Genomic DNA, 144,179 nt, shown 5'->3' with positions numbered 1-144,179 from the left:
AAAAGAAAAGAAAATTTACGCACAAGAAACCGTCTGTAAATAAAATAAAAAATTCAAGAAAAATGAATTTGTTATCTAAACATCGTATATACTTCCTCTATCCAAAGAAGTAAAAAATACAATTTATTTTTATAGCTCTTTGCTCTATACGCGCTTTCTTCCACATTATGAACATTAGAATATGAGCTTTTGTTCTAAAATTTTCAAAATTCTAAACCACTAACGTTTTTCGATTTTCATCGCAAAAGGTAGTAAAAACAGCAAATTCTCATGTATTTCTAAAACATAAAGTTTGTCAGTAATTAGTTTTGAAGCCTTCATAAAAAATAAAAGCATTTTTTTTCAAGACATCTAAAAAGTATTTTATTGTCGAACGATTGGAAGCCGGTTCGCTTTAAAGAAAAAGAAATATAGAAATAAAACTAAATACTTAACCCTTACCATGCTGAACACGATTGATTCTTCCTTTGAAATCAGTGTAAAACCATGATCAGCATGCACATCCGTGCAGACTGATCATGATCTGCACTGTCTGCTCAGCCAGTAACTTTTTGGTATGCACCCTTTTCATAATTAATAGTAATGTCCAAATTGAAAGATAGACAAGTTCATTATTGTAATTTACAGGGTAAGGATTTAGTTTCTTATTTCGGCCTAAATAGAAATATCATATTTGCGTGACATGAATAAGTACGGGCTGAAAAATACACTACCAAGTATATTTTAAAATATAAATATATTGTTACAGAAAAAAATACAACTTTTAAAATAACAATAACTTCATCAATATCTCAATTTAGAATAGCAGACTTAACTAATTAATAACTTAAGATTTTTCGTAAAATTTTGGGCCAGGTTCTTACTCAGTAAAATTTACGGAACAACCCTATTAACGATGGGAAATCTAAATTTGTACTGATTCTTCCTACTGTCATACGATTAATGAAATAAGGGTAAAAATCGTAAAAACAAATTTCATGAAAGAAAGGGAAAAAGACTATAAAAAAGACAGAAGAAAGTGAAAAAACAAAATATTACAACGCAAAAACCATAAAAAAATTTAAAAATCCCCTCCACTTATAATAAGTGGGGTAACATATTTTTTAATGACCCGCCTTGAAACAACACGACCGGTTTATTGTTACCCGTAAGCAATATTGTAATACACAATAAAATCAAAGGGTAATTTTAAGATATTTTGTTACAATTAAATCAAATAATAGATATCGCAATTTTTAAAACGAATGATTAAAGAAAGTACCAAAAACATGCATTAATTAAGAAACAGAATAATATATACAAGAATTCGGAAAGAAGCAGAATTATCATTCATCAAGGCTATCTTTCAAATTAAAGTTTGGTCATATTATAAAATAATAGAAAATGATTTTTTTTTCTTTCTTTTTTGTTTCAAAATTATTAAAAAAATTCCCATATGAAGAAAAAAAGATGACCGCGTCGGAGATCGAACCCGGACCGCCACGGCAAATAAAAAAGTCTCCAAAATCGTTCGGCAAAAATAATATAGGTATCTGGAAATTAATAAATTAATCATCGTTATTTTTCTTAAGAATGCTTTGAAACCCATTTACTGACAGACTATTTTACGGAAACACATGAGAAAATTATTGCTTTAAGTATATTTTGCGATGAAAATTAAAAGCATTTGTATATTTAAAATTTCGAATAAAGACTAAATCCTCCCAAGTGTTATTTTAAACGACAGGGGATCTAGGTTTCGGCGTTTCTGAGTTCAACAATTAATTTGTTTTAAATTCTCAAATTTATAATTTTCTTTTTTTTTGTCAAGGAAGTTGCCTACAATCTATAACCAATTGTACCGCCAAAGTCAGACTAGCAGACGACAATATTTTCCGTAACAGCTTCCGAGAAATTTACGGGATAACGGCGGAAAATGCCGGAATTTTTTAAGAAAGTTCACTGTACACACTAAAATGCAAAAAGGACCAAACAAACCATTATAAAATTTAAAACAAATACACATAAAAAAAAATTTTTTAAACATTTTTCTACATTTTTGGGGGTATCGAATTTTTTGATTTTTTGCGGAAAATATCTCATTTTATCGTTATATTTGAAAAAGTCAGTTTTTTTTTATCCGTTTCCTACAGAGCTATATGAACTGAGGTGGGTCTATTTAAAGTCAAAAAGGACCAACCAAATATTAAAATATTTTTTTAAAAAACATTCAAAAACCCGGGAAAAAATTAAACTTTAATTTGTGGGTAATCGAATTTTTGATTTCCAAATAGAACTTTTTCTGTTGAAGTTAAGTGATTTTTTCCTTCTTTGTTTATATAGGCAAATTTATCGATTTTCCAATAGATCGATGTTACTAAAAGTTGGTAATGTGTTTTTCTGTCATATCTTACTTTAAAAAACTAAACCAAATTCACAAATGCAGGTACATTGTTTGTCTTATCTGTTCCTTTTCTTTTGTCTGAAAATCTCAGGTAATATTAACCCTATACTTCTATCAATGCTTCGGATAGTCGAGCGCGCTGTCAACAGACAGCTCTTGTTTCTCCTTATCTCTGTAATTACTTGATGGATTTGCTTTAAACTTAAAATAGTTATTCCTCATCATCACCAATCATATGACAGGCATTAGGGCCATAACTCTCACACCAGTATTTAATGAATTATCCTTCTTTTTACCTAGAATTTCAGATTAAAGTTTTGATGCACTTTCACTCTATCCCAGTTATTGCTAAATGGATTTGATTCAAATTGAAGTAGTTGTTCCACATCATCTCCCACATCATATGACACAAGGCACATAACTCTGGTACCAACATTTAATGAATTATCCCCCTTTTACTTATAATTAAGGTTAAAGTTTTGATGCACTTTCATCTTATCTCAGTTATTACTAAATGAATTTGATTCAGACTTAAAAACGTTGTTCAACATCATCACTCACATCATATAACACAAGGACCATAACTCTTGCACCAGTATTTCATGATTTATCCCCCATTTTTTACTTAGAGTTTCAGGTTAAAGCCCGTCGTGCGTCGTGCATCGTGTGCCAACAATTTCTTTAAAAACTCTTCTTCTTCAAAACCACTGAGCAGATTTATACCAAATTTCACAGGAATGATCCTGGGGTGGCCCTCTCCAAATTACCCAAAGAATTGAAATCCATGAAGAACCGAGGGCTTTTGTATTTGGTATGTCTCATCTATTAGTCCTCTACCAAGATTGTTAAAAAAAATTGAAAAACTTCTTGTCCAAAACTACAGGACCTAGGGCTTTGATATTTTGTACACATCATCATCCAGTGGTTCTCTACCAAGAGTTCAAATTATCCCCCTAGGGTTAAATATGGCGCTAATAATGCATATAGTATAGCTTTATTTCCTTTTTAGCTCGACTATTCAAAGAATGGTAGAGCTATTGGACTCACCCATGCGTCGGCGTCGGCGTCGGCGTCCGCATCTGCGTCCGCGTCCCGATTTGGTTAAGGTTTTGTATGTAAGCTGGTATCTCAGTAACCATTTGTGGGAATGGATTGAAACTTCACACACTTATTCACTGTCATAAACTGACCTACATTGCACAGGTTCCATAACTCTATTTTGCTTTTTTACAAAATTATGCCCCTTTTTCAACTTAGAAATTCTTGGTTAAGGTTTTGTATGTAAGCTGGTATCTCAGTAACCACTTGTGGGAATGGATTGAAAAATCACACACTTATTCACTGTCATAAACTGACCTCCACTGGACAGGTTCCATAACTCTACTTTGTTTTTTTTACAAAATTATGCCCCTTTTTCGACTTAGAAATTCTTGGTTAAGGTTTTGTATGTAAGCTGGTATTTCAGTAACCACTTGATGGAATGGATTGAAACTTCACACATTTATTCACTGTGATAAACTGACCTCCACTGCACAGGTTCCATAACTCTATTTTGCTCTTTTACAAAATTATGCCCCTTTTTCCTGGCTAAGGTTTTGTATATAAGCTCAATACCCACTAATGGCGATGGATTAAAACTTCACACACTTGTCCACTGTCTTGATGCAGGTCTCATAACTCTGCTTTGCATTTTGTCAAAATTATTTCTCTTTTTCTGACTTAGCAGTTTTTGGTTAAGTTTTTGTATGTAAGCTGGTATTTAAGTATGCACTAATGGGAAAGGATTGAAACTTCACATACTTGTTCACTGTAATGAGCTGATTAGCACTGTGAAGGTTCCATACACATCAGGTGCTTTGTTATTATTTAGTCCATGTATTGAAACTTTAAGTTCTTTCAATGTAACCAAAGGAATAGAATTAGTATTTGTTTCACAGATATTCTCAATGAGTTCGTTGTCTTCCAATATTCTCTGCAGATATTCATCATTGAAGTTATTATCTTGTAGTGGGTTGCTAGGTTTTCAAAATAATTTGCCCTTTGCTTTCGAAATTTTCTTCAGGGGAGTCAATAGGTTGACCATTTATAGTTAGTATTCTTTTGGAGTTGTAGAAGGGGAACGCTGTTCTCGTAAAAGTTTGTAGAAAAAATTGTCATCGCCTTTACTGTTCATTATATTCTCCAGTTTCAATTGTTTGTTTTTATTATAAAGCCGTCTCTGAGCTTTTCTTAGTATTTTCTTTGCAGCTATCATTGCTTGAAGTTTATGGTTACCAGGAGTCTTTGAGAGCCATTGTCTTCCTTTCCCACCATTTTTGTTTACTTTCTTTTGAAGCGTCTCTTATCTCTTTTCCAATGATTTTTAATTCGATCGTTTCCGTCCTTTCTTCCTTGAGGGAATACTTTTCATTTCTGCAGTTTTTAATACATCAGTTAAGAAGTTAATTTGATTTCAATATTTGGTGTCCTTTGTATTATCCGGTGTGTTCAATAAGTTCTTGGTAAGAGTTGTAAGTACTTTTGTCACCTTGTTCCAATTGGGTTTAGATTGAGTTTCAAACCTGTTCAATATCGTCCGTTCAAATTTTATATTTAGATTTTTTTGTGATACATAAATGGTCAGATGTATTCTGGTGATATTCTGTATTCACGTTCACTTCCGTGATGGGACTATGTGCATTTTCATTTATAAGTATATAGTCAATTTCATGTTTGTCCTGCCCGTTTGGGTGTATAAACGTAAGTATTCCTATTTGTTTTGTAATTAAGCCATTTGCATTAACAGATTGTTTCAGGAGTTTGTCATGATTGTTTTCTGGTTCTCTTGTGAGAGACGCATTCATGTCTCCACAGAATAAAATGTGTATTATTAACTTTCTGTAACAATTCATTTAGCTCATCTAGAGTAGCTATGGAAATAGTGTGTTGTTTATTATTTTGTTCTGATCTAGTCTTGTTGACGCTCGTTCCAAAAAAAAAAACATTTGATGTGGTCTCACTATCTTCGCAAATTTCGTTCTCATTCTCAAGTTGTTGTTGTTGTTGAGATCGTTCATTTTTTGACGTCCCTTCTGTCTGTTCCTGGAATCTAACCCTCTTAGGTGTTGAATGCATTCTCGGATCGGTTTATTCTGATTGTTTGCATCTTTTCTGGAGGGGTTGTCCAGTGACCAATTCAATACCGTGGGTTGGCTTTTCAGCTGATGCTTTAGGTTTAAGATTCCCATGATCATTATTATGGTCACATTACTTTCCCTATGAAGATGTTCTTGGTTTCCTTGAACTATTAATTTTCTGATCATATTTTCCTTAGGTATGTTCTGTTTTCCTGAGAAGAGAATGTTTTTCCTATATGTTTGGGTAATTCACCCTGTGATGGGTTGGCTGCACTCATCAAATTGTGTGGATTACGTTGTACTTGATTGACCTGTGTGTATAGTTGTTGTTGAGCTTGCTGGTGTGGAATAACTTGTGGGTGATGGAGCATCCGTGGTGGTCTCCATAGTGTCTACTGTTGATTGTAGTTTGGTGGTGGTGGAAAATGACTATACCCCCATTGCGGCATTGCAGGTGAAACTGGGCTGGTCCAAGGCCTACAGCTGAGACTTGCCATTTGCATCACTTGTTGTAGACGTTGGTTTACAGTTGTCTGCATATTTGCTCTTGTTGTATTTGAATTTGAATTAATTGTTGACTTTGCTCCATTTGAGAGATTCTCATGTTTATCTCCATTTGTGATAATTTTTCAAGTAAGTTAGGCATCCAAGTTCAGATTTGGTTTTTCATTTTGTTGTTCATAATTTCCCTTGATTCCTATGTGTTGCCGTTGGAAAATGTGACGCATTTCTTTTCAAGAGTTAAATAGTCTGTTCAAGATCTGTTTTCTTTGTTCCAGATTTTTAATTACTGTTACCGTATGTTCAGTTGTTGTTCATTCTTGTGTATTTGTTTCTGTTTTTTTTTTAAGTACGTTTGTTTTGTTTTTTTCACATTGTCTTTTGGGCCATTTTTAATCAGCATTGGACGTTTCATCATTCGATTTGGTCTGTCTATGAGGTTGATGTTCAGAAGATTTTAATGTAGTTTGGTATATATCAACATGTATGTTATCTTCATTTTAAAGGGTTTTGTTTTGTTTTTTAGAATATCCGATTCACAGATAGGAGGTCTGACAACTGTTATCATTTATTTCTATTGTTTTTCGTGTGGAGTACGCAGCAGATAATCGTCTCTTTAAATTTCGGGGTTAAGTAAAGAGTTTATAATGTTCACTTTTGGGAGAGAAATACTTAAAGGGGTAGTGATATAAATGTCACAAGAAAATGCAAATTAAATTTCATCATTACTATGGAATTCAAGTAGTTCTTTATCAATTTTTCCACACTCATAATGAAGCCATCTATGACAGTCACCCGCACTAAAAGCCATGTGCTGCACCAAGTTACAGCAGTGTGGGCAGACATCTGAGTTTTCCAGGTTCTCCTTCTTCTCGTTTGCTCTCTGCGTTTTCAGTACAAGTTTGTTTTTAATCTGGTTTGAACCTTCTATATTGCCTACCATGCTGGTGTTTACATCTGGATGTTCACGCTATGATAATACACATATCAATTAATTTTGCATATTCCTGTCAATACTGGGAGGATTTTTGGATCATTCGTATTATGCCATAATATCTGGTAGAATGTCATCTTGAAAGATACTAACACTTGTGCCATTTATTAAAAGAGTGCATTGTGTGTTATACATATTAATAGTAAATTTATGTTCCTTCCATTTGGCACCTGTACTCAGTTTGTTATATGAGCGAATAATATGTTCAGGTCTATTTCCAGAAATGTCCACTACTATTTGTTCTTCTATGACAATGCAATGTTTATCATATATGTGTTTAGTTTTCTGCGAGTATAAAATTTGGGCTTTTAAAAGTTCATAGCATCCAGCACTGCATTCTATCTTTACTTGTTTTCCCATTATCTTTTGGTACTATATTAATAAATGGTTTTTCACAAGCTAGTCTTTTCTTGTGAACAGATTTTTCTGGATTCAGTGTGTAATCACATGTGCCAAAGTGAGATGATATACTGTTACTTGGTAAAAGTAGAGAATCACGACACAAAAAGCAATTATAATGTGTGTGCTTTTGTCCCTAATAAACACTTTACATATAGTTCTAGTTTTTTCTGTTTTACCAATATTACTATTGGTTTGTTGTAGTGTCGCAGTTTTTGCTTGTGTAAATCTTTTTATTTATAAATGTTTTTTAGTATATATCAATTATCTTGGCGTTTTTCAGATTTCTAGGATAATTAAGTCTTGCGGTAGGACTTCTGCACAGACAAATGGTCAGAATAAAGTCATTCAAGCCACTTCGAAGTTGCTTTACAATTTTGCTGATCTAACGACACACTCAGAAGATAAAAAATAGTAAAAATTATTCTCGAACACTATGGTTTTCACAAGTTACTTAATTTTTATCAGTGTTTATTTTGTTAAGATTTGATGGCAATCATGCATAAGAAAACCAGTAATCAGTCACAGTAAAGTTCAATCACATACACGTTAACAGAGTACATAAATAATCTAGACGATGTTCAGATTTCTAGAATATTTAAGTCTTGTATTTGGAACTATTAAACAGACATATGGTTCGAATCAAGTGGTTCAAGCCGCAGGGAGGTTACTATACAGTCTTTTTTGCTAATCTAACCTCTCTTACAGTACTTTTCAGGAAATTAAAAGTTGCGTAGAAATCGTATTCGGACACTTGGTTCGATTCAATTCCGTCACTATAATTCACTATTCTTCTTTAAGAGATAACTGTTCATAAAGTGGATAACACGGTCCAAGGGCCTTCAACCTGTGCCAGAGGAAATGCTTTCACTGCAGTTTGGGTAAGCACATGGGCCTTTACTCATGTGTATAGCTGCTCTATAATGATGGCTATGCTTTTTTGTTTTAAAAGTTCTGGTAAGATGCGTGGTTAAAAATAATAAAATTCTCTTTGGGCACTGCAGTTTTGAAGGTTAATCAGTTTTTCCCGCGTTAAAAATATCTCCTAAACAAAAAACACTCTGGCATTACTCATTCCTGACAGTTAATATGATTTAAATGGATAAAAGTTCATTTAAACAAGTTAAAAACTAAAATCGAAGGCTGAAATTTCATAAACGTCATGGCCGCCAGGTCACGTTTTTTCACACACAAAGAAATTCTAAAGTTTTTCTCCGCTATTCACTATGGAGAATACTAAAAGCAGTACAGTCAAACCTGTCTATAAAGACCACCATTGGGAGAGTCAAAATGTGGTCTTTATTGGGAGGTGGTCTTTATTCACAGGTTAAAATACAATGTAAATGTTAAGATCGGAAACAAAATATGTGGTCTTTAGAGTTAGGTGGTTTCTGTTCAGAGGTGGTCTTTAACACAGGTTTGACTGTATCAATTTAACACACAGTACCTGGATAATACCACCAGATACTTATTTACACATAAAACCTGAACTATAAAGTAAAAATCTTTTAAAATGTCGGCTACTAAAAACACGTCTTTCCACAACCATTCCCATCGCGCATTTTTCTATTTAGTGTCTGTATGCCTTAAACAACTTACGATTGCAGTAATAGAATGTGCCGTAAGGGGAAGTAATCACTGCGGGTAGTTTGGTCCTTTTTGGTATGACGGTATTAAAAACATTTCTTCTTTGAGTCATATTAAATTGTCAAAGACTACAATGTTTTATTTTACTTTTCCTTTCTTTCACTTGTTGCCAGACCATATTCCTTGTATAAAATAATCCAAATTCTATTGAAAGCACCGAAAAAAACAATATGTTGACCATAATGCAAGAGCACCGGCTAACTTCGAATGACATCACTATTGTAAACAATGTATTCTTCCGCAAACTTTCCCAGCATCCTCATCTGTCACCAAGCAACATCGCAAAACTACATATAACCATCTTCCATATATCTGACCTCTCCTAAAATACTCTAGGATATTATTACTGATTAAATTGAAAATAAAAGCATGCAATACCTAGCATGAAAATGCCTTTTTTACCCCCCAAAAAATTTGAACTATATAGTGTCAGGGACTACATTCGACCAGTGGACCACGAAGGAATACCGGCGCATAACTACCGTCATACCTTTTAGAGTTAAGGGGATAGTTTCATGTTTCGTATTTGGCCCGGGTACGTTTTCTAGATAAAACAGGTAGATGTATTTTAAAATCGTCTATATTCAATTGGGTATTTATGATGCTTTTTAAACTAAAGATTTTCGCGAATGAGCAATTGTTGCATAAAATAAATCAATCCTCGAATTGAATCTTCTAGCTCCTTGGAGACGGTTGGGTCTAAAACTTACCTAAGGTATCGGAAGTCAGTTAAAAACGGAAACGGTCATGCATCTGTCTAGATTCAGCTCAAATTTGAGAAAAACTAAATTGTTATGAGACACTTAAATGATGCCACCATAATCAGGAAGGTCTAATACGCTATGATATACAGTATGTTTTAGGTCATTACGACAGAGGTTTCACTAGGTGTGCGGTTAAGCCTTTTTTGCCACATAATTTTGTGTCCTGAAACAAATATTTTACTTAAAACGACCGTATTGTCAGGCTGAGAATGCCTGAGTATATGAAGTATATTCGCTTTGCAGTCTCATAACATTTCTCGTTCGAAGAATAAGTAGAGCTATTCTACTCACCACGGCGTCGGCGTCAATGTCGGCGTCACACCCTGGTTAAGTTTTTCGTACCAGTCCACATTTTGATAAAGTCTTTTAAGATAAAGCTTTAACGAAGTGGATAATAAAAACCAAACACGCTGTCAATTTCAAAATTCACTATAGTTTCAACGTTTCAGCTACATGCCTTCATCGGGGAATAATAATAATACAGTCAAACCTGTTTTAAAGACCACCTCTGAACAGAAACCACCTGACTCTAAAGACCACCGATCTTAACATTTACAGTGTATTTTAACCTGTGAATAAAGACCCCTTCCCAATAAAGACCACATTTTGGCTCTCCCAAGGGTGGTCTGTATAGACAGGTTTGGCTGTAATAATAAACAACGGAAATAACGTCATACATAGTACGTTACGTTACGCTAAAATAGCGGGAAATAGACGATAGTAAAAATGTGACGGACGTCACTTGTATTACTCGTAACGTGTTATAATGAAAAAATACATGTACATGTAAATAACTTAAGTAAATAAATACGTATAGCAGCAATAAAGCAGCGTATTGTAAATTGTCACCGGATCACAAAGATACACATGTTTCTATAAAGATATGGAAATGAATAAAGCTTTGAAACTTTCAATACTTGTTTATCATCACCATGTCCAGTTATAGGCAAGAGTACATAACTCCATCAAAGATTTTGGCTGAATTATGTCCCCTTTGGACTTAGAAATCTTGGTTAAGTTTTTCTTACCAGTTCATATTTTGTGTAAAGTGTTTGACATGTGGCTTTGAAATTTTTCTCACTTGTTTAGCATAATAGTCTCTATCTATAGGCAAGAGTACATAACTCTGCAACTATTTTGGCTGAATTATGACTCTTTTTGTACTTGGAAATTGGTTCTCTTTCCGTACAAGTCCACATCTTGTCAAAACTATTTCACATATTTTTTAACTTTTGAGCACTTGGTTATCATCATGATTTCCATCTGTAAGCAAGAGTACGTAACTCTGACAACTATTTTGGCTGAATTATGGCCCTTTTGGACTTTGAAATTGGTTCAGTTTTTCGTACAAGTCAGCATTTTGTCAAAACTATTTGACATGTGGCTTTGAAACTTGAAAACTTGTTTTATCAATATGATTTTCATCTGAAGGCAAGAGAACTTAACTCTGTCAACTATTTTGGCTAAATTATAGCCCTTTATGGACTTGGAAATCAGTTAAGTTTTTCATACCAGTCCATATTTTGCCTAACCTGTTTGTCATATGGCTTTGAAACTTTGACCACTTGTTTCACCATCACAGTCTACATTATGTAGGCAAGGCTTCAAAACTAGGCCAATAACTTTAACTCAGTTTAGCCTGTTTTTTTTGACATAGAAATACGTTTCTCATACCATTCCATATTTTGTCTAAACTGTTTCGACTTTGAAACGTCGAACACTTCATTACCGTCATGATCACACCAGAAAGGTCTAATACTAGTAAAAAAACTACTAATAAAGGTATCAGTTGCTCCAGGTCACACATTGCCATTTAGTGTAAGTCTTATCCAAATGTTTTCAAAATGAGTGTTACCCCATAAAAATCCATATTGAAATAAAATTTTCTGACTTTTTGTTTCCTTCATTTAAGTAGTACAACAAAGTTCAGTATCAAGAATCTGATATCTATTTCAGGACAAACAACCAGCATCTCTCCCCTAAGCAAGCTCCACCCACCAGCTGTAAATCAACCAGTCAGAACACTTCCTCCAGCATGCCTCCTCCAACACCTAGGGGATCAACCAATCACAGCACAGCAAGCCGTGGACAACAAGTGCACATGTGTCATATGAAACTACAGGGCGAAATGGTTGGAAAGGCGTACCAGGTATGCGCGCATGATTTTTTCCAACTGCTTTTTTTTTTTGTGTGTGTTTCCCTTATACAATACTTAATCTGTTGTTACAGATTTTATTAAGAGTTTTTCCAGTGTGTGTTGCCCTATACAGTACTTAAACATTTTCATTTATATGTAGCCCCATACAAAACTTAAAATTTTTCTTTCTTTTTTTTCGTGAGTTGCCCTACACAAAACATAAAGTTTTTCATTTTTTGTGTGTTGCCGAATAAAAACATAAAGTTTTTCAGGGTATACGTGTGCACTTTTTGAAACTTATTCAATTTTTTTGTGTTCTGCCCCCATACAATACTATGAAGTTTTTCAGTTTTTGTTGTGTTGCCCCATACAAAACTTATGAGGTTTTTCATATTTTTGCACCGAACAATAAGATTAAGTATGAACCCAAACCGTTTAAACTAGGTGGCGGCAGGGGTTGGACAGGTGGGTGCGTGCGCGTTTTTTTTTTTTTAAAACATTTTCATTTTGTTTGTGTGCAGTGCTGTCCCATAAAAAACACTTAAAATATTTCTTTTTTTTTGTGTGTTGCCCCATACAAAACAAACATAAAGTATTTACAAATGTTAAAATTTTTCATTTTTTCTAAAGAGTTTACCTGAGTGTGTCTTGTCCCATACAAATCTTAAAATTTTTCATTTTTTTGTGTGTTGTCCCATACAAAACAAACATAAAGTTTACAAAACTGAAAATTTCTCATTTTTTTTTGTGTGTTGTCCGATATAAAAAAATAAAGTTTTTCATGTTACGTGTGTGTGCTTTTTCAAACTGTTTCATCTTTCGTGTGTGTTGCCCCCATACAATATTAAAGAGTTTACCAGTGTGTATTGTCCCATACAAGAGTTAAAAGTATTCATTTTTTTGTGTGTTGCCCCATATAAAACATAAAGGTTTTTATTCTTTCCTGTCTTGCCGAAGAAAAACATGAAGTTTTTTATGGGATGCGTGTGCGCTTTCTCAAACTTATTAACGTTTCTTGTGTTTTGCCCCCATACAATAGTAAAGAGTTCTCCAGTGTGTGTTGTCCCATACAAAACATAAATTTTTTCAATTTTTTGTGTGTCGTCCATTAAAAACAAAGTTTTCATGGGACGCTTGTGCGCTTTTTCAAACTTATTAATGTTTCTTGTGTGTTGCCCCCATACAATAAAAAAGAGTTTTCCAGTGTGTGTTGTCCCATACAAAACAAAGTTTTTCATTTTTTTGTTGTATTGCCCCATACAAAACTTATGAGGTTTTTCACATTTTTGCACCGAACAATAAGATTAAGTATGAACTCAAACCGTTTAAACTAGGTGGCGGCAGGGGTTGGACAGGTGGGTGCGTGCGCGTTTTTTTTTCTTTTAAACTTTTTCATTTTTCTTGTGTGTTGCCCCATACAAAACAAACATAAAGTTTACAAACGTTAAAAATGTTCATTTTTTCTAAAGAGTTTAACCCGTTTGTCCCATACAAATGTTAAAATTTTCATTTTTTTTTTTCGAGTCTGCTGCCCCATACAAAACAAACCTAAAAATTACAAAACTTAAATTTTCAATTTTGTTTTTTTGTTTTTCGGATACAAAAGTAAAAAAAGTTTTTCATGTTATGCGTGTGCGCTTTTTCAAACTGTTTCATCTTTCTTGTGTGTTGCCCCATACAAAACAAACATAAAGTTTACAAATGTTAAAAATTTTCATTTTTTTCTAAAGAGTTTACCTGTGTGTCCCATACAAATGTTTAAATTTTTCATTTTTTTTTCGTGTGTGCTGCCCCATACAAAACAAACATAAAGTTTACAAAACTTAAAATTTTTCAATTTTTTTTTTGTTTGTTGTCCGATACAAAAATATAAAGTTTTTCATGTTATGCGTGTGCGCTTTTTCAAACTGTTCATCTTTTCTTGTGTGTTGCCCATATCAAACAAAAAAATAAAGTTTACAAATGTTAAAATTTTCATTTTTCTAAAGAAGTTTACCAGTGTGTCCCATACAAATGTTAAAATTTTTCATTTTTTTCGTGGTGCTGCCCCAAACAAAACAAACAAAAAATTTACAAAACTTAAAATTTTTCAATTTTTTTTTGTTGTCCGAAACAAAAATATAAAAGTTTTTCCCTGTTATGCGTGTGCGCTTTTTTAAACTGTTTCATCTTTCTTGTGTGTTGCCCCCCTAACAAAAAAAACATAAAGTTTTACAAATGTTAAAATTTTCATTTTTTCTAAAGATTTACCAGTGTTCCCATACAAATGTTAAAATTTTTCTTTTTGTTTTGTGTCGCCGATTAAAAACAAAGTTTTTCTTGGACGCGTGTGCGCTTTTTCAAACTTAAATTTAAAGTTTCTTGTGTGTTGCCCCATACAATAATAAAGAGTTTTCCCGTGTGTGTTGTCAAAGTCATGAATCTGATATCTATTTCAGGGGAAGCAACCATATCCTCAATCACAACACTTCCTCCAGCATGCTCCTCCAACATCCAGGGGATCAACCAATCACAGCACAGCATGGTAAGGACAACAAGTGTATATGTGTCATATGAAATTACAGGACAAACTACTCAAGCGTGAAAAGATCGAGCCGTAAGTGCTGACGGGTTTCATGGAACGCGTGTGCGCTTTTTTTCAAACAATTTTTATTTGCTTTTGTGTTGCCCCATACAATACTAAAGACTTTTCCAGTGTGTGTTCCCCCTACAATATTAAAGAGTTTTCCAGGTGTGTAGCCCCATACAAAACTTAAAATTTTTCTTTTTTTTTTTTCGTGAGTTTCCCAACACAAAACATAAAGTTTTTCATTTTTGTGTGTTGCCGAAAAAAAAACATAAAGTTTTTCAGGGATACGTGTGCACTTTTGAAACTTATTCAATTTTTTGTGTTTGGGCCCCCATACAATACTATAAAGTTTTCCAGTGTGTGTTGTCCCATACAAAACAAGAAGTTTTTCAGTTTTGTTGTGTTTGCCCATACAAAACTATGAGGTTTTCCATATTTTTGCATTGAACAATAAGATTTAAATATGAACCCAAACCGTTTTAAACTAGGTGGCGGCAGGGGTGGACAGGGGGGGCGTGACGTTTTTTAAAAAAAATTTTCATTTTTTTTGTGTGCTGTCCCATAAAAAACACTTAAAATATTTCTTTTTTTTTTTTGTGTGTTGCCCCATACAAAACAAACATAAAGTTTACAAATGTTAAAATTTTTTAATTTTTTCTAAAGAGTTTACCTGAGTGTGTCTTGTCCCATACAAATCTTAAAATTTTTCATTTTTTTTTGTGTGTGCTGCCCCATACAAAACAAACATAAAGTTTACAAAACTTAAAATTTTTCATTTTTTTTTGTGTGTTGTCCGATATAAAAAAAAATAAAGTTTTTCATGTTACGTGTGTGCGCTTTTTCAAACTGTTTCATCTTTGTTGTGTGTTGCCCCCATACAATATTAAAGAGTTTACCAGTGTGTATTGTCCCATACAAGAGTTAAAAGTATTCATTTTTTTGTGTGTTGCCCCATATAAAACATAAAGGTTTTTATTCTTTCCTGTCTTGCCGAAGAAAAACATGAAGTTTTTTATGGGATGCGTGTGCGCTTTCTCAAACTTATTAACGTTTCTTGTGTTCTGCCACCATACAATACTAAAGAGTTTTCCAGTGTGTGTTGTCCCATACAAAACATAAATTTTTTCAATTTTTTGTGTGTCGCCGATTAAAAACAAAGTTTTTCATGGGACGCTTGTGCGCTTTTTCAAACTTATTAATGTTTCTTGTGTGTTGCCCCCATACAATAAAAAAGAGTTTTCCAGTGTGTGTTGTCCCATACAAAACAAAGTTTTTCATTTTTTGTTGTATTGTCCCATACAAAACTTATGAGGTTTTTCACATTTTTGCACCGAACAATAAGATTAAGTATGAACTCAAACCATTTAAACTAGGTGGCGGCAGGGGTTGGACAGGTGGGTGCGTGCGCGTTTTTTTTTCTTTTACACTTTTTCATTTTTCTTGTGTGTTGCCCCATACAAAACAAACATAAAGTTTACAAACGTTAAAAATGTTCATTTTTTTCTAAAGAGTTTACCAGTGTTGTCCCATACAAAACATAAATTTTTTCAATTTTTTGTGTGTCGTCCATTAAAAACAAAGTTTTCATGGGACGCTTGTGCGCTTTTTCAAACTTATTAATGTTTCTTGTGTGTTGCCCCCATACAATAAAAAAGAGTTTTCCAGTGTGTGTTGTCCCATACAAAACAAAGTTTTTCATTTTTTGTTGTATTGTCCCATACAAAACTTATGAGGTTTTTCACAATTTTTGCACCGAACAATAAGATTTAAATATGAACTCAAACCTTAAAACTAGGTGGGGGGCAGGGGTTGGACAGGTGGGTGCGTGCGCGTTTTTTTTTCTTTTACACTTTTTCATTTTTCTTGTGTGTTGCCCCATACAAAACAAACATAAAGTTTACAAACGTTAAAAATGTTCATTTTTCTAAAGAGTTTACCAGTTTGTCCCATACAAATTTAAAATTTTCATTTTTATTTTTTTCCGTCTGCTGCCCCATACAAAACAAACCTAAAGTTACAAAACTTAAAAAATTTTTCAATTTTGTTTGTTTTTGTCGATACAAAAGTATAAAGTTTTTCATGTTTAGCGTGTGCGCTTTTTCAAACTGTTTCATCTTTCTTGTGGTTTGCCCCATACAAAACAAACATTAAAGTTTACAAATGTTAAAATTTTCATTTTTTTCTAAAGAGTTTACCTGTGTGTTTCCCCTACAAAAGTTTAAATTTTTCATTTTTTTTTCGTGTGTGCACCCCATACAAAACAAACATAAAATTTTTCAAAAAATTAAAATTTTTCAATTTTTTTTTGTTTGTTGTCCCATACAAAAATATAAAGTTTTTTTATGTTATGCGTGTGCGCTTTTCAAACTGTTTTTATCTTTCTTGTGTGTTGCCCCATATCAAACAAACATAAAGTTTTACAAATGTTAAAATTTTCATTTTTCTAAAGAGTTTTTCCAGTGGTCCCATACAAATGTTAAAAATTTTTTTATTTTTTTTTCGTGTCTGCTGCCCCATACAAAACAAACCTAAAGTTTACAAAACTTAAAATTTTTCAATTTTTGTTTGTTTGTTGTCGGATACAAAAAATAATAAAGTTTTCATGTTATCGTGTGCGCTTTTTCAAAATGTTTCATCTTTCTTGTGTGTTGCCCCATACAAAACAAACATAAGTTTAAAATGTTAAAAAATTTTCATTTTTTTCTAAAGAGTTTACCAGTGTGTCCCATACAAATGTTTAAATTTTCATTTTTTTTCGTGTGTGCTGCCCCATACAAAACAAACATTTAAAATTTACAAAACTTTAAAATTTTCAATTTTTTTTGTTTGTTGTCCGATACAAAAATATAAAGTTTTTCCCTGTTATGCGTGTGCGCTTTTTCAAACTGTTTCATCTTTCTTGTGTGTTGCCCCATATCAAACAAACATAAAGTTTTACAAATGTTAAAATTTTTCATTTTTTCTAAAGAGTTTACCAGTGTGTCCCATACAAATGTTAAAATTTTTCTTTTTGTTTTTGTGTCGCCGATTAAAAACAAAGTTTTTCTTGGGACGCGTGTGCGCTTTTTCAAACTTATTAACGTTTCTTGTGTGTTGCCCCCCCTACAATAATAAAGAGTTTTCCAGTGTGTGTTGTCAATGTCATGAATCTGATATCTATTTCAGGGCAAGCAACCAGTATCCCTCAATCACAACACTTCCTCCAGCATGCCTCCTCCAACATCCAGGGGATCAACCAATCACAGCACAGCATGGTAGAGGACAACAAGTGTATATGTGTCATATGAAATTACAGGACAAACTACTCAGAGCGTGAAAAGATCGAGCCGTAAGTGCTGACGGGTTTTCATGGCACACGCGTGAGCTTTTTTCAAACAATTTTATTTTGCTTGTGTGTTGCCCCATACAATACTAAAGAGTTTTTCAGTGTGTGTTGCCCCATACAATATTAAAGAGTTTTCCAGTGTGTGTAGCCCCATACAAAACTTAAATTTTTTCTTTCTTTTTTTTTCGTGAGTTGCCCAACACAAAACAGTTTTTCATTTTTTGTGTGTTGACATAAAATAATTGCTATAACTGTCCAAATTATTGCCCTGAGGTCGAAATGGCCACATTGCTGTGTGTGACATGTACTTATTATAGGCTTTAATATATATAATAAACGTTGAAAATCTACTCTGAATTAATAATAGTTAGAGCCTTGATATTTGGCATGTAATACCAGAGTTGTACTGTCTAAGATGATTGTTAAAATTATTGCCCTAGGTTCAAAAATGTATGTGACATGTATATAATATAGACTAACATAGAAGAAACCTAAGTGTACTTGTACCATTACGTTATACAAATACACTTAAAGCCTTGTACACAGGTGAGCACTTTAGGGTCAGTGACCCTCTTGTTTCATTTTTCTTAGCGGCAACATGTACAATATAGTAATATGCCCATATTCAAAATAGAAACCGAATAACAGTGACAGTTCCTAAAACACTATTTGTCATGATCTGTGAATAAAGCAGTCATTATCTAATTTTGCAGATTTTTGTACAAAACCACCAGACAATGGGGTTATGTCACAGAGTGTATATGGCCTGGTTCTACAACTCAACAGAACAGGAATGTCAGGAATTTGTCTACCTAAGATGCGGCGGAAATGAGAACAGATTTAAAACAGAAGAAGAATGTTACGCCAAATGCAAAGGTATATTTTATATGAAAGGCATTCTCTTCCGTCACAGAGGGCTTATCAAGCCTGCTCTGGGATTTGAATACTTGTACTCTACCTATTTGCATGGTCACTGGCACACATATTACACTAATTTGAAGTTTAAGATGATGTAATATGAAAGTCATGGGCTCAGTTTTGAATTATAATCTGCAAGCAAAGACTTAGCCTCAGCAGTTTAACTTGGTGACTTATCTCAGTTTGATACACATTGTTCGTTTCAGCTCACCTGAGCACAAAAAAAAAATGCAGTTGTTTTGATCACATGATTAACAATAACAGACATTTTTTCAAGATGTTGGATTTGCCTACCCGGCTTATGTCATTGATATTCTAGCCTTAAAGAGGTTCAGACGTTTATAAGGCGACGTGGATGACTTTGATTTAGGTGTCGAAGACCGGGAGTGTGTTGATATTGGAGTGGGTGACTCCGGCAGTCTTTTTTTTTTTTGCCCTTCATTACTTTCCGTCACAGTGCTCAACTGATAACATAAAGACCATCTGTCACTGGTATGAATGAAGATATGTTTTATTCTTAATTCATCCAGTGTGATATTACAGTAAAGCTGTATATTTGCTGTAGGTCATTCAAACATGTAGATCTTGCATGGTTTGCTATATTTTCAAGTTGGTGGAGGCTTGTCCCGTTACGTGCGGTAGTGGTAGCAACTCCGATAAGAAAATCGATATCAGTCAGTCACTCCATGTATATGGTGCAAGCACACTGAATCGGCGCACTATTCTAAAATTGGCAGTATATGTTCCTGCCAATGAACCCAAGAGTTGTGCTTTGTAAGCGTTTTCAAGTCTGAAATACTCCCGCTAAGGTATTTTGCTAAGGTCGCGAAAGCGTATTACACAGGGAATGGGATATTTCCTTCACACGAAGTTGTTGTGACGTGGATTACTTGACAACTTGATATATTAATTTCATATCCCAGTCTTACATCGACTTTTCTAATTAATTTAATAAGATCATTTTGAAAGGATCATTTTGAAAGGACTTTGCCAAAGTAATACATAAATGATCTGCATATAAACATTCTTTATACTGAATATTCCATATGTTATATATTCTTATAAGGAAGAGCAGGGGTCAATCACTGACCCTTTTTGAATTCCAGAAGAAACATGTATGGACTCTGAACTTATGCCGTTAATTACGTCTTGAAGGGTATGGCCACATTAAACGTAGTGAATTTTTGATAGGGCTATTTGATAGAGGTAGATAGTTAAAGGATCGGTGAAAGTTCCTTTGAAAGTGGACTTAGTCAGTTCTAGCGACTAATAAGGATTCAAGTTTGACAAGTGTTTCTATGCTATTGACATTTACATGGATGGTTTTGACTGTTTTAATGTTGTGAATTTCGTTTTTGCGCTTAATATCTTGTTTCATCTTGCAGAATGATGCACGATCTAATTTGAATTTTGGACTTAATATAGACCGAAACTCTTTATTAGTCCCCTACTGGTTGAAAACCAGTTTCGGGGACTATAGGAATGCACCTTTCCGTCATTCCGTCCGTCCGTCCGTCCGTCAGTCCGCAACTTCGTGTCCGGTCCATAACTCTGTCATCCATGAAGGGATTTTAATATTACTTGGCACAAATGTTCCCCATGATGAGACGACGTGTCATGCGCAAAACCCGGACCCCTAGCTCAAAGGTCAAGGTCACAATTGGAGGTCAAAGGTCAACAGGGCTTTTTTCCTGTCCGGTCCACAACTCTCCCATCCTTGAAGGGATTTTAGTATTACTTGGCACAAATGTTCCCCATGATGAGATGATGTGTCATGCGCAAATCCTGGACCCCTAGCTTAAAGGTCAAGGTCACAATTGGAGGTCAAAAGTCAACAAGGCTTTTTTCCTGTCCGGCCCATAACTCTCCCATCTATGAAGGGATTTTAATATTACTTGGCAGAAATGTAGCTCATAATAAGACGATGTGTCGTGCACAACTTTCAGACCCCTAGCTCAAAGGTCAAGGTCACACTAAGCAGTCAAATGTTAACATAGCATGAACAGGGTCTGTTTCGTGTCCGGTCCATAACTCTGACATTCATTAAGGGATTTTAATATCACTTAGCACAAGTGTTCCCCATGATGAGACGACGTGTCATGCGCAAATCCCGGACCCCTAGCTCAAAGGTCAAGGTCACAATTGGGGGTCAAAGGTCAACAGAGTTTTTTCCTGTCCCGTCCATAACTGTGCCATCCATGAAGGGATTTTAATATTACTTGGCACAAATGTTTCCCATGATGAGACGACGTGTCGTGCGCAACACCCAGTACCCTAGCTTAAAGGTCAAGGTCACACTTTGAGATCAAAGGTCAAGAGGATTTTTTTCCTGTCCGGTCTATAACTTTGTCATGCAAAGAAGGATTTAGATATCGGTTGGCACAAATATTCCCCTGGATGAGACAACATGTCATGCGCAAGAACTAGGTCCCTAGGTCTAAGGTCAAGGTCATATTTAGAGGTCAAAGGTCAAATTCAAGAATGACTTTGTACGGAACATTTCTTCTTCATGCATGGAGGGATTTTGATGTAACTTGGAACAAATGTTCACCACCATGAGGCACCCTTGTTTTTAGAATTACGTCCCTTTGTTGTTACTATAAATAGATTTTATTGTAACTTTTTTATTACTGGCGGTAGAGAAAAATCGAGACCACTTTTCTGTGGTACAGCATGCATGTTACATCCAATTTTTAGGTGTATTTTGACCTATCTCTACCTGGTAAAGAGTTTCTTGTGGACTTATATTATATAGATTTTTTTTTAAAGATTAACTTCCCTTTGTTGTTACTATAAATAACTTACATGATAACATTTTTATAATCAGCCAAAAAAATTCAATATGAAAACAACTGTGGGTTTTTATATATGCACATTTTAATCCAAGTGTGTTGTTATAACATATTGTGTTGTTATAACATATTGTATATGTAGTACAATGTTGTTTATACATCATTGACAGATATCAGTTCATTATGTTATACTGCAGTAGAGAAAATTAGGTGCCTTCCAGTAGGGGACTTTGTATTGCATGGCAATACTTCATTCACTTGTTTAAAACTGCGACTTTTGAAATTTCATCGGAATTTAGTTTTATTCTTGCATTTTAAAGGCCGTACGTTTTTACGAATGCTGAATCGTTTTCTGGCTGCTTTAGGAGGGAATGGGTATTGAGTAGTGTATTATTAGGAGGTAGGTGAGGCATCAGACTGGCTAACATCTAGAATATTTTAACTTATTATGATACACCTGTTGTTTTTTTTTTCTTTCGAACTGTATGTTTGAGATCCAAGAAATAATAACTATCTTGTCCAAAGGATTTATCTATTTTTGTAAGTCACATACACATCCATACAAACACTACTATGGGGTTGCAGACTGAAAAGCAATTTAACCTTGTTTGTTGTTTGTCCTTAGAGAAATAACGATTTCGCAATCAACTGCAGTTCCTTACCACTGAAGTATATATCTAATATTTATCACAGTGAAAATACAAGATATGTTTCTTTTTATTTGTTTCAATAATCTACAAAAACACGTAATTAGGAAAATAAAGTAGGTGTACTTGTAAGTCACAGTGATACCCTTTACTATTTCCGATGCTTTAACTTCTACAAATCACGCCATTATACTGTATATGTTATTAGATATATACTAAATTGTATATGGCTGCTTAAATGAACATAAAAGCGCAAAAAAATACAAATACAATACGTACACTTTTATAAGAACATAAAATAGCACAGTGCAACTATAACAGACGAAGATTTAGATTAGCGAACTATAATACAAAATAAGAACTGGAATTTAAACTACCTTTTTTCTTCTTAAAATACACTACTAGACTTCGCAAAAAATCTAGTGTCTAACAGAAATGAATTGAATAAAATGAGCAAAAATGGCAAGTGTAACTTTTAAGAACAGAACCAACAACGATTTTAAGCAATAAAGCAAAATATTTGGTTTAATTAGCACCTGCATTTTTTATGAAAGCATATATCAGGGGAGGTAACTAGAGGCACACACTGGGACTACATAGACATAGTGTTGAATCTCTAATCACTTCAGTCAGTGTACTCGCTCGATTAATAACATACAGACTTTTCTATGAGAAATAGAAAAAAATGACATATGGCACTACATAGTGTCCGACAAGGAACTATGATGTAGCAGTTAACTGCTTAACAGCGGACATACGTCATATTAAGTAACAGAAAGAGCATTGAAACTTGAGGGTAAACGATTTGTACGAGAGGGCGTAGCCCTCGAGTATAAATCGTTTACCCGAGAGTTTTAATGTTCTTTCTGTTTTGTACCATAGCCATCCATATATGGTAGTTCAATAGGCGTTCCACATTGTCATATACAGCAGCTCAGTGAGTACTTAAAATCCTTGCTTTACAAATGTGTAAAGCTCAGGTAAAATAAACCAATGCGAGCGCAGAAAATCAATAAAGTGCACGTCGCTGTCAGCTGTTAGAGACACGCCCATACACGCTGGCATACTCTCCTATCCAACAGTGCGGTAACTAGCGTGCGGGTATTTAAAACCTGCACACTTTTTGTAACCGCACCCTGCGCTCAGTCTAAACGATTTACCTGCACCACATTTGTTAAGAAAAGACACCGACCTATGATACAAATAAATATTAAGCGACAGCAAAACGAACATAGATATAAAATAGAAGATAGTGCAACAAAAAGAACGATGCAAAAGCAACAGGAAAAGAGAAAATCGAAAACTTGCAAAGATTAAGACTGATTTGATTGAAGAATGAATGAACTTTCTGTCTGTCTGTCTGTCTGTCTGTCTGTCTGTCAATCTTTCTGTCTGTACTGCATCACCCTCTTTTGAGTGTTTGTGCAAGTGCGCATCTGTTTGAGAAAGTTAAAAGTAGAATTGTACTGAGAATAACAACAATACTATACGTATTTTCATGAGTTTCGGAATCAAAGAATACAGAATACAGTATTTAAAACAAACTGTGACAATATATAGATGAGAAATTTAAAGCAAGGTTTTCATGTTAGTTAGTCATTGTGGACAATAGTGGCCACACGTACCCTGTCTGATTTTTTCAAAGGTAAGGACCTGCATAAACTCGGCTTGTAGAGTGTTCCATAAGATTATAGTTGCTGGGAACAAGGTTTCATTTGTAGCAATTACATGGAGTAAGGATTTGCCTGTAAGAAAGTGGATGTAAGTGCTTAGTGAAACGGAGAGGGGGCAGACGTAACCAGGCCTATTTCCCTATTGGCCAACCTAAATTCTTTATCATGTGGGAGGCACTGCTGTATGTGGAAAAGTCCTTTGTAATCTGATGCGCAGCTATACCCTGGATCATTTCAGTGTTGTGAATATTATGTTTTTATATGGACACCAGACAGATTTGTAATGTTCAAGCTAGGATTTCAAAGTTTTATAGGCAAACTCTCTAATTTGAGTCTGACTAGCTTAATTTGGGGGTAACCTGGTTAACATGTTTCAAGCTTTGTTTCAGTTATGGTCTGAGAAAAATATGATATCGACGTAATTTGCATCACTGACTGTTTCAAGAAGTTGGCCATGGAGTGCTTCATACTTAATTAAACGGGTTGTTTGACTTTGTAACGTTTAGCGCTGTAAACTGAGAGATTCATTAAAACTCCCTGTCTCTGCATTGAAAGTATGCATATAAATCTTTAAAAGGAATATCCCGCCAAATTTACATATTCTCTTGTTTGGTCAAATAGAGTTCAAACTATTTTTTCATACCCTTTATCTATGTATATCTGAAAAAAAAAACCCTTCTCGAGTGATAAATGCAGTAACAATGTGCACGTCGGAAATATTTGCAAGTAAAAATAGGACATAACAGTGATCATTTTGTGATGTAGGTCTATGTTATTGTACAGTGATTCTTTAATAAATATCCCATTCTTGTTAACATTTTGTTATTGCTCCACTCGCAAAATGTTTTGGCCCGAAAACCACTGATTTGATTTGATCTATTTGGTTTATTAATTAATACTCCTATGGTTCATAAGGAACTGAAGGTGACCTTTTTCTTTAATCACTTTGGCTTGATTAGCTTGAATAATACTCTTCCAAGGGAAGTTATTCATGAGAATTTAACAGCTGTCACATTTGTTGTCATTTATTTAAACGTGTCATCGATATTCATCCGGCTGAAAACACTAATATTATGCAAAAGTATTTTACGAACGTACTTACCCGCTATGAAAAAATCAGAGGTAAGCATTCGAAACAGATATTCTTGTTTTTATTCAATTCGTACCTAAATTAACTCGTACCAAATTCGTTCTCAATTGCAAATTAAAATGACGTTAATTAATTTAAGAACCTCTTGTAAATCTGATTTTATCAAGTAGTAATAAACTCGATCTTAACATCTCCATGAATGAAAATTCCTAAAGGGAGATAATAAATACGCAACTATACCCAGTTTCGCACACCCTGCTATTTATAGAATTCAGTGATAATAATACCCAACAGAAAAATATTTATTAACTTTTTAACCATTTATCTAATTCAATTTTAACATGAATTTTCCAATAACACATCTGAAAGCAAAATTTAAAACCCTGTTTTATTTATCTGTCTATCTATCTTTGTATATATGGCTGGACGCCCCTCATGGGTAAAAGCTGAAAAGGCTAAAGCAACTGAATACCTGAAATAAAAATAAAACCATAGAAGCTGTTGAATCACCAGTGACCCCACAATTCTAATTATCCAATTAAGTTCTCTATTTTAATTAAAATTTAAAGCCATGGAGTGAACATTGAAATGCCATGTTCTAGAACGTTTTGCCTGAACCAGTTTTCTCGTCATGTTATCAAACCATGGAATGAATTACCACAGTATGTTGTAGATGCTAAAACTGTAAATGACTTCAAAATAAGATTAGATAAGCACTGGCAGGGAGAAACTCCATACAAATTAAGACACTAAAACACTGGGCTGTAAATTGATTTTACAGCGATAATGACAGTATAATCAGATCTGTCACCATTTTAATGCGGTCCTGCAATAAACCACTAAGGACCACTAAGGAGGCACAAAGGACCACTAAGGACTTCTAAGTGAGCACTAAGGACCACTAAGGGGTGACTTAGGGTACAATAAGGACCCTTAAGAAAAATCTAAGAAATAAATGTTAAAATAAAAAAGATATGAGTAAATTATGTCAGGCAGTTTTCCTATCAAAGACCGCTAAGGAGGCACTATGGGCCACAAAGGACTACTAAAGATGCACTTTGGACAAATTAGGGGCAATTACTATAATAATTATTGAAAGCAGTGACAATAGGATGTATTACTTTAATTTTCAAGTTTAAATTTTAATTATAAGATAGTATGGTTAAATAAAAAATATATGAGTAAGTTATTTCAGGCTGTTTTCTTTATACCATCAAGTGAATAGAAATATCTAAATATATTGGTTCTAAAATATATGTCTTTGAATATAGAAGCATATATGATAAATTTGTACAGAAAAAAATATCAATAATTAATTTGTCATAAATAATTCCCTTTCTAAGAAATGAATATATATTTTGCAGATTTCTTGATTGCATCCATTCAAGCTGTTTGATAAAATCTTTCAATTATATTAAATTGTTGCTCTGTTGTATTGTAAAAACTGCTACAAACAACTATTCAGTGGAAAATGATATTTAAAAAATTAGTCCTTTGTAGGTATACTTATGGTTTTTATACCTTTTTTCTCCGTCTCAAAGTAAGTAATTGCAATTGCAATTATTAGACTAATAAATTACTTTATCTATGTGATTAAGTGTTAATCACACCTTGGATGTTTAAATTGTCTGTACAAGATATTTGCAGTTATACAGGTAGGTGACTTTACTCATTTGGCAAGATTTTGTATATAATGTTGAAATTTCCACCTAAATTTATCATCTTTTATGATATACATGTTCGAGCGTTACTACTGTTTAAAATCTGTCATTATAGATAGATAGATAGATAGATAGATAGATAGATAGATTCTTCTCAAAGATCCCTTTGTACAGACTCAGAGAGGTATGTGAAAATTATTTTATTTTATTAATAAGAATGTTATGCTGCTTAATAATGCAAAAATAATATAATATAACAGAGTAAAAAAAATATATATAATATATTAACATAACAGAATATTCTAGTATGACCGTTGTATAAAGAATTATGAATAAAATATTATCTGATTTTACTAGAATAATGTTATGCTGCATGACGCAAAAAAAATAATAATATAACAGAATATTCTAGTATGTCCGTTGTATGACTAATTACTTATTTTATATTATTTGATTTTACTAAAAATGTTATGTTTATTAACGATGCAAAAAAATATATAACAGAATATTCTAGTATGTCCGTTGTATAAAGAATTACGAATTAAATATTAAAGTCTAAGTAAATTTAACAATCTGCTTGATAAGCAGTAAAGGATTATTGAATTTGTTGCGTATTTCCTTGACGTGAAATTGAAATTTAGTTTATTTAATTTAAACCCATTATAGTTAACATACGATATTTCAAAATAATCTCGCAATAATATTGACAATTTAAAAAGCTTCTCCCTTAAAAAAATATTAATTATGAATTATTTAAACACAAAAGTTTTTCCCCACATGTCAACTTTGATTAGGTTAGATGCATGTTTGCTACTGTATAATCAAGCAGCAGTATAGGAGAGATCGTGTTTGTATACAAATTCTATTTTTAGAACTGATAAGACAGTGATCGGGTGGGCAGAAGCCGACCGTCCATGTTTTTTGTAAACAGTGATGTTTTTCTAACGGTCTAAACTTTCTTAAAACACAAATTACATAAATAATTTTTGATCAATGGAAAGGTTATAAAACAAGCAATTTATTGATTACTTTTAATTGTTATTTCGAAATAAAATGGATTAATTATGAACGCTTAACTTACACTGTTTTTCTAAAGGTTGTGAAAATCACTACGCCGCTTTTAAAATTATATGTCATTTAAAACGGTTATTCATTGAAAAAAGATATTTGGATACAAAAATATGAAGATTGTTAGTATTTCAAATCTTTTTGAATTTTGAAAATCCATAAATGAACAAAAAAGTTATTAAAAATTAAAAATTCTGATTCAATACGCAAACGGTGTTAAAATCATTTGTTTTGCCAACCACCAGATAAACAGATGTTAACGCGTGACGTCACGGCGATCTCTCCTATAGCACTGCCCTTTAATATCTTGTTTATCACACATTAATCAGGCTGATTAAGTGGGCACACTTTTTGATTATATAGATTTTGCATGATAATGATAATCTTGTTTATCACACAATAATCAGGCTAAATAAGTGGGCATACTTTTGATGTCAATATGTCTTGACCATATTTGTAATAGATATTGTAAATGGTCAAAGGCATTTGTAATGCCGATTTGCCAATAAATGAAATGAAATGAAATGATGTTACATTATATAATGGTTTTACTTTTCTGTAAATATATATCTGATTTCTTGAAATGACATATAATATATAAACCAATACAAATACCAAAGATTTTATTCGCATAAAACATTATACAATGTTTATAGCAATATAGTATATGAATTTGTTAAAGTTCAAAATTAAAATAAGGTTAATTAAAATTTTCAATGACTTTAGTGATTAGTATGCAATGCAATTGTGTGTTTAATATTCTATAAATATATATCTGATTTCTTGATATGACATATAATATATGAATTTGTTAAGGTACATAATATCAATAAATAAGGTTGATTAAAATTTTCAGTGACTTTTAGTGATTAGTATGTTTGTATATGGAACTTTTGATAAGTAATGCAATTGTGTGTTTTATTGTTCTGTAGAAATATATATGATGTATGATTTATTGATATGACATAATATTATGATATAGTATGGATTTCTTAAGATAAATAAAATCAATAAATAAGGTTAATTAAAATTTTCGATGACTTAATTGATTAGTATGTCTGTATATAGAAATTTTGATAAGCAATATAATTATGTGTTTTATTATTCTGTAAATATTTATCTGATTTCTTCATATGACATATAGTATATGAATTTGTTAAGGTACATTATATCAATATATTATAATTATTATATCAATAAATAAGGTTAAATAAGATTTCATGATTTTAAATTGATGACAATAAAGTTACTAATTTTTGATTGTGTTGTTATGTGATACAGTCAGAATGCATATTTATTCATGAGACATTTATAAGCACTCCGTTAGCTAGTCATGCTATCTTATAATAAAAAAAATTAAGCTTGAAAATTAAAGTAATACAATCTATTGGCACTGCTTTCAATAATTATTGTCCAAAGTGCATCTTTAATAGTCCTTTGTGGCCCATAGTGCCTCCTTAGCGGTCTTTGATAGGAAAACTGCCTGACATAATTTACTCATATCTTTTTTATTTTAACATTTATTCCTTAGATTTTTCTTAAGGGTCCTTATTGTACCCTAAGTCACCCCTTAGTGGTCCTTAGTGCTCACTTAGAGGTCCTTAGTGGTCCTTTGTGCCTCCTTAGTGGTCCTTAGCGGTCCTTAGTGGTATATTGCAGGACCCTTTTAATGAATAAACTGTGAAGAAACAAATTGAGCCTTACAGCAGCAATTCCCTAAGAAGAGGGGCTTAAACAGGGTTTTACACCCTTCCACCAGAGCACAGAATCATCCTACAGGTAAAGCAAACAATCATGTTGAAGTCATTTTGCAGGTGAAATTGGGAGAACTTCAATAACTGTTGAAATATTTTTTATTTGAGGAAAGTAATAGGTAAATACTTACATGTATGATAGAATAGTGATTTTTCAATTTATTTTGCACATTGTTATTGTTTGCATAGTCATTATTTTCATGAAATTTAATATTTTTCAGCTGACCTACTGGCCTCCATTGGTATCATTATTGTTTTTGTCTGCACTTACCAGAGCGAGGCTCCAGTGGGGATTGACCGCTTGTGTCAAATTATGTAGGGAATATGTTACTCAGTTTCGTGAAATAATAACAAAGAATTGTTAAATTTTCTGCTTTAGTCTCACAAAGTACATAAATTTGCTGTGTGTGTGAAACCTCATACAGTGCGAAACCGGGTACACTGACTCCAGGCCTTGACACTAACTTTTTTCAGTGGTGTCCCAGAGGGCTCCTTACCTGTAGAATATGGTGCCCTCACCAATACAAGGGACCCCTCCAGTTTGAAAGAATGAAAATGTACTCAACCAAAACTGCTAAATCTCAAATCATATTTCTTTCTTTTTTTGTTTCAAATTAAATTCAGCAACAGTCTATATTATGCTTTATTTTATTTAGGTTGTTACTGAATTTAAATTGAAGCAAGAAAAGAAATAAATACGATTAAAGATTGAGCAGTTTTTGTGAGATGAAAGCAACATTGGTTTCATAATTTTTTGGTCGACTATTCTGTTAAAATTAAGAAATCTTTGAATACAACTCGGTATTCAATGTGGCTATTACATTGTCATTATTGAACATAGGTATACCGGAGGAACACCTAGCTTTGAATAATTGGTGTCCCTTGCTAGAATTTGGGGTCTTCGGGATCCTGGGACACTTAGTGTTGAGGCCTGGACTCTACTGCATTCGCGGCAACAACGATCACTTTTTAGCTCCATTTTGAGCCATTGTGATCATTCTGTGGCTGTCTTCAGGTGTTATGTGTCATGCGTCATCAAAATATGATTGTTAACACTCAGACAATTTTTGAGCAGTCTTAATGAAACTTAAAAATGTTATAAATTTAGTTACTAATATAATCTTGGACAAATTGTTATGGGGTCATCTGGGGTTACAATACAATACAATAAGTTTTATTTTGAGTCTGCAAGAAGACAACATTACAAAACATAAGGAAAACCTTATAAATACAGTAGAGGTCAAATTTTCTTCTTGATCTTCATAAAACTCTTCAGAATGTTTGTTTTTATGAACTATAGCTCAAGTTCAAAAACTTGGTTAACTGAGGTCTTAAACTAGGCCATATCATAGAAAAACTTTGTTAACACTCTAGAGGCTACATTTTCTACTTGATCTTTGTGATACTTGGGAAGTAATTTTAGAATGTTTACCTGCTTGAAATCTAGGATAAATTTGTAACTTGGTTACTTGGATGAAAAACTAGGTCATTGGGTAATCATTGCCATTAATTTGGTTATTGATCTGCCTGATTTACATCAGAATGTTTGTCTGTTATTGACAAATGTGTGCAGTAAGTTCATATATATGTTTTTCAGGGCGTGACAAAGAGGAGCTGGGTAGTCCTTTCTGGGATGTTGTGGTTCTGACGGCAGCTGATGAAGCTCAGAAAAATGTGTATGAGAAACAGCTAGAATACAAGTACCAAAGACATGAACTACCACTTGAAGTAGAAATTCTGGTAGTAGCTGATCCTACTGGCCCCAAAATTGGTAATGTATGGCAGTCACTGACCTGTGTTTTAGTTAAATCTTAGTTCAACATTCAGACTCAATTGTAATTAATTATATGATTATGGATTTAAAGGTGGTTATTCAGATTTTGAAATACCTGTTAGATTTTCACTGGAGGTATTTTTGAAATTTGATACTCCAGTCCTGGTTGCCCAGTCAAGATTTAGTTATTCGTGAATAAGTATAAATTTGATAAACATACTAAGCCAAGCGAATAATATTTATACAAGAATATCTGTGTTATATTTGTCAAAGATTTGCATTCACTATTTGCCAAAATTCATTAAAAAAATGCAAGTTTGTGAAATTATTATAACCTCCCTTTGCCTATCTTGATTTGAAATTTATTAATTCTGTCAAAAAGCTGTTCATTGATTTAACTGGTTGTACTGACAGTTTAATATCTGAACTGATTAAAGTGCATGATTATCAAGGGAATTAGTATTAAGCTGGACTGTTAGCAGGGTAGGTAGAGCTATTCTGCTCACCTGTTTCTTGGCATTGGCATCATCGTCCTGATTTGGTTATATTTTTATATTGAAACTTCACACACCTGTTCACTGTGATGATCTGACATGCACTGGACAGGTTCCATTTTTGCATTTTTACTTAGTTATGCACCTTTTTAGCTCACCTGAACTTTGTTCAGGGTGAGCTATTAGTATAGGTGGATAGGTGGATCCAACCCTGCGTCCTGTGTCAACATTTTTACTTAAACATCTTCTCCTCTGAAACTACTGGTCAGAATTACACCAAACTTGGTCAGTAGCATCCTGGCATGGACCTCTTTCAATTTTGTTCAAATGCTTCACCTTGGCACCTTTAAGGGGCCATCAGAGCTAAAAATAGACAAACCTTTAAAGAACTTTTTCTCATGGACCGCTTGATGGATCTTCATCAAACTTGGTCTGTAGCTTCATTAGAAGGTCCTCTCTCAGTTTTAGGGGCAGCTAAAGCTAAAACTAGAAATACCTTTAAACAACTTCTCATGATCCACTAGAATGATCTTCATCAAACTTGTTCTGTAGCATGATTATAAGGTCTTCTCCCAAATTTATACAAATGGGGGCACTTGGCCCCTTTTTGGGGCCACTAGATCTAAAATTAGAAGAACAGAACAGAACATATTCTTTTATTTCATCCAGGCATTTTACAATACAACATGGATATATATCATAGTAAAGATTAACATGAACAATAGAATGGTTCCGGCACAAGAAGTACTGTTAACAAAATTAATAGTAACAACATCAATAGACATTTACATAGGAAACTTGAAATTCACTTTCAGTAATAAGTATTCATCAAGTAAATGGAGAGCAGGGGTTCATTTACTAATAAATAGAAACTCTTGTATATAATACTAAAATCAATTTCAATACGTTTAAACGACTTCTTCTCATGAACCACTCGATGGACCTTCATCAAACTTAGTCTGAAGATATGATTATAAAGTCCTTTCCCAAAATTTTACAGATTGGGGCACATGGCCCCGTTTTGGGGGCCACTAGAGCTAAAAAATGAATTACCTTTAAAAGACTTCATCTTATGAACCGCTAGATGGATTTTTATCAAACTTAGTCTTTAACATCATTATAAGGTCTTATGCCAGATTTGTTCAAATGGGGGCACTTTGGCCATTTTAGGAGCTACTAGAGTTAAAATAGAAATACCTTTGAATGATTTCCTCTGATGGTTATGTGTTTTCGATGCATGACAGCAAAATATAGAAAAAACCTTTAAATAACTTTCGTTTAAATTAACAGCTTAAAGGAATTTCACCAAACCTAGTTAGAAGCAAAGTCAGATGGTTAAGGTTTTCTTCAGGTGAGAGACTTAGGCCCTCCCTCTGACTAAGCACTTTGTTGTTAAGTTTTTGACTCAGTGTTTTTAGCTTGACTATACGAAGTATGGAGAGCTATCCTACTCGACCCAGCATCGGCATCCTTCCACGTCTGCACTGGTTAAAGTTTTGATGCACTTCCTCTTTATCTTTTGTTATTACTTGATGGATTTGCTTCAAACTTAAAATAGTTGTTCCTCATAATCACCCACATCATATGACACAAGGTCCATAACTCTGGACCCAATTTGTCATGAATTATGCCCCCTTTTTACTTAGAATTTTATGTTAATTTTGATGCATTTTCACTATATCTCTGTTATTTTACAATGGATTTGATTCAGACTTAAAATAATTGTTCATCATCACCACCTATATCATTTGACACTAGGACCATAACTGTGACACCAGTATTTCGTGAGTTATCCCCCTTTTTACTTAAAATTTCAGGTTAAAGTTTTGATGCACTTTCACTTTATCTCTGTTATTACTAAATGGATTTGATTCAAACTTAGAATAGTTGTACTACATCATCATCCACATCATATGATACAAGGATCGTAACTCTTGTGCCAGTATTTCATGAATTATGCCCCTTTTTATGCCCCCGAAAGGAGGCATATAGTTTTTGAACCGTCTGTCGGTCTGTCGGTCTGTCAGTCTGTCGGTCTGTCGGTCTGTCGGTCTGTTCGCAATTTTCGTGTCCGGTCCATATCTTTGTCATCGATGGATGGATTTTCAAATAACTTGGCATGAATGTGTACCACAGTAAGACAACGTGCAGTGCTCAAGACCCAGGTCCGTAGCTCAAAGGTCAAGGTCACACTTAGACGTTAAAGGATAGTGCATTGATGGGCGTGTCCGGTCCATATCTTTGTCATCGATGGATGGATTTTCAAATAACTTGGCATGAATGTGTACCACAGTAAGACGACGTGCAGTGCTCAAGACCCAGGTCCGTAGCTCAAAGGTCAAGGTCACACTTAGACGTTAAAGATCATTTTTCATGATAGTGCATTGATGGGCATGTCCGGTCCATATCTTTGTCATTCATGCTTGGATTTTAAAATAACTATGCATGAATGTGTGACACAGTAAGACGACGTGTCGCGCGCAAGACCCAGCTCCGTAGGTCAAAGGTCCTAAACTCTAACATCGACCATAACTATTCATTCAAAGTGCCATCGGGGGCATGTGTCATCCTACGGAGACAGCTCTTGTTTACTTAGATTTTCAGGTTAATTGTGGTGCACTTTCACTATATCTTTGTCATTACTTAATGAATTTGATTAAAACTTAAATCAGTTTTTCCAGCATATGGCACAAGGTCAGTTACTCTGGCATAAATGTTTTATGAGTTACATCCCCTTTTTTACTTAGAATTAGTTTAGTTCTGATGCTTTTTATATCTCTGCTGTTACTAAATGGATTTAATCAAACTTAAAATGGTTGTTCCACATCATCACTCACATTATACAACACAAGTTTTTATACTGATTTCGTTTTTTGAGACGTAAGCTATTGTCCAATATCTTCATCCACATTTGAGTCATTAAACACTCCAGTGACAGCTCCAGCTTCCTCAGATGTACTCAGTTTCACTATCCAGCATCGAAATAGTCGAGCGCGCTGTCTCCAGTGACAGCTCTTGTTATATTTCCTGGTCCTTTTGCATCATGGGAGTGAATCCATTTTTACTTTGATAGAATTCTATTTAAGCAGGTGCTAGGGGACAGAAGGGGTGTTGCGCATTTCACTGCCTCTGAGTCTGCTATTGTTTTGTGTGGTATGCTTATAAAAGATCTTCTTATAGATTTTATTAACTATCACAACAGCAATCTTTAAGTGCCGTGTGGCGGCTGTACAAAGTCTCCTCGTACTTGGACCCAGTTTTGTTAAATTTTCTGCTTCTTTGGGAGCATGGAGTACATTCATTTTTACTTTGACAGAATTCTACTTATGCTGGTATCCCAGTAAGTGCTTGTGTAAATAGATTGAAACTTCACAGATGATCTCAATCTGAATGTACTGCAACTATCTTTGTATTTTTACAAAGTTTTGCCCCTTTTTCCTCGTAGCAATTTTTGGTTTTATTTGTTTGTAAACTGGTATCTCTGTAACCAGTTGTGGGAATGGATTGAAACTCGATACACTTGTTCACTATAACATGCAGGACATAAATATCATAACTTTGTTTTGCTATTTTACAAAGTTAGTCCCCTTTTCCAACTTGGCAATTTTGTTTGTGAGATTCACCATGTCATTAAGAGTTATAAGAGGGGAAAGTTAAAACTTTTTGCCATGTTTGTACTTGTTTACATCTGTTTTCAAGCCTTTGAATAGTCAGGTGTTGCTTTCCTCAGATAAATTCCTGTGACAGCTCTTGTTTTTAATTTTAAATGATTCAATGAAAAGAAAATAGTGGATGTTTCAAATATTGTGACACGTTTCCTTGAAGATATAATTGCTGACAGTTTTAGTTTAGCTGTACTAAAGTGTGAGCTGTTAGTATTAGTGGATGGTCCTGTTTCAGTCATCCATAATCTATAACTTAATTTAGAAATCTTTTCTGCTGAAACTACAGATCAGAATTAACCAGACTTAGAAAAAGAGTTCCAATGAACCACTTGATGGATCTTCACCAAACTAGATATGTAGCATCATTGGTCCTTGAATGGAATTTTCTCAAGTTTGTATTCCAAGTGGTTCTGCTTTACTGCACTTGAAAATTCAAAAGGGGAACCTTTAAACAACTTCTGTGAGACTCATGAAACACTTGATGGATCTTTGCCAAACTTGTTCAAAACCATCTCTCAAGTTTGTGCAAACGGTTCAGCTTGACGTTCTCATTCATAAATGTCAAGATCTAGCCTAGTATGGATAGTAGTTCCCTGTAGGGGAAAAGATTTTAAAATCTTTCATGTGAGGAATTTGTTCTTGCAGACAAAAAGTAAGCAAAGCTTTCTTACTTAAATGTTACAAATGCACTATTGAATTCAACACAATGTGTAAAATGTTAATTAATCTTTTCATTGCAGGAAATGGAGGATCAACTATTGTATCACTTGAGGCACTGTATGAGAAGTTTGGTGAGAAACTGTTTGAGTACAGAGTGTTGCTCATTCATGCTGGAGGCCAGAGTCAAAGAATGCCCAGTGCAAGTGTACTTGGGAAAATTTTCTCCCCTATACCAAGAGGAAATCCAATTTACCAAATGCTGGACATCAAATTGGCTATGTTTTGTCCACTCATTTTGAAAATGCCCAAAGGAGTGTTTGTAACATGTGCAGATGATTTTCTAGTGTATAATTTAGGTGAAAATCATGATGATATCAAGTTTTCAGAGACTGGATTTACAGCTCTAGCCCACCCATCAAGCCTTGCTGTTGGTACGGGTCATGGTGTGTATGTTATTCAAGACAGTAAGAAAGTCAAACCAAATGTCCCACTTCAGGTGTGTGAGTGCCTTGAAGTTTTACAGAAACCAAGCGAGGTTGTGATGTATAAGAAAGGAGCTGTGCTCAGGTCAAACAATCTCAAATTTGCCAACGGAATTCATGTTGAAGGTAAAGCTGCCTATACAGACAGTTCATTTTTCTTTGCCCATGATGTCAGCAAGAAGTTACTTGCATTTGCAGAAGAGAATGGACCCCTGTCTTGTGAAATTGATGCTTACGGAGATTTTCTACAAGCGTTAGGTCCTAGAGCAACTTCTGATTACATCAACAATACCTCAAATGTAAGCACAGTAACACCAGGTCTGTATGAAACACGGAAAAAAGTATTCAATCTTCTAAACAAGTCGAATATAACTCTCCTAGTTATGAATTGTTCCAAGTTTATACACATTGGCACAACAAAGGAGTACATTGAATACTTCTGCTGTGATGATACATTTCAAGCAGAGATGGGGCTTGAAAAAGATGTTTTCAACTTGTGGACCAAGAATGGCGGTCAGAATCCACCAGCTGTCAGATCTGGATCAGGTGACACTTCCGACCAGCCAACACCACCTAAGTGCTTGAAGCTTTCAGATACAAGCCTCGGTTGTGTGATGCACAGCTACCTCCCAACAGAATCTTGTGTATCAGCTACAGCAGTCATTGAGTTTTGCTCTTTCAGTGTTCCAGTTAAAGTTGGACAGTGTTGTATTCTTAGTAGTTGTGAGTTTAAAGCAGATATCAGGGTCAAAGATTTAGAAGGAAAAACTCCTTTCTTAGTAGAATACATGAATACTGTGCAGACATTAGAGTTCCCAAACAGTCTCTTTTTGCATACAATTCCAATCAGAGAAGAGGGCCAGACTAAATTTGTGACTGTCTTCTTTGATATAAAAGATAATTTGAAGAAAGAAGCACCTGCAGGTGATGTCAAGCGACTGCCATTCCTAGGAAAACTTGTGGAAGATTATACAGCTGTGACTGGTACAGATCTTGCATTAGTGGCTCCTGACAACGTTGACACTAAAGTTAATCTCTGGTACACGAATCTGTTCCCTGTAACAGATGATGCTAGTGAATCTCTTCTCTTGGCATTAAAATGTGTGAATGCAGTAAAAACTGATAAAACTGGAGCAATAACCTTGACCTCAGTTAGATTGGTTTCCATGGCAACAGTACTAAAGGAAAAAGATTTAGAGGCAATGCTTAATAGGAGGAATGTACTGTACAATACCATCAAATGTGATAGAAATGTTAGTCCTCAATATTGATAAAAATGTGATTTATGATATTTTGTTACAATGCAAACCATGGTTTGATGCATGTATTGTGGTAAAAAAGAAACAGCTGATAGTTTATACTACATATATTATACCCTATTTGTCACTAGTTAGCTGCCAATGTAAAGTTCAGTGTATTCTTAATGTCTTCATTTCTGTTCAATAATTGGTCTATTTTTAGCAAAAAAAATATACCGGTTTACTGTCAATGCACCAACACCATTTTACATTTTACCATTCGAGACCATTTCATGAATTTGCTAGCTCTGCATATCTAATAGAGTGGGATTAGTTGATTGTTTTTTTTTTTTGAAAAAATTCATTTAACTTCTGAAAAGGGCAGATTGTTTTTTGTCTATTTTTTTCAGTGTAGTAAAACAAATGGCACATTGTCTTTCAACAGACAGTAATATTGTGGGTAATTGGAGAAATAGTGTCAGCTTCAGCTCCAGCCTGGGTGACAATATTGTCCTTACGTTGACAGTATTTACTGTTCCAAGAAAAGCAGTTTTATTATATCAAACAACCAAGGCTTTCATGTGGTTTATTGACTGATTTACCACAGTTCAGAGTCCAAAATCTAATATATAGCAATTGAACCACAGAGATTTTAAATGTACTAGTATATGCATCTTAACAATGAACTTAAGGTAGTTCTGCATGTTTGATAAACTGGAAGTGATGGCGTAATGTCATTTTTCCAGGAAACATAGAATAAAGCCTGGATTTGGGGTACAGAAATGAAAATCACTTTATGAATTAATGGCAATCCGTGAGTAGATTGATTACAATGGTACTGTTACTATATTTCTAAAATTAATATATGACATTAAAACATCTGAGGCGTTAAATGATTAAAAGTATTGTCTTAAATTATCTTGAAATGTGTGGTTCACTTAAGTTTGGTCAAATAGCTCAAAAATAAGCACACAGATCTATTTTACCGTATTATCGACCATATATTTATTTACGTTGATGAGAAATTTCATTAAAATCTACATTCTATAAAAATTTATATTCACGAAAATGTTATGAAAGTTGTGATTTTCCCAAAGACTCCCATTATGAGAAAATGCGTGAGGTCCAAATTTTTCAAATCAGTCTAGCAAAAAAACAAGCACACGACCCTATCATTTTTATTTGCTGAATTTTCTAAGTATATTCTGAAATTTTGAAAAATCAGGGTTAAATCAAATTCTGCATTGTAGAAAATTCTTTGATCCAAATGTGCAGAACGTCTCTCTTTGTTTAAATGACAATCAAGTACACTCATGTTAGAATCATATACTACTGTACCAATAAAACAATTCATCTTTGCAGAAATGTTTTTAACAACTGTTCTAACTGTACAGTTTTGTTTTTGTTGAAACATTTTATATCTGTGTCAAATATTAACATAATAATTATTTCAGTGAAAATTGAACACAAGATTGAATGATCATACATTTTGAATAAAACGTAAAAATGATAGCAATCAGAATAAAATTCATTAAACTATAACAGTTACAATAAGATTACACTAACATGAAAAGTCATGTAATGAGTGCGTCATTGTGCTGGCACCTGTGCAGTAATTAGTGTCTTCTGAAATATTAAATAACTTCTTATGCCTCCGCCATAAAATGGGGTGGGGGGGGGGGGTCAGTGCATATAGTGTTACCCCTGTCCGTGTGTGTTTGTGTGTTTGAGAAAGGGTGGTGTTCATGTCCGGGCCATAACTTTGACATGCATGGTCCGATTTCAGAATAGTTTGACACATATGATAAGCATGGATAGATGATGTGTCTTGCGCAAAACCATTTCACTAGCTCAAAGGTCAAGGTCACAGTCCTTGGTTGAACATAGCCAATTTTCACAATTTTCGCAAAAAGTGAATAAGTCCTTCTTTAAGTCAATGCAGTTATCCACTTCTTGCGTTGAGGTGACGATGTGGTCTTTGTGTCCGGTCCATAACTTTGACATGCATGGTTCGCTTTCAAAATAATTTGACACAAATGATAAGCATGGATAGACGATGTGTCTTACGCAAAATCATTTCACTAGCTCAAAGGTCAAGGTCACAGTCCTTGGTTGAACTTAGTCCACTAGCTCAAAGGTCAAGGCTACAGTCCTTGGTTGAACTTAGCCAATTTTCACTACATATACAAAATACTTAATTTTCTGTTTTTCCTAAAAAATTTTTTTTTGTAAATAAATATGGCCAAGTTTGTAAACAGTACCATGCCTGTGACCTTTCTCATGTTGCGGGGGCATGCGTGTCTATGACACATTTCTAGTTTAGCAATACTTTGCAGTAGAAACGTATACATTATGATTTACATCATTCTGTGTGTTTAAGATGAACTGCAGTCATAAGGACCCTCAATACTGATGCACTTCCTGTGACTATTTGATTGTTTGCATAAACTTTATTCATTTAACCTGCCAACTATTACATCAGCGTATTAATAGTGTGAAATTATTAATATTCATGTGGGACTAATTTTCATTGATTTCACGGTTGCATTAGTCCTAGAAATTTAATCCCAACAAACAGTTATTCACGTCCCAACGAAATACTAGTAACCATTTTTGACGAAACCACAAAATTTTATACCCATGAAGTAAAATGATTCCACAGTATTCTGTTAGGACAGTTTGACTTGTAGTATACTGTAAAAGCACATATTTTTGCTGGGTCAAAATTTTGCAATTTTGAAAATTTGAGTTTGTTCGCGAGGTTTAACATTTACGAAATTGTAAAAATGGTGTCATACTTGAATTTGAATTACATGACATGTAATTATATATGTAATACATTGTATACTAATGGTGAATATTTACTTGAGGATTAATGTTCGTGAGATAAAGGGCCTCTGGAATATAGCGAAAATTAAACCCTCGCGAAAATTACTGCTTTTACAGTATGTATAAGGAATAAACTGTAGCTATTCAGACTGCAAGAAGACTTTGTACCAGATTTATACATTGATGCTTAACATATGTACTACAGTGTGTGTTATGAATTTTGTCTCCTTGTAAGTTGTTACAGAATATTCTAATCTCCATTAATCAGGGAAATGTTTTGTATTAGTTTCTTGGTTTTATGTTAAAATATAGATTGGAAACAATTTCCCAGTGATTGTTAAACATTGTTACACTGTTATGATATAAAGAATTTATTTTATTTATACACATGTTTGTTCTTTTGCCTTAAAATTTTGAACAAGCTTTTTGTTTGGTCTAAAATTTAGAACAATCAAGAATAATTAGATGAAAATGGAAAGAAAATAATAGCTTTGTTCCATTATATTCCATTACAGGGATCAAGTTGGCCAGGTCTTGGTCAGTCTGATTGTTTAAAACTGATATAAAGGATCATTTTCACCAACTAGGTAGTTATGTTGACTGACCACTTTGATACTTGTAAGATATTGACCAGAAGTATTTCAGAACTGAAACTTGTGATAATACTGAGAAATGTTGAGAAGGTGACAAACTATACCAGATCCACTCAGTAACTTACGATTTGGTTTAGGTATTCAATCTCAACTTGGCCTTTAGATAGCTTATAGTTAACCCGAGGTTTAAATTACATAATTATGGAGTTAGTGGAATCAAGGTTTCTGTTACAGAAATTAGGTATAAACCACTGTTAAATATATATATTATTTCATTTTAAAAATATCTTCTTTTTAGTGATATATTAAATTGAAACTTGGTTTTTGGGTAAGTTGTCTGATTGTATGTGGCCAGAGGGATGAAGGTCACTGTTACTGAAAATAGAAGAAAAAAAATGGTGTCCATTCAATAACTCAAGTTAGGATAAATTGAATCAAATGAAACTTCATCAAAGAAATTTTTATCAGTACCAAGATTAGAATTGCATAATTTATTTGTCTAATGGGCTAAAGGTCATCGGAAAGATCACCCGTAACTCAACAAATTCAGTTTGGATATACAGATTTACATGAAAAATTGTTTAACCAGGATAAAAAGAATCAAATAATACTTGTACAACAACAGCAGATGACTACTTGTATAACAACAGCAGATGACTACTTGTATAACAACAGCAGATGACTATTTTAAAACAGAGATTAGAAATGCACGATAGGCCAGTCATGTCAAGGTCAGGTCATTCTTAGTGAATTTAAAAACAACAACAGTGGCCACTCATGAACTGTATATAGTTTGGTTTAGGAAGATTGAATTGAAACAAATGCTGGAACTGCATATCAAGCAGTTTTGGGGTCACTGTTTCTAAAATAGATAATGGTGCCTGCTTGCTAGTTAGAAAACAGCAATTTAATCTTTGAAAAGATATGCACATTGAAAAACATTTCTAAGTCTCTTGTTAAGATTTGATTTTAGCTTGATCTTGGAGAGCTATCCTACTGAAGTCAGTATTCTTGTGCAAAGCTTGGTTCAAGTTCTGATGCATTTTTAGCTCACCTGAGCAATGCTCAGGTGAGTTTTTCTGATCGCTCGATGTCCAGCGTCCGTCGTCCGTCGTCTGTCGTCCGTCGTCTGTCAACATTTAGCTTGTGTATGCATTTAATCTTCATGAATTTTGGTCAGAATGATAACTTTGATGAAATCTAGGCCGAGTTCGAAAATGGGTCATCTCGGGTCAAAAACTAGGTCACTAGGTCAAATCAAAGAAAAACCTTGTGTATGCAATAGAGGCTGTATTTTTCAATTGATCTTCATGAATTTTGGTCAGAATGATTGCCTTGATGAAATCTAGGCCGAGTTCGAAAATGGGTCATCTCGGGTCAAAAACTAGGTCACTAGGTCAAATCGAAGAAAAACCTTGTGTATGCGATAGAGGCGGTATTTTTCAATTGATCTTCATGAATTTTGGTCAGAATGATTACCTTGATGAAATTTAGACCAAGTTCGAAAATAGGTCATCTGGGGTCAAAAACTAGGTCACTAGGTCATATCACGTAAAAACCTTGTGTATGCGATAGAGGCTGTATTTTTCAATTGATCTTCATGAATTTTGGTCAGAATGATAACCTTGATGAAATTTAGACCAAGTTCGAAAATAGGTCATCTGGGGTCAAAAACTAGGTCACTAGGTCAAATCAAAGAAAAACCTTGTGTATGCAGTAGAGGCTGTATTTTTCAACTGATCTTCATGAAATTTAGCCAGAATGATTACCTTGATAAAATCTAGGCCGTGTTCGAAAATGGGTCATCTCGGGTCAAAAACTAGGTCACTAGGTCAAATCGAAGAAAAACATTGTGTATGCAATAGAGGATGTATTTTTCAATTGATCTGTATGAAATTTGGTCAGAATGATTGTCTTGATGAAATCTAGGTCGATTTTGAATATGGGTTATCTGAGGTCAAAAACTAGGTCACTAGGTCAAATTAAAGAAAAATCTTGTGTATGCGATAGAGACTGTTTTTTTCAATTGATTTTTATGAAATTTGGTCAGGTTGATTGCCTTAATGAAATCTAGGTCGAATTTGAATATGGGTCATCTGAGGTCAAAAACTAGGTCACTTGGTCAAATCAAAGAAAAAACTTCTGTATGTGATAGAGGCTGTATTTTTCAGTTGATCTTCATGAATTTTGGTCAGAATGATTGCCTTGATAAAATCTAGGTCGAGTTTGAACATGGGTCATCTAGGGTCAAAAACTAGGTCACTAGGTCAAATCGAAGAAAAACATTGTGTATGCAATAGAGGATGTATTTTTCAATTGATCTGTATGAAATTTGGTCAGAATGATTGTCTTGATGAAATCTAGGTCGATTTTGAATATGGGTTATCTGAGGTCAAAAACTAGGTCACTAGGTCAAATTAAAGAAAAATCTTGTGTATGCGATAGAGACTGTTTTTTTCAATTGATTTTTATGAAATTTGGTCAGGTTGATTGCCTTAATGAAATCTAGGTCGAATTTGAATATGGGTCATCTGAGGTCAAAAACTAGGTCACTTGGTCAAATCAAAGAAAAAACTTCTGTATGTGATAGAGGCTGTATTTTTCAGTTGATCTTCATGAATTTTGGTCAGAATGATTGCCTTGATAAAATCTAGGTCGAGTTTGAACATGGGTCATCTAGGGTCAAAAACTAGGTCATATCTAAGAAAATGCTTGTTTTATCGCAAGAGACCAATTTTTTGGTCCAATCTTAATGAAAATTGGTCAGAATATTTGTTTCCTTGAAATCACTAGGTCAAACATGTTTTACACTGTTATGGAGTGTTTCTTAGGTGAGCGACCTAGGGCCATCTTGGCCCTCTTGTTCATTTTATCACTTTATTTCTCTTATTACTTGATTGGTTTGCTTAAAATGGTTGTTCCTCATCATCACCCACACCACAATACACAGGGACCATCACGCTGGCTTCAGTATTTCATGAATTATGTCCCCTTTTTATGTAGAATTTTGTATGAAAGCTTTGATGCACTTTCTCTATGTCTCTGTTATTACTGAATGGAATTTATTCAAACTTAGGATATTAGTTCCCCATCATCACTCACATCATATGACATAATGTCATGAACACTGGAACCAATATTTCATGAATTATTTCATTTTACTTCGAGTCTGTTATTTGTACAGTATTATCAGTCACATCATGACACAAGGTTCATAACTCTGGTACATTTCATTAACTTCATGAATTAAGCCCCGTTTTATTAAGAATTTCAGATTAAAGTTTTATGGACTTCGACTTTGACTTTGTCTACATTATCACCTGTTGAAACTGATCCAGACTGAAAATAGTTGTACCATATCATCATCCAGATCATAAGACACAAAGTCCATAACACTGGCTCAATTATTTAATTAGAATTCATGCAGGTTAATGTTTTGATGCTCTTTCACTCTTATGTCTTTTATTACTAGATGGATCTTATTCAAACTTAAAATATTTCTTCTGCATCACCATCTGTGTCATATACAACAAGGTGCATTTTGTGTAGATGTGAAATTTTTTCTTGCATTGACATAGGGGAGAGGGACATATCGGATATGCCCTATTTTGCTATCCAGCATTGATAAAAATATTTAAGTGCAATCTCGTCTGACATTTCTTCACCTTACCTAGTCGCCCAATTTAAAGCTCTTTGACTTTCTATTCACATTGCAAGAAGAACACATTGTACACTAATTTCTGATTAGGGCATAAAATATCTTAATATTTGGCACACAGTTAAAGAAAATCTTTGTTTTTTTTTTTGCTTTAATAGAGCTGGAACGGTAGTCCAGTCAAAGATGGTTTGCTTCAGGGTCTTTAAAGATTTATTAGTCCAAGCCCTTGTTCCTGCAACTAAAATTACTACCATTCTTTCAACTAGAATTTACAGTTATGGATGCTTCGCACCCTGTTCAGGTGGAATGAACATAGAAATAAAATTTGTAATAAAGCAAATGGAACATTGGGATTTTTAAAAACGAACTTGAACATCGGTGCAACCAAAGTGAAGGAGAATGCATACAAGACATTAGTCCGACCTACAGTAGAGTATGCCAGTTCCGTGTGGGACCCATACCACCAGAACAATATTCAAAGGCTTGAAATGGTTCAACACCGGCATGGAAACAGGTCTAGTTTACAGATATGTTAACACATCTTCAGTGGAAATCTCTTGAAACATGTTGACGCGAAACACAGCTGTGTATGCTCTATAAAATACATCATGATTTGGTAGCAATTGATAAAACATGAACTTGTGATATCCACAAATAAACATCAGTTTAGAAACTGGCATGAACATTTCTACCAAGTTCCATCGTGCAAGTGTGACTACAGGAAGGAGTCATTTTTCCCAAGAACATTACATGATTGGAATGCATCACCTCCAGACATTGTGTCGGTTACTAAGGGTCGCTTGGGGCTTCTCAGGTGGCGCAACTTTTTATCTAGACTCAGTAAGTTCTTTGTTTTTTAACACTCACTGTACATATCTTCACGCTTTGTTTCTCTCTTTTCTCAAGCAATAAAATGGCAGTATTATCAAATTGTTGATGTTGGCCATAATGTGGTAGAAGTATTCATCTGACATATCAGGATTTTATTACCTGATATTCTATAAAGTCTAAAAGTTATCCCACTATTCTAAATGTCCAATCACCCAAGCAATAAAAAACATCTGTTGAAACATCTCAACTGCTCATATGGATAATCGTTCCTAACATTAAAAACAAAAACTTTTAAAGCGTTTAAATAGCTGTATGTTGATGAATTCATCCATCCATGCTAAAGTCAAGGTTAGTCGATGTCCGTTTTGTGGAAAGTAAATTAGACACGTCCCTAAAATGAACAGGTAGATGTTATGTAAAGGTAAAGTTAATTAAACCTGTGTGTCATTGACAGACTGGTGTATATTTGAATTCTAAAAATTACCAACATCTCATACTTTATATGTTTTTGAAAAGGTATATTTCGATGTACCAAAATTGAACACTTACCATGTAGCATTATGTGTGTTGATCGATATACATGTTATGATAGTTAGTATCTCGGTGTCTTAGTTTCTTTTTAGGACAGACTGAATAAAAAATCATGTTGATTTGTATATGTGAGTTTGCAAAGTTATGATTATTAAGGCTGTCGAATTTACCTCGCTGTCGCCAAGTGTAGTATGGCTTTCTGAACTTAATTGTTTAAAAGATTTCACTCAGATACTTAGAAATGACAATGAAAAGTGTGAAGGCATAACAAGTGTTTCTTATGTTTCAAGGAGAATTAAAGGCAATGGTCAGAAAAAAAGCATATGGATAGGTCACAGATTTGGCTGTTACGTCAGAGATTTACATCGTTAGCAATTATTTAATGTAACATTTCTGTCTTTGAAAGTCAATAATTAGGGAAGATGACAGTTTGCGTTATCGGGTCAGAGACTTTAATTGATTAGCAATATTATTAAATGAAACATTGTAGACAGTTGCCTTTAAAGCAATTGGGGAAGATCACAGATTTGGCTGTTATCGGGTCAGAGACTTTACATCGATTTAGCAATATTATTTAAATGTAAACATTGTCTGTCTTTTGAAGTCAAAATGGAAGATCACAGATTGGCTGTATCGGTCAGAGACTTTCACATTGAAATTTATTTAAATGTAACATGTCTGCTTGAAAGTCAATGGGAGATCCAGTTGGCTGTTATCGGGTCAGAGACTTTACATCGATTTAGCAATATTATTTAAATGTAAACATTGTCTGTCTTTTAATAGTCAAAATTGGGGAAGATGACAGATTTGGCTGTTATCGGGTCAGAGACTTTACAACGATTTAGCAATAGTATTTAAATGTAAACATTGTCTGTCTTTTGAAAGTCAAAATTGGGGAAGATGACAGATTTGGCTGTTATCGGGTCAGAGACTTTACATTGATTTAGCAATATTATTTAAATGTAAACATTGTCTGTCTTTTGAAAGTCAAAATTGGGAAAGATCACAGATTTGGCTCAGTTATCGGGTCAGAGACTTTACATTAATTTAGCAATATTATTTAAATGTAAACATTGTCTGTCTTTTAAAAGTCAAAATTGGGGAAGATGACAGATTTGGCTGTTATCGGGTCAGAGACTTTACATCGATTTAGCAATATTATTTAAATGTAAACATTGTCTGTCTTTTGAAAGTCAAAATTGGGGAAGATGCCAGATTTGGCTGTTATCGGGTCAGAGACTTTACAACGATTTAGCAATATTATTTAAATGTAAACATTGTCTGTCTTTTTAAAGTCAGAATTGGGGAAGATGCCAGATTTGGCTGTTATCGGGTCAGAGACTTTACAACGATTTAGCAATATTATTTAAATGTAAACATTGTCTTTTGAAAGTCAAAATTGGGGAAGATGACAGATTTGGCTGTTATCGGGTCAGAGACTTTACATCGATTTAGCAATATTATTTAAATGTAAACATTGTCTGTCTTTTGAAAGTCAGAATTGGGGAAGATGCCAGATTTGGCTGTTATCGGGTCAGAGACTTTACATCGATTTAGCAATATTATTTAAATGTAAACATTGTCTGTCTTTTGAAAGTCAAAATTGGGGAAGATCACAGATTTGGCTGTTATCGGGTCAGAGACTTTACATCGATTTAGCAATATTATTTAAATGTAAACATTGTCTTTTGAAAGTCAAAATTGGGGAAGATCACAGATTTGGCTGTTATCGGGTCAGAGACTTAACATCAATTTAGCAATATTATTTAAATGTAAACATTGTCTGTCTTTTGAAAGTCAAAATTGGGGAAGATCACAGATTTGGCTGTTATCGTGTCAGAGACTTAACATCAATTTAGCAATATTATTTAAATGTAAACATTGTCTGTCTTTTGAAAGTCAAAATTGGGGAAGATCACAGATTTGGCTGTTATCGGGTCAGAGACTTTACATCGATTTAGCAATATTATTTAAATGTAAACATTGTCTGTCTTTTGAAAGTCAAAATTGGGGAAGATCACAGATTTGGCTGTTATCGGGTCAGAGACTTTACATCAATTTAGCAATATTATTTAAAGTAAACATTGTCTGTCTTTTGAAAGTCAAAATTGGGGAAGATCACAGATTTGGCTGTTATCGGGTCAGAGACTTAACCTCAATTTAGCAATATTATTTAAATGTAAAATTGTTTTTATCAATGGAACCAATGTGTGGTAGAGATAATATTTGCAATTATTAAAGAACATTGTCTGTCTTTGAAATCAAAATTGGGAAGATCACAGATTGGCTGTTATCGGGTCAGAGATTACTCATTTAGCAATATTATTAAATGTAACATTGTCTGTCTTTTGAAGTCAAAATTGGGAAGATCACAGATTTGGCTGTTATGGGTCAGAGACTTACATCATTAGCAATATTATTTAAAGTAAACATTGTCTGTCTTTTGAAAGTCAAAATTGGGGAAGATCACAGATTTGGCTGTTATCGGGTCAGAGACTTAACCTCAATTTAGCAATATTATTTAAATGTAAACATTGTCTGTCTTTTGAAAGTCAAAACTGGGGAAGATCACAGATTTGGCTGTTATCGGGTCAGAGACTTAACATCAATTCAGCAATATTATTTAAATGTAAACATTGTCTGTCTTTTGAAAGTCAGAATTGGGGAAGATCACAGATTTGGCTGTTATCGGGTCAGAGACTTTACATGGTTTAACTTTAAGCGACATTAATATTTAAATGTAGAGTGTTGTCGGGTATATTGGGACACCTAACAAACTTTTTTAACCTTGATTTTACATATGCTTGTTTCGGGACAGGACATGAAAATTCTGAATTTCCTATCATTTTCGGTCAGATAATATTTGGCCCCGGTACAATAAGCAGACGCTTTGATTTTGATACAAACATGTTTTTCAATCTATAAAATACTATTAAACTGTTAAAATGCGATTTTTAGCTCATCTGATTTTTTGAAAAAAAATGATGAGTTATTGTCATCACTTGAGCGGTTGTCGGCGTCGGCGTCGGCGTTGCCTGGTTAAGTTTTATGTTTAGGTCAGCTTTTCTCCTAAACTATCAAAGCTATTGCTTTGAAACTTGGAATACTTGTTCACCATCATAAGCTGACCCTGTATAGCAAGAAACATAACTCCATCATGCTTTTTGCAAGATTTATGGCCCCTTTTGTACTTAGAAAATATCAGATTTCTTGGTTAAGTTTTATGTTTAGGTCAACTTTTCTCCTAAACTATCAAAGCTATTGCTTTGAAACTTGGAATACTTGTTCACCATCATAAGCAGACCCTGTACATCAAGAAACATAACTCCATCTTGCTTTTTGCAAGATTTATTGCCCCTTTTGGACTTAGAAAATCAGTTTTCTTGGTTAAGTTTTATGTTTAGGTCAGCTTTTATCCTAAACTATCAAAGCTATTGCTTTAAAACTTGCAACACTTGTTCACCACCATAAGTTGACCCTGTATAGCAAGAAACATAACTCTGTCCTGCTTTTTGCAAGATTTATGGCCCCTTTTGGACTTAGAAAATATCAGATTTCTTGGTTAAGTTTTATGTTTAGGTCAAGTTTTTCTCTTAAACTATCAAAGCTATTGCTTTGAAACTTGCAACACTTGTTCACCATCATAAGCTGACCCTGTACAGCAAGCAACATAACTCCATCCTGCTTTTTGCAATAATTATTGCCCCTTTTGGACTTAGAAAATCATTTTCTTGGTTGAGTATTATGTTTAAGTCAACTTATCTCATAAACTATCAAAGCTATTGCTTTAAAACTTGCAACAGTTTTTCACCATCATAAGTGGACACTGTACAACAAGAAATATAACTCTATCCTGCTTTTTGCAAGAATGATGGCCCTTTTTAGACTTAGAAAATCATGGGTAGGACAATATTTCTATTACACAAAAAAAATCAGATGAGCGTCAGCACCCGCAAGGCGGTGCTCTTGTTTTATTTGTTATAATGTCAGGTGTTTTTGTTCCTTTTTTTATTGGTATAAGTAACTAAAAGATTTTGCGCTTCAATTTTCACAGTAAGTTAAAATAACGGCAATGACTTGAATATGCAGACGACGTGTAGACGCCTGCAAAAACAAGTGGACTTGATTATCAATTTAGACTAGGAACAATTACTAAACAATGTTCCTTGACAAAAATATGAGATGCGGACCAAAACTGCCTACGGTTCCAGAATACCCGACAAAGCTCTAAACATTATCTCTCTTTTGAATGTCAAACTTCTTCAAATTAGCTTAAGAAATGAAAATGGATGAAAGAATTTATTTCAAAGACGGAAAATTATCTTTTGAACTTTTATTTCCAAATCTAAATTATTTAGGAATTATTTCTAAGCATTCTAAGAAATTTCATATTAAAATATTGTTCCTTTTAAAGGTTATATGTTGTTTAAATGAAAACTGATATAACCTGAGTAGTGTTTCATGGTTTTATGCTCACAGGTGAACCGAAGGTTCAGGATGAGCTATTAGTATGGGTAGATGGTCCTGCACCCGTTGTCCATCGTCTTTCATCAACAATTTACATAAACATCTCTGAAATAACTGGTCAGAATTACACCAAACTTGGTTGAGGTCCTCTCTCTTATTATTCAAATGAGGGCACTTTACCCCTTTTAGGGGCCACTAGAGCTAAAAATAGAGAAACCTGTAATCAACTTCTTCTCATGAACCACTTGATGGATCTTCATCAAACTTGGTTTATTGCATCGCTGCTAGGTCCTGTCCCAGATTTCTTTAAACAGGAGCTCTTGGCTGCTTTTAGGGGCCTGACTAGAGCTAAAACTAGAAAAAACCTTTAATTGACATCTTCTCATGAACAGCTTTATGAATCTTCGTTAAACTTGGTCTGTAACATCATTATAAGGTCCTCTCCTTAATTTGGTCAAATGGGGGAGCTTGGGCCCCTTTTAGAGGCCTCTAGAGTTTAAAATAGAAAAGCCTGTATTCATCTTCTTCATATGGAATCTTCATGACACTTAACCTGTAACATTTCAAGGTCCTCTCTCAATTTTGATCAAATTGGGGAGCTTTGCCAGTAATAAGTGGCCACTACAGCTTAATATAGAAAAGCATTTAAATGACTTCTTTTCATGAACCGACTGATGGATCCTCATTAAACTTGGTCAGCAGCACTATTAAAAGGTCCTCTCCAAAATTTCTTCACTTGTGGGTGCTTGGCCTCTTATTTGGGCTGCCAGTGCTTAAGATAGAAAAACCATACACAACTTCTTCTAATAGGGGCTAAATGGATCTCCATCAATCTTGGTCTGTAGTATCATTGCATGTCCTCTCCTAAATTTGTTGAAATGGAGGCCCTTGGCTCCTTTTAGGGGCCACTACAGTATAAAATAGAAAAAAAAACATTTAAACAACTTCTCATGAACAAGTCTATGGATATCAATCAAACTTGGTCTTTGGCATCATTGTAAGGTTCTCTCTTGAATTTATTGAAATGGGGGGTGCTACGCATCCTCTAGGGGCTACTAGAGATGAAAATAGAAAAAAACCTTTAAATGACTCCTCTTGAACTGATTGATGGATCTTCATGAAACTGTAGCATCATTTAAAGGTCCTATCCGAAACTTGTTCAAATGGGGGCATTTGGCCTCTTGTAGGGGCCAATAGAGCAAAAAATGGGAATATCTTTAAATAACTGTCTTCTTCTCATGAACGGCTTGATGGATCTTAATCAAATTTTGTCTGTAGCATTCTTAAAAAGTCCTCTATTAAATTTCTACAACTAGAGGCACTTGGCCCTTTGAAAGGGATAGTTTAACTAAAAATAGAAATACCTTTGATTGACTTTCAGTAGATCTTCATTAGATTTGGTCTGTAGCATCCTAGTAGCATCCTAGTAAAAATCTCTCAGTTTTGTTTGAAAGGGGACAGTTGTATACCTGTTTTTTTATAGTTTTATATAAGTTTTTTTTTTTTATTAAACACAGTTGTTACCATTCATGATTCAGTGTGTCATACATAAATTCAAGGTAAATAGTCAATTATGCTTGCTCCAAAGTTCCACAGAGCTTATGTTAATTGTATCACATTGTTGATATTGAAATTTACCTTTACCTTTAAAACTTCTAGAAACTGCAAATTACTTTCAAGTTCAGTTGATATTCCGTCCTCATTCATTGTGCTACAACTTTAACCATACTGGAAAAATATCCATTTAAAAGCTGAATTTTGATATTCCATTTTATTGATTAAGACATCTTATATGTTAAATAAATTTAATGTTTTGTTAAAGGTCTACATACAGATGTCACAAATCAAGAGTACCTGTGTAATGTTGATCTCCAGTTAGAGTAAACAACGAATACAGAGAAAATGGTGTTTAGTGCAGTTGACAGGTATACAAGCTTATATATCATTGACAGTTTTATATTTAAAAGTATTCAATTTAAAGTTAATTGATGGCTGATACTTAAGAAATCCAAGAATTGTCCTTGTATTTATATTATTTTTCCTTTTCAATTGTTAGCAAATTTTTTTCATAAATTGCTCATATATTGTTGTATTTCATAAGAATCTGTTTCCCAGCTGATCTTTTCACCACATAGAATAACTGTGATGTCACCTAAGAAAACCTCTCTGACTACATGCAGGCATCCCCGAAACAGTGACACATTATCACTAAATGGCATCTCGTAACTCATTCAAAATGGAATCAAAATTTTCAGTGGAGTAGGGTGAATGTAAATGCAGAGACTTTAAGACTATATATATGGAAATAAAGCATAAGATGTCAGGCAGTCCATCTGGGCAGCTGGTTTGAACTTGACTTGTGTCACACACCTTTTCCTAAGAAATTAACTAAACTAAGAACTAAACCATCATCAAGCTTTCTTCTCAATAATGTACATAATTGTACCCCCCGACAACAAAGTTGTAAGAGGGGGTATACTGGTTTCAGGTTGTCTGTCTGTCTGTCCGTCTGGCCGTCTGTCCGTAGACGCAATATTGTGCGCACCATCTCTCCTTATCACCTTGACAGAATTTAATGAAACTTCACACAAGTGATCAGTACCAACAGTAGTTGTGCATGGGGCATGTTAGGTTCTTTTAGAAAAAAAAATTGCAGAGTTATGGGACTTTGTTTTTTTGTTACTATACTATATACATGTACACAATCTTGTGTGCACCATCTCTCCTCATCCCCTTGACACAATTTAATGAAACTTCACACAAGTGATCAGTACAAACAGTAGTTGTGCATGGGGCATGTTAGGTTCTTTTAGAAAAAAAATTTGCAGAGTTATGGGACTTTGTTTTTTTGTTACTATACTATATACATAGACACAATCTTGTGCGCACCATCTCTCCTAATCCCCTTGACACAATTTAATGAAACTTCACACAAGTGATCAGTAACAACAGTAGTTGTGCATGGGGCATGTTAGGTTCTTTCAGCGGCAAAAATTGCAGAGTTATGGGACTTTGTTTCTTGTTAACATACAGTCTGCATATGCAATCTTGTGCGTGCCTAATCTACCAAACCCTTACACACAATTTAATGAAACTTCACACAAGTGATCAGTACCAACCTAGTTGTGCATGGTGCATGTTACATTCTTTTAGATAAATATTCTGCATAGTTATGGGACTTTGTTTTTTGTTACTATACTGTAAACATACAGTCGATATACATACAGTCCACATAATTATGCAATCTTGTGTGCGTCAAATTGCAATGTACTGTGTCAGTGCATGAGGGGGGTACATTCATCACCTTTAGTGATAGCTCTAGTTTAAATATAGTTTGAACTAATAAACTTCAGGTATATTACTGTGTCGGGGGTGAGCTGGCTAGGTTGGTATATGAGGAGGAAGTTGGAAGACTCCACTAAAGATGTGAAGGCAGCTCAGCATGAGACTTTGATGGAGAGAATCAAAGAAAATGCAGACACAGAGTATGGTCAAAGATTTATGTTTAAGGACATCAAAGGAAGAGATGATTTTATAAAATTTCATCCACTTACAAGGTTTGTTCTTGCCCTCTTCTCTAGAAATATTAGCTCATCAAGCTTATAGGAGAGATCGTGTTTGTATACAAATCTGTTGTATTTTCTATTTTTAGAACTGATAAGACAGTGATCGGCTGGGCAGACACCGAGCGTCCATGTTTTTTTGTAAACAGTGATGTTTTTCAAATGGCCTAAACTTTCTTAAAAAACAAATTATACCAATATTTTTTGATCAGTGGAAAGGTTATAGAACAGGCAATTTATTAATTATTTTTAATTTTATTATTTCGAAATAAAATGGATTAATTATGAACGCTTAACTTACAGTGTTTATCTAAAAGTTTTGAACATCACTACTCCGCTTTTAAAATTATATGTCATTTAAAATGGTTATTCATTTTAAAAATATATTTGAGTAAGAAAATATGAAAATCGTAAGCATTTCAAAACTTTTTGAATTTTTATGCCCCCGAAGGGAGGCATATAGTTTTTGAACCGTCTGTCGGTCTGTCAGTCTGTCGGTCCGTCCGCAATTTTCGTGTCCGGTCCATATCTTTGTCATCGATGGATGGATTTTCAAATAACTTGGCATGAATGTGTACCACAGTAAGACGACATGCAGTGTGCAAGACCCAGGTCCGTAGCTCAAAGGTCAAGGTCACACTTAGACGTTAAAGGATAGTGCATTGATGGGTGTGTCCGGTCCATATCTTTGTCATCGATGGATGGATTTTCAAATAACTTGGCATGAATGTGTACCACAGTAAGACGATGTGCAGTGCGCAACACCCATGTCCGTAGCTCAAAGGTCAAGGTCACACTTAGACGTTAAAGGATAGTGCATTGATGGGCGTGTCCGGTCCATATCTTTGTCATCGATGGATGGATTTTCAAATAACTTGGCATAAATGTGTACCACAGTAAGACGACATGTCACACGCAAGACCCAGGTCTGTAGCTCAAAGGTCAAGGTCACACTTAGACGTTAAAGATCATTTTTCATGATAGTGCATTGATGGGCATGTCCGGTCCATATCTTTGTCATTCATGCATGGATTTTAAAATAACTGTGCATGAATGTGTGACACAGTAAGACAATGTGTTGTGCGCAAGACCCAGCTCCGTAGGTCAAAGGTCCTAAACTCTTAACATCGGCCATAACTATTCATTCAAAGTGCCATTGGGGGCATGTGTCATCCTACGGAGACAGCTCTTGTTAAAATCCATAAATGAGCGAAAAAGTTATTGAAAATTAAAAATTACGATCCTATACACAAACAATGAAAAACATTTGTTTTGCCCACCACCAGATAAATAGGTGTTAATGCGTGATGTCACGGCAATCTCTCCTACATTGTATACGCCAGGGGTGAGTGCAGATCTACTGATTGCTGGGATGTGAGTTCGAGCCCTGGGTGAGGCTTATATTCTCTATGCCGATTTGATAAAAGACATTGTGTCTGAAAATCATTCGTCCTCCAGCTCTGATTCATGTGGGGAAGTTGGCAGTAAATTGCAGAGAACAGATTTGTGCTGGTACAGAATTCAGGAACACTGGTTAGGATAACTGCCCGCCATTACATATGAAAAATGGCGTTAAACCCAAAACAACCAACCAACTCGTCAAGCTTTTAAAAAAAGAGTCTGTTATTTAGCTATTTTCGGTATGTTATTAGAGCACAGATAAGATTCTGTACTTTGTTTTGTTTTTAGTTCACCTGAGCAGGAAGTGAGCTATTTTGATCACGCTGTACAAATAATTCTGTTTCGTCAAAAAACAGCTGCTGGAGTGTTTGATCACTTTTTCCTATATGTATGTGGTGGAAAAATCTTGTTTGATATTTAGTGGAAAAATCTTTTTGTTTGATATTGTCATATCACATCATCCCTTCAACTTCTTACACCACCTCCTCCTCTCCCAACACTCATACACATTACCTTCCCATATTTATTTAGTAGAAACTCTTAAAATATTCTTTTCAGAAAACACTGGTACTATTTCAGTATTATTTCACAGACATTTTCCTTGCATTACCAGCTACCAAAACTGTTCATGCAAGCAGTGTAACTCAGGTGAGCAATCTAGGGCCATCATGGCCTGCTTGTTTTCCACAGACGTACCTCGAAAACTGGTTAAAATATGAAATTTCTTTCACAGGTATCCACACTATGACCTCCTCCTCTCCCAACACTCATACACATTACCTTCCCATATTTATTTAGTAGAAACTCTTAAAATATTCTTTTCAGAAAACACTGGTACTATTTCAGGATTAATTCACAGACATTTTCCTTGCATTACCAGCTACCAAAACTGTTCATGCAAGCAGTGTAACTCAGGTGAGCAATCTAGGGCCATCATGGCCTGCTTGTTTTCCACAGATGTATCTCGAAAACTGGTTAAAATATGAAATTTCTTTCACAGGTATCCACACTATGAGCCATATATTGACAGAATGATGAAAGGAGAAATGAACATACTTACCAAGGATCAGCCTGTAATATTTGCTGTCACATCTGGAACCTCTGGGAAGAGCTCTGTACTTCCTATGCTGAAGAAACAACAGGGAACTTTCTTCACACAGGGTATTGCTATTATATATGACTGCATGAGAAATGCTTTCCCAGAGACAGGAAGTCAGCAGAAAGATATGAAGTTTTTCTACACTCCTAGACTAAGAACATCAGAATGTGGAATCCCTGTTGGACCTAACTCATCATCTCCAGCAAACTCAAAAAGAATTTTGAGTATGTACTCTACTCCAAAGGCTGGGTATGATATATTGTCAGAACCAGAAGCTCTCTATATCCATCTGCTGTTTGGGTTGAAAGACAAAAATTTAGGCATAATTGAAGCAAATTTTGCATCTCTGGTGTATTCTGCATTCCGAGCACTTGATACAAACTGGGACTCATTGGTAACAGACATTGAAAAAGGAAATGTTAGTGATGGTATTGAAATTGAGGAAAGTGTGAGGAAAGAATTGAACAAGTCTATGTCACCTGATCCAAAAAGAGCAGCTGAGCTGCGTGAAGCCAGAGAGCAGGGTGTGACTGGTCTCGCACACAGAGTGTGGCCTAAATTAAACTTTGTGATGACAGCAGACTCCGGAACATTTGAACTGTATGGAAACCGATTGCGAGAAATCTATTGTAAGGGAACACCAATATATTCTCCACTGTATGCGGCATCTGAAGGACTGTTGGGCATCAACATCTGGCCGAAGGAAAGACCAAGTCGATACCTGCTGGCACCAAGATCCATGTTCTTTGAATTTATCCCTGTCCAAAATTGTGAAGAGGAACAACCTAAGACACTGTTTCTTGATGAAGTAATTGTTTTATATAAGTTTTATATCGATTTAAAATTTACTGCTTATAGTTTTTGTAAAACTTGTTTGAATGTATATACTTAGTAAGTGTTTCCACACAGTCTTAAAATTTGATTTTAAAGTATACCTTTGGAAGAGCTCTCAAGAATGATCCACAATGCTTATGGCATGAGTCTCTCAAACACTTCTGACACTCTAAAAGTATACCTGGAAGAGAAAATACCAAGGGGATCGAACCTTTGGACATTATGATCAGTAGGCGGACATTTACCATATAGCTAAAGGGTTAACCCAACAGCAAGGCTATTGGAAGTGGCCTATAAACCTACAATCACTATATCATTTGGAATCATGTACCTCAAGTGCAAAACGTAGACTTAATTCTAATTACACAGCTATACTCTAGGTATTAAATTATTAATGTAATACTGTTTTGATTCTAGGTTGAAGTAGACCAGGTTTATGAGCTTGTGATCACAAATGCTAGTGGTTTGTACCGTTACAGATTTGGTGATGTGGTTAAGGTAGTTGGACACCACAATACATGCCCTGTCATCGAGTTCCAGTACAGGTAGGTAAGGGTTGATGATATGCATAAGCTAGTAGGACACCACATAAGTAGGTTAAAGTGTTGATGATATGCATAAGGTAGTAGGACACCACATAAGAAGGTTAAAGTTTAATGATATGCATAAGGTAGTAGGACACCACATAAGTAAGTTAAGGTTTGATGATATGCATAAGGTAGTAGGACACCACATAAGTAGGTTAAGGTTTGGTGATATGCTTAATATATAAAGACACCACATAAGAAGGTTAAAGTTTGATGATATGCATAAGGTAGGAGGACACGACATAAGTAGGTTAAGGTTTGATGATATGCATAAGGTATAGGACACCACATAAGTAGGTTAAGGTTTGATGATATGCATAAGATATAGGACACCACATAACTAGGTTAAGGTTTGATGATATACATAAGGTAGGAGGACACCACATAAGTAAGTTAAGGTTTGGTGATATGCTGAAGGTAGTAGGACACCACATAAGTAGGTTAAGGTTTGATGATATGCATAAGGTAGTAGGACACCACATAAGTAGGTTAAGGTTTGATAATATGCATAAGGTAGTAGGACACCACATAAGTAAGTTAAAGTTTGATGATATGCATAAGGTAGTAAGACGCCACATAAGTAAGTTAAGGTTTGATGATATGCATAAGGACGTAGGACACCACATAAGTAAGTTAAGGTTTGATGATATGCATAAGGTAGTAGGACACCACATTAGTAGGTTAAGGTTTGATGATATGCATAAAGTAGTAGGGCACCACATAAGTAGGTTAAGGTTTGATGATATGCATAAAGTAGTAGGACACCACATAAGTAGGTTAAGGTTTGATGATATGCATAAGGTAGTAGGACACCACATAAGTAGGTTAAGGTTTGATGATATGCATAAGGTAGTAGGACACCACATAGTAGGTTCAGGTTTGATGATATGCATAAGGTAGTAGGACACCACATAAGTAGGTTAAGGTTTGATGATATGCATAAGGTAGTAGGACACCACATAAATAGGTTAAGGTTTGATGATATGCATAAGGTAGGAGGACACCACATAAGTAGGTTAAGGTTTGATGATATGCTTAATATATAAGGACACCACATAAGAAGGTTAAAGTTTGATGATATGCATAAGGTAGTAGGACACCACATAAGTAGGTTAAGGTTTGATGATATGCATAAGGTAGTAGGACACCACATAAATAGGTTAAGGTTTGATGATATGCATAAGGTAGTAGGACACCACATAAGTAGGTTAAGGTTTGATGATATGCTTATTTTTTTGTTTGTTTTTTTTGGATTTAACGTCGCACCGACACATGATAGGTCATATGGCGACTTTCCAGCTTTAATGGTGGAGGAAGACCCCAGGTGCCCCTCCGTGCATTATTTCATCACGAGCGGGCACCTGGGTAGAACCACCTTCCGTAAGCCAGCTGGATGGCTTCCTCACATGAAGAATTCAACACCCCGAGTGAGGCTCGAACCCACATCGATGAGGGGCAAGTGATTTGAAGTCAGCGAACTTAACCACTCAGCCACGGAGGCCCCTTGATGATATGCTTAAGATTGTACGACACCACATAAGTACAGTCAACATCGTACTTGCGACCACCTCTATTAAGCGATTTTTGTATTAAACGACCAGTCAAAATCCCTCCCGAACGTTTTCAGTATATAAATTCATTCCATTAAATGACTTTTCTATTAAGCGACTAGCGACCACATTAATGTAGTCCGAACAGGTAAAATATTCGACAAAAGTATCTATTTAGCGACCGGATACCAAAATTCTACCGGACATTTCTTCGTCTGTTTAATTAGCGAGTGCGTTTTGCACGTGACTGAATGCAATTAAACTTTGTATCAGTCAAACTGACAAACAATCTAGCCATAATTTTCATGGTATGTGGACTTGGAAAAATGTTTACGATGTTAAAACAGGTTTTGAAACCATACATGTATGTTCATAATAAATACAGTTACATTAACAGTTAAAAATAACTTTCCTTTTCATCTGACTGAAATTCATTAAGAGACCATTCCATTAAGAGACCACTTCTAAGCAGTCCCTTGGGTGGTCTCTTAATACAATGTCGACTGTAGGCTAAGGTTTGATGATATGCATAAGGTAGTAGGACACCACATAACTAGGTTATGATTTGATGATATGCATAAGGTAGCAGGACACCACATAACTAGGTAAAGGTTTGATGATATGCATAAGGTAGTAGGACACCACATAACTAGGTTAAGGTTTGATGATATAAATAAGGTAGTAGGACACCACATAACTAGGTTAAGGTTTGATGATATGTATAAAGTAGTAGGACACCACATAAGTAGGTAAAGGTTTGATGATATGCATAAGGTAGTAGGACACCACATAAGTAGGTTAAGGTTTGATGATATGCATAAGGTAGTAGGACACCACATAAGTAGGTTAAGGTTTGATGATATGCATAAGGTAGTAGGACACAACATAAGTAGGTTAAGGTTTGATGATATGCTGAAGGTTGTAGGACACCACATAACTAGGTTAAGGTTGGATAATATGCATAAGGTAGGAGGACACAATATAGATAGGTAAAGGTATGATGATATTCATACGATAGGACACAACATAGATAGGTTATGGTTTGATGATATGCATAAGGTAGTAGGACACCACATAACTAGGTTGAGGTTTGATGATATGCATAAGGTAGTAGGACACTACATAACTAGGTTAAGGTTTGATGATATGCATAAGGTAGTCGATGATATTCATACGATAGAAGGACACAACATAGATAGGTTAAGGTTTGATGATATGCATAAGGTAGTAGGACACCACATAGTTAAGTACATTAAGGTTTAATGATATGCATAAGGTTTTAGGACACCACATAAGTAGGTAAAGGTTTGATGATATGCATAAGGTAGGAGGACACCACATAGGTAGGTTAAGGTTTGATTATATTGATATGGTAGGAGGACACAACATAGACCTGTAGGTCAAGGTTTGATGATATACATAAAGGTAGTCGATGATATTCATACGGTAGGAGGACACGACATAGACCTGTAGGTCAAGGTTTGATGATATGCATAAGGTAGTCGATGATATTCATACGGTTGGAGGACACAACATAGACCTGTAGGTCAAGGTTTGATGATATGCATAAGGTAGTCGATGATATTCATACGGTAGGAGGACACAACATAGACCTGTAGGTCAAGGTTTGATGATATGCGTAAGGTAGTCGATGATATTCATACGGTAGGAGGACACAACATAGACCTGTAGGTCAAGGTTTGATGATATGCGTAAGGTAGTCGATGATATTCATACGGTAGGAGGACACAACATAGACCTGTAGGTCGAGGTTTGATGATATGCGTAAGGTAGTCGATGATATTCATACGGTAGGAGGACACAACATAGACCTGTAGGTCGAGGTTTGATGATATGCGTAAGGTAGTCGATGATATTCATAACGGTAGGAGGACACAACATAGACCTGTAGGTCGAGGTTTGATGATATGCGTAAGGTAGTCGATGATATTCATACGGTAGGAGGACACAACATAGACCTGTAGGTCGAGTTTGATGATATGCGTAAGGTAGTCGATGATATTCATACGGTAGGAGGACACAACATAGACCTGTAGGTCGAGGTTTGATGATATGCGTAAGGTAGTCGATGATATTCATACGGTAGGAGGACACAACATAGACCTGTAGGTCGAGGTTTGATGATATGCGTAAGGTAGTCGATGATATTCATACCGTAGGAGGACACAACATAGACCTGTAGGTCGAGGTTTGATGATATGCGTAAGGTAGTCGATGATATTCATACGGTAGGAAGACACAACATAGACCTGTAGGTCGAGGTTTGATGATATGCGTAAGGTAGTCGATGATATTCATACGGTAGGAAGACACAACATAGACCTGTAGGTCGAGGTTTGATGATATGCGTAAGGTAGTCGATGATATTCATACGGTAGGAAGACACAACATAGACCTGTAGGTCGAGGTTTGATGATATGCATAAGGTAGTCGATGATATTCATACGGTAGGAGGACACAACATAGACCTGTAGGTCAAGGTTTGATGATATGCATAAGGTAGTCGATGATATTCATACGGTAGGAGGACACAACATAGACCTGTAGGTCAAGGTTTGATGATATGCATAAGGTAGTCGATGATATTCATACGGTAGGAGGACACAACATAGACCTGTAGGTCAAGGTTTGATGATATGCATAAGATAGTCGATGATATTCATACGGTAGGAGGACACAACATAGACCTGTAGGTCAAGGTTTGATGATATGCATAAGGTAGTCGATGATATTCATACGGTAGGAGGACACAACATAGACCTGTAGGTCAAGGTTTGATGATATGCATAAGGTAGTCGATGATATTCATACGGTAGGAGGACACAACATAGACCTGTAGGTCAAGGTTTGATGATATGCATAAAGGTAGTCGATGATATTCATACGGTAGGAGGACACAACATAGACCTGTAGGTCAAGGTTTGATGATATGCATAAAGGTAGTCGATGATATTCATACGGTAGGAGGACACAACATAGACCTGTAGGTCAAGGTTTGATGATATGCATAAAGGTAGTCGATGATATTCATACGGTAGGAGGACACAACATAGACCTGTAGGTCAAGGTTTGATGATATGCATAAAGGTAGTCGATGATATTCATACGGTAGGAGGACACAACATAGACCTGTAGGTCAAGGTTTGATGATATGCATAAAGGTAGTCGATGATATTCATACGGTAGGAGGACACAACATAGACCTGTAGGTCAAGGTTTGATGATATGCATAAAGGTAGTCGATGATATTCATACGGTAGGAGGACACAACATAGACCTGTAGGTCAAGGTTTGATGATATGCATAAAGGTAGTCGATGATATTCATACGGTAGGAGGACACAACATAGACCTGTAGGTCAAGGTTTGATGATATGCATAAGGTAGTCGATGATATTCATACGGTAGGAGGACACAACATAGACCTGTAGGTCAAGGTTTGATGATATGCATAAGGTAGTCGATGATATTCATACGGTAGGAGGACACAACATAGACCTGTAGGTCAAGGTTTGATGATATGCATAAGGTAGTCGATGATATTCATACGGTAGGAGGACACAACATAGACCTGTAGGTCAAGGTTTGATGATATGCATAAGGTAGTCGATGATATTCATATGGTAGGAGGACATAACATAGGTAGGTTATGGTTTGATGATGTGAACACAACAGTATGAGTTTTAGTGAAGGTAGGTACAGGGTTAGTGATGCAATTAAGGAAGTAGAATACACCATAATACATGCCCAATCATTGAGTTCCATTATAGGTAAGTATTGGTTTAGGGACATGGTAACAGGACACCACTACATATGCCCAGTTATCAAATTCTATTATATACAGGTACAGGTTTGATGACACAGTTACCAGTCATATGTAGGTACAGGTTTGATGCAATTAAGGTAGTAGGACACCACAACAAATGCCCAGACATCAACTTGCAGTATAGGTAGGTGCAGTGTGGTGACACATTTAAGGAAGTAGAACACCCTAACACATGCCCAGACATAGAGTTTTAGTATAGAAAGGTTCAGATAGTAATGTATTACAGCTATAGTATATAATTAAGAAACAAATTTAAAGTTTATAATATATGTAGTAGACAGGTAGATTTATGATTATATCTTGACTTTCTTAGGGCACTTATTTCATTTACTACCTCAAAATAATTGTTTTTCAGTCACAGAAAAAGTCATATGTAATAAATTCTGCAGAGCATACAGCTTTGAAGAAAATTACTAGCTTTAGTGTTCTTTATTAACTGCTAAATCTGTAATTGAAAAACCTTCGTGTATATCCACAGACAAGGGCAATTCTTAAATGTCAGAGGTGAAAAAACATCCGAGAATTATTTCTATCAAGCTGTGAACTCGGCTATTCTCAAGTCAGGGCTGAATATGGTGGACTATTGTTGTACTGAGAGCCTTATGGTAGATCAGGTGTCCAAAGGTAATATTTTATTGTTGTCTTTTACTATATTTCGTATAAAGAATATTTGTAAGGGACAAGGCAAAAAAATAATAAGATAATTACATAATGAATTGTACAACTAAAATTATATTAAAAACTGCTAAATTTCAACTTTGTTGTTCACTTTTTCAAAATGATGTCCCGGACTCCGCAAATTTTGTTTGAAGTGAATTTTGTTGGTTTTTGGTAACTTGCTTTGTTACTGCTCAGTTGGTACATTTGTTTTATATTCTAGCCTGATATAAGAATTTAAAATTTCTTTTTTAGATTTATGTGTGTTTTATTGTTGTAAAGATATGGTGTTAAACCAAAGATCTTGCAGTCAGTTACTATCCTTTTCAGACACATTCTTTTTGAAGGTGACAACCTGAATATTAATTAGTAGTTCCATAGAGATTTCATGTTTACTGTCAGTCATCATGTTTTCTTTAGACATGGATCAGATTGTGTTTTAAAGCCTTTCTAATAATGAAGAACAAATCAAAAAGAGACAGTTTTTTGAGTGAAAATTAAAATATACTTAGATATCTTATTTACCTTTACATTTTGAAAAAATATTGAAGTTTTTCATGGGTAATTATAGGTTATTAGATTTGTATCGAGAAATATGCATGAGTTCTGCAGCAGAAATATTGCGTGACTTCAGGAGCGCAATATTATTCTGCGAAAAAACGAGTGCATATTTCTCGATGCAAATCTAAAAATCTTTTTATTACATATGCATCTACACTTAAAATTATTAATAAATGATACAAATTTGTTATAAAGCCTGAGTGATATTGGAAATATGGCCGTTAAAGTACTTAAATGCGACAACATACATGAAACTGACATCATGAATGACGTCACACACCCGATATGAAAAATATTGACGTTTCAGGTTCCATTGAAACTTAACAGAGTTTTTAAATGAGTATGTAATAATTACATATATTTAGTCCAGGTTTTCACTTTTGGTTTTATGCTAAGCTATGGATATATGAGGTTATTGACAATTTTCAGTTCATCTGTGAACCAAGTTGCAGTAAAACGATTATTAAATTTTGATCATGAAATATGCACACAAATGGAGTAATATTGCCCTCCTGAAGTACACCAATCTAGTTTATTAATTTGAAGCCTAGATTTTGTGTTGAATACTGTTTTTCAATGTTATCTTAAAAGTCAACTTTGGAATGATCACATTGGTTGCTGGAGACAAGGATTACACAGGAACAGTATACATGTATATCTAAATACACTCATTTGAAGATAATAAAATGTAGTAACACCTTAGGTTTCATGTTTTCAGATAAGCCTGCAGCAGCACCATGTTACCATGTCTTCATTGAACTGGAAAAAGATGAAAAAGTCACAGCTAAAGTACAGGTAAGTTCATATTCTTGATCACAGTAGTTGTATGAAATGAAGATTAAATAATAGAATTTCGCTCAAACAGTATAAGGAAATGAATTCTTAAATTTGATAATGATAATGAATTCTTAGGTGCTATAATAAAGTGTACTTCTACTGTCTTACAGTCTTCCCACAGATTTCCTATTGATGTACCGGTATTAGGTTGCTTTGTCTGTCAGTAATCAACAATTATAAATGTTTGTTCACTCTTCAGATTGACGAGGAACTTAAAGCGCTGTCCTATGTGTATGCCTCGTTCCGCCGCAAGGGTAGTATTGGACCGATGAAGGTGTACATTGTTAAACCAGGAACATTTGCTGAACTCCGATCTTTCATGATAGAGACAACAACAGGGTCCCCAAATCAATATAAAGTTCCGAGAGTATTGAAGAAACCAGAGGCTGTCAAATTTATAATGGACAAAATTGATGTTTGTCTGCTTTAACACTTTGCATAATGGTGTTCAGTCACGTATTTTATGCTAACTAATGGAATACTGCATTCTATCAGTGAAATAAATTTCATATCAGTCACTGGTTGTCACACACAGTACCATTTTTTGCCACCAGATAAGCATAAAATAAAAAGAAAATTTTTGTTTGGAGTGGATATGGTATATATCTCATCTCGTAGTGATAATATTTTAACACTTTCAGTCGCACTTCGCGCTTGTGGAAATATTAAAATTTAATCACTACTCAATGAGATATATACCATATCGACTCAAAACAAACAAATATCCTCAATTTATTATTATGTTTTGTATACTTACTAATTAGATTGTATGGAAACAGATGACAGTGTGAGCTAGTGAGAAGTATTGTCACTGTTATGTTACCAGACATTGAGTTGTAATGTGCAAAAAGTTTCCTGGATGAATTTAAAAGTATAGCATGGAACTTTCTTCATCTTCTTAAAGACTGTAATTGAAATTGGTTTTTGACCACACATATCAGACTTATGAAAAGAAAATGATTTTATGTTTGCCTAGCATTGTACATTGTATTTGAATACAGTGAAACATCGCTCGCTCGAGCATCGATGACTCGAGCACCCGGGCTCGCTCGAGCAATTCACGTGGTCCCAGCCGATTTCCTTCTATTTTCTATGTGAAATTACCATGGCTGGGTCGAGCATTGATAACTCGATCGCTCGAGCATGACACCTGGTCCCTGTGTATTAATCTATTCTTCGTTTCTTCTGGCAAACTCGAGCAGAGGTGTCAAAATTTTTCGCACCTTCGGCGGTCAGAATGTATCGGTTATTGAAACATTTTCACACACCGTGAGAATTGTGTGGTCTACTTCCCAACTATCTTAGATGTTTGTTTGTCGGTATATTTCATCTTATAAAGAGACTAATTATTGATAAAAGGTTGAAGAAAAGTTTTATTGATAAAATTTTGATCAATTACTGATTACTTAAAACATCTTTTCTTCCCGATCAAGAAGATAGTTATGAGATCTTAGTATTTCAATCAGCAGTTGTTTGCATGCAAATGAAGGAAATAATATAGCCTTTTCAGAAAACTGAGACGATAATTCTGATATGCACTTGTTGATAAATAAAAATAAAAAAGTCTTAGTTGTTTCTTCACGTGTGCCATTTACAAATTACATATTGAAACATCTATCATAGATAACGTTTGTAATACGTTTTTTTTAAATGTCACAAGTATGTTTTTATTACGCATCACCGTTTACTCTGGTCCCGATTACAATTGGTAAAGCAAACTTCAATTTTCTTCATATGTTGGTCAATGTTTGGGTCGCTCGAAACCATGGATAACTCGAGCATTTTGCTCATCCCCTTGCGACCTCGAGCGAGCGGTGTTTTACTGTATTTAAATTGATGTAATGAAATGCTGCGTGGCAATGCCCTTTTCATCAATTTTTGTCGAGTGTAAATTTATAAGTACTTTATACTGTGACATTTTACATTTTCGGCTATTGCTAAGAAATTGTTGGTGATACATTTAGAAAAGCATAGCTCTAAAAGTTTTAACTATTTTCAGAGAAAATACTTTTAAACAGATTTATTTAGTGTACAGTTTGGAGCTTTTCTGTCCTATAATGAGATGTGTGAACTTGAAGTTATTAACCTTAAGTCTGCTGGCGGCAATAGATTCTGCCTTTGCGGCCAGTGCAGACCAAGATCGTGCAGTCTGATCATGGTCTGCACTGTTCGCAATTTAGTCAGAAAATTATCAGTGAACACCACTTTGAATAATAAGTGGTACTGCCCAAATTGAATGATGGACCAGTAAATTATATAAATTTAGCAGAGTAAGGGTTAATGAATCTATACTCTGAAACTGCTCTGTCATATAATGAAATGTATGCCCTCAACTTTGGAGCTTTAGTGAATGTAGCCTCTGATTATTTTCTGTCATATTATGAGATGTATGCCGTCAGCCAGAGAATACTGGAACTTTTTCTATTGTATAATGAGATGCGTCTCCTAAACTTGAGAATATGAATGTGAATTTAGACTGGAACTTTTTCTGTCATAATTAGATGTGTGTATTTGTTTGTAAGATATAAGTTTGATTGAAGTGAAAGTATGCACTGTGATAGGAGAAAGATTTTTGCAGTGCACAAAATCTATTTATCTGAGCTGTATAGGATCCTGTTACATATTTTAAGCAATATAAGATTCATATTTTGTTATTGTTTTTCTACATCAAGTTTTGTATATATGCTAGAAAATAAATTTTGAAAGAGGTCTTTCACTTTCGTTTTATTTGACAAAAATGCTCTGAGGGAAGTTTCGAGTTTTAAAGAGTTACATTTTTGCTGAAGTATGTTTGGCAAGTTACCAAGTACTATTGTATAATGCCAGAAGTAAGTTTGGACAAAGACTGTGTGTTTTTGACAAGAGGTAATGACAGGCAATGTTTAATTTAACATAAATTAGTCTTCTTACACAATGTGCACCCATAATTTTACAATTTTCAACTCTGTGTATAATTGGGTTGGTTTAATTCATTAGTGTTGGGAGTCTAGTTTGAAAAGCCTACAAGTGTACATAAAATATGTAGAATTTTTTTTAAAATAATCAGTTCTAATATACATGAATATAATATGTATACCTCATAAATTTATAATATCTTCATATTTTAATGGCTTTTTCTTATGAACCACTTGCTGGATATTAACAAATATTGTCTGTACCATCCTTGCATGGAGCTGTCAATTTCTTTCTCGTGATTCTGCCTGACCTTGTTAGTTAGAGGCCACCAAAGAATAAACGTAAAGCATTTCTCATGAATCACTCGACGTAGGTCTGTAGTCCTTTCATGGATCTCTATCAAACTCTGCCTGAGCCCTTTTACGGAACACCAGAGCAAAAAAATATAAAACTACTTTAAGACACATCTGACAGTTTCGTATATGTATATAGGCAAACATTTTCCTACAGACAGAATTTCTTTAAACTTTGTGTACTGACTGAGAATCAAGTTTTAAATGGAAATATCTATTAAAAATCATAGGTACCGGTGCTTGATCTTGAATTATCTGCCCTTGAAAATCAGAAAATACTAAAAAATCCAATTTTAAAGGGCATATAATTCAAGATTAAGGCAAGGAAACTGTGCATTTTAATTTATATTTCTGTTTTAGTCATCATTTACATTCAGTATACAAAGTTTAAAGAAATTCGGTCCATGGGTAAGGCCTAGGACTTTGAGGTATCATTTTGTCATGTTCATAGTCAAGGACATTTGCCACAGTGTCAATATTGACATGGAGCAAAATTTTCTTACAGACAGAATTTCTTCATTAAACTGTGTTTACTGACAGAGAATCAAATCAAAAACAGAAATATAAAATAAAGCAAATCATAGATACCCAGCCTTGGTCATGAATTGTCTGCCCTTGAAAGTCGGAAAACACTGAAAAATCTATTTTCAAGGGCAGGTAATTCAAGATCAAGCACCGGTACCTATGATTTTTAGCTCATCTGATTTTTTGAAAAAAAATGATGAGTTATTGTCATCACTTGAGCGGTTGTTGGCGTCGGCGTCGGCGTTGGCGTTGCCTGGTTAAGTTTTATGTTTAGGTCAGCTTTTATCCTAAACTATCAAAGCTATTGCTTTGAAACTTGCAACACTTGCTCACCATCATAAGTTGACCCTGTATAGCAAGAAACATAACTCCGTCCTGCTTTTTGCAAGATTTATGGCCCCTTTTGGACTTAGAAAATATCAGATTTCTTGGTTAAGTTTTATGTTTAGGTCAACTTTTCTCCTAAACTATCAAAGCTATTGCTTTGAAACTTGGAATACTTGTTCACCATCATAAGCAGACCCTGTACATCAAGAAACATAACTCCATCTTGCTTTTTGCAAGATTTATTGCCCCTTTTGGACTTAGAAAATCAGTTTTCTTGGTTAAGTTTTATGTTTAGGTCAGCTTTTATCCTAAACTATCAAAGCTATTGCTTTAAAACTTGCAACACTTGCTCACCATCATAAGTTGACCCTGTATAGCAAGAAACATAACTCCGTCCTGCTTTTTGCAAGATTTATGGCCCCTTTTGGACTTAGAAAATATCAGATTTCTTGGTTAAGTTTTATGTTTAGGTCAACTTTTCTCTTAAACTATCAAAGCTATTGCTTTGAAACTTGCAACACTTGTTCACCATCATAAGCTGACCCTGTACAGCAAGCAACATAACTCCATCCTGCTTTTTGCAATAATTATTGCCCCTTTTGGACTTAGAAAATCATTTTCTTGGTTGAGTATTATGTTTAAGTCAACTTTTCTCATAAACTATCAAAGCTATTGCTTTAAAACTTGCAACAGTTTTTCACCATCATAAGTGGACACTGTACATCAAGAAACATAACTCTATCCTGCTTTTTGCAAGAATGATGGCCCTTTTTAGACTTAGAAAATCATGGGTAGGACAATATTTCTATTACACAAAAAAAATCAGATGAGCGTCAGCACCCGCAAGGCGGTGCTCTTGTTAATACATATTTCCGTTTTAAACTTCTCAGTCAGTACACAAAGTTTAAAAAAATTTTGTCTGTAGGAAAATTTTTGCCTATATACATATAGGAAACTGTCAGATGTGTCTTACAGCTTCTCCTCAACTTCCTGGTTGGATCTTCACTTAACTTGTTATGTGTCTTAAAGTGTTCATAGAAAAATTGTTGACAAAGGACCAACCAAACATGTAAAAGAAATTCAGGAAAATTCTCCAACTTGATGGTAAAATCACAGGTATGACTTCAAATGAATTTGTAGCTCCTGACCAGGTTTGCATAAACAAAAGATGAAATGTGCAGTCAGCCATCTTTGTGATATGGAGCCCTGTTAGTTAATTAAGTTTGGGAGATATATACCTCTTTGGTCTTCTTGAGTCCACAGCAAATAACCTTTAACCCAAAATCTTTTCACACTTTAAGGGATTTAAATGATCACCATGAATAATCCTCTGTAGTATGGTATTTCTTCTTATCCCTGAATACAAGGCTTCAGCAGCAGTATAAAATAATGTTTCATGGTTACTTCAGACATTGCAGAGGTACAGGCCCTCAAACTTAAGATAAATTGTCTTATTTCCTCTGACAAATAGTGTAGTTATCACATTCAGGAAAAGCTGTAAATTTACAATGCTGTATATGTGAGAATAAAAGGTAAACACAATTTGGTAAACATTTATTTCTCAATTCCCAGTGGCAAGATAAACTCAAAATTTATCACAATGGTTTTATGAAGAATATATCTCAACAAGAAAATATGCACATGAAGATATTCGAGGTACATGGTCTGTGTATATTCTTTTGGCTTTGAAAAATAAATATAATTACAATATTTAAAGCATTGTTTGGCAATTTGAAAGAAATATTGCATACGCCTTTAATTAAAAAAGTTGTATTTGGATATAATTGCTCTAGTTGGTTGTGGAAACTTAGGGGGTCAATGCAGAAAATTTTAACTGAGGTAGCTTTTTTGCTGTAAGATCTGTATACATAGTGTGTATAGAAATACCAGCTCTGTAGAATATATCAAAACAAGCTTAATTCTAGAACCAGTGTTCATAAATGCTGGGAAAATGTGGCCATCACCAGCTGTAAGGTAGTATATGGAGTAAAATTTGTGAAAACTTAAGAAATGCATCTCACAAAGCTGAGTAAAGTTTTTTCTGATAGTTTAAAAAACATTGTCTGTAATGAATTGTCTGCATATACACTTGTAACTATAGGCAAGCATTCAAGCTACCATACTGATTCATGACCTCGAATTGCAAAAAATCCAGATGTGACTCAAAATATAACTTATGTGTAAAAATGTTAAAATTTTAACCAAATATTGACAATTCTTATGTGTCAAGCAAAATAAAAACATTTAAATATATTCTTTAAGATATACCACTTAATTCTGAGAAAGGAACAAACATTCTAGAAAAGTATTTGATTGCTGCCAAACTGAGGTTTAAATATATACATACAAGAAATGATTATTTCGAAAGAAAGTAAAAAGGATTAATTAGACAAAAAATGAGCACTCAAAATGTGTTGCTATGCAACAAAATATTATATCAACAACAATATTCAAAACAAAAATATTAACTGTGCTATTGCTGACTATTTTTTTGCTATCACTAATACTGACATTACAGTCCCTCCAGTCCTTTATACTTCTGCTATGTACAGTAGAGCTTTATACATGTATACTGTAGTCAAGGTTAGTACAATACTGGTCAAACAATGTAAGAAACACATCCTCCTCAATGATTTGGATGTAACCCAATTTATGGAATCTCCTTATATCCTCTTCAAATTGTTTCGTGTAAAACAGTGTAATTAAATCATATCAAAAGTTTCATTGTTATATGGTCTTATCAGGAGCACAAGCATAATTTGAAATGTACTGACTGTAAACTTGTACACTCTACTGTACAGTGCTTTTTCAGAGTAAAAGAAAAAAAGAGAGAAGTAATCATTTAAGCAATTTTGATTTCATAAACATCAAATTAAAGCATGTGATAGGTATACAAAGCTTTAAACAGAGCTAGAGGAATACATGATTTCTAACAAGATAATTTAACACCATACAGGACATAGGCTAAATCTCTATTCCTAAATATTTGGTCTATGCTGATATAAATAAAGCCTAGTTTACAATTTTTATTAACCTATCGAGTAACTGGCTACTGCAGTTTTTGCATTTGTTCTTAATACTGATATTAAGGTATAAATCCAATGCTTTATATTTAAATACTCGTTTTTTCTTCCATATTTTTGGAACCAGTAAACAAAGGACGGGATATCAAGCATACAAGGAAAGATTAAATGTAAACATGGAATCTATAAATGTGCATTACACACCACACCGGAGACACGTGAGCAACCAAAATCTATAAATAAACCTAACCTACAAATAAATATAACACACTTATCAGTTTAAATTTTTTACAGTGTTGTACCATTTAACTTACAATGAAGTTAAAGTGCCCACGTGCAGACAGTAAGGGGACGAGCGAGCAATGCGGGGAAACAGCAGCTGAGGATGTATGATGGCACACACAAACAATAGCTGTTGGAGTACAGCAATGTCCAACTATTCAAAATCCTTGTCACTAAAAAAGGTAAATGAATGAATACAAGAGATCACAGAGTGATCTTGGCGCCCACCAATGTGCCATTTTTGAGTGTTCCAAATTTCAAGACTTATTGACTATTTCATTTACGTACACAACACTGTACATGTGGTCGAAATTCGAAAGCTGGAACTTGAGAAATGTGAAAGTAGGTCACTAGGTCAATGTCAAGGTCAAAGTTTGTTTTGGTACACAATCCTATGCACATGGTCCAAATTTGAAGCCTGTAGCTACAGAAATGTGAAAGTAGGTCACTAGGTCAATCTTAAGGTCAAAGTTCATTTCGGTACACAAAACTATGCAAGTGGTCCAAATTTGAAGGCTGTAGCTTGAGAAATGTAAAAGTAGGTCACTAGGTCAAAATCAAGGTCAAATTGTATTTCGGAATACAAAACTATGCATGTGGTCCAAATTTGAAGCCTGTACCTTCAAAAATGTGAAAATAGGTCACTAGGTCAATGTATAGGTCAAAGTTCATTTCGGTACACAAAACTATGCATGTGGTCCAAATTTGAAGGCTATAGCTTGAGAAATGTAAAAGCAGGTCACTAGGTCAAAATCAAGGTCAAATTTTATTTCGGAATACAAAACTATGCATGTGGTCCAAATTTGAAGCCTGTACCTTAAAAATGTGAAAGTAGGTCACTAGGTCAATGTGAAGGTCAAAGTTCATTTCGGTACACAAAACTATGCAAGTGGTCCAAATTTGAAGTCTGTAGCTTGAGAAATGTAAAAGTAGGTCACTAGGTCAAAATCATGGTCAAATTTTATTTCGGAATACAAAACTATGCATGTGGTCCAAATTTGAAGCCTGTGCCTTAAGAATGTGAAAGTAGGTCACTAGGTCAATGTGAAGGTCAAAGTTTTTTTCGGTACACAAAACTATGCAAGTGGTCCAAATTTGAAGGCTGTAGCTTGAGAAATGTGAAAGTAGGTCACTAGGTCAAAATCAATGTCAAATTTCATTTTGAAACATGGAACTATGCATATGGTCCAAATTTGATGCCTGTACCTTCAAAAATGTGAAAGTAGGTCACTAGGTCAAAATCAAGGTCAAAGATTTTTCCAGTGCACAAAACTATGCATGTGGTCCAAATTTGAAGGCTGTAGCTACAGAAATGTGAAAGTAGGTCACTAGGTCAAAATCAAGGTCAACTCATGTCAAGGTTCATCTTGCCACTCAAAAATATACATGTGGTCCAAATTTGAAGGCTGTAGCTAAAGAAATGTGAAAGTAGGTCACAAGGTCAAAATCAAGGTCAACTCATGTCAAGGTTCATCTTGCCACTCAAAAATATACATGTGGTCCAAATTTGAATGTTGTAGTTATTGACAAGAACATTTTAAAAGCTTTTCCCTATATAAGTCTATATGAACCATGTGACCCCTGGGGCGGGGCCATTTTTGACCCTAGGGCGATAGTTTGAACAAACTTGGTAGAGAACTACTAGATGATGCTACATTACAAGTATCAAAGCCTTAGGCTTTGTGGTTTGGACAAGAAGATTTTCAAAGTTTTTCCTTATGTAAGTCTATGTAAACCATATGACCCCCAGGGCGGGGCCATATTTGACCCTAGGGGTATAATATGAACAATCTTAGTTGAAGACCACTAGATGATGTCACATACAAAATATCAACGCCCTAGGCCCTGTGGTTTTGGACAAGGGGTTATTCAAAGTTTTTCCCTATATAAGTCATTATAAACTATGTGACCCCCAGGGCGGGGCCATATTTGACCCCAGAGAAATAATTTGAATCATCTTGGTAGAGGACCACTAGATGATGCTTCAAACCAAATATCAAAGCCCTAGGCTCTGTGGTTTTGGATAAGAAGGTTTTCCCTATATAAATCTATGTAAAATATTGAAATAAACAAAGGGCCATAACTCACTCATTAATTGTTGAACCAGTCTGATTTTCAGGGGGACACAACTAGGGTACCAATACATCATTCTGACAAAGTTTGGTCAAAATCCCCCCAGTAGTTTCTGAGGAGATGCGATAACGAGAAATTGTTAACGGACGGACGGACGGAATGACGGACGGACGGACCACAGACGCAGAGTGATTTTAATAGCCCACCATCTGATGATGGTGGGCTAATAAAAGCTGAAAATGGGGCATAAGTTTGTTAAATGCAAAACAAAGTTATGAAACCTATACAATGCAAGCCAGATCATCACAGTGAATATGTGTGTGGAGTTACAATCCATTCCAATAAGCAAATACTGAGATACCAGCTTAGGTTTAAAAAAAATTAACCAAAATTGCTAAGTCGAAGGACATAACTTTGTAAGAAAGCAAAATAGAGTTATGAAAAGTCAGTTCATCACAGTGAGTGTGTGAAGTTTCAATCCATTCCCACATATAGTTAATGAGGTAAAAGTTTACAAACAAAAGCTTGACAAAATCAGGATGCTTACATGGACGAATGGGTGAATCCAATAGTTCTACCTTTCTTCGAACATTCGAGCTAAAAATGTATTTTATGAGAAGTTAACAGTCTTGGAAAATCAAGGTATTGTAACAGATTCAGTCTCAAACTGTTTTCCACTGAGGTAACACAACAAAAATGCAGGATAAACTTTAAAAAAAAGATCTGTTTGGAGCGTCTTAATTTAAATATTTCAAACCCAATTTTATGAAAGCTCTTAAACAGTGGTTTAATCTTTCGTGAGTGTTTGAGCTTAGCTTAAATATAAATTTTAACTTGAGTGGAAAAACAACTAGATGAAAAACAAGGATGCTCCTTCTAGAACACAATTCAATCGTTATTATATCTAACTTATATTAACCTGTGCTTAATTTACTTCCATTACAAAGAAATATCCTGCATTAGTCAACAGTTTCTTCACAGGTACCTTCCATTTGAAATACCTGAACTTAATATAGATTGCATTTTTCTAGATTTTCTCAAATAAAAATAAAATTACATTTCAATATAAATTATCATTAAAAATATACATAGATTATATACAAATATATATGTCTGACAAATTGAAGCCTGGGGCAATAGATACAAGAGTTTACCCTAAAATTGGAGAAGTTTACGCTGTTGGTGGATAAGGTGTGCTTTTCAACCGAGTGTTTAGTCAAGCAACTTTCCATTAATATTACTTTTCTTACTGCTCAGCTAATTCCCAATGGCTCTATACAAAAATATATCACATATTTTCATAAAATTATGTTGACTTAAACTGTGTGCCACAGAAAAAGCATGATCATTGTTCTTTACAGTGATGTTGAGACATGTATTCATAACATTTACATGAATTCCCCAGAGCATCTTTACATTTTCTCTCAATAACAAATAAAGTCTATTTAATAATAAAAACCAGAAGTTGTGTTTTCAAAACACCTCATGCCCCAGGTGTATGACCAAAGATGTGATTTTTTTTTTAGGTTTTAAGTTTAAAGGTGAAGATCATATGAAGGTCAAGATCATCTATACATAGGTAAGTTTGTAGGTCTTGCCAAAAAGTTTGTTGAATGTGAGTATGAACTAATTGGGTAATTCATGTGGGCAGTAGGACCAAAAATGTTGTTTATAAAGGTTTTAAGTTTGAAGGTGAAGGTCATATGAGGGTCAAGGTCATTTATGTATAGGTCAGTCTGTAGGTCTTGCCACAAGGTTTGTTGAGTGTGAGTATGAACTAAATTAGTTCATTAATGTAGGCTGTAAGGCCAAAAATGTTGTTTATCCAGGTTTAAAGCTTGAAGTTAAAGGTCATATCAGGGTAAAGGACATTTATTTATAATTATTTATTTATTTATTTAGGTTTTACGGCGCACCAACACAGTATAGGTTATATGGCCCCAAACAGGACTACAGATTTTGTTTATTTATAGGGTCTTGCCACAAGGGTTATTGATTGTGAGTATGAACTAAATCGGGTCATTAATGTGCGTTGTAGGCAATCTAGTTCGTACAGATGGACAAACAGACAGTTCACTCTCTATATGCTTGGGGACATAAAAACTTTCCAAGCTTACAGTATGGTAACGTGTGTCTACCATGTGTTAAAATGGAGTTTAACAGCATTTTAGAGGCTAACCTACACATATGAAGAAATGACTTGTTCACACTGACCTTCTACAGGCTTATACAATCACCACAAGTTGATTTTTTTTGGACACAAAGCAGAAGAAAATTCTTTGAAACAGTATTTGATTAAATAACAAGAGCTGTCTCCATAGGATGACTAATGCCCCCGATGGCACTTTGAATGAATAGTTATAGCCGATGTTAGAGTTTAGGACCTTTGACCTACGGAGCTGGGTCTTGCGCGCGACACGTCGTCTTACTATGTCAAACATTCATGCATAGTTATTTTAAAATCCATGCATGAATGACAAAGATATGGACCGGACATGCCCATCAATGCACTATCATGAACAAGAGCACCGCCTTGCGGGTGCTGACGCTCATCTGATTTTTTTTGTGTAATAGAAATATTGTCCTACCCATGATTTTCTCAGTCTAAAAAGGGCCATCATTCTTGCAAAAAGCAGGATAGAGTTATGTTTCTTGATGTACAGTGTCCACTTATGATGGTGAAAAACTGTTGCAAGTTTTAAAGCAATAGCTTTGATAGTTTATGAGAAAAGTTGACTTAAACATAATACTCAACCAAGAAAATGATTTTCTAAGTCCAAAAGGGGCAATAATTATTGCAAAAAGCAGGATGGAGTTATGTTGCTTGCTGTACAGGGTCAGCTTATGATGGTGAACAAGTGTTGCAAGTTTCAAAGCAATAGCTTTGATAGTTTAAGAGAAAAACTTGACCTAAACATAAAACTTAACCAAGAAATCTGATATTTTCTAAGTCCAAAAGGGGCCATAAATCTTGCAAAAAGCAGGACAGAGTTATGTTTCTTGCTATACAGGGTCAACTTATGATGGTGAACAAGTGTTGCAAGTTTTAAAGCAATAGCTTTGATAGTTTAGGATAAAAGCTGACCTAAACATAAAACTTAACCAAGAAAACTGATTTTCTAAGTCCAAAAGGGGCAATAAATCTTGCAAAAAGCAAGATGGAGTTATGTTTCTTGATGTACAGGGTCTGCTTATGATGGTGAACAAGTATTCCAAGTTTCAAAGCAATAGCTTTGATAGTTTAGGAGAAAAGTTGACCTAAACATAAAACTTAACCAAGAAATCTGATATTTTCTAAGTACATAAGGGGCCATAAATCTTGCAAAAAGCAAGATGGAGTTATGTTTCTTGCTATACAGGGTCAGCTTATGATGGTGAACAAGTATTCCAAGTTTCAAAGCAATAGCTTTGATAGTTTAGGAGAAAAGCCGACCTAAACATAAAACTTAACCAGGCAACGCCGACGCAGACGCCGACGCCGACACCGACGCCGACGCCGACAACCGCTCAAGTGATGACAATAACTCATCATTTTTTTTCAAAAAATCAGATGAGCTAAAAATGACTTTTAACGTCTAAGTGTGACCTTGATCTTTGAGCTACGGACCTGGGTCTTGCATGTGACACGTCGTCTTACTGTGGTACACATTCATGCCAAGTTATTTGAAAATCCACCCATCAATGACAAAGATATGGACCGGACACGCCCATCAATGCACTATCCTTTAACGTCTAAGTGTGACCTTGACCTTTGAGCTACGAACCTGGGTCTTGCGCACGACACGTCGTCTTACTGTGGTACACATTCAGGCCAAGTTATTTATAAATCCATCCATCGATGACAAAGATATGGGCCGGACACGCCCATCAATGCACTATCCTTTAACGTCTAAGTGTGACCTTGACCTTTGAGCTACGGACCTGGGTCTTGCGCGCGACATGTCGTCTTACTGTGGTACACATTCATGCCAAGTTATTTGAAAATCCATCCATCGATGACAAAGATATGGACCGGACACGAAAATTGCAGACAGACCGACAGACAGACGGTTCAAAAACTATATGCCTCCCTTCGGGGGCATAAAAAATGCTTAACTAAACACTTGTAAGAAAAACATTAGCAATCAACCATAGATGAGAGGATAGATACAACTATATACAGTTTACAATATCTACATAACATCATAACATATTCAGTTTGTTAACAATAAATCTAACACTTCTAGTTATCACTATTTAAGAGGATTTCCAACAACACTTATAAGATACTACATTCTACATGACAAAGGATTTCCTGGTGCACAATGTAATGGAATATGATGTAGAGGATTTCATACACTTCACACACAATTATCATACCAAACAACAACTCACAAAAATCTCTGAGATCATTATTTTTTTAATAGAATTTTCAAACATAATGATATACTGCAGATTAGTTAATATTCAAGAACAGAGTGGCAGATTATGAATTTAAGTCCTTAATGTCAGGTAACACTATCTTCAAAAGAATAACCAGTGACAAAGGCCCAATACTTAACATCACTTTTTTGGTTGTTGTCTATCAAATCTTGAAATATCCCCAACCTACAGTATGTTGTACTGTGCAAAAGGTGAGAAATGTGCTACAACTGAGTGTTTCTATACAAACACAACATGCAATGCACTTAGTGTTATACAACACACAAAATGATTGGTGTCCTTCTATCACAACTTCAAAGCTAGTAACAAGGTCTGCAATACCCTTACCTCCCCACCACACACAAATAAAAACAAAACAAGAATGATCTTAACATGCCCCCTGTAAATGCTTGATAGAGTAAATACAATAGACCAATGTCTAAGACCATTGCACTCTGGTGAAATTTTTGAGGAATGCATATTAATTAAATTATGCCGACCTCGAACTTAACCCCACTGACCCCCACATGCAATCCCAACCTTAGATTTTCCTGTAAGCTACCAATAGGCCAAGTCAGATTTCAATACAACATTCCAAACAGTTACTGAGAAGAAACTGACTTTTTCTATTTTAGTAGCAGTGACCTTGACCCTACTGACCTTAATTGCAATCGAAATGATGGTCTTACCTTAAGCTACCTATACCCAGATTTCCATTTAAATATCTCAACCCTCACTATTGAACAGAAATAAAAAAATTAACGCAGTTTGCCTCTTCCAATCGCCTAATAACACTGCCAAGTTAATGACCAGGATTTCCTCTTTGAAAAACCTGGTATAAGGGGCATAATTTAAGAAAACATGAAGTACAGGCAATATGCATATATGTCCGTTTGATGTTGAAGATGTATACCAAATTTCATTTGAATTCAAAGGAAACTGTAGTAGAAGTTGAGGACACAAGATACAAATATACTGTGAAATCATTAATATCTATGGAGGACTTTTTTTCACAGATTCAAGGCTGTGTCAATTCAAAATTTAAACTCCCAACTCAAAGTGAAATTCACACTCATTTTATCTTGAAAAGTTAAAATTCACGAAAAACACATTCCCAAAAACAGCCATTCTGACAAAATCCATGAAATTTCATGCCCATGAAACAAAAACTGTAATACTGTAAAGTTAAAGAAGGGGCATAAGTCAGAAAAAATAATCTCACAAGAAAGTCCCAAAAATATACACATGTCATTTTAGTTGATATACAGTAAGTTTCACTTTAGTTGGATGGAAATGGTAGAAGTCGAGTAAACAGGAAAGACTGACAGATGGAATGACAGACAGACAGTTTGAACACTATATGCCTCCTGATTCCCAAATTGGGGGCATAAAAATAATAAAATTCACAAAACTTTTGTGGTTTCTAAAAATTCAAAGCAATCAGAATTTTTAAATGTATACATACATGTATTTAAAGTCATTCTTCAACTTTTATGCAGACCATGAATTTCAAAATAAAAGAGAAAACATACTTATAAAACACTCTTTCAGGTATTCAAAATTCTGTTTTCATTCCTCATTTCACCTCAATCATATTGCAGTTCACTATAAAGTGCAAAAAATTCCATGAAAATGTATCACTCTCTTACACTGAGACAGATATCCATTCATATTTACATATTTTGTTGCCTCAGAATGAAATTATTGTATTAACTATTTACAAACAAAGAACTAGATACAATATGTTCATACTGAGAATACATATTGTATATGTACAAAAGTAACATCTATATAAAATCTATCATATATTTTATTCATGTTCATATTCAAAAAATGTTAACAAGAAATTTTAACAGTCACAATGTATTATTGAGACTTTGTCCATGGCTTAACAACAAAAACAATCAACAATAAAACTCGCATATTAAAATACTTATACAGTGAATATCAACAAATACTAAACTGTGTATGACAGTTTCAGATAGATCAGTACATACTTTATAATATTATGATTAAAAAAAGTTTATAATAACAAAGACATCAATGCTGCAGAAACAAAAGATCGATGTTAAAGTAATGTTTGAAATATTTCATGATTTTCAGACTGACACCATTGCACACAGTTTTTTAGTGTTTGTAAGTCTAATTAGTCAAAAATTACAGTAAAAATCTAATATAACAATTTTTTTTTGTTTTTTTTTTTCTGTGAATGAATAATTTGAGACTAGTATTATCTGTTTCACTAAATACCCATTATGCAACTGCATAGAGCATTATACACTAAATATATGATTTGTTTACAACATTTTATCATTCCCCAAAACATTTGGCAAACATCATGGTACTAGTAATCTTACACACAAAAACAACATTCTCTTTAAACTATTATGACTTTCTGGATTTCATATATTCTATTGTTGGATTTATTATTCCATGAATCATACTGTAATAATATCTTCAAACCAAGTTCAATGCTTTCTTCTTTTTTTGGTGTGAATATTCCAAAATATCAATGTCACTCATGGTCACACTGTATATACAAAAAAAACAACAATATCCTTCCGACAGTATCACGGAGCTAGGAATACAGAATTCTAATAATCACTGGTCAACTATTTTAGATCCATGTTATAGTTACTGAGGTGAGGTACAGGTCCTCCTAGACTAGGCTGTGAGCAGCGGCGGATTAAGTCCTCAAACGGTCTGTCATGTAGAAAACATACAAGACAGACAGTCATGTTGTCACAACCCAGGCCACCCATCTGGCAGTCTGGGGCTAAACACCTTGTCATCAGTTCTTCACAAATCTGTTCATAGAAATCACATGCTTTATGATACTAACATGCATACAAGGAATCTTTAATGCTTTTCTTGTACATTTTTAAAATAACTTTTTATTACGTTGCTACAGAAAGCATACAATTAACTTAATGAATAGTTTAAGTTATACATAAAGGTCAAATATGAACCAATTTAAGTAGGTGACATGCATATAAGATCCCTATTCATGAGCAGGCAAAAAGTTCAGATTACAAGGCACAGAAACAAAATTTTGTATGCCATTTTCTAAGCAAGTCATGGAATAGACCTTCATTATAAAATTAGGGAGCAAAATGTTCAGCCAGACCAATGCTTGAACCAACACCTTATAATACCTGTCAGATGCTCTACCGACTCAGTTATCATATCGCTTACACATACTCTCCCCAATTTTATAATAAAGTTGTGAATTATGACAACAAGTGTCAAATCGTAAGAAAGTAACTTGCACAACTTACAATTTCTGGTTCCATTCTTTGAGCAATTCTAGCTCTGATAAAGTCAATGACTTCCTGATTGGTTAAAACATCCCAAATACCATCACATGCAAGAACAACAAATTCATAATCATTTGTTAATGCTCGCTCCTGTACATCTGGGTAAGCTGAAACATTAAAATCACAACTATCATGATAAGCATGTTTTCCTGCTGTTATAATTTTGCTTGAATCTGACAAACTGTTCAGTTGTTACATAGTGTAATGAAGACACTTTTAGCTGCATGCAGATTCAGTGCATATGTTATATGAATCTTTTCTCAAGTTTAGAGTAAGTGTTTTGCATATTCTGGTAATGCAAAATGAAACAAGAGGGCCATGATGGCCCTATATCACTCACCTGAGTAGAGTTGCTTGCTTGAACAAATTTCTTAGCTTAAGCTTTAAAAACAAAAAAAATTAGGGGAGTGGGTCAAGGTAAAGATTATGCAAGATTACTTTTGAAATCTGTAAAAAAATATTACAGGTGGTCCAAATCTTTTTGCTGTAGCTTAAAAACAAGAAAGTAGGTCAGTAGGTCACACATTGATGGTCACTAAACTGCCGCATCCTCTGATAACTCCATGAATACTGACGCCAGTGAAAACGAAAGTACACTTTGGCATGTGGCGGTAAAATGACGTAATTTTAAGATTGGTTTGCAAATTGTTTTGAACATTACGGATCAGCAACTATGATCATATTGGATCAGTCTAAAATTTCGCATGCACATGTTTACAATTGCTTCCGGGTATGATTAAACGGTTAATTGTTTGCAGATTGTGACAGTAGGTGTAAGATAAGTAATGCCTCGGGCGTGAATTTCTCGATGAACAAGAGGATTATAGACAACTATCAAAATTATGTTTGAAGACTAGATAATCGATTTCGGGGCTACCTGATATGGAGTTTCAAGTATTTTAATGCAAAATGTGTGAAAACACGCCGGGAAAGTTTTACACAGGTCTTGTTAAAAACTTCATGATCAGTTACAGAAATGCGCTGTAAAATATATTATATTGAAAAACAGCATTTATTTATGATATCTTAAGATTTTACGTGAGCTCTAAATTTTACATTTTATACGAAAGTAATTGAAGACGCCGGGTCCCGATACCGGCTATTAGCTATGCCCAAGTCATTGGTATTTACTCCCCTTGAATTCTCTTCAATATAAAGGTACGCGGTGTAAACAAAGATCGATTTTCTTAATTTTTGAGTCAGGGGAAATGTTTGGTCTTTATTCTATTCCCATATATAGGACGCATCGGTCCTTCGAGACCAGGATCTCTGTAAAAAATGTGCATGTTATATTCGTAGGATGACGGTAACTCTGGAACCCATGATGGGATCTGGCCAGTTTTCGAAAGGAACCGAGATATTATGCCAATACAAATTGTGAGCAAGTTTGATTAAAGTTAGTTGCAAAATGTGGTCTCTATCGTGTTCACAAGCCAAAAATAGCAAATTTTGGCCCTTTAAGGGGCCATAACTCTGGAACCCATGAGGGGATCTGGCCAGTTTTCGAAAGGAACCAAGATATTATGCCAATTCAAGTTGTGTGCAAGTTTGATTAAAATTGATTGCAAAATGTGGTCTCTATCGTGTTCACAAGAAATTGTGGACGGACGACACGGACGATGGATGATCACAAAAGCTCACCATGTCACTATGTGACAGGTGAGCTAAAAAAAACAAACAGATTTTATAAATAATTTGAGTGAAGGGCCTCCATGGACAAGTGATTCAGGTAGCTGACATCGAATCACTTGCCCTTCTCTGCTGAGAGTTCCCAACCTTGCTTAGGGTTTAGAATTCTTTTGTGTGAGGAATTCATCCAGCTGGATTTAAGATGGTTGGTGGTTCTATACAGGTGTCCACCTGTACCTGTAATACTGCCTGTACAGACACTAAGGGTCTTCCTGGATAGTGGCCATATGACCTATAATCATGTTGGCCTGATGTTAAACCAAACAAGAACAAAAATTATATAAATATAATATTCAGTGTTCGCGTTTTCTGAAAATTTCACTGAGTCCCTGGGACTCAGTACTCTCAAAAATGTTGAGTCCCAGCCAAATATGGTTGAGTCCCACGTTTTGCGGCTACAATATTCACAAATGTTCATGTTTTACAATAAATAACACCTCTTCTTTAACTTCATAAATGCATTCCAGTTCTGATAAGAGGTATAAAAATATTAGAATCTACAAAGTTACATCAAATATAATGGGTTTGACCAGCTAATAGTTACTTTAACAGGTTTAAGCACTAGACTAAGACTTTACGGAAAAAGTCACTTCTTTGTTTAAATCTATAAAAAAAATTTCAAGTCTATAGAATTATAAAACAAACCAACTGAAAAGGTCAGTGAATCTGCTTTCTTATCCTTGTTAATCTAATTTCTCATTCTTGAGAATTTATATAATGTGATTACTGTAAATTGTAATTCTAAGTATTTTTTCCAGTTAATTTCCTAATCAATGCCAAAACCAAACACCCTTTAGTTAGATCTATGAATACAATTTCAAAACAGTTTGATCATTTCATATTCTAAAATTAGCCCAGCAAAAAATAAATCAAGCATCTAGTGCAATATTCAGTCAAAACACTAAAATCTATAAAAGCAATAATGTACTAGAACTGACTGTGCGAGTTAAATACATGCCATCATGACATCAGCAGCAGTAACATCACACAAAGGGTAACACCGTCCTTTTGATCCCCTAATGTGGGCACACATCAAAAGAAAAAGTTGTCAATCATGTTTAACCCAGTTTCTGCAGCAGTTGTCAGAAATTTCGAAATTTCAGTAAAGTTATTTTCGTCACAGAAAGTGTCAGTGATATGTTTCTAAGTTCAGAGTAAAATGATTCAAATTACGCGGATTTAAGGAAATTATTCATTCAAGGTAAGATAATTTTTAAGGTAAGATAATTTTTTGAAAAGTCAAAGGAGAATGTACAAGTTAATGTAATATAGAGCGCTCTAAATCCCTACTGTTCAGTTTATCAAATCAAAGGTGTCAGCGACCATTATAATTGCTTTCAAACTTCTCTGTATCAGGAGACAGAGGCGAAATTATGCCATTTTTATTCGAGTAAAGTGTCCACAGGCTGTACCACAATAGGCTGTTAGTGGATGAATAACAAAAATTGGGCGACTTGAATTTCACTCATGTCGACCTCAAGCTAAAGCCCTGCTTTGAAAAATAAAACCAGTGTTCATGTTCGCCGGAGACTCCATCTTACTTTCAGTTTGCAATGCAAGAAGTACCTGGACTGTTTCCATATAATTTACATCGATAAGTAGAGATTTTGATCAATACGCTAAACCAGTCTGAATACGTCACTGAGTGACTACAGGCTACGTCACTCTGTTATTTTTAGAAAATAATGCTTAGGATTCCGACATCGTGATTAGTATTTGTTGTCTTTAAATTAAAACATTCAGTTCCGTTTTTACTTTGCGTCCCATGTCCAATGGTCTTGAAAAATTTGCGTACCAACCAAATTCGTTGCGTATTTAGATACTTTTACGCCGTAAACGCGAACACTGATATTTGAATACCTTGCCATAACAACTAATGACCAATAAGCTTTATATCCATTTATATTGCACTATACATATCATCTTGGTAAGTACTAAACTGGTAAAACTACAGTTTATCTATTGTGCTAAGTCTATAGTTATGGGTTCCCAATAAGCAACAAATTAGCACATATAATTTCAGTTTCAGTCTTAACTACATACTAAGAATGTTTTTGGCAGTACCAAACAGTATTTTTACCTACCTGTGACAATTTGTTCATCTGGTCCCTTTTTGTCATTCTTCTTAAAAACAAAATCCCCTAGAGCTCTAGATAATGCTAGGTTACCTGAAATTAAATAATTACAAACACATCTTTCTAAGATATATAACATTGTAAGTTACATTCAGCCATGGCTGTTGTTTTTTTTTTTAATGTACATGGACAGCTCTATCAATGTCCAGTTTTCAGTGGTTGTGGGTGATTCAGTAACTGATGTAGGTATCATACTATATCATAGTAGATAGTCAGAGAAAGGAATTACCTATAGATTGCCACACTCATCAATTAAAATATGCTTTGTATAATGAATAAATAAAATGTTTCAGCAATAAACAAGAGCTGTCACTATTGGTGACAAATGCCCCGTAAGTGTGCCCAAGAATGCTACAGTTGTCTGCACAAAATATGCCAGAATGGTTTAGGTATGAATCATTTTTTGACCTTGACCTTGACCTGAGAGACCCGGGTCATAAGTGTGACACACCTTCTCAATATGGTTAGTATTTGTGTCAAATTATTTTCAAATCCCTTGATAAATGGCAGAGTTATGGACCAGACAAGAAAAAGACCATGTTAACCTTTGATTTCTAATCATGACCTTCACTTTGGAGCTAGGGGTCTAAGTCTTGCGCATAACATATCATCTCATTATAGGAAACATTTAAGCAAAGTAATTTAAAATCCCTTCATTGATGGCCGAGTTATGGACCAGACAAGAAACAGACCATGTTAACCTTTAACCTTTATGTGTGACCTTGACCTTAGAGCTAGGGGTCTGGATCTTGCGTATGACACGTTGTCTCATTATGGGGAACATTTATGCCAAGTAATTTCAAAATCCCTTGATGAATGGCAGAGTTATGGACCAGACTAGAAAAAGACCATGTTAACCTTTGATTTCTAATCATGACCTTGACCTTGGAGCTAGGGGTCTAAGTCTTGCGCATAACATATCATCTCATTATGGTAAACATTTATGCCAAGTTATTTCAAAATCCCTTCATGGATGGCAGAGTTATGGACTGGACACGAAACAGACCCCGTTAACCTTTGACCTATGTGACCTTGACCTTGGAGCTAGGGGACTGAGTCTTGCGCAAGAAACATCGTCTCATTATGATTTTACTATGCCCACCTTCGGGGGAATAAAAATATGCAGTCTAACCCCTCTTAAGCAGCCAGCCAGGGGAAACAGACAATTTGGCCGCTTAAGCGAGGTGACCCCTGATCGGAGAGGCAGCCAGAATATTTATATATTTCAGACTTCTGACCCGTGTTCAATCATATTTCTGACTTCTGACCAGTGTTCAATCATAACTTAAGGCCCGTTTCTTTTTTGTTTTACTCTTATCATTTTACCAGAATAAATTGACATGCATTTAACTTCGCAATTCTAATGATCTTCTCCGCAACTGACTACTCCGGCGTGTGTTCGAAAAAAACTGTCATTTTTGCCATTTCGGTAAAGGGAAACTACTCTACGTGCTTTTTGTCTAGACTAAAATCTAAGATCGCCGTTACGTTCCGTAAAAGAATAAGGTGGTTTATATTTCTTTCAAAACATTTTTTTTTTTAGTATTTTGAGAAAGAAATATAAATAAAATCACAAATCTCTTGATACTAATTAAAGATCGAGTATTATCTTTTACCGAGATCAGACTGTAAGTAACAAAATTGACACGAGGTAACATGCTAATTGCCGATAATTACTGGTCATTTGATCATAACAAAAAGTCGATCACACCTTTTGTCATCAGTTTGAATTGAGAAGCTCATATCATTTTGTATCTTCAACGACCGCGAAGTGGGCATCCAAAGTCATACACTTCCATTTACAAAATTCTTGTTAACACATAGAATTCCAACTAAGAGATCATAATCAGTAATTATTATCAAACTGTCGCGAAATAACCAATCCGTTACTAAATAAACAAATGTTCATATTTTCGGATACGTCCTTTGTGCTCGAACAGTCCCGAGATTTTGGAAAAATGATTGGCCGCTGACAGGGGTAAATATGGTGGCCGGGAGGCAAAGTCGCTGACCGCGGATAAGGGGTGACCGCTGAAGCGGGTAATAAAATAGAGTAAAAATCGACTGGGGCGTCACAGACTGACCATTGGGAAGGGGTGACCGCCGATCAGGGGTGACTGTTAGGAGGGGTTAGACTGTACCATAAAATTACAGTTTTAGAATTATTTTTAAAATCACCTTTTAACAATATAAAATTTAAGATATTCGAAGTACAAACCTCTGAATTCTATAAAATGATGTATCATATAAATATTACTATAAATACTAACAAGAGCTGTCTGTAAGACAGCCAATCTCGACTATTCGACTTGTTGTCCCAGAAGCAGGAATATCACCCTAGATGTTAAAATATCTGTAGAGAGTTTCAACCCAGTATCTGCATTAGCTTTTGAGACAGTAACTTGCATGCAAAACTTTAATCGTAAGTTTTAAGTTCAAAAGGGGACATGATTTTGCAAAATACATGTCAGAGTTATGGGACTTGATGCTATCACCTAGTTTTATAACCCCAAAGACACGTGAAGTTTCAAATCCATATCTGCATTAGTTTTGGACATAGTAACTTGCAAGCCAAACTTTTAACTGGAATTTTCCAAGTCCAAAAGGGGGCACAATTTGACCAAAATGCATGTCAGAGTTATGAGACTTGATGCTATCACCTAGTTTTGTAACCCCAAAGACATGTGAAGTTTCAAATCAATCTCTGCATTAGTTTTAGAGATAGTAACTTGCATGGAAAACTTTAAGCAGGATTTTTTAAGTCCAAAAGGGGGCATAATTTGCCAAAAATACATGTCAGAGTTATGGACTTGATCCTGTGAGGTTGGTTATTGACCCAGAAAAAGAAAAAACAAGTGAATGAAGTATTGCCATGCAATACAAAGTCCCCTACTGGAAGGCACCTAATTTTTTCTACTGCAGTATAACATAATGAACTGATATCTGTCAATGATGTATAAACAATATTGTACTACATATACAATATGTTATAACATTATAACAACACACTTGGATTAAAATGTGCATATATAAAAACCCACAGTTGTTTTCATATTGAATTTTTTTGGCTGATTATAAAAATGTTATCATGTAAGTTATTTATAGTAACAACAAAGGGAAATTAATCTTTAAAAAAAAAAAAAAAAAAAAAAAAAAGTCCACAAGAAACTCTTTACCAGGTAGAGATAGGTCAAAATACACCTAAAAATTGGATGTAACATGCATGCTGTACCACAGAAAAGTGGTCTCGATTTTTCTCTACTGCCAGTAATAAAAAAGTTACAATAAAATCTATTTATAGTAACAACAAAGGGATGTAATTCTAAAAACAAGGGTGCCTCATGGTGGTGAACATTTGGTCCAAGTTACATCAAAATCCCTCCATGCATGAAGAAGAAATGTTCCATACAAAGTCATTCTTGAATTTGACCTTTGACTTCTAAATATGACCTTGACCTTAGACCTAGGGACCTGGTTCTTGCGCATGACATGTTGTCTCATCCAGGGGAATATTTGTGCCAACTGATATCTAAATCCTGCTTTGCATGACAAAGTTATAGACCGGACAGGAAAAAAATCCTCTTGAGTTTTGATCTCAAAGTGTGACCTTGACCTTTAAGCTAGGGTACTGGGTGTTGCGCATGACATGTCGTCTCATCATGGGAAACATTTGTGCCAAGTAATATTAAAATCCCTTCATGGATGGCAGAGTTATGGACGGGACAGGAAAAAAACTCTGTTGACCTTTGACCCCCAATTGTGACCTTGACCTTTGAGCTAGGGGTCCGGGATTTGCACATGACACGTCGTCTCATCATGGGGAACACTTGTGCTAAGTAATATTAAAATCCCTTAATGAATGTTAGAGTTATGGACCGGACACGAAACAGACCCTGTTCATGCTATGTTAACATTTGACTGCTAAGTGTGACCTTGACCTTTGAGCTAGGGGTCTGAAAGTTGTGCATGACATATCGTCTTATTATGAGGTACATTTGTGCCAAGTAATATTAAAATCCCTTCATAGATGGGAGAGTTATGGACCGGACAGGAAAAAAACCTTGTTGACCTTTGACCTCCAATTGTGACCTTGACCTTTAAGCTAGGGGTCCAGGTTTTGCGCATGACACATCGTCTCCTCATGGGGAACATTTGTGCCAAGTAATATTAAAATCTCTTCATGGATGGGAGAGTTATGGACCGGAAAGGAAAAAAGCCCTGTTGACCTTTGACCTCCAATTGTGACCTTGACCTTTGAGCTAGGGGTCCGGGATTTGCGCACGACACATCATCTCATCATGGGGAACATTTGTGCCAAGTAATACTAAAATCCCTTCAAGGATGGGAGAGTTGTGGACCGGACAGGAAAAAAGCCCTGTTGACCTTTGACCTCCTATTGTGGCCTTGACCTTTGAGCTAGGGGTCTGGGTTTTGCGCATGACACGTCGTCTCATCATGGGGAACATTTGTGCCAAGTAATATTAAAATCCCTTCATGGATGACAGAGTTATGGACCGGACACGAAATTGCGGACGGACGGAATGACGGAATGACAGAATGACGGAATGACGGAAAGACGGAAAGACGGAAAGACGGAATGACGGAATGACGGAAAAGAGCATTCCTATAGTCCCCAAAACTGGTTTTCAACCAGTAGGGGACTAATAAGTTTCAAAGCTATATGCCTTTAAATGTACTTGCACCCAGAACTTTAACCAAGGTGTGACGCCGAGGCTGACGCCAGAGTGACTAGAATAGGTCTGACTATTCTTCAAATAGTCGAGCTAAAAATATTATACAGTTCCACATGATGGCCTGTCTGAGGCAACTAGTTGTGTAATTTTATATGCTGTGCACATGACCACTGACCAAATAACCTGAAACAACAACAGGACTCATCTACTGACTTCAGGCAATGCGAAGTTTAAGTATTGTATGATCAAGCATTCTCTAGTCATTGATTAGAAACCAAATAGCTTACTGACAGGCTGACCAACCGTCAGAAAGACAGAGCAAAAAACAGACTCTCTTTTTCAAAGGGGAAGGAAGTGGAGAGAGGGGTGGACATAAATATTATCTACAAACCCTGTTACTGAATCACACCAAACTTTAGAAAGAAAAAAATCTTATTTTAAGGATATTCAATAAAATATGATTTATATTTACTGAACTACTTAAAACACCATATAATTCGAGAACTACAGGTCAAAACACTAGGACAGGTTTCAAAGATTTTATTTATGATCTACTGGTTTTACTGAGTGAAATATTCACCATTTACTCTGTTGAATTCCACCCAGCCACCTGCTGCAATGATTCTTCTAGTCTCACCCTCATTTCCTGGTTTGTGGTCATGTGACAACACATCTGCCCTACCTCGTACACTAGCTACAGCTCTAGAATCTCCTACATTTGCCTGAAATAAAGTGTTACAATACAGAACCAGATGCATGTCACAATCATGATCAAAAATAGACACCTATCATTTCACAGGATTAAAGTTTTTAGAATGTTCTGTTACCTCAGGTAATACAAGATTTTAGCACATACAAACACTTTCGGCTGATGTATGTTTATTGACTGCTTTTAAGCAGCTACATATCTGACATGTTGTCGACTTACAAGTCAGTGATATGCATTATTTACATGGTCTTAAAAACCCAGTATTTGCCCCATTTTCAAATTTTTGTTTGGCTTTCTAACAAATTAAATTCATTTATTTGCATAAATATGACCATTTCATTGTAATAAGCTACCAGCTTCTCCTATCAACGGTACAATTAACATGTAATTGTTATTGTGTGTTATTCTCACATAACCCATAAGATAACTGACAGTGTGACTACTGTGCCAAACATTTTCCATTTTTCAGATTAATGAAAGTTATAGGGTAAATGTGGGATGTATAAAAGTGTTGATGCACAGCGAAAATGACTTTCAAAGCTTTACAGGAGGTAAAAGACATGTTTCTATTTAAGCACTACTTTAGACATCAACATTTAGCCTAATTGATGGCATTCCTACAAGAAAGGTATATTGATTTTTCATCAGTTCCAAGTATCTCATTGTATGTGGACATCAGAACTAGGCGACAAAAAACCTCACCAACATTCGTTATGCAAAGGTGAAAAAAACTGTTTTCAAGTATCTTACACAATAAAGTCGTTTGTTTTTGATGAGTAGTGAAATAGCTGTAGTCCCTGCCAATTCATCTTTCATTGTTTCATCTGAAAATATAACAACACTTATACTGTAAGTTACAAATCTCTTTTAAAGATAAATTCATATTGATTTTTAATATAAATTTGCATGCCTGAGAGGCATAGCTTTCAATAATCGCAGAGATTTAACGTAAATATTTGAATATATTACGCACTTTGTTTATGGTGATTTTTTTTGTTTTCACAAAGGGATGCGTATTATACACCAAGGTAGAGCTTCATACATTTTTTCCCAGTTTGATAGCAAGTAAATATCGCCTAAAATCGGACAAATTTTGTCAGCTGTCTGGTGTTTACATTACTTGCACCTCCTATTGAAGAGCGCTTTTCGCTGGGTCTAAAAGCAGGTATGGTACCAAACCTATTGTGATATACAATTAAGTTAGTTTTAATTGCGTATTTTTTTCTCGCAATTTTTAGAATTAAATTAATCATTTAAGTTGCCATGTGTTCAGGATGTAGGTCAATTGTCGTACATATTCAAAAGCGATGGATAATGGGCCAGGAGATATATTAACAAGAGCTGTCGGAGGACAGCAACGCTCGACTATTCAACAGCCTTGTCAATTGAATGAATACAAGTTGAAAAAGGGGTATAATTTTGTAAAATGCAAAGTAGAGGTATTGAACCTCTGTACTGCATGTCATATCATGACAGTGAACAAGTGTGTGAAGTTTCAATCCTTTCCAATTTGTGGATACTGAGATACCAGCTTACATACAAAAACTTAACAAAAAAGTGCTAAGTCAAATGGGCATAATTTTGTAAAAATGCCAAGTAGAGTTATGGGACCTTCACAGTGCATGTTAGATCATGACAGTGAACAAGTGTGTGAAGTTTCAATCCATTCCAATTAGTGGATACTGAGATATCAGATTACATACAAAAATTTAACCAAAAACTGCTAAGTCGAAAAAGGGGCATAATTTTGAAAAAAAAGAGAGTAGAGTTATGGGACTTGCTTAGTGCATGTCAAATCATGATAGTGAACAAGTATGTGAAGTTTCAATCCATTCCCATTAGTAACTACTGAGATACCAGCTTACATACAAAACCTTAACCAAAAATTTCTAAGTCGAAAAAGGGGCATAATTTTGTAAAAAAGCAAAATAGAGTTATGGAACCTGTGCAATGTAGATCAGTTCATCACAGTGAATAAGTGTGTGAAGTTTCAATCCATTCCCACAAGTGGTTACTGAGTTACCAGCTTACATACAAAACCTTAACCAAAAATTTCTAAGTCGAAAAACGGGCATAATTTTGTAAAAAAGCAAAATAGAGTTATGGAACCTGTGCAATGTAAGTCAGTTTGTCACAGTCAATAAGTGTGTGAAGTTTCAATCCATTCCCACAAGTGGTTACTGAGATACCAGCTTACATACAAAACCTTAACCAAAATCGGGACGCGGACGCGGACGCAGACGCCGACGCCGACGCATGGGCGAGTGCAATAGCTCACTATTCTATGAATAGTCGAGCTAAAAACTTGTGAAATGCAAAATTTCGTGGCTCTGGGCTACATGTATGTGTAAAATCAGTAAAAACATCTTCTTTCAGGGGCTGTTCAAATAAAATGCAGTTAAAACAGTTTGTTATTTCTTTCTTCTCAGCCGAATTTTACTGATCAATACAGTTGGCCATACATTGTTAAACAAACAGGCAAAGTAACTTCTCTTTGATGTGTCCATAATTATGAAATGTTTGTTTACATGTAAAGTTTGCTGAGAAGGTGCTGACAGTTTGAGAAAGTGTCATGTTCTGTGAGTACCTTGAAATATTGATGACATTTTTTAGATGTCCGTAACTGGTTAAACAGCGAGTGCAATTTTCATGTGAAGTTATTGTTATGCAAGCCATATATATGCGCTAGCGTAATATATTAGACTTTTTACAGTATGAAAGCCTTTGTTCAAGTACAGCAGGCCCTCCACAGAATGATGTTCATTTCCTTACAGTACTAGGAGACCTATCACTTACCTAAACAATCCCACTTGTTTAAATATTCATTACCCATATATCAACAGGTGTCAGGAGGACAGCTCGCAGAATATTTAAGAAATGTTTGCCAATGGAGAAGTGAAAATTACATAGCAGCAGATCCATACAACAGGAAAATAATATAGATTTTTTTCACTTTTTAGGTGTGTGTGAATGCATGAGCACGTGTGTGTGTGTAGAAGATTAGAAGATTAGTGTTTGTGGTAGAGACTAAAACATAATACGGTGAAATACAAGGAACTTGAAGAGAAAGGAACAACAAAAATATGTAAAGATATTACTTTCAGCTGGGGAATGTTGTGGGGGAGGGGTAGAAGTATGTGTATGTGGCTATGTGGCATACTAAGACACAATACGGGGTAACATAAGAATGTGATAAAAAAGTAAAACTGGGACTGGATAAGGAACTTATTTCAAGTAACTTTGACCTTTCAGGTCTCTAAACCAAAAGCTGTTTTCTCTCTGTTAAAGGCAGCAGTTAAAGTTTTTTTTTATAATTTATTTTTTCTCTTTTATGACATACATCATACAAACACATTACACTTGTTTTTGTACAATTCTGCAGACCTATTAAATAATAATAAAACAAAATTAATATCTTTGAGATACATAAAACAATTGCAATTGCAATTATTTCCTCTTCACCTTTGTTTATAAAATTGTTTTGTATGTCAAAAAAGATAAATAAATGTATCCACTTTGCGTGATAAGACGCTTAAATTGAGAAGAAAGTTAACACTGTATAAGATAAAAGTAGAGAAAAAAAAACATAGAGTATACCCATGTGCGCTCTTGATTACCTTTAAAATAAGACTATTTCAATTTTTTTTTTCCGTGTGTCTCAGTGATGTACGTGGTAAGGATGCATATTAAAGATTTAAGAAAGACTATTTCTTTAAATGATAATCAATTTTGTTTTGCACGATTGCTATTTCTTTTTCTAGACAAATTCTGATATTTAAATAGGATAAAAACTGGTTGAATATGGGAACCTTTTTGTCTATTTTTCATTTGAAAAATAAAATATTTCATCAAAAAATCATGCAGTTAAAGTTACTGTCTAATGGACATAAAACATTAACCAACACTAGTACAATATCTTTCCCAAGTGGCTTTGACTTTTATGAATCCTGACCCAAGTCTTTTCAGTTTTGATGTCACTGTCACCTTTGACCCACAAACCAATAGTGGTTATCCATTTTCCAGTTTTTCCTTATTTTCAGCCTCAATGCCACTGTGACCTTGACCTACTTACCCCAACAAACACAACAAGTTATCTATATATTTTCCAGTTAATAACCAGAAACCCTTTAAAGTCTTGATGTCAACAGACACCGTAAACAATTGACTCACCACAGACAATCATCCTATCAAGTTTGACCAGTGTTCTGTAGTTACTGATCAGGCAGAACAATATACCTGGTCTACTAGCTACACATACCTGTACAATTCTATACACATACCTTGAGTCATATCATGATCTATCTGGAGGAATCCGCCCTTCAGGGCTTCTGCTATACGGTTTTGTGCTGCAAATAAAAATTGTATGAAATCCACAGGGTACAAAAAATAGGCTTTTTTATGCAAATCAAATGTTTTTCTGCAAATAAAGTTGACTAAAATTGTACAAATCCCAGATACATGTACTAACATTGAAAGAGACAAAGAGCAAATATGATGTTACTATCATTTGTGCACCAAATATTCAAATAAAGCTTGTCCATTCTGGAAAAATCAGTGACTAAATAATGGTAAGGGTTAATTTTGTTTTCAGTAAAAACATAATCACATCGCTTCTCACTTAAGCATGTGCTAACACAATTTTCTCAAATATGAAAAATATCAAGATGCAAACTGTGACAAGAAGGTACAGAAACTCAATTTTACCTGGATTGCGGCCAAGAGCATGGGAAAAACGATCTATTTCTTTGGGAGCATGCTCTGATCTACCAAGATCTATGTGTCCAGCCTAGGACTATGTGTGATCTAGGTTAAATACTTTACACAAGCAAGTTCAGCCTGGCATTAAGTAGTACTTACCATAAGCTGGTTGCATAATAATTTTCTTGTGCAGATTACTGCTAGCATACTGTGCCACTTTTGCTCCTGCAAATTAAAAATATACACTTTTGTTCGTGAATAAAATCACAAGTGAACAAAACAGCCAAACTGTCACAATATAAACACTTAACAGCAAAATTAATCTTGAATTTTAGAATACTACTACCAGTCTTATTATTAAACAAACACGTGTCAATTTTCGCAGTATTGACTTATTCAAGGACACTACCTCTGGAGATACTTATCCAAATCATCTGGTTAGCAAACATGACCTAACTTTTATAGAATACACATTCTGTGATCAGAGAAAAGCTCTTGTGACTGAGGTGACACTGTCAACTTTTGCAAATTTGATAAATACTAGGGCCATAACTCTGGTGATACTAATCTAATATGGCTGCTTATCAAATGTGACCTAGATTTTATACAGATACACATTCTGCACACATTTTGTTTCATTCCATATAAATATACTCTAGTCATTGAGCAGACACTGTCAATTTTCGCAATTCTGAGTAATTCAAGGGCAATAGCTCTAGAGTTACTGGGACTATCCAGCTGGTTATCGAACTTGCCGAGATATCATGCCAATAGTTTGGTGAACATTGGATTAAACTGCTCTGGCAGTTGAGCTGGCACTGTGTTGTGTACTTCAACGTCTGTAACTCAAGAGCAACTGTGACTATCTTGCTGTCAATCTTAACCAAGACATTATGTCCCTAAACATTCTAACCAAGTTTAGTGAACATAATAACTGCCTATATAATATTATGCCTGTTAACATTAAGTTATTGAGCCGACACTGTCAATTTTTACAAATGTAAAATTAATTCAAGGGTCATAACTTCAAAGCCACTTGGTCATTCTGACTGGTTATGGAACTTCGCTGAGATATTATGCTTATGAATATGTGAACATTGGATAAAAACTTCTCAAGTTAGAGTGTAGGCAACTTCTATGTATGCTGCCTGTCTGCTTCAGTTGTTCACATAATATGTCCCCTGTCAAAGGTGCAAAAAAAGCTACTATTTTAAAACTAAATACATTACTGCTAAACAGCTGTTCTGTTCTGGGCCCATATTAATAATTGTATAAGTCTAAAACTTAGACTTAAAGAATGGCAAATATTCAATTTGCTGGAACATTACTTATCGCATATTTATACAGCTGATATTGTGCATAAGCCATTATAAGTTGCAAAATGAAAATCCTGAAAAAATTTCTTATTACAATCCATGTATATCTGAAAATGCCAGAGCAAAATGAAAATGTAGCATTTGAAAGTTTAAACGTTAATAATTACAGGCACTGTTCTCGACCATTCAACAAGGATACTGCAAAACTGGCCATGAGCTCAAAATAAAAGGCAGTATTTAACACAACAAAAAACAAAATAAATCTTGGCAATCAGGCATTTTGATAGCCTTGACGCATTATAAGTGAAACAATTTAAAGGTCCAATGCTTAATAATTTAATAGAGCAGCTGCCCTCTTCTCCACTGAAAAGCTTTCTTCCTATATTTTACTTTTCTTCAAAAATCAAATTAATTATCCTTATTAACATCCAATATTAAACTTTCTGACAAGAGAATATCAGAACTATATTTTCTTTTTTCTGTTACACTAAAATGTAAATACAAGTTGAAATTGGCTTGTTGTATTCATCATGCAGGCCGAGTGCATTTTTTTACCAAGAATATAATAAATCCAAGCAAAACAAGCTGTGCAGGAGCCTGATAGCTAAGAGATCTAAAATGGAAAGTGATTTGCTGTTCGCAACTCTATAATCTGTCCCACACCGTTTACCGCATCAGGATTGCATTAGCTACACCCTCAACAGTCCATAATAGAATTTTTTGTATACCATTTTTCTTGGAGTTTAAAAAAGATGTCTGCAAAAATTGTTTTCATAAATAATTAATTGCAGGACGAGTACAAACTTTCGCATGATGAGTGAAAAATGTAGGCAGCTCGTCCTGCAGGACAATTTGCTTTCAAAGAATTTGTTTAGCCCTAACTAATAAGAAGTACTACTGAAAGTGCAAATACAAGAGAAAACCCTTCAAAGCAAATAATATGCCAAGAGAATAATAAACACATATCATGAAAAGGGTATTTTAATGTAATGTAACAGAGCACTTTTCAATCACCTCCATTGTAACAAGTTGCTCATCTGATATTGACTTTTTGACCTTGAATATATGGAAGACACACTGAATCATGAATGGTTACAACTGTGTTAAGTATAAAAACATAAAAAAAGGTTAATTGCTCCCATTTGAACAAATACAAGAAATCCTTACAAGAATGCTATGGATCAAATTCAATAAAGATTCACAGTTAGGTCATTTAAAGATATTTCTACTTTCAGCTGAAGTGTCCCCTTCAAGCAGCCAAGTGTCCATTTGAAGCAATTTAACATTGGACTTTATTAGAATGCTGCGGATGAAGTTTGATGAAGATCCATCAAGCGGTTCATGAGAACAAGTCATTTCAAGGCTTATCTATTTTCAGCTCTAGTAGCCCCTAAATGCGGTCAAGCATCGTTATTTAAATAATTTTGACAGAGAACCTTACAATGATGCTACAGTTCAAGGTGTTCATGAGGAGAAGACTTTGTGTAAAGGGTTTTCTATTTTTAGCTCTGGCAGCACCTAAAAAGAGGCCAAGTGCCCTCATTTGATTAAATTTGTGAGAGGATCCTGCCAGGGTACTACAGACCAAGTTTGGTGTAATTCTGACTAGCAGTTTCAAAAGATATTTATGTAAATTGCTGATGATGGACGACAGACCATCAACCTATACTAACAGCTCTCCCTGAACATTCTGTGCGGCTGAGCAAAAAATGTAGTATCAAACAAGTGAAAAACTGGTTGCTATAAATATGAATTAGGCTTCTATAGTATGGTTTGTTCACTACATCAAATACTAGACTAAGTAATGATCTGTCACCTTTATATCTATTCAGATTTAAAGCATAATCCCGGTAAAGTCACAGAAGAGATTAAGAAATGTGCTGTTATATTTCAAAGACAAATACACAATCATATTTAGCTAGAATAAATACATATGCTTAAAATCAGGCTATGTAAGATATGTGTTATTATTACACTGCACATACATATTAATACATCTGTCCACAGAAAGTCAGAGGAATTCAGATAAGAGCTCTATGCCACATTTGCCAGATCATTTCTACTCTAGGACTAGGAAATATGTTTACTACTTCCCAAACTTAACACTGACGGGAAAGAATTGTGTTTCTTAGGACTGGCTGTCAATTATATATTTAGGCCAATCATTCAGACATTTAAGGCGAAAAAAATATTGTACAAAAGAGATCAACCGTTGCATGCTTTTGAAATAATGGAGAAAATGAACATTTTGCTTGTCATTTTACCAATATCTAACACATAGTTTCACACACTTAATCATTTTTCAATATCATATATTATACATTCTATGGAAAGTTTTCTGACAAAGTCTCTGGTCTGACAATAAATCACAATGAGTGAAATCCCAAACAAAACCCCAGTTTCACATGCTAAATAACAATCCTAAGATGTATACATGAGACACAAACTTTTAGGCAATTTCAGAATATTTTTTACTAAGTCAAGGACCATAACTCTGGAACTTTGAGAGGATCCCAAACAGAACCTAAAACTTCACTGGCTGAATAATACTTCTTTAAGGTTAAATGACACCGGGTCAAGTTCTATTTAAGATACATACAACACAAACATTTATGCATTTTATGCATATTTTTAAGTCAAGGGCCATTACTCTGGTTTTATTGTGTGAAATCCCAAACAAAACCTAGCTGCACAACTTCACATGCTGAATTATATTCCAAATGATTTATATGACTGAAAGTCAAATACTTTTTGAGATATGTGTAATGCAACAGTCCTAGCCTCTTTTTGCATATTTATGACTAAATCAATGGCCATAACTCTGGTCTTACAGAGTGAAATTCCAAACAAAACCCCAGGTGCACAACTACATGCTATGATGCTAGTAGATGACTCTTGTCACATTTTGAGATATGCAAAACACAAATTAGGATGGATGGAGGGACAGACATATTGACAAGGACAAATCAAAGCTTGCTCCCTCCACCCACCTAAAAAAATTTAGGGAGCACAAAATTTAACACTCTGCTCCCTACCTGCATTAAAACTGATAACAAAAAGACACATCTGTAAAATTGGAAAGCAATAACACTTTACATACCAAATTTATAAACAATAACTTAGTTTTATTTGCTTTTAATAATACTTAGACAGGTATTACTTAATGTTCAGCCTAATTTTCTCTGCAGGCAACTAGGTTAGAAAAATAAGTCAAACACTGAGACTTGGTTACTGTTACTTTAAGAACAGGGCAAAACTGAAATAATACAACTATCAGTACTTTGTTAATATTTAATATCTATGACACTCATAACTTTATTGTTTTATTATTCTTTGATGACCTCAGTCCAAAGTTTAAGTGAGTGTTACTGAACAATGGAGGATAAAATTAAAGAGCAAAAGTGTTTTATTACATGTTTTCAGTGAATTATCAAAATATTAGAGTGAAATATATCTGTTATTTTCAGTGAAAAATATCAAATATATTTTTCCCTGGTAAGAAACTATAAAATGGGTTAATTTAGTCAAAACATGAAATAAAAATAAAAGCTGTTTGTTTTACATGCAAGATTAAAATATCTTTCACTCAAGAACACCATATTTTACATTTTCACAACTGCCTATGCCACAAGTGAAAATTTTGCATCTGGTCTTTGTATTACAGAATCTAAACTTTTCTTTATATCTGACAAACTATATCTACACTAGATTTGAAAAACAATCAAGTTAGGTGCCATTTATAGACCTTAGCTGATCTATTTTCATCACATGCTACACTCGGATACTTTTAAATTTAATACTAAATGCCCATTTTACTTCTTACGGTTGTCGTAAAGATGAATTTTCTCTTCAGTTGTATCACTGATATTACTATTTGTTACAACCTATGTACTGGACATTGTAGCAGTATTTCTATTATCTTGGCCTTTCACAGTGTAGGTTTTTCTTGAAATGCTAATTATGGAATAATGAATGACTCCTACTTCAGCTTCATTAATATGTCATGAGATGTTTAGGTAATCCTATTGGCTGACCTTACATCAAATGCTTCAAGCTTATTTATAAAACAGAAGGACAAATAACTAATATTTTGTTACACTAATACTTCAAAGCTAAGCAAGTCATACAATAGGGTGATAATAAGTACATGTAACATCCTATGTAAATATTGAAACAAGTTTTATTGCTAGTGTTGTATAAATTTTACACTTGTAAGCAATAAATATTCGCAGGTCAGTTATAACACTTGAGTATTCATTACATAGCTCTGATTTAAGCAATAACGAAGTTTTAGGGTGCATTGGCATTTCTGAACTTTTAACTGAATTACCGGTACTGTTATTGTGAAAGTCATTGCTAAAAATATTTTGCAGGGATATAAAGATGGAGAGTTCATATTTCTTTTTGTTGGGTTTAATGTCACACCAAATACAATTATTATGTCACATGGCAACTTTCCAGATTGTGGTGGTGGAGGGACAGAATTCTACATCCCAAGTAAGGTTTTGGACCAACAATGATGAGGGTGATTTGAAGTCAATGACCTTAACCACTTGACCGTGGAGACCTTTCTGAATTGGTTGCTTATCAGAAAAAGTTACAGGCTGTATAAGTCATTTAAATTTCCTTACAGTGTCTACAGTTAGACTTGGGAATCAGTATGTAACAGTGCACAATTTAATTATGTATAATATATTAGCTTTTTCTTATAGCCTTTATTCAGCTTAAGTCATAAAAATCAGTTCACATTCAGCAAAAGTTTTGGGCTTAAAATAAATAAATTTGCATCACAATCTGATCTATTTCTTAAGAACAAATTTTGGTGAAATTTCGATTTGATATAACACAAATTACTACAAACAGATATGCAGAATTTTATCCTTATAAATGTATGCATTGTCCACAAAGGTAAGCAACTAATAGTTGAAAAGTTCAAGCCTTAAATTTAGACTGGGAACATTTGAGGAACATGGGCCAGAACGTGAGAGAAATATTCTGACAAACTGACAGATTTGGTTACTTCATACATACCACGTGTGTTTTTCACATCTTTAGGATTTGTCTGTTGGTCCTCTAAACATAATTATATAATCGCATATAACTTTTCTCACACAGGCAAGACTTTCATTTAATTACAAAAATATAAATTTTATTAATAAGTTTTCAGGTATTCAGGGTAAAAAGAAAAGAAAATCATACTTTATTACATGTTCTGGAAGCTTCTCTTTCACAGATGGAATGAAAATCTTGAATACATTTTGTATATTCTCGTTTGCAATGAGTTAAAATGTACATGACATGGAGATGAAACATGCCAAAACCATTTGTAAAAACTTGTGTATTTTTTACTTTTTTCAACCTTTCAAAAGTTTTTCAGACCTTACTTTCCAGGAACACTCCGCAAAAAATAACGTATCAAAGTATCTGTATCACAGACAGCTTTTACAACATACAATTTTTAACAAATACTGACAGTACTCTATGTTTTACTGGAAAAAATGATGAGGTTCACACTTTAGACTATTTTCAAGTACATTCCAGTTCTAAACATGATAGACATAAATTAAGACAAATGGAATGCTTACATCTAGGTAATATCCAGACTATAATGTCTAGGCTATATTTCATGAATAAATCATTCTAAAAATGGGAAAATATCCTCTAGAAATATATTACTTGAATAAATTTTCTGAATTTCTGACAAAATGTGGCATAGGACTTCTTGGCATAAACTTGATTTATTAATAAAGTATTTAATTTGGTTTGTTTCACATTAATCAGAACCAAACAACTTGACAACAAACAAATACCTGATAATCAGGTAAAGCATGCTCAAAGTATACTCATAATGCAAGCAAACACTGGATCCTTGTCCATTTCCACTAAGCATTAAAATCTTGTCTTTAAACAGATTTTTACAAATGCACATGTATAAGACAACTTATTCTTGAAAACTTTATCTACAGTAATTCAGTAAGATAACCTACAATTTCTTCAAAAGCTGGACCAGGCGAGCTGCTAAAAAGAATGTCTTCAGCAATTACATTTATAATATACTACCATTCCAATTTTGTTGTTTTTATTTCTATTGAAAAATGCATGCTTACCTCCATGTCCATCAAACACAGCAAAGAACATGGCATCTTTGTCCCCAGGTAGTGACAACAACTGACAGTGAGCATCCTCCATATCTTACACAATGTTAAGGCTATAAAAACTTTATGAGCATTTCACTCTGTGAATTCTTTTTTTCACCAATACTGAGTATGGTACTAAACTTTTCCGAGAACTGTGTACCATTGGAACCAACTTCCCCTCAGTGTCGCCCACCTCCCTACCCCAGAGCAGTTCAGTGCCGCAGTTTGCAGCCTTGAACATGTCTCGCCCTAGTTATCCTGCTAACTCAAGTTTTAACCTTTTATTTCACCAAAGTTATTTTTTTTAGTTTCTTCCACTCTAAATTTTTATCACTATATTCTTTCTCTTTATGATTTTGACGCGCAAAACGTCTACGTCCCCGCAAGGGGTTCGACGGTTATGGAAGATAGATAGTGTTTTTTCCAAATATAATTCAGTTCTCTATATGTTCAATTCTGACAATGAGTAAAATTAATTACTTAGTTGAAACTTACATGTGGCTGGCTCACAGAAAAACTGCAAACACACAATTTCATTATTATTATTTCAATAGGAAAACTTTGGTCTAAATCTTAAAAGGTTAAAATGTAAATAAGTACTAGTCTCAGCTCCAAATGTTGAAAGACTTAACCAGGGTTCGAATTCAACTTTTTTTCACACTAGCATTTTTTTGTTAGTGCCATTTTTTCCACTAGCAAAATGGTGGGTTCCACTAGCAATATTTAAAGGCTGTTTTACGTGCTAAATTTATTAAGTTGTTTTGTTGGTTATGTTTCATATAAAAGTTTAATTCTCAGCTCTGTTTCCCACTTTTTCAAGGTTCAAACACGACTTCCTGGTTTTGGAAGTATGAACCAAAGTACTCAATGATTCTTTGGACTTTTGGCTGGACTCGGAAGTTTTAAGTTCTTTCAGCTCACTGCCGTGCTAGCATTTTAGGTCTCCGCAGGCCTTTTTCGCCCAAAAAATTCCTCTCCATTTTCGCAGAACTTTGCAAATCAACGACCAAAACGATAACAAATATCGTCTAGATGCTTACTTAGATATCCGATAATTACATTTGTATAACAGCGACAAGCGCCTACAAGTGGTCACGTGATTATCGGTAAAATAACTACTCAAAAGGAGTTTTCAAAGAGCAAAGGACATTTTGAGCGGTCGTCAATTTTCCAAAGTGATCGCAAAAATATCCGAGTGCCATGGTTACCTACTCGCATTTTTTTATTCTTACTCGAATTTCACGAGTTAGCGACCGTTAAATTCGATCCCTGTGAACTGAAAAACAAAGGCAATGAAAGTAATGTTATACCAAATTTATTTCAGTTTATTAAAGTCAACAAGAGCACCGCCTATGGCCGTATGGGTGCCATCGCTTATCTGCAAGTGCTGGACAATATGTAAGAAAAGAGTTATAGTTCAGATTTTCTAAGTACAAAAAGGGCCATAATTCAGACAAAATGCAGGTTAGAGTTATGGTTCTTGATCTACGTAGTCCCGTAATGATGATAAACAAGTGTGCAAGGTTTCAAAGCTGTAGCTCTTATAGTTTTTAAGAAAAGCTGGACCTAAACAAAAATTTTAACCATGAAACTCAAATTTTCTAAGTACAACAAGAGCTTTCCGTAAGACAGTGGGCTACACTATTCATCGATTTGACAGTAAAATAAATTTAGGTCTCAATAACAGACCTCTACTTTAAAAGGAAGATACACCAAGATATAAAAATACCCTATTACTCAGAGAAGTTAAAGGTCAAGTATGGAAGGGGTACTGACATTCTTTGATGGAATTAAATTATATCAGAAAAAACAGTCCAAGAAACTACATGCACATAAAGTATAAAGACTTTGTTAAACTCAAAATTATATTTCTATTTATTTTTTATTTATCTTATTTGTTTATTTTATTTTTAATTATAGCAGATGATGAAATTAAAGATACATTTTAAGTTTCAAGTCAGTATCTTATATTGTACTAAAGTTATATCCAGAAAGCGAAGATTGCCTAAAAACTTTAAGTATATAAGAGGCATAATTCTGTCAAAAATACAATTAGAGTTATGGGGATTGTAACCACACATGCAGATAATGATTATAAAGAAATATTTTTACTTTCAAGTCATTATCTTTTAAAGTACCAAAGAAATGTCTATAAACGAAGCTTTCGAAAAATTTAACATGAAAATAATGGAAGACTTTGGTCAGTTATCTCCCTTTCATACTAGGTCCTTTCATTTGGATTACTCTGCTGTTATCGCTATGTTATTTGTAACAATATGATGTAAATGAAGCTAAGTTATTGATCATTATGACTATTAATTTGATAATGTCTTTAGCTACATATTCTACAAACACCCAAGTGTCTAATTTTGACATTCCAGACATTTAATTTAACTAGTATGCAAGATATCTCACACCTTAGAACTAAGATATCTCATAGACAAATCAGCAATAAAGTCAGAGGATTCCAAATGATGGGACCTACTTCTAATTTTGTTATCTTGGACATAATCCAATAAGGGAGATAATTTGAAACTCACTTAAGTCCCTCATTCCAAGTATAACAACTTGGGTGACCTTGACCTTGGGTTTAATGGGCCCAGCCCCTGCACACACTTTGTTAGTATGCTGGACAAGTTTTATGTCAACTTACAGTAAGATATAAGCAAAAGTAACAAAGATATGACAGAAAAACAAAGGTTGCCGAAAAACTTTAACCTTAAAAATAACCTAAGTATAACACCTTGGTGACCTTGACCTTATGTAAAATGGGCCCAGCCCCTGCGTATACTTTTTTGTATGCTGGACAATGTTTATGTGAAGTTACAGTAAGATATAAGCAACAGTAACAAAGATATTACAGAAAAACAAAGGTTGCCGAAAAACTTTAAACTTAAAAATACCCTATGTATAACACCTTAATGACCTTAACCTTGGGTATAATGGGTCCAGCCCCTGCACATACTTTGTTTGCATGCTGAATAATGTTAATGTGAAGTTATAGTAAGATATAAGCAGTAGTAACAAAGAAAACAAAGGTTGCCGAAAAAACTTTAACCAAGAAAGCTCACACCGACACGGACACCAACGCAGGGCAAATAGAATACCACCCCTATTCTCTGAATAGTGGAGCTAAAAAGGGCCATAATTCTGATAAAATGCATATCAAAGTTATGGGTCTTTGCCTACATTGTCCCCTAACAAGTGTGTAAATTTCAAAGTCGTAGCTTTTATAGTTTTTGAGAAAAGTTGGACCTAAACAAAAGTTTTAACCAAGAAACTGAAATTTTCTAAGTACAAAAATGGCCATAATTCTGACAAAATGCATATCAGATAATCAGAGTTATGATTCTTGGCCTACATAGTCCCTTAATGATGACAAACAAGTATGCAAAGTTTCAAAGCTGTATATCTTACAGTGTTTGAGAAATGGTGGACCTAAACAAAAATTTTAACCAATGCCGACATTAACGCCGATGCCCAAGTGATGTGGTATCAACAAGTTCAAGGATACTTATTCTCCATCCCTGCATGCAGGAGACACCCACTTTCACTGCACTGTTCTGGCAGCTTGATGTCTCCTTTGTGGTAACTGGTTCTGACAATGTTTGACCCATTCCTCATTTGTGGCTGGAATAATCACTCAACCAGTCACCGATAAACTGTCACAAGGATATTGCAGTGTTATAAACGTTTCGCCACTAGTGAAAACACATGGTGATGACAAAGTAGTATCCTTTCCTGCAACAAAAAAGTAACTGTTGTGGTATCTTCTGAACATTGCAAGACTATAATCAAGGTAAGGTAATAAATGGAAAGGAGTGTCTAGACGTCCAGTTAATGTACTCCTAGCACAGCAGTAATGATTACTCAAATATTCGGATACTGGCAACCTTGTGGATGCAAACTGTGTCCTCAACGCTAACATACTTCTTGTATTACACTCAATGTTCATTAAAGTAAGGCAGTTATCATTTTTGAGGAAAATACCCTATGTGGGTCCTACAAATTGTCAAAGAATGACTACTTTTTCAATCTGAAATGCACTAGAGTAGTAACTGATTCTAGAATGAACCAAATGATTGCAATGATTACAATACAGTAAAGTTCTACTAGGTTTATCACAAAATACATTTATTATACCACAAAATGCAATAACCAATAAAAAAAAATTGCACCAATAAAAACAACAAGAGCTGTCTGTAAGTTCGACTTTTCTCAGTGCTTTACTCTAAATTAGAGCTTTGCCAGTAAAAGGGGCATAAATCTGTCAAAATTCTAATCAGAGCTATTGGTATTGTTTCTTATGGTGTAGCCTTTGATAGCAAATAACTATTTTAAGTTTCAAGTCAATAGCTTTGATAGTAACAGAGATATTGGATGCTATATAAAACTTTAACCAAAAAATTCTATGTTAAAAAAGGGCATAACTCTGTCAAAATTCAAATCAGAGTTATGGGGATTGTTTCTCCTGGTGTTGACTTTGATAGTACATGTAAATAACTGTTTTAAGTTTCAAGTCAAAAGCTTTGATAGTAACAGAGATATTTGACTTTATCAAAAACTTTACCAAAAAAATTCTAAGTTAAAAAGGGGCATAAACCTGTGAAAATTCAGAGTTATGGGGATTGTTTCTCCTGGTGTAGACTGTGATAGTAAATAACTATTTTAAGTTTCAAGTCAATAGCTCTGATAGTAACAGAGATATCTGACTTTATCAAAAACTTTAACCAATGGTGACGCCGATGCTGGATTAAGTATATGAATTCATCAAGAAATAAAGCCTAAATTGATGCTGGGATATACTGATATGATAATAAGTGCCTGACATTTGTCTTTAATTATCCAGAGAGATTAAGTATATCAATTCATCAAGAAATAAAGCCTAAATTGATGCTGGGATATACTGATATGATAATAAGTGCCTGACATTTGTCTTTAATTATCCAGAGAGATTAAGTATATCAATTCATCAAGAAATAAAGCCTAAATTGATGCTGGGATATACTGATATGATAATAAGTGCCTGACATTTGTCTTTAATTATCCAGAGAGATTAAGTATATCAATTCATCAAGAAATAAAGCCTAAATTGATGCTGGGATATACTGATATGATAATAAGTGCCTGACATTTGTCTTTAATTATCTTGTCTACCCACTTTAGAGTTGAAGGTTAGTGAAATATACATGCATGCCGTTAATCTGTTGTTTCAGTTATTTATCATTTGCCTTCGATCATCATTATATATTTTTTCATCATATTTTTTTCTATGATTTCAAATGTCAATACATAGAGTAAATAAACTGCATTAGGTTTTAAGTGGATTTCAGTGAATTTTGCAGCTTCAGTATAAAATAATTGTCAATTTCTCTTTACATGTTTGGATTTTTTCAGCGAGCAATGATAAATGAAAGGTACAAAATGAGAATGGAAGAAACTGCACGCAAGCATAAACATCACCCAATGTCAATTTCCGACTAACACTGGGCGGCGCTGTCAGAGAAACAGCTGTTAAAGAAATTATGTTACAAATCTTAAGAGAATAAAAGCTAAGACAGTAAACTACAGTTAAAATAGAACAGAAGCAATGCAATTACATATTGACCACCGCCAGCCTCTCTTAAAGATACTGAGACTGGGGCTAGATTTGGCATAGGAGTGTGAGGCATGGAGATTAAGTAATTTAGGTTTCTAGTTGGGATAAGATGAGATTGGTCGACTGCAACTGTCTGGGCCCTTATTATGTAAAACATTACTAATGAGTTGTATGACCTTCTGTATTGGAGTGTATACCATTCTAAAGTAATGAGTTGTATGACCTTCTGTATTGGAGTGTATACCATTCTAAAGTAATGAGTTGTATGACCTTCTGTACTGGAGTGTATACCATTCTAAAGTAATGAGTTGTATGACCTTCTGTATTGGAGTGTATACCATTCTAAAGTAATGAGTTGTATGACCTTCTGTATTGGAGTGTATTCTATTCTAAAGTAATGCGTTGTATGACCTTCTGTATTGGAGTGTATACCATTCTAAAGTAATGAGTTGTATGACCTTCTCAGATGATGAAAGTACTAACTTGCTCTATCCGTACCCGACTTACTGAGATGTGAGAATAAGATGGGTCTTTAACAATATTTTGTTAATAACAGAAATCTAAAAACACAAAGATAAACATTTAATTCTCTTTAATCATAATACAGAAGTACAAGTTGAAGTTAATACAACATCTTATTAAAGAAACATTTTTACACAAGTATCTCTTAGTTTACAACTTAAAAGTCTTAAAATGGTAAATTTCTGTCAGTATTGAGATCAACTTGAGTACTTATACTTTCTATACCGGTTATCACAAATAATTTGTATTAAATGTTCACAAAATGTATTTAAATTGCAAGTCACTGTCAATCTTCACAGGTGGCAGTATCATTGATTGGTCACCCCTTCCCCACCCTAAGACCCCTGATACCACCCTGAAAAAAATTCTGACATTCTCAGGTGTTCTCCCCACCCTACAAGACCCCTGATACAATCATGAAAAAAAAATTCAACTATCAAAACAGTAGTTTGATAGTTGAAAAAAAAATTTCAGGGTTGTATCAGGGGTCTTGTAGGGTGGGGATATTAAGGAACACCTGAGAATGTCAGAATTTTTTTCAGGGTGGTATCAGGGGTCTTAGGGTGGGGAAGGGGTGACCAATCTGATTGGTGATTGGCAATCAATGATACTGCCACCTGTGTCAATATTGAGATCAACTTGAGTACTTGTACATTCTATAAACATTCTATAATCTCTAGTTATCTAAATGTTCACATAATCATGAAATGGTATTTACCAAAGAAATCGGCATTATACAAAAGACTCGTGTAGTAAATTGACAGTTTTTATGTTTTACGTTTTTTTCGCACATGCTGACAGACATGTTACTAATGACTCATTTTACGCTGGTTCCAAGCCTTTGAACTGTCGAGGCACCTATCATAATCAGTCGTCGGTAATGTACGAGAGGAGAGATTTTGACTGGTACATCGGTCATAATTAACTATCGTTAAATCGGTCTACTTTGATTAGTCGAGCGGAGACCAGTCCATGACAGTTTGCATATTTGATATTCGTAGGCGGAGACTGCTTCTGCGGCCACCGCTGAAATTATCGATAAATGGGCGGGGTTAAACTAATAGCACGGTTTACGACCCGTAAATCAGTACACATGGAAAGTTGTTTATTGCAAGTTACAACCGAGTAAACGACCGGATGTTGATGACTTTGTTGGGGAGTTTGTAAAATATACAATAACCGGGCTACTGATGCTTCAAATTTATGGTTGCCCGGCGGGCTTCCGCCGGTATTTTTTTGGTAACCTGACGAAAATTTCTGGTAGCCTGCGGGCTCCGTACAATTGATTTGTCGGACACAGTTCTGTATTGGAGTGTATTCCATTCTAAAGTAATGAGTTGTATGACCTTCTGTATTGGAGTGTATTCTATTCTAAACTAAAAGTAATGAGTTGTATGACCTTTTGTATTGGAGTGTATTCTATTCTAAAGTAATGAGTTGTATGACCTTCTGTATTGGAGTGTATTCTATTCTAAACTAAAAGTAATGAGTTGTATGACCTTTTGTATTGGAGTGTATTCTATTCTAAAAATTGAAGCTGGACTAGTTGGACTAGGCGTCTGGTTACCAGATGGCTAGACACTTAATTTTTTCTCAAAATGGCATTATGTATTGTCAAAACAGATTTCAAAGTAGCTTTGGTGTTTGCAAATTTAACAATTACAGGGTTTTCCTTGACGCACAATTTTGCGCGTTTTAGCACACTGATTTTCAAAAATGACCCTCAAAATAATTCTGAACGCGTCATTGATGTCGCAACTTAATTACCTGTCAAAATAACGGCGTCACGAATTTTCATACTCAATATTGTAAAGTAAGTACCGATTTGCGCGTAGGTACGAAGTAGTAAGGTAGACTGTGTTCTTGATTCAATTATCGGATAAACTTCTACGTCTCTTTATACAGTAAACCATTCAACAAAAATGGCTCACTAACAAAAGATAATGTGTTTTCTGTCTTCTGCATGTGAGGAAAGCCCTGTCACTGCCTCATCCTTAAACAACGAAATGGAATCTACAAACATTAAATGGCAAGATGTAATTCCGGCCTTGTATGATCACACGTATTGGGCTGCGAAAATTTTCTCAAAACTACTCTTACTCGGCAGTCACGCAGATGCACCCAAATGATTGAAACAGTTGTCGGATTTTAAGAAATATGTGGGAAAAAAAAGCTGAAATTATAAAAGACAAGTTGAATAATAGTATTGACAAAAACTCAGCATCATGTAACACAATTACAGAGTTTTCTCTTGGATTTTATATTTCATGATCTGTTCAATTTTTTAAACACGTTACAAAAATGACCCCTTGAAATTGAAAATGACCCCCAAAGTCAAACATGAAGGGATCATTATCACCCCCTATCAAAATTTCCAAGGGAAAACCCTGCAATTAGTGTATCATTTCAACTTTTATTCATTATTTTTCTGTCTTCTGCACGTGAGGAAAGCCCTGTCACTGCCTCGTCCTCAAACGAAACAGAATCTACAAACATTAAACGGCAAGATGAAATGCCGGCCTTGTATTATCACACGTATTGGGCTGCGAAAATTTTCTCAAAACTACTCTTACTCGGCAGTCAGGCAAATGCACCCAAATGATTGAAACAGTAGTCCGATTTTAAGAAATATGTGGGAAAAAAAGCTGAAATTATAAAAGACAAGTTGAATAATAGTAGTGACAAAAAACTCGGCGTCATGTAACACAATTACAGTGTTTTCTCTTGGATTTTTTATTTCATGATCTGTTCAATTTTTTAAACTCATTACAAAAACGACCCCTTGAAATTGAAAATGACCCCAAAGTCGAACATGAAGGGGTCATTATGACCCCCTATCAAAATTCCAAGGGAAAACCCTGCAATTAGTGTATTATTTCAACTTTTATTCATTATTTTTCTCTGTCTGTCAAAGGATTTTTATTTTTCAAAGGAAATTCTATTCGCAGGCACCAAACAGAAAGTGACAATCTTTCCCTAGTATAATTTCAGAAAAATAACTTAATTTCAATAAAAAGGCTGATAGAATGGACTTCGAGTTTTTCACCTTTTCCTTCCTAAAATATTCTATGGAACTCCAAGACTGATTTAGTGTTCACAAAATACAGTTAGAAAATGTTTCGATGGTTACAGGAAGTAGGGGGCGCCTCACTCAACATCATAAGGAATATATATCGTGAAATTTACTAAACTACCTTTAGGTAGCAGATTGTGCCAATTTCTGGACTTTTCCCAAGACGGTCAGAGACCGCCTTCCTTAGGTTCAACAGAAATCAAGTAAACACCGAGATTTGAAAGAAATAAAGCATATGTTTTCGTAAGATCCATTAACTGTAGTCTATATATAGCAGTCATACTAAACACTGCTAAGACATGCAAAGGCACACAAAGACATGCAAAGACAGACACAAAGATATATAAATAAAGTAATGAAATCTGAATCTGAATCTGAGCTGATACGTCGAAGTAACCAATACTGGCTTTTATTCAACGGGGAGGTGTGCGCGAAAATTAGACTGATCATGTTAGTTCACGTTTGAAGCTTTCAATGGTCTTTTGGTTCACAATACTGTCACTGAGTTTATTCTAATCAATCACTGTTCTAGGAAAGAAAGAGTTTTTGAAATTGTCACTTTTTGCCTGGATTATTTGGAAGCACCTTGTTTTATTGCAATCATGTTTTTATGTATATAGAATAGAGAGAAGTGGAAACTTCACAGGTCGCTCAACACGGCAAAAACGAAAATGTTGCAGGCTCGGTTTGATTGAGCCTGTTCATGGACGGTAGTGGAAAGTCCTCGTATTGCTTAGCTCTAATTGTTCGTTTAGGTCTAAGGGGTTTAAAATAGTGTTCAATATTGATAGCTGGTACGTGCCCTTCCAACACCTTGTATAAGAACGTCAGCCACAAGTTGCATCGTCTCTCATGTAGTGGGGCCAGTTCCAGGTCTTTCAGCATAGCGGACACGCATCCATCTTGTCTGGATCTGTCCTTTTTGATGAAGCGTGCGGATGATCGCTGTATGTGCTCTAGCTTGTCGATTTCGCCTTGATGGTAGGAGTCCCAAATTACACACCCATATTCCAGTTTGGAGTGAATCAGGCCTAGGTAGGCATTCCTCCGGCAGCTAGAAGGACAGTGCCTAAGGTTTCTTCTCATGAATCCGAGGGTAGAGTAGGCGCGTTTGGTGATTTTGGATATGTGAGTGTTTTTGGTACTGTTTAGTTTCTCAGCCTGTACATTTCGGCCCGGGTGGTTCCAGTACTTCCGCTTTCATAGCTTTGGGCATTGTATAATCACCCTTTGGATATGGTGCCTGCTTTTTAATTTTGTCTTTTGGCAGTTCCTGTGATATGCAGGCTCCATAACCTCAGATCCCCTTTCTAAATTCCAGTTTGTTTAGTTCTGCTCATTGTTTTCTCGTTTAGGTAAAACCCATTATTTTAACTGGGGACCATACACCGCTTTTCATGGAATTACATGCAAGTGTATCATTGAAGGTTCCATGTGCACCGCCGTATGAACACATCCGCGGATGTCTCTTAATTATTTTTGTACTTGTAGCATGTGTGAATGTTGAGTTCTGCTCAACCCGGGGCTTGAGGGCGTGGACGGTAGCATGCATTTCCACTACCGTCCATGAACAGGCTCAATCAAACCAAGCCTGCAACATTTTCGTTTTTGTCGTGTTGAGCGACCTGTGGAGTTTCCACTTTTTCTATTCCATTTCAGATCATCGGGATGCCCAGATCATCAGAGAATGTAATACCGAGGTAGGGGTTTTCTTGAACATGCTTTAGAATTTCGCCGTCGCTGGTATTAAAATAGCTGGATTTCTGTTTGGTGCTAAGGAGATAGCATTTCTTGGCGTTGAACTTCATGCCCCAGGCTTGCTCCCATTGTTGAAGATTTCTGAGGTCAAGTTGAAGGAGTTCATTGTCTTTGAAGGAGTTAATGGTTCTGTATAACAGACAGTCACCCGCGAACAGGCGTATGTGAGACTTCACCCTCTCGGGCAGGTCGTTGATGTGGCAGAGAAACAGCTGGGGCCCTAACACCGTGCCTTGGGGTACACAGGATCCTACTGGGACATGTCGGGACTTCTCACCTTCTACTACCACGCACATTTCACGCTGTTGGAGGAAGTTAGCAATCCAGTCAAGGAGAGGGCCACGGATACCATAGTTCTCGAGCTTTAGGAGAAGTTGTTGGTTGGGGACGGTGTCAAATGCCTTGCCGAAACCCAGTATCATTGTGTCGACATGTTTGTTCTTGTCATATTAGCCTAGGAGATCGTGAGCAGTGACGACTAGTTGTGTTTCGCAGGAATAGCCTGAACGCAAGCCATGATTAAGGTGAGTGAGGACTCTGTGTTTGTCTAGATGGTCAAGCATATGGTGGCAGATAATATGTTCCAGTAGTTTGGAGAGGACACAGGTGAGGGACAATGGGCGGTAATTCTCTGGAGTATGGCGATCCCCTTTTTTGAAGACCGGCGCAATGTTGGCGCTTCTCCAGTCCTTGGGTAGCTCGCCGATGTCGACTGACATTTGGAAGATGGCGGTGATGGCTGGGGTGGCTTCTGTTGCGCACGCCTGGAGAACCCTATTAGGGATCTCGTCTGGGCCCGTTGCCTTTCTAATGTTGATTTGCTTCAGTAGCTTCAGTACCCCCTTTTCCCCGATATGCAGTGTGGGTATGCTCTCGTCTATGTGGTTGAGGAGTAGAGGGATGGCTGGTCGTTGTCGTCCTTCTTGAAAATTGACTGGAACTGGTTTATCAGGATCTCCGCGTTAGCTTTACCGTCGCTGACTAGGTGGCCATGGTTCCGAAGAGGGGCGATGCAAATTGTCAAAAATTGTACTGAATCTCAAGAGAGATATGTACTCAAGACATAAAAATACAGAAATTTAAGTTATACAAATAATTTTCTTATCTATTGTCCGAATATAATTATAATGTGATTCCAGATAGCATGTCCTTGAGACTGCGTCTTTGTAGGAGTTTAGTACAATTTTAGTCTTTTAAGAAGTTTATATCTGAATCTTTTCTTATTATTTATTATTATTATTATACCAGATTTATATAACGCCCCTTTCATGATAAACACGTTCAAGGGCGCTTTACATATACTGCAGCCACACAGGGCGCGAAATCATCCTCTACTAGTACAGACACAGAGCGATCTGACCAGAGACACAGAGTGAGATAAAGCCCCCAGAACAGACAGAGAGAACTTTTTTCAGATACAGACGTGTCCGGCTAAGTTAACCTAGCTCTTTTCGAATAGGTAGTCTGGTTCTTTAACGTGCCCGGTGTATAGCACCGATACACGCGAAGCCGTCTTTCCTGGGAAGAACCATTACAGACCTCTAGCTAGGTGGGAGACACTCAAGAGCATCTCAGAAATTTCCAGTGCCTGGACCGGGATTCGAACCCCGGACCTCTGGATTGACAGTCAAGCGTGTTACCACTAGACCATCGGCCCACCTTAAGTTGTCATAAATGCACACCGAAATCACATCATAATTATTTTCCGGACAATAAATAAGGAAATAGATTAACCGTATTTTTTTTATTAATGAATATGTGTCTTTATGAGGGTCTTTGCATATTTTTGTGTATGATACATGTTTCTGTTAAGACTCAGCATAATTTGTAACAATTTTATACATTTATTTTTATCATTTTTAGATACCAAGGCAAGTTCTTACAATTAGCACACCCAATTAGGATAAGTGTTGTGACAAGTGAACATGAGTTGTTTGGGCTGGTGCCATTGTCACAAATGTTGCAGAACAAATCTTGTGACTTAGTCGAGGCTGCGAAAGGAGAAGTCATGCAGGTTTGTTGCTCACCGTGTAACAGAAGAACGTAATGAACCATTGGAATCGGATATGGAACCATGGCCCGGTGGTCTAGTGGTAACACGCTTGACTGTAAATCCAGAGGACAGAAGTTCGACTCCCGGTCCATGCACATGAAATTTTTGAGATGCTCTTGAGTGTCTCCCACCTAACTAAGTGGCCAGTACTGGTTCTTTCAATGAAAGACGGCTTCGCGTGTATCAGTGCTATACACCGGGCACGTAAATGAACCAGACTGTCTATTCGCAAAGAGCTAGGATAAGTTAGCCGAGCCGGACAAGCCTGTATCTAAAATTATTTCTCTCTCTCTCTCTCTCTCTCTCTCTCTCTCTCTCTCTCTCTCTGTTCTGGGGCTTTGTCGTCACTCTGTCTCTCTGGTCAGATTGCTCTGTGTCTGTACTAGTAGATGATAAATTTGGCGCCCTTAGTGGCTGCCTTTGAGCTTTGTAAAGCGCCTTTGAACATGTTAATCATGAAAAGGGCGCGCTATATAAATTTGGTATAATATAATATAATAAACGGTTGATGTAGAGCCTGACAGACCCAGAGAACGAAACAATCTCCTCCATTAATATCGGCAAAACGGACCAGGTGAGCCCATTTCCGATTACTGGAAAAAGAATATGAACATTCTGTTTATTGACCATCTGTCGATGAAACTGTAGATATACTAATTGAGGATGGTGATAGATCAGTGCTCAATATCTTATACCAAGAGAATTGGGTCAGCTTACAGATCTGCAAGTTGTGACAAAATATAAAGTATTTGCGGCAGAATTTTGAGAAATTTAAGAGACAATTTTCGACACACTATGTCTGCGGATATTGAGACACAATAGGTGATGCTCTAGCTCTTACTTGCAGAGAACTACATCCAAATGTGACAACATGTCTTCACAAAGTTGAAACGCAGTCGGGGTCTGCTTCCCAAACAAGCCTCAATATCCAGGACCATATCGTTGGGTTAACAGGTCTATTAAAAGTTTGAAATCACAGCAGTCTTCATTCTCAAGTTTAGTCAACATGGAACGTGCGTCTCCCTTAACACAACTTGCAAGACATAATCCCTTGGATCGGGTATCCCAGTTGTTTAAATCACTAAAATTTGAAACGAAATCAAGAACTCATTCAAGTCATCAGTACCGTCAAAGGTAGGTGGTTTTACTTTTACTACATTATTACCTGAGCTACGTTGAACAGGTATTTGATTGTAATCATGGTCTGAACGTCTTGTCTGGTCTCGATACTAGTTAGTCTTTGTTCTACAGCCTCTCCCATAGAGGTAATAGCTTCTTTCATTTGCTCTACAATTCTGAACATTCTAGATACAGTATCAGTAACGTCATCAATAGGAGAACTAGGTCTTGAATAGTCTGAATTTTGAGACAAAGTGTCATAATTGTCTGGTCCATTAATCTGGAGGACCTGGGCGTCCACCTGTATCTGGTTTTCAGCCATCTGTAAGTGTAATATTTTATAACTAGTGGCTTTTTATCAACACTTTATTAACAATGGAAATAACACAATATTGAAATAATGTAAAATGTATGAGGTCTCTTCCTTTCTGTTTTAAGAATGATCACTCCGGAAGGCAGGCAGCAAAAGTCACCCGAAATAAGGTTTATAATGATATCCAATCAACCATATTATTAGTGTAATTGAATGGTCAGCATCTGGAAAGACAAACTTAAGTTGTTGTAAAACAACACGATGAAATAAATTGTATTAATAAAATCAATAAAATGATTTTGCCTCTGACATGGTCTCCTTGTTGTTTCTGAAAGTTGCAGACTAAAAGTTTATTAAATCATGTGCAATCCCACTTCTGACACCAATGTAATAGGAGCGGAAATATGTGCAGCACGATACAGGACTCGAACCTGCGACCTTCTGCTTGCAAGTCAGATGTTCTACCAACTGAGCTAATCATGCCAGTGTCCTCTGCAAATGCTGAACGATCTTTCAGAAATATGCGACATGATACAGTGCTTGTTGGAACAATGGTCTATGAAAATTAAACTGGTTTATTACGCACAATATGCAACATAAAACCCATTATTGAGAGGAAAATATCTATAAAAACACCAAAAACACCTATATAGCTTAAAAATACGGTGAAGCATTCCCCGGACTCACTAGCGACGGTTTCTATATTCTTCATTTCGGTCCAGCTACGCCCCTGCATTATATACACAATTCATATTCTTTCGCGATCAAGCGTAGTTCCGTAACAGTATAATAAAATGAAAATCCTACTGTATGAACCAGTGAACGTTTCAAATATCAAACCATTGAAATACAAACCATTGAGAAACAAAAAACAAGATATAAAAATTGCTATTCAAATACTCGATGGTGAAGATTTTTTTCCAAATGATAACACTTATATTTATTTTTTTTTTTCATTATCTTATTTAATTACCATATGTGAATGATTTCTCCTAAAGTGTTGATAATTCATTGGATCGTTGATAAAGTCATAAACTATACTGTAAAACTTTTGGAGGGAACTTTACATCGACGTATAATTCGATCGATTTTCAACTAGATTTTCCATACAGAACAAGCAAATTAACTAAAAGTTAACATAGCATTTATATAGTCATTTTCAAGTCAGATACTAGTATGTATTGTATACCATAATCACTGTATACTAATGGCGGAATATCATATAGCTAGAACAGGAAATAGATTTTAACTGTTCTAAATAGATTAGAGCTATATCTATATACAAGTATAAGGTCACGCGTGACAAGAAAAAATATGGTTACATGACATAGCGAACAGTGACTCGGATTGAAAATTACAACTGTCAAGTGACACATACACTAACGGCTGAACCAACTGGCAGCTGTTGTTTTATTCAAAGGGAAAACCAATTACTTTCTTGTAAACATACATTTATATATAATGCGGATGGATAATATCTACGCGCCATATTTATTTTAATCACTGTGAAGGCATACTACGAATACGGTGTATGTGTACTTTTGAGGAGTAGAATGATAAATGTGTTAAATGTGAGTGGCCTTGCGAATGTTATTGAAAACGAGAAATATTTTAGGTGTTAGTTAATCGCAGTATGGCGACATTTGTCGGAATAGGTTGTATGTCTGGATCATCCCTAGATGGTTTGGATATTTGCTGCGTTGAGTTCACGGGTGACGTCTGCTCCGATTTGTGGGGCTATCGTATACTGACTGCCGAGACTGTACCATATGCCACAGAGTGGACTGACAGGCTTAGAGATGCTGCAAAACTTTCAGGCGCGGATCTTATTAAACTGCACGTGGATTACGGGCAATTTGTTGGGCGAACTGTATCAGAATTTATAGAAAAGAACAAATTAGCGAACGTTCAGTTTGTTTCATCACACGGACATTCAGTTTTCCATCAGCCTACTGACGGATTTACTTTTCAACTTGGTGATGGGCAGACAACATCAACGCATCTTACAATTCCATATGTCTGCGACTTTCGAACCAAAGATGTTTGTCTTGGTGGTCAAGGGGCACCACTTGTCCCGTGCGGAGAACGTTTCTTATTTACAAACAATGAGATGTGTGTCAATTTAGGAGGAATAGCAAATATCGGTATCAAAGGACACAGCGGTTACGACGTTTCCACGTGCAATATCGTGCTTAACCGTCTCGCTTCGCAGATAAATGGCAAATTCCTTTTTGACAAGGACGGTCAGCTAGCACGGAGTGGAAAAATTGTCAGTGAGGTACTTGAAAAACTGAATGACTTGTCCTATTTCAGACAGCCCCCTCCAAAATCTCTGTGGAGAGATTACATTGAAAAAGAAGTATATCCGCTATTGAATGTAAGTAGATATACGCTGCATCCATTTTGTGCATTATAGTTTAACTGTAAAGTCGACTTTCTAATGACTGAAATCGTTAGGTTATTTAAAGTCAGTATGAAGCTGAAAGTCTGTTCCTGATGTAATTACATTCTTGTCTTTTTAGTCGTTTTATGACCCAAATCGTTCTTTATTTTGATTGGTTGATGACCAGAAATTAACTTAGTATTTCCCCTTTTTCATCGCTAACATTTCTTTCAACTTAGTTCTGTAAACGGCAATATCAGCACATATATATTGTTTCGCATTTTTCTAAATTGGTATTATAGATTATTGCATACATGCATTCAGCCGCTTTTTTACATGCATTCAGCTGCTGTAGTTATATGCATTTAGCCGCTATTTTTACATGCATTCAGCCGCCATTGTTACATGCATTCAGCTTTTATTGTTCCATGCATTTAGCCGGAATTGTTACATGCTTTCAGCCGCTATTGTTACATGCATTCAGTTGTTATTGTTACATGCATTCACCCGCTATTATTACATGCATTGAGTTGCTATTGATATAAGCAGTCAACTGCTGTAGTTATTATATGCATTTCTTTGCTGCTTTTGCTTTACTGTAATATTCTACCTTCAGGTCGAAGGTACTACATGACTAAATGTACTGTATTGTTTTACTTTCAGAGGGAGCAATACAAAGTGGAAGATTTGTTGCGCACATGCACAGAACACGTGGCATTAAAGGTTGCCGAAGCATGCATTGATGCCAAAGAGCTAATGCCTAACAACGTCAGTGTCCCAAGCGTTCTTTTTACAGGAGGAGGAGCGCTGAATAAATTCCTAATTGAATTAATCAACGAAAAGTTAGAGGGTAAAGGGTTTAAAGTGGAAAAAGCAGATGAGGATACGATCAATTTCAAAGAGGCGTTGATTTTCGCTTTTCTGGGATTAAGGTGCTTGCTTGGCGAGGAAAATGTATTCCGAGAAATAACAGGTTCCTCAAGTGACACCATTTCAGGCAGTATTCATAGACCTCTGCCAACTCGCACTGCTAAACCGATCAGTCTGCTGAATGCGAGATAATCGTGCAGTTTACACGTGATGAGTCACTTTCACATAAACAACGTTGCTGTAAATGCGTTATAAGTATGTAATCGGAAATCACTCAAATTTAAGTTACAGATTCTTAGTAAGATATTCAAGTGAAATTATTGTGGCATATTTCTTACAGAAATATAGTACCCAAATATTAGCCAAATATAGACAATTTCAACGGTGTCTTCTCATTTCTTAAAACTTATACGCAAGTATATAAAAGTAGTTTAAAGTACACAATTGTTATGAAACTAACTAACTGTTCTTGTGTTGTGACAAATGCCCACGTTAGTAACTGTCACCAAGTAATGACAAGACAATTCATTTTAATTTTGTGAGTCAAGATATTAACTAAAAAATCCATAAGGTACTACTAGTGGTCCTTATTACACATGAATGACAAAAAATTAAACTTATTATGAGGGGCATTATAATTTATATCATAGGGCATTGACACTTGAACCATATTGCTAAAGGAAGGTTAGTTGGTATAAATTTTCATTCAACCTTCTTTAACAATATTAGCTTTCCTCCATATTATATTACCTTCTTGTCATTCATTTTATAATTATGATAGTTATCAAGGGTCGTAAAGCTACTAAACTCCTTGCTGTTATCTGCCAACTTCAAGAAACTGTTTTAATAGAAAATAACAGGTTCGAATATTGTTAGGTTAACCAGAAGAAAGAATTTTTTGACCATCCTTACGTCTTGTACAGGGTTATGGACATAATGTATGTTTTGCATTCCGTTTTGAAAGCATGACAGTATCGTTGGGAAATATTCGTTTTAAAATGTCCATCTCATTTAACCTCTGTAATTTATTAAACTTTTAGCAGAAGGAGGAAAAGAGCAAACAGTATACTGGATTTTAGAATCTTTTTTTTTTTCTGTTAGGAAGACTTTTTATGCCCCCGAAGGGAGGCATATAGTTTTTGAACCGTCTGTCGGTCTGTCCGCATTTTTCGTGCCCGGTCCATATCTTTGTCATCGATGGATGGATTTTCAAATAACTTGGCATGAATGTGTACCACAGTAAGACGACGTGTCGCGCGCAAGACCCAGGTCCGTAGCCCAAAGGTCAAGGTCACACTTAGACATTAAAGGATAGTGCATTGATGGGCGTGTCCGATCCATATCTTTGTCATCGATGGATGGATTTTCAAATAACTTGGCATGAATGTGTACCACAGTAAGACGACGTGTCGTGCGCAAGACCCAGGTCCGTAGCTCAAAGGTCAAGGTCACACTTAGACATTAAAGGATAGTGCATTGATGGGCGTGTCCGGTCCATATCTTTGTCATCGATGGATGGATTTTCAAATAACTTGGCATGAATGTGTACCACAGTAAGACGACGTGCCGTGCGCAAGACCCAGGTCCGTAGCTCAAAGGTCAAGGTCACACTTAGACGTTAAAGTTCATTTTTCATGATAGTGCATTGATGGGCGTGTCCGGTCCATATTTTTGTCATTCATGCATGGATTTTAAAATAACTACGCATGAATGTGTGACACAGTAAGACGACGTGTCGCGCGCAACACCCAGCTCCGTAGGTCAAAGGTCCTAAACTCTAACATCGGCCATAACTATTCATTTAAAGTGCCATCGGGGGCATGTGTCATCCTATGGAGACAGCTCTTGTTTATCAGGATATTTGGTGTAGCCTATATATTTTGTCCTCTTGTACCAGATAAAAGTCATGTCTTATCATGACCTGCCTTTACATGTTTGCAGAGTGTTTTGTACCTGAAGCTTAATCTATGTCAAACAGATTATGAAACACTGAAAATAACAAATGTTGCATTTGTGTCCTCAGATAATAACTGCTAATAGGAACTTTGACCTAAAACTGAACGATAGCAAATAATGTTTATGAAAAACCAAAAGATTACATCCCTGAACATGCAATATAAATGTATAAGATTCTGTATTAATCAGGCTTTCTACCAAGCTTGGGACAGCATATTTCTTCAAATCAGTGTCTTAAGAAAACAAAGAAAAACACGTTTAACACAATGCTGAACTACTAATGTCTAAAATTAACGGCACTAATACATTTGTCTGCCAAAGTTTACAATCAGCTTTTTGTCAACTTGACTTACAAGAAATCAGTTTCCGTTTGTCCTGCCAACCTATATATTTTGAGGTTTACATTGGAGATAACTTTACTGCTTTTTAATGTTTACTGCGTAATAGCTCGCAATGTATAGTATGTCTTTGCATATCAGTCAAATGAACCCATTACCGATGCAGTTTGACATGAAACTAAGCAGAAGCAATCTTTTATGACTTCTAAGTATCTGCCACACTAAAATGATCTTATGTAACTATCCGTCAGTTTGAAAGTCTTTCATTACCCCTGAACTAAGATTTTATGTTGGTCGCGGCAGGCACAACTGATACCCCTGGTTACCGTCCAGTGTAGGCTTGAATCAAGTGTCGATGTTTTAATATTCAGGTAATAATTCTACCCCTGCGTTGTTAGCTTATTTCTAAACCTGTTTTCATTTCCCCTTGTTGTATTATAATCCTTTTGCTAGTGTTTTAGTTAATCAGCACGACTTTCAATACTCAATGTTATCTAAATGGCCAGTTTTCAGAAATCTGTCACACAGAAAAATGAACAATTTAGGAAAAATCAATCAAATTTGAAACTTCGCGAAAAATATATAAATACGAAAACATATTTAACTTGATATAAATTTCCTCCATTGATACATTTCTGAAATAAACCTGAATTGCTGTCTATGATTTAATTCTTGTTATTACTTTATACGGGTGTGGGAATTTAGCCAGAGCAATCAGAACAGCCAGAGTAGCCAGAAACCAACCCTAACACTCACCCTAACCCTGGCTACTCTGGCTGCTCTGGCTAAGTTCATGCACATATTTTAGACTAATTTGTTTTAGCTCGATTGTGATGAAAGATTCAAGCTTATTGGAACCACTCTCGAGTCCGCTTCCTGGAAAAACCAGTACTGCTGTCATATGAGAAGTCATGGTCGTGACCCCAATGGGACTCGAACCCACGACCCCTGGATTGAGCGGCCGACACTTTATCCACCCTTCTTGTTATTGCATATGTTACCAAATATAGTAACAAATTTGCACTGAATTTAAACGTATATGAACCAGTGTGCCCATACCACGTGACTATGACGTCATTTTATGGCTAAGACGGCAAGCCAAATTCCGTCGATTCGATTCTTCAAAGTGGCGTAAGTTCTTTATTTCTTGATCAAATATGACCAAATCAAGCGCAGGCTAAGGAAAAAAGTGAGTACTTCACTCACAAGTAAACGGTTTTATCAACAGATGAACAGTTTTGGCCTGAAAACGGGAAAACTGTTTTGTTTAGAGAAAATGAGCATGGTAAGACGGCAAGCAAGGGCCCTTTTTGACAGAAAAACGGATGATTGTACACATCAGAGGTGTCGCACGTATTACCGATTCACAGGAATTTAATGCCGGTTCTGTTGGAGGCGTTAATTGACAAAAATGTAGCCGAATTATTTAAAAACTTTCTAAAAATCCAAAATATGCTAAGACGGCAAGTCCGCTAAGACGGCAAGTCATTTTTTATAGTAATATCGTCTATGGAGTCGCACTTCTCTACAAGCGGTCACTGGATGTTTACCAATAGTAGATCATTCTACTTCTTGTCAAAACCATAGGAAAACATCAAAGAACCGTTATATAAGTGAAGTCATATGATGTTTTGAACTACGTTATATGCTTTTTTTTTGTACAGCTAAATTGTGAGGCTTAATAGATAAATTAAACGAGAATTATGATTTGCTCTAGCAGGATTGGCATATAAGTGAGAACTGTTCTAGAAATGTTAAGAATTCAAAAGCTACACATGTATACCATCTTGGATGTACCTCTGCGTGTCGGTCTTTAAGATTAAAGTATGTTAAAGCGTTTCGAAAACTAAAGAACAAATATACAGTTGGCAGCAGGCAACAACAAATAATACGCATTTTTGACCTAATCAATACTACTTTATATGTTCACAAGTCTGCTGTACATATGTTTGAGTGAATGTTTTCTTGACAAATCGTTATGTATTAAAAATAAGGCTACTTACTAAGAAGAGCCATTTTGTCGACTTCCCCAAATCAAAAACACAATTTTCAGATATATAGAATAATGTTTTGACAAATAAGAATCTTATGCTTAACTCAGTCTATAAGCTAGAAGACATGCTTTAAAAAGTATTCCTATGTAGCTGTGTTCAAAATATTGAATAGAATAGAAAAATCTTATTTTTTCCCCCAAAATTTAACACGATATCACATATTAAAATAGAAATGGAAACTCCACAGGTCGCTCAACAAAAACGAAAATGTTGCAGGCTCGGTTTGATTGAGCCTGTTCATGGATGGTAGTGGAAATGCATGCTACCGTCCACGCCCTCCAGCCCCGGGTTGAGCAGAACTCAACATTGACACATGCTAAAAGTACAAAAAGCAATTTAGAGACATCCGCAGATGTATTCAAACGATGATGAACATGGAACCTTCGCGTGATACACGTGTTGAGGCGTGTAATTCCATGAAGAGCGGCGTTTGGTCCCCAGATAAAATAAAGGGTTTGCCCCAAACGAGAAAACAATGGGCAGAACTAAACAAACTAGAATTTAGGAAGGGGATCTGAGGTTATGGAGCCTGCGTATCACAGGAACAGTCAAAAGACAAAATTAAAAAGCAGACACCATATCCAAGGGGTGATTAAACAATACCCAAGGCTATGAAAGCGGGAGTATTGGAACCACCCACAAATACACCAACTTTCACAATTCTTGGAGAAAGGGTTGAATAATTCTACACATTTCTGCAAAATCAACTTCTTGTTTAGCCGGGCCTAATAAAATAAAATGTACTGATGTCACGACTTAACGACCTGTGAAGTTTCCACTTTTTTCTATTTTAAGTAATCTTGACACCAAAACATTAAAAATGTTGCAACCCTACTTCTTTAATTCATGGGTTGTTGTCTTTAAACTCCACTACCTTGTTAAAATGTTTGTACAAACGACCGACCCTGCTACAACAACAGTAGAAGTCAGTGGGGTCCGCCAAACTGGAAACTAGACCTGTATCTACCCCAAGATCCTGCTGTTTCGACTTCCGTGCAGTTTTGAGATAAGAAAAAGAACCATACACATGAAAATCATCGGGAGAAGACGCAAATGCCCCGTTGATATGCTTTGATTCAATTTTGCTTAAAAGAAATTAAACAGTTTCATTTATCGGGCACACATACTTATAAACTTCACATCAGGCAAACATCAACATTTGATATACTAAGATAAGATTTATTAATTGAGTCGGAAAGTCAAATTACAAGTAACATTAGCTCTAATGAGATTTTTAACCGACTAGAAATTCTCGTTATGTACTGTTTTGATTATATTTTGCTTCATAATCTATTTTAAAAACTCTGTAGCTTTTACTCTGTTTTATTAACGTTTATCAAAATGACAACTTTCATGTAAATTTTTCAATTCAATAACAATTATAATAATCCGGGACTGATGTAATGTTGTTAAAAGTCATAGTAAAGTACCCCTAACATCTAAATGTATTCAGGATTTGCAAGGAATGTCAATTATTTATCTTGTAAGTATTAATATAGGTTATTACATTAAATATCGAGAAAAATATGTAAGTTAACCAAACGTGTACTTGCACCACGACCATTTTCCTTAAAGCCCTGCTCCCGTCCTACCTTTTAACTTGAATTGTCACTGAAAAAGCATGAAAATCCTGACTATGAACAGTGACGTCTGTCAAAATAGACTCTATTGTATATGAAATTCTATATGAAATACCTGTGCTTTTGCGTGCTAAAGGTTGGCACGTGGCCGTTAACTGTTACCTATTGTAATCATGGGTTGCATACACACAAAAGAATTTGAATAGCCGCGGAGCAGGGCTTTTATCTGTAACGTGTAGCTTTCCATGTAACAGTGGAGCACTGTAGCAATTAATATACTACATATATAATTATTTATAAAAAGGAAATCTTAAACAAATATTTTGACTCAGCCTTACAGAGATATTAAAACGATAGAGCAAAATGTTAAATAATAACTAATATGAATCAGTCGTTATAAAAGCTGTACAAAAATAAGGGTAAAATAAGAATAAAGGGAAGTAATTCAGAAAGAAAATCTATTTTTAAATTAAATAAAGCAGTTTATCATTTAACTTACTCCTACACAGTGATCTCCCTTGTCATTCGAATCAGGACAGGTAGAAAAAATCGCATACAGATCTATATCCTATACAACTAGAAAAAATGATTCAGATCATAATTATGCTGTTTTATTACTGACGAGTGCATTATGTATTAAAGCTAAACTAGAGAAATCTTTCTTATACGTTTTGAACTATTTTTTCATGGCATATTTTTATGAGCTTCGGTCACGTCTGAGGTTTTTCTGAATTGTTTTAAAGGAATACTCCTCCGCTTTTCAACTTAGTCATGCTCAATGGATCAACAGACTTAAAAACATAATTTTAATACGAAATGACGCATTCTTTAACCTTATTGTATTTACATATGTATGAAAATATCAACCGACTGTAGAACAATGTTCAGAAAACATCAATAAGAATATTTGTCGATTAGCCCGAAAAAACGGGCAAAAACCTTCCTGCGGATTAATCTGTCTTTCAGTGAAAATGGTTAGGCTGATATTTTGGCAAGTTCTGGAATACGGTATATTACAGGTCTCAACCACTTCGTGGGTTCAACCTAAAAATCAATTTAGCAACATCCGATGATGTATTCATTCGGCGATGCATATGGTAATTTCAATGATAGTGTGTAATTCCACCAAAACGGTGTATGGTCCAAAATTAAAATAATTGTTTTGCCTTAATGAGAAAACAGTGAGGATAAACCGTTCATATCTCTTTTGCCCAGCACTAGTGATTTAAGGAGAAGATGAAAGATGATCAATGAATGTCACTGAACTTTTATGTAAGTGTTCATTGAAGGTTCCATGTTCACCGCCGTTTGAATACATCTGCGGATGTCTCTAAATTGCTTACTGTACTTTTAGCATGTGTAAATGTTGAGTTCTGCTCAACCCGGGGCTAGAGGGCGTGGACGGTAGCATGCATTTCCACTGCCGTCCATGAACAGGCTCAATCAAACCGAGCCTGCAACATTTTCGTTTTTGTCGTGTTGGGCGATCTGTAAAGTTTCTTCACAAGCATTGATAAAACATAGTAAAAATGTTACTGACGGACGGATTGATAGAAGGATGGACGGCCTGTAACCACGGAAGTGTTGAATTACGTAAGTTGGTGCAACCAGGTATATCTAATAAAAATGACTTGCCGTCTTAGCGGACTTGCCGTCTTAGCATATTTTGGATTTTTAAAAAGTTTTTAAATAATTCTGCTACATTTTTGTCAATTAAGGCCTCCCACAGAGCCAGCATTAAATTCCTGTGAATCGGTAATACGTGCGACTTCTTTGATGTGTACAATCATCCGTTTTTCTGTCAAAAAGGGCTCTTGCTTGCCGTCTTACCATGCTCATTTTCTCTGAACAAAACAGTTTTCCCGTTTTCAGGCCAAAACTGTTCATCTGTTGATAAAACCGTTTACTTGTGAGTGGAGTACTCATTTTTTTCCTTAGCCTGCACTTTATTTGGTCATATTTGATCAAGAAATAACGAACTTACGCCACTTCGAAGAATCGAATCGACGGAATTTGGCTTGCCGTCTTAGCCATAAAATGACGTCAAAGTCACATGGTATGGGCACACTGTGAACAGCATGAGGCCGATATTAGTGTTCATGACAGCTGGTGTGCCTGATATCCATATCAGCACACTTCCAGCCATATCTGGCACACTTCCGGCTGCGCAAAACATCCAGATTTCTACCGACAGGATGTCAAGTATATATACAAGTTATACTTTCCCTCTTTGGAAGTCGGAAGTAAGAAGTGTGGAAGTTGGAAGTCGGAAGTAAGAAGTCAGGAAGTTGGAAGTCAGAAGTGCGGAAGTTAGAAGTCAGAAGTGCAGAAGTAAGAAGAAGGAAGTAAGAAGTCAAGAAGTCGGAAGTAAGAAGTGTGGAAGTTGGAAATCAGAAGTCGAAAGTCAGGAAGTTGGAAGTCGGAAGTGTGGAAGTTAGAAGTCAGAAGTGCAGAAGTTAGAAGTAGGAAGTCAAGAAGTTGGAAGTGAGAAGTGCAAAAGTTAGAAGTCAGAAGTGGGAAGTACGGAAATCAATTGTCCCTCCAGAGCTTCCATAATGTACCTTCAACATCCTAACAAAAATAAGCTGAGTTTGAATAATACCATGTGACTATTACACACACCTTTTTATTTACTTTCATGCATACATAAAATACAAAGGACGTGGTCTTGAAGATTTTACAGTTTGAATGAAGTGAGCACTGAACATTTTGTAAAACATCTTGCAAAACAGCAGAATCTAAATGGTAGATTTCTTCTCACAAAATACATTGAGATACTATGGTGTTCCGTTTGGACAATCGTGAGTTTTTATTTAATACTAAACCGCGATGCATGACGGTACGATGACGAAAACGCGATGGCGCGATGGCACGATGATGAAACAACGATGGTACGATGGTGAAAACGCGATGGCACGATGATGAAATCGCGATGGTACGATGGTGAAATGTCGATGTAATATCGCGTTTTCATCATCGTACCATCGCGTTTTCACCATCGTATCATCGTACCATCGCGTTTTCATCATCGTACCATCGCGTTTTCACCATCGGCATCGCGTTTTCGTCATCGTACCATCGCGTTTTCACCATCGTGTCATCGCGTTCTCATCATCTTACCATCGCGTTATCACCATCGTACCATCGCATTTTCACCATCGTACAATAGCCTTCCGGTGGTCATGCGCAGTGGTACAGTATATGTGTCAGTAAAATACAGGCTTGATATAATCTCATTTTCACATTGCACTATGTACCTTCTACATCCTAACAAGAATAAGCTGAGTTTGAATAATACCATGTGACTATTACACCCACTTTTTATTTACTTCCATGCATACATAAAATACAAAGGACGTGGCCTTGAAGATTTTACTGTTTTAATGAACTGAGCACTGAACATTTTGTAAAACATTTTGCAAAACATTTTGCAAAACAGCAAAATCTAAATGGTAAATTTCGTTTCACAAAATACATTGAGATACATTCATCTATTGTTGAAAAAAATACAAGTGTACGGGACTACGCATTTCTAATTGGAAGGCGATGGTACGATGGTGAAAACGCGATGGTGAAAACGCGATGGCACGATGGTGAAACCACAATGGTACGATGATGATAACGCGATCGCACAATGGTGAAAACGCGATGGTACGATGGTGAAACCACGACGGTACGATGATGATAACGCGATGGCACGATGGTGAAAACGCGATGGTTCGATGGTGAAAACGCGATGGTACGATGATGAAAACGCGATGGCACGATGGTACGATGGTGAAAACGCGATGGTACGATGATGAAAACGCGATATTACATCGACATTTCACCATCGTACCATCGCGATTTCATCATCGTACCATCGCGTTTTCACCATCGTACCATCGCTGTTTCATAATCGTGCCATCGCGCCATCGCGTTTTCGTCATCGTACCATCGTGCATCGCGGTTTAGTATTAAATAAAATGTCACGATTGTCCAAACGGAACACCATAATTGTTGACAAAAATACAAGTGTACGGAACTACGCATTTCTAACCGGAAGGCGATGGTACGATAGTGAAAACGCGATGGTACGATGGTGGCGATGGTACGATGGTGAAACCTCGATGGTACGATGATGATAACACGATGGCACGATGGTGAAAACGCGATGGTACGATGGTGAAAACGCAATGGTACGATGGTGAAACCACGATGGTACGATGATGATAACGCGATGACACGATGGTGAAAACGCGATGGCACGATGGTACGATGATAAAATGCGATGGTACGATGATGAAAACGCGATATTACATCGACATTTCACCATTGTACCATCGGACCATCGCGATTTCATCATCGTGCCATCGCGTTTTCACCATCGTACCATCGTTGTTTCATCATCGTGCCATCGCGTTTTCGTCATCGTACCATCGTGCATCGCGGTTTAGTATTAGATAAAATGTCACGATTGTCCAAACGGAACACCGTAGATTTGTGCTATTAAAAGTAAGAGAGGCAAATATGACGTTGAGCTTTGAATAAAACGTTTGCTTTCATCTTGTCTCATGTAAAAACCAAACGATAGAATTTGACAAAAAAAAAAAACTAACATAATGATGAAAACTTTATTTTCTGTTGATTAAAGGAATAAAACCATGCAGAAATATCAAAAATGTAAGAGGCATATGCTGAATTACTTTATTAAACAAATTATCGATGTCAACGTGAAATGTTATAAGGATCTTACATGTCTGCCTGTGTAAGACGGGGTTTTTTCCTATCCGAGGGATAGTGTGAAATGAAAAACCGAGCGTTAGCGAGGTTTTTTATCCAAGCTGTCCTGAGGGTTGGGAAAAAGCTGATATAGTTCCTTTATCAGTAACGTATTCTTTGTAAAATTTCTATTCAAGTACATGAAACTATACCCATTGATTTATAATTTAAAGTGCAATGCACTGGTTAGAACTTGTAGTAGTAGTAGTACTGCTATATTACTCAGTTTTTAAGATGCAACGTAGACACTGTCTGCAACCGGGTCGCGTGCGCAAAGTCTTTGCGCAAATATGTTAAAATAAATTTTGCGAGAAGATCGCTCTACACAAAGGTTGCGTGGCACAAAGATCGCGCTACACAAATGTTGCGCGGTACAAAGGTCGCGTAGCGCAAAAGTTGCACAGTGCAAATATTTTGCACACCACTCTATCACATTTTTGCAAACGAACCTAATGCGCGGCAATAAGGGTATAAAAACTTAGAATGCTTGAGTTCTTATTAGGTATTCTGGTTCTTATTCTGATTATGTTCTGGAGCTGTTGATGCTAAAACAATATTAGATACTTTCATGAGATTGATATTATGAATAGTATTGGCAAATTTTGTAGGTGATTAAAAGCTGTCCTGCAAAATGAATAATTGCTTTCCATACTTCATATTCGGTGTTTTAGACTTGTATCGCAAACATAAGAGAATTTACGTAATACAGGAAAATGCCGTAACAATACCATCCCGATAGCGTGATGTATTGATAAATGCAAAACTAACCACAGCAAGACATGTCTTGCATAGCTAATAGACTGTGACAACCAATGAACTTTTATGGTCCCCAAGGAGCTATCAGACGCTCCTGATTTTAGAAACTAGCCGTCAGTGTGACAAGACAATCGTCCTTTCTCTCTAAACTACCAGTTTGTTGTTATGGCTACAGCCATATTTATCATTTTATACCTTCCATGTTTGTAGATATAGAGATGGTACCTGAAATTTTAATTATAAAAACCGACGAAAGAATTAACACAGGTTGTTGATATATAACATTTAAGACCGAGTATAATACTTAAGTCTTGAGGCATATTATTTAAGATTTTAAGAAAGTCCTTTTTAATTTCCATATAGCCACTCTTGCAGATAGTCCTGTCCTACCTATCAAGCCATTCCCCAGTTATAACTGGATAATTGCGTGAAGGAATTATCTCAGCGCAAAAAATAGTTGTCAGATATATGCATATTATATGTCAGCAGAAAATGTTTCAAGTCTAAGAAAATAAATTCAGATTCACTATTAAAGCTGAAATTAAGATATATTAATGTTATTTGTACCAGATAACACATCATATATAAAAAGAAGAAAAAACTCTTCAGTAATTACCACGAAAATTGGCATTACAATGAAATGATTTATCGCTATTTTTTAACGATACAGTTATTTCATTGTTCCATTTAACTTGTGTTAAACAGGTGTATAGGTAAACGTAAGGTAGGATTACTATTTGTGTCATTGATTGATCTCTAGTACTACAGAGCATTTCAGTTCATCACAAGTTCATCCAAAAAAATAATTCAAACATTTTAAATCAGAGAAGAGCAGATCTGTATCATGGTCCGTGGGCCAAGGCAAAAAAAATGAAAGTAGTAACCTAGAAATTAGGCAAATGTTGAGCTATACCATGATGTTATACTTTCATTCAGGAAACTTTTATGGGTGGATGTCTGAGCAACATGTCAGTAAAATTTAATGACGATTTTAAAAATGTTGGTGTCTATTGATTGCATAGGGATAACGCTGATTTGGATGGTAAAAAAGAAATTTATGTGAAATTTCTTATAATAAATCCTACCTTTTAATGCCTGAAATAATCAATAATTTACTTTGGTTGTCAAATAATGCTACGCTATGTATTATATACCGAATAAAATATAAAAAATGGGGTTGATGTACCCCACCCACCACATTAGTACAATATACTTACGCGAGAAATCTTAAGAACGTCTAATCCTTTATAAAGGAACAGAATCCTCATATTTACAATAAAGAAAACAAAATGAATGAATAATAAGTCAATATAAGTATGTATTCAATATGAAAGCTATTTCAAATTAATCCGAAATTATTATACATATGAGTTAATGCCACTAAAGGTCTCATATTTTGATGGCTTTAATTCACTTCTATGCTAGCTTGATCTTTTTAGTAGTCATTATGTGTACGTAGTAATAAAATCACCCAAATTTAAGTTTGTTAAGCTACCAACAAAATAGGTTATTTAGTTACACAGACTATTCAAATTAAGATGGCCACCATTTTCCAAATTTCCAAATAACTGCCTTAAATTAGATCAAACATATACATATGGAAGACTTATAGATCTTCAAAAGTCAAAGCTATGACAGAAATCACCTGACATTGATTTAAACATGTTACAGAGGATTTAACCGCTCACAAAATGACCACCTGAAATCGGTTACACGTACAAATATTGATGAGCTACTACTGTTCAAGTATTGAGTATTATAAAACAAATCAAATAAGTTTCAGTTTGATCTAATAAAGATGTTGTCCTGGCCGCCAGAACTTATAAGTTTGCAAACATACATATGAATAAGATCTCAGTAATCATTGCTCTAATAGAAGTCATCTGGTTTTGTTAAAATAATTTCAATTGAAAACTACGTTACCAATATGAACTACTTCTCTTGTTTTAAACACGACGGCGCCATTTTCAAAATGCATACCGTTCGAGACGTTACAATAATTCAAATGCTGCTTTTATTTCTTTAAAAATAAACATGTTACTCTCAATTTTCATTTAAAAGATTTTGAATGTAGCTACAATGTAATATTAATTTGTATCAGAATGGCTGCCTGATAGATGTTATATATACAGTGAAATAATGAGAAATGGAGAATGGAACATATAATCAAATTGTCACTTTCTTTTAAAAGTCAAGTAAAAAAGATCATTATACAAATTTTAATAGTTATGCTTTTTCAAACATTTGAAAGGATTTATAAAGTTTATGTTTAACTGCAAATTGCATTTTTCTGTCACAATTCAGCTGAGTATTTACGACCTCTTTTAAAAGGACAAAGCCCTATCTGATTACATTAACGGAAACGACCATATGCAGTTTTAAACCTATCAAAGCAGTTTATGATACATATATATTAGTGTACCTTTTGGTGGTGCACATCTATAGTTATGCATTTGCTTGACATTATGAACAGGTAGTACAGAGCTTCATAGCTATATATTGAGCAAGTCCTGGAATAAAGAAGTCGTGTATCGTATCTGTCTGTTGTATGATCGTATGAGTAATGCTAATTAGTATTGTTGTAACTGATATTCAAAGTAACGTATATTTTAATCCATTTTAGGATGTAGCTTAATGATATTTTTACGGAATAAAGCACTTAACTAAAAACAGTTTTTACAAATATGTCTTAAAGACATCAGTGCACCACTGGCGTGTCCAATACAAATGGTGTAGACTCTGTAAGTATGTATCTATGCATGTATGATGAACTTATTCTGATACCGATACCAGAAAGTGACTTCTCGCAACTTCTCACATCAAATTTTAGGGTATATTTCTGTTACATGGTGTTCATTGATGTTATAATACAATCTGACTAAAGTACATCTCCTATTACGCTACGCATAGGATCTGACAACGAGCTATTGGTGGCCTCGTTCTGACAACCCTTCCGCTAGCCAATCAAAAGCTAACTTACAACATTCTGCAAGGTTTAAAAAGCCTTGGTTTTTGATATCAACAATTTTTATGTCGAAATATATCAGATGGCCGGTTAGCTCAGTCGGTAGGTCCTCAGTCGGTAGGGCACTTGCTCTGTAAGCGAGAGGTCCCGGGTTCGAGCCCTGGAGTAACTGCAAATTTTTCTTACTCTGACATTCGAACAAGTTGTCTGATTGGTTCAAACGAAAATAGATTTGCGAAAATAAAAATAGCAATATTGGAAATCCAAAATATACAGAAGACGAATGTGAATGGGTCGTTCTCAGATCTTCGTTTAGAAGATCAAGTACTTTAGTCAGATTGTGTTATAATGTGTCCTCTTGTGTAGTTCTGAAACATACGTTACCGAAATTAGATAAAGGTAGTTACCAGACTTAATGTTTTAAACACAGTTCCATACTGAGGTAATCTATATGAGCCGTGCCATGGGAAAACCAACATAGTGGATTTGCGACCAGCATGGATCCAGACCAGCCTGCGCATCCGCGCAGTCTGGTCAGGATCCATGCTGTTCGCTTTCAAAGCCTATTGGAATTGGAGAAACTGTTAGCGAACAGCATGGATCCTGACCAGACTGCGCGGATGCGCAGGCTGGTCTGGATCCATGCTGGTCGCAAGGCCACTATGTCGGTTTTCCCATGGCACGGCTCATATGTATAGTATACCACAACCACAATTTGAAAAATATAATTGCGTAGTTCAGTAATTCCGTCCTGCAGTATAAGTGATATTTGAAAATCACTATGGCTAATGAAACAGAACTATTTGAATAAACATGTTTTACCAAAAGTGACATTTGTTTCACTACTCATGCTGTACTGTATATGTATGATGTTATATAACTTCAAAATGGGCTGTGTTTATTTACATCAGGAATTACATCAGCAACTTTGAACACATAACATTAAACTGATAATTTCAGTAAGAATACAAGCTTACCTTCGATAAATATCAAAACACAAACACATTGAAATATAATAACCTCTGTTCAGAAGCCACCACAGTCCATCGAAACCCAAAAACCACCCTAGCTTTAATGTTATTAAATGTTCTGTGTAATCTTGGTAACGTATGTTTCATAATGCATGTTTCTTTTCATCTGTGTAATGCTGTAAAAACTGACTGAGTAGGTGCTTTGCAATGCCAGTACGCATGATTTATCCATTAGCCTGGCATAATAATATACGAAATATAAAATTGAATAGGTGACCATTAAACCCTAGGTAACGTGAATTTGATTCTTAGATACTCTTATGTTCTGTATTTCTTTTGAATGAAAGTCAAACATATCCAGACTGTGCACATACTGTACCACATGTTTGAAGCAGTAGCCATAAATATTGCTGATCTATGCTATCTTTACAGCGATGCCGAAAGAGGCATCATTGTTTTACTGTAGTTTGTCGACATAGATCTACTATAGTAACAGGTTTAAGTCCAACAAAAGTTTAACGGTCATGTGTGCATGATCAGTAAACATGGCTCATTCAAATTAAAAGCATATAAATGCAATTGTTGGAGTGGTCTCAATGTTGCTAAGTCTTCAAGGTGGAAAATTTGAGTGGCGGCAGTTACGTATGATACATTTTAAAGTATCTTTATCAATTAAAAGTCAAAATTATACAAGTAAGCTTACTTTGACATCTGAAATAAAAGCAAACTATTGGTACCCCAAATCTTTCTGAATGAAACATAAATAGGCTCGATTTATCAAAACACAGCATGTGATTTATATGTATTACATTTGTATGCACGTTGTCTATAACCTACACTGATTGCAAAGTATTATAACATTATTTTCTCAAAAACATTATTAAATTGTAAATCTTAACACAATTATTTGATGATGTCTTAATAAAAATACAGTTATTATGATAATTTTATGAGTTATTAAAGCTGGCGAAAATGTAGCTCGGGTGGGTGGGGTATTTTAACCACTAAATTTTGGTAGAAATCGTCTAAATTTGGAATAAATTGTTACAGAGAGCCTTTAATTGATTTAAAACAGTTACATAAGCAAAACGCTAACATATCTGAAAGTCAGTATTGAAACAATCTACTAAAACCAATAAAACTTTCTAAGAGAGAGAATTCCGCATTTTTCATACACAAGGTTTACTCAGATGACATACGGTAAAAAGCGACATCCGATCTTAAACAATCCCGGAATGAATGTATTAATGGATGAACCTTTGCCTAATTTCTGGGTAACGAAATCGAGGACTTACAGAAACTGGCCCACAGACCATCACTGTTGGATAAATGACCAACCTTCAGACATTAATTATATAGCCCAAAGAAAAGTTCAGAAAAAGGACTGTCCATTCTATACTTGACATACTGCAAATATTTATTGCAGGAAAATGTATATGACTAACAATTTTACAATTATATTGTAAAGAATTCTGAAATTAAATTATAAAATAGAATTGTTTTTACTGCAATGGTAATGTGAACTGGCATTATGCAATACAAGTCATAATCAATTCAAAATTCATTAACCATGTTCAATGAATATGTTCAACATGAAATCCACAAATCAAGCAAAATATTTTTTTCATTTATAAATACAATCAGTGATACCATATTTGTAGCACTTGTCCAGACAAAATGATACTGTGTGCGAAATGCTTACTGAACCTCTACTCCCTCGCACTTGAAGTCAGAACCTCTAAAAATTATTGACATCACTTGATGAAGAATATAATATTTATAGTATCTTGTGTGAGGATTGTTCGGAACCGATCTATTAAAGGGAAATCATCTAGCAACTTGGCAGTGTAACCATACAAGTGTGAGTTTGAATCCTCGCTCTCATACGTACACAATATAACCCAAAATAATAATGTGCGTGTTGTAATATTTGCAGTACAAACATTTAAAAGTACAGGTAAGAATATATGTTAGTTTCTTCTTTGATGTACTCTCTAAGCTTCGAAATACATTGACACGAGGTTTGACAGATGATTATTTTACCCGAGGTAACTGGGAAACAGCTTAATCTATGTTAGACTTTTATATCAAGGCTATGGTATCCTTCACTCTAGACTGTGTACACACATTATTCTGTTGTTTTTGTTTGTTTTGTTTTTTATCAAGAGATCATAACAGTAGTATTACGTACATTATTCGTAAACATATCTGAACTCAGATGAATGGCGTCTTAGGTAATTCTAATTACCTGACGAATGAAATGCGCGTCTTACAGATGCTTTACTGACATCTCAAGCACGCAGATAACATGCAGCTAGGCAAAGTTCAGCTGTATTTCTTCTATTATTTGTATTCATTATAAATTTGCATTATAGATTTGTTTTGTTGTACATAACTGTTCCCGTGATCATTAAAGTAAACTATGCTAATTGTACGGGAAATGCCTACGGTTGCTCTATTTTATTCTGTTCATTATGATACCTGACTAAAATGAAGGAAATTGTTCTTGTTGTTTTCGTTGTTGTTGTTGGAAAATTTAGGTTTTAAGGACAACTTGACTAATGTCTGTCATATGCGAACTGCTGCTGCTGCTGCTGCTGCTGCTGCTGCTGCTGCGATAGATTGAAACGCATGATATAGCTTTGTTTAATATGTTTGTTCCATACCATACATCTTTCAGGTTTTGCTAAATATACTTCACAGAAAATGGTAGTATAGTGTCTGCGATCAGCTATTGTGACTTGGTTGTTCATGTATAATTTGCTTATTGTATTTAATATTTTTCTATTAAAAATATGTAATTTACAGTCGTCAGTTCTTAAAATAGAAATCAAAACCCAAGGTGTTATTTATTCCATTTTCCTAGTCTGTATTACTATTTACTTTTATTCGCTACAAGTGTTTTCAACGCCGTGATAGATCAAATTTTCTTACATACCGTTATACACATATTAAAGAGATGTATTTGATACCCGTTTAAAAATCCACGTTTTGAAATCAAAGCCCTGAGAGGACTAAAGGGAAGCGTAGCTGAACCAGTATGCATTTTAATGGAGAAGCTAGACAAGAAAAGATTCTATCATTTTGCAATATTTCACTAAATGCTTCCAGTTTTTTTTTTAACTCAATGAACCCAAAATGTAACCAACATCCAGACCAAAGTCAGTAAAGGTTACTCAAATCATAATCTAATAGGGAACCAGTGTCTGTATGTATGAAGTCTGATCATCAGTAAAAGCAGACGAAGGCTTTAAAGGTCGCTTTGACCTCGACACCAAAATCAATAGTTTTTTATGTCTTTGGCAAGGTTCTAAATCAAATTAAGAGACTGAAAGCAGGTTCGATAGACAATCATGGCAGGATCTTCCAAAGTGAGATGTCAATGCATAAAATAAAGATAACAAACAGACAAAATGTTAAATATTTATTTTCTAAACTGTGTAACAAATTTTTAGAAATCTTACAAACCTGTGTAACAAATGTTTGAAAATCTCACAAAAGTGTGTAACACATTTTTTAAAATCTTACAAAAAAAATCAAAGTGAGATTAAAAATTCAGTATGTTGAAGGCTCAATATTTTCTACATGTCATGAAATCCAACTGATGCACTTAATAGTATTGTGTGCGCACTTGAAAATAATTGGGCCAGACTAGCAGCATATCAACTAAATACCCAAGAGGGTTGGCAAGACTAGCATTATATCAGTTATATATAAGAAAAGAGCCTTAATGGTATTTTTAATTATGAGTGACTACTTTTTTTTTGCAAATACTTCATAAAAAAATCTATATCCTTGATTTTCACGTTATAAAAATTGGTGCACCTGACGACTTACATTTTTATCGGATTAAAATGTAGTTTTCCGTTTGTCATTCGCCTTGGTCACATGACAAATATTTACCGCTTGATTAAAGTAGTTCAACGCGTAGACAAAAAATTACAAGTGTATCCTATCAAAACCACATTTTTTATTTAAAAATTAATTAGTGTTCACATTTATTGCATAACCATTCCGCATCTGTAACGTAATTAAACGTATTAGCATCTGATGGCCCTTTCACGCTTCCGTAGAATCAACATTTATTACACGAAATTCATTTTGAAAATATTTCTGAAATGTCTAGGTCTGCATCTCTCCAATACGGAAATATCTTACATCCGAGGCATATACTGACACTTTCAGACAACACCAAAAAGGACCTTTTGAACGATTTGACGAAGTTCCAAAAATCTCTATGTACCCTTTCTCCGTTACGAACCCCTGTGGTATTTGTGTTTATCCCGAGCTCCAATATGTTTTCGTAGATGAAAAGCTAACATGTCGTGCTAAAGCCCTGGTAATTTCAAATTGTTAGAAACTTCTGAAAATTGACTCCCCATAAGCAAAAAAAAAAAAAGTCCACGCGCATACATTTTGACGGGGTGATCCCTAAGCGTGACCCCTGACTATCGACCAATCCAAAGGCGTCTTTTGTTTTCAAGTTCAGCATGTCTACTTTCATTCTTTTCTTCTGGAAATAGCTGAATGTCGAGTGACTTCATTTTCTATGTTGTCAAAAACATACATATGCCTGGCGAGAAATGTGCCCACTGTCCTAAGGATATCTAAAATAAATTGCATCGATCTGTTTACTCTCATATCTTTTTATTCCATGTAAGTATTGGAGCACTTTTACGGCACATGTCTGGAGAAATGTAGCGCTGAACCGGAACCATGTGTTATTGGTTTTGGTCACGTAATAAATATTTACGTCGTAAAGTAGTACAACGCGTAGACAAAGTTCTTTACAACACCCCGTGTACCCGGAAAAGACGTGTTATGCTGGTTGCGAAAGTGTTAAGTTGCGGCGAAAATGACAAATGACGAGAGGCGTGTTATTTTGAGTCTGTTTTATTCATTTCGTAGCTACACGAGTAAAACGATGATAGGTATGTATGCAGTGGTCCTTCCTCTACACGGAGATGTAATTTTTTCTTATCACAAAAGTCGGATCAGATTTAAAACTTGAAAAACGTGTCCAAATATCAACAGTTCAATCAATTAAAAATAATTAAAAATACTAACAGACCCTAGCGAAAACTCAGATTTCGTGAATATGTAGTGGAACAATATTAGTCTAAGAATATTTACTCGCAAAGATGTATGCACTGGCCTTGGTACTTTTCTTGAAAATGACAGGTTTTCTGTACTTGGTGGCATAAAATGGATACTGCACGAGTAATATGGTGAAATTGTCTGGATACTGCACGAGACGAAGGTGGTTACTGTCCGTGTTGCCTTGTTTATTAATGTTTTTCAACTGAAAACTATCTTTTCAAGACGAAAACACATTAAAAATATAACTTTCAACTACATGTTAGAGTCTTACAAATGTGCATTTAGCTGTAACTCATCTGATCTCCTATATTAATAATCGTAATTTATTTTCTCAGTACCTCGGGGGTAATTTTGATGAGATCTTGGTACGGACGTGCGTCTTGAACTTTCAAAACACACACCAGCTTTATATGTGCTGAAGTAAGAACACATGTATTTCGGATTCCTGGGCGTTTCAAAAATACAATTATTTCCAGTATTACATGTATCTTGTTTGTGTTTCACTGGGGTCTTAATTGCAGCAACAGAACTATCCTTGTTTTTAAAAACAACCATATCATTTTGAACAGTTACTTCTTTTTTCTGATGTGTTATCTGTTCCGGAATGATATCAAATAATTTAGTCCTGTATCCATACTTACCAGACATTTCATCTAACATGACTTCTCTGAATTTCCTTGTTTGGCTACTATGGAATATTTTGCAGTGTGTCACAATCTCAGACAATGTCTGGCATGTCTCCTCACAGTAGTAACACTTGAACTGATCCATCATTGACGACACAAGGTTTACTGAAATTAAATAGTATGAGACATGTGTATAACCAGTACGCAGAGATGATACATAGATAGATAGATAGATAGATCTCATTGTCCAGTTAATTTTTCTCAATACCTAATTTTCGCGACAGACAGACGACAGACAGACAGATAAAAAGATCATCTTATCTCATTGTCTATTTAATCTTTCCCAATACCTACTTTTCGTAATTAAAAATGTATTTCATACATACCTTTGGCATAAAGTCCTTTTTTGTACAGATGGTCAATCTTGAAAGATGGTTCTATCTCTAGCCATGTCTGTAAGGAAAAGGGACACAATCAAAATACATGTACATAGATACAATCGATAGAAATGCTAAATCGGAAAAATTGATACCAAATTTGACCCTTTGGAGGGGACTGTATCATGCTGCAAATATGGCCAAATAAGTAGCTTAAAACTGGTAGTAGGTGGTCTATGAATGCGCACATCAACTTCTGCATATCAAAATGTTCGTCAGAATATGTAGTTTTCAGAACTGCCTGATGCCAGTTTCTAGTCACTGGGCAAAGTCCTCAAATTCAAGATGGCCGCCAACATGGCCGCTGATACATGAAAATGATACCCAATGCATAAAATTGCAAAATAAAAGCATTTAACTGTTGTAAATTAATTTGAAGTTATTATAAAAATGTTAAAGTTAAAAATCTGCAAAATTATATGCATTTATCGATATGAAATACAACTTTCTGACACATTTTGTACCAATTTTATATGGACTTAAATGTGATGAATACTATTTTCTTGAACATACTGTCAATATACCTTGTTTGTATTCCTCTATTTACTGTTGTTCCTTACACCATGCAATACCGTTTTGAACAAGTGATAATAAATTGTAATAATAGTATTATTTTGTTAAAGGATACATTCAAATTATTGATAATATATATATTTATAAGTGGGTGGGGTAATTCAATATAGAACACAATGTATATCTAATAACAGGTAAAATAAAAAATAAATTGATAATCATCTTCAGTTTTGTATACATCCTACTACAGTTTCATTATCAAA

The 144,179-nt window shown here is 35.2% G+C and overlaps 4 protein-coding genes across 6 annotated transcripts; 3 read left to right on the top strand and 1 right to left on the bottom strand.

Annotated features, from left to right (window-relative positions):
• Positions 1–24,851: 24,851 nt before the first annotated feature.
• LOC128556886 (fucose-1-phosphate guanylyltransferase-like) lies at positions 24,852–40,963 on the top strand. Its single transcript, XM_053542763.1, has 3 exons — positions 24,852–24,987; positions 31,036–31,209; positions 36,112–40,963. The coding sequence occupies exons 1-3, from the start codon at positions 24,939–24,941 to the stop codon at positions 37,782–37,784; spliced, it is 1,896 nt and encodes a 631-aa protein (XP_053398738.1). The 5' UTR covers positions 24,852–24,938; the 3' UTR covers positions 37,785–40,963.
• Positions 40,964–46,025: 5,062 nt separating this feature from the next.
• Positions 46,026–68,305, top strand: LOC128556885 (GH3 domain-containing protein-like). Of its 2 annotated transcripts, none has more exons than XM_053542761.1 (8): positions 46,026–46,083; positions 52,483–52,585; positions 54,014–54,217; positions 56,625–57,531; positions 57,975–58,102; positions 64,019–64,164; positions 65,477–65,553; positions 65,795–68,305. In XM_053542761.1, the coding sequence occupies exons 2-8, from the start codon at positions 52,563–52,565 to the stop codon at positions 66,023–66,025; spliced, it is 1,716 nt and encodes a 571-aa protein (XP_053398736.1). In that variant the 5' UTR covers positions 46,026–46,083; positions 52,483–52,562; the 3' UTR covers positions 66,026–68,305. The 2 variants fall into 2 exon arrangements, with proteins under 2 accessions (XP_053398736.1, XP_053398737.1); XM_053542762.1 differs by having other exon boundaries at positions 46,040–46,066.
• A 2,927-nt stretch (positions 68,306–71,232) lies between these two features.
• On the bottom strand, positions 71,233–113,448 carry LOC128556884 (probable protein phosphatase 2C T23F11.1). Of its 2 annotated transcripts, XM_053542759.1 has the most exons (11): positions 113,337–113,448; positions 107,684–107,910; positions 104,140–104,223; positions 103,064–103,105; positions 96,876–96,941; positions 96,299–96,364; positions 92,769–92,842; positions 91,890–92,031; positions 86,565–86,648; positions 82,753–82,898; positions 71,233–82,281 (listed from the first exon to the last, which is right to left on the bottom strand). In XM_053542759.1, the coding sequence occupies exons 2-11, from the start codon at positions 107,784–107,786 to the stop codon at positions 82,087–82,089; spliced, it is 1,002 nt and encodes a 333-aa protein (XP_053398734.1). In that variant the 5' UTR covers positions 107,787–107,910; positions 113,337–113,448; the 3' UTR covers positions 71,233–82,086. The 2 variants fall into 2 exon arrangements, with proteins under 2 accessions (XP_053398734.1, XP_053398735.1); XM_053542760.1 differs by lacking the exon at positions 103,064–103,105.
• A 6,250-nt stretch (positions 113,449–119,698) lies between these two features.
• On the top strand, positions 119,699–124,817 carry LOC123556516 (anhydro-N-acetylmuramic acid kinase-like). The gene is made up of 2 exons (XM_045347289.2): positions 119,699–120,983; positions 121,653–124,817. The coding sequence occupies exons 1-2, from the start codon at positions 120,240–120,242 to the stop codon at positions 122,049–122,051; spliced, it is 1,143 nt and encodes a 380-aa protein (XP_045203224.2). The 5' UTR covers positions 119,699–120,239; the 3' UTR covers positions 122,052–124,817.
• The last annotated feature ends 19,362 nt before the right edge of the window (positions 124,818–144,179 follow it).

The sequence above is a fragment of the Mercenaria mercenaria genome, chromosome 5 (assembly GCF_021730395.1).
Source record: "Mercenaria mercenaria strain notata chromosome 5, MADL_Memer_1, whole genome shotgun sequence".
Lineage (NCBI taxonomy): Eukaryota > Metazoa > Mollusca > Bivalvia > Venerida > Veneridae > Mercenaria > Mercenaria mercenaria.
The sequence above is the reverse complement of the archived record's forward strand: the minus strand, read 5'-3'. Positions and strand labels throughout refer to the sequence as shown.

Bases quoted from the DNA above. Each gene is read 5' to 3' on its own strand.
- LOC128556886 (XM_053542763.1), top strand. From the start codon at position 24,939: ATGCAAAAGTATTTTACGAACGTACTTACCCGCTATGAAAAAATCAGA. The intron at 24,988-31,035 runs GTAAGCATTCGA...TATGTTTTTCAG, and splicing joins CCGCTATGAAAAAATCAGAG to GGCGTGACAAAGAGGAGCTG. The intron at 31,210-36,111 runs GTAATGTATGGC...TTTTCATTGCAG, and splicing joins TCCTACTGGCCCCAAAATTG to GAAATGGAGGATCAACTATT.
- LOC128556885 (XM_053542761.1), top strand. From the start codon at position 52,563: ATGGTGTTTAGTGCAGTTGACAG. The intron at 58,103-64,018 runs GTAGGTAAGGGT...GTATATCCACAG, and splicing joins GTCATCGAGTTCCAGTACAG to ACAAGGGCAATTCTTAAATG. The intron at 65,554-65,794 runs GTAAGTTCATAT...TTCACTCTTCAG, and splicing joins AAGTCACAGCTAAAGTACAG to ATTGACGAGGAACTTAAAGC.
- LOC128556884 (XM_053542759.1), bottom strand. From the start codon at position 107,786: ATGGGTCAAACATTGTCAGAACCAGTTACCACAAAGGAGACATCAAGC. The intron at 104,224-107,683 runs GTATCCTTGAAC...ACATTGTGTAAG, and splicing joins CATGCAGGGATGGAGAATAA to ATATGGAGGATGCTCACTGT. The intron at 86,649-91,889 runs GTGAATATTTCA...ATTTAATTTCAG, and splicing joins GGAATTCAACAGAGTAAATG to GTAACCTAGCATTATCTAGA.
- LOC123556516 (XM_045347289.2), top strand. From the start codon at position 120,240: ATGGCGACATTTGTCGGAATAGGTTGTATGTCTGGATCATCCCTAGAT. The intron at 120,984-121,652 runs GTAAGTAGATAT...TTTTACTTTCAG, and splicing joins AAGTATATCCGCTATTGAAT to AGGGAGCAATACAAAGTGGA.